Source organism: Dipodomys merriami, unplaced genomic scaffold (genome assembly GCF_024711535.1).
Source record: "Dipodomys merriami isolate MVZ:Mamm:240054 unplaced genomic scaffold, mDipMer1.0.p SCAF_4, whole genome shotgun sequence".
Taxonomy (NCBI): domain Eukaryota; kingdom Metazoa; phylum Chordata; class Mammalia; order Rodentia; family Heteromyidae; genus Dipodomys; species Dipodomys merriami.
Genome location: NW_027205603.1, coordinates 60,107,547 through 60,232,436, shown reverse-complemented (window position 1 = coordinate 60,232,436; position 124,890 = coordinate 60,107,547). Strand labels below are relative to the sequence as shown.

The 124,890-nt window shown below is 39.6% G+C and overlaps 2 protein-coding genes and 1 long non-coding RNA gene across 6 annotated transcripts in view; 2 read left to right on the top strand and 1 right to left on the bottom strand.

The window, feature by feature from the left end:
- The first annotated feature begins 3,561 nt into the window (after positions 1–3,561).
- Positions 3,562–86,575, top strand: Rad54b (RAD54 homolog B). Of its 4 annotated transcripts, none has more exons than XM_069991078.1 (15): positions 3,562–3,667; positions 7,505–7,631; positions 13,702–13,864; positions 48,045–48,236; positions 51,955–52,233; positions 58,977–59,139; positions 63,808–64,033; positions 66,751–66,958; positions 74,389–74,528; positions 76,488–76,778; positions 80,357–80,532; positions 83,740–83,830; positions 85,508–85,574; positions 85,866–86,066; positions 86,269–86,575. In XM_069991078.1, the coding sequence occupies exons 2-15, from the start codon at positions 7,521–7,523 to the stop codon at positions 86,484–86,486; spliced, it is 2,526 nt and encodes an 841-aa protein (XP_069847179.1). In that variant the 5' UTR covers positions 3,562–3,667; positions 7,505–7,520; the 3' UTR covers positions 86,487–86,575. The 4 variants fall into 4 exon arrangements, with proteins under 4 accessions (XP_069847179.1, XP_069847175.1, XP_069847177.1 ...); XM_069991074.1 differs by having other exon boundaries at positions 83,569–83,830; XM_069991076.1 differs by having other exon boundaries at positions 3,562–3,688; positions 83,569–83,830.
- Positions 30,483–38,265, top strand: Fsbp (fibrinogen silencer binding protein). The gene is made up of 2 exons (XM_069991079.1): positions 30,483–30,908; positions 35,988–38,265. The coding sequence occupies exons 1-2, from the start codon at positions 30,535–30,537 to the stop codon at positions 36,508–36,510; spliced, it is 897 nt and encodes a 298-aa protein (XP_069847180.1). The 5' UTR covers positions 30,483–30,534; the 3' UTR covers positions 36,511–38,265.
- Positions 86,576–123,470: 36,895 nt separating the features above from the next.
- Positions 123,471–124,890, bottom strand: part of LOC138806289 (uncharacterized) — a 1,474-nt gene continuing 54 nt past the window's right edge. The window contains exons 1-3 of the long non-coding RNA XR_011365767.1: positions 124,707–124,890; positions 123,944–124,071; positions 123,471–123,748 (exon numbers count right to left, since the gene is read on the bottom strand). The exon at positions 124,707–124,890 is cut by the window's right edge and continues 54 nt beyond it. This is a non-coding gene — a long non-coding RNA (uncharacterized lncRNA). The remainder of the gene's footprint in view (positions 123,749–123,943; positions 124,072–124,706) is intronic.

Here is a 124,890-nt window from a genome sequence, read left to right as displayed (position 1 = left end):
CAGCAGCACCCAGGCCCAGAGTTTAGGCCCCATAATCGACAAAACAAACAAACAAAAAAACAGGGATCAAAAGCTCAATACTGAGGGGAAAAAAGTTCTACAACCAGCTGGTATACATATTCACCATGTCTCTGTTAGGTTTTTTAAAAAGAGGTAGGTGAGTAAGAACCGCACCAGGGGAAGTGGCGCTGTAGCTCAAGTGGTAGAGCGCTCGCCTTGAGCTGAAGAGCTGAGGGACAGCGCCCAGGCCCAGAGTTCAAGCCCCACGACCAACAACAACAACAAAAAAAAGAACCGCACCAGCACGCATGTGGTATTCAGATAAGGGGTAGGTTTATTCAGTAGACCTGCTTGGACCAGGCAAGGTTGGCACTCCATGCGGCTGGGAAAGGCCTGGGAATGAGAGAGAGCTGGGAAGAGAGGAAAGAGAGAGAAAAGAGCCAGAAAAGAGCAGAGAGAGGGGTAAGAACAGTAGCACTCTCGTGGTATTCAGGTAAGGGGTAGACCTGCTGGGACCAGGCAAGGTTGGCACTCCACGTGGCTGGGAAAGAGAGAGAGCAAGAGAGCAAGAAAAGAGCAGCAAGAGCTAGAAACAAACAGAGAGAAAAAAAAAAGGGGAGTCTGGGCCTGGGCTAGCCCTTATGTAGGGTATGGGTGGGGAAAGGTGTGGCCACATCAAATTCAGATGTGACCTCAGCGGATGCAGATGTGACCTCTTCCAGGTGTCCCAGTTGCCTAGGTAACGCAGGTACTGGGTGGAGACTTTGCTGCGAGGAGGGTGGAGTCTGCTCGCCATCCAGGAGCGGACCTTACAGTCTCAAAACAAAGCAAACTGACTTTCCCAAAATTTAAAAATGATGAAAAAAAATCAAGTATAGGCTGGGTGCTGGTGGCTCAGGCCTGTAATTCTAGCTACTCAGGAGGCCGAGATCTGAGAATCGAGGTTCAAAGCCAGCCTAGGCAGGAAAGTCCGTGAGACTCTTATCTCCAATAAACTACCAGAAAACTGGAAGTGGCACTGTGGCTCAAGTGGTAGAACACTCTCCCTGAGCTGAAGAGCTGAGGGACAGTGCCCAGGCCCAGAGTTCAAGCCCCACTGCTGACAAAAAAAAAAAAAAAAAAAAAAAAAATCAAATTTTAGAAAAAGACAAAAAGCAGGCACTTTGAAAAAAATCAAATGGCCAATAAACATATAAAACAAAGCAAAAATGAATAAACAAATTCTCCCAGAAACCAAACAACTAACCAAACAAATCCCTCAAACCATATATATCTATAAAATGAATCACAGATTTATGGGTCACCTTTGTGCTAATTTCTTTTTTTTTTTTCTTCTGGAACTGGCCTTGAAGCCTAGGTCTTTGCCTTTCTGTTCATAGGTGATGCTCTACAACTTGAGCTATATCTCCAGCTTTTCCTAGTTAATTGGAGATAAGAGTCTTTCAAATTTTTTGTTTAGGATGTTCCTTATCTAGCAATCCTCAGATCTCAGCCTCCTAAGTAGCTAGGATTATTGGTGTGAGCTACTGGCATCTGGCTCTAGTCTTTGTTATCACTGCAGTTTTATTATGCGTGCTGCCAAAGCAAGCACAAAACTTAATTGTCAAAACTCCTATGATAGGCACTGGGAAGGTGGCTCAGTGGTAGAGTGCTTGCCTTGCATGCATGAGGCCCTGGGTTCGATTCCTCAGCACCACATAAGCAGAAAAAGCCGGAAGCGGGGCTTAGGCTCAAGTGGTAGAGCATTGGTCTACAGCTGAAGAACTGGGGGACAGCGCCCAGGCCCAGATTTCAGGTCCCACAACCAAAAAACAAAAAAAAAACAAAAGAAAAAGAAAAAACTCCTAGCTCATCTGAACCTTCAATGAATCAGTCTTTTGACTGGTGGTGGTGGGGGGAATCTTACCCCATGTTGATGGCTGCCAACTATAAGGGGGATTATATATAGAACAAGTGCAGCAGCTAGCACACCTTTATTAGAATTTTGTACAATTCCTAAGGCTTCTAAACAAAACAATTTTTAGTACTTAACAAAATTATAGAGCTCTAGGGAGTTGTAAACACTGTTGATCTTAGGTAATGTAATGAATTTAAAAGCTAAAAGAATTTCTAACATGGCTATTGCCATGTTGTGACTGTGTATTGAGTATCTCAAAAAGCTAGAAGAAAGGATTTTATGTGTTTTCACCCTAATGATACTGGTTTTTTTTTTGTGCAAGGTTAGTGTTTTACCACTCGAGCCACACCTCCACTTCTTCTTTTTTTTTTTTTGGTGGTTGTGGGCTTGAACTCTGGGGTTGGGCTCTGTCCCTGAGCTCTTCAGTTCAAGGCAAGAGGTTTACCACTTGATCCACAGCACCACTTCCAGTTTTCTGGTGGTTAATTGGAGATAAGAGTCTCACAGACTTTCCTGCCTGTGCTGGCTTTGAACCATGATCCTCAGATCTCAGTCTCCTTAGTAGCTAGGATTACAGGCATGAACCAACAGCACCTGGTGTCAGTTCCTTTTATTTTTTTTTAGGTGGTTAATTGGAGATAACAGCCTCACAGACTTTCCTTTCTAGGCTGGCTTTGAACCTGAGTAGCTAGGGTTTCAGGCATGGGTCACTGGTGCCAGGCTATCAAATTATTAAAAGAAATGATTGCTTATAGGTTGGGGATTTAGCTCAGTGGAAGAGAAGTTGCCTGGCAAATGCAAGGCCCGGAGTTTGTTCCTTGGTTCTGGAAAAAAAAATTATATATGTTTATGCTGCATATGGCAGCATGAGAGTTCTCATTTCACATCATTAAACTCTGTTTTTCAGTTTTGTTTGCCAAACTGCTGGATAAAATTTAATGACTAACCTTTAGCTGCTCTCCAGTCATACTTTGTAATTCTACATTTCTGGCAGACTGTCCTTCTAAGCACTTGTTAATTGCTCAGTAAATACTCATTGGATGACGTGTCATTCCCCTGCTTAAAATCGTTTTTCCAAGTCCAGAGGAGGTCTCCCTTTTCAGAGTCCAATAATCACTTATTCATCTTTACATTTCCAGAACATAAAATTGATTTTTTAAGCACATCAAATCAATGATTTTTGAATAAATGGACAATCCTGTACTTCTGTGCTGTCCTCATGTCAATTCTTGCACTTCCATAGCATAGCTTAATTTACGTACTGTATGTTCACATAGTGGAGGTCTGTAGCCTAAAATATCTGCTTTGGCATTTGACTGTACTCAGGAACCAACTCAGAATTATTATTACTTGCCGGTACCATGACCTCACCTCAAGCCTGCTTTTTGCAATTGGTATGGAGTCGCGGAGGTTTTTCTGCGCTGGCTAGCTTCGAACCGCCATACTCCTGGTCTTAGTCTCCGGAATAGCTTGAATTACAGAAGCGAGCAACAGGTACTCAGCTTCTAAATCAGTATTAAAAAAAAAAAAAATTGAACCTTAAACCGGAACCAGACTTGGAAGAACTGAAAAAGCACATGCGCGTGATGTGCCCAATCAGAATTGGCCGGGGGCGGTGCCGAAATGGAGGTGGTGCGCACGCGCAGCGTTCAGTCCACGATTGGCTGAGCAAAGGCGGGAGCCTTGAGCTCCTCTGGCGTCGGGAGACGGGGGAGTCGTGTCCGTGGGCGCCTGGTCGCTGGGCCCGCAGTTTCTGTCAGATTCTCACGGGTGCGTCCCCGGAGGGGCAGGGTAGGAATGCTGCGACGGCGTGGGGACTCGTGCGGGACAGAGTGGAGAGGTGGCGCTGTAGCCGGCCTCCGAGGGGGCGGGGAGGCGGCGGGAGCGACCGCGGCCTACCCCTGCGGTTCCCGTAGCGGCGCCCGGGTCGGGAGGACGGCCGGCGTCCGGCGTTGGGTGGGAAGGGGCCGGGCCGCGGAGCGGAGCACGCGTGGTAGGCGTGGCGAGGGCGGCCGCTTGTGCCGGCGGCCTGGTGTCAGGATGGCTTTAAAAAATAGTAATAGTCGGGCGCCAGTGGCTCACGCCCGTAATCGTAGCTACTCAGGAGGCTGAGATCTGAGGATCGCGGTTCAAAGCCAGCCCGGGCAGGAAAGCCCAAGAGACTCCTATCTCTAACCGCTAGGACACCGGAAGTGGCGCTGTGGCTCAAGTGGTAGAGCACTAGCCTTGAGCTGAAGAGCTGAGGGACAGCACCCAGACCAAGAGTTCAAGCCCCAGGACCACTACATACATACATACATACATACATACATACATACATACATACATACATACATACATACATACATACAGAATTCAGGCTGGGAATGTTCTCTAGTGGCCTAGTGCTTGCCTAGCAGGCCTGAAGCCCAGGGTTCGATTCCTCAGTACCTCATAAGCAGAAAAAGTCGAAACTGTGGCTTAAATGGTAGAGTGGCTAGCCTTGGGCAAAAGAAGCTCAGAGACAGTAACCAAGCTCTGAGTTCAAGCCCCAGGACTGGCAATAAATACATAAAAATCTAGCTTTCACATCAAAGAAAACATTGTAAAAGGTTTGCTATTTAAATAATAATAATAATAATAGTGACTATTATTATTATTAAAAGGTGACGTACAGAGGGATTGTAAAAGGCTTTTTAAAGAGCGATTTTAGGTGCACAGCAAAATTGAGCAGAAAGAGTAGAGTCTCTCACGTCCCTTGACCCTCACACCCACAGGTTCTCCATCGCTAGTATCTCACCAGAGCTGTGGATTTGAGACAGTGGACGAGTCTGCTTGGATACATCGTTACTATCCGTAGTCTACCGGGTGACCCCTCTGTGACCGCTGTGTGCAGGCTTCTGTGGCGTTTGGGGTTTTTCTGTAGAAAAAATTCACACCTACAAGGTGGAATTGCTTTCCCAGGTCCTGGGTGAAGGCTCAGCAAGGGCCCTGGAGAGTGTCAGTGCAAACAAACTTTAAGAACTTGTGTTTCCTAGAGACTATTAACTAGTCAGGAACTTAAAAAAAGGTTATTATTTTTTGCGGTGCTGCGAATAGAACCTAGGGCCATGCACATGCTAGGCAAGTGCTTCTCAAATCTCTTGGTATTTTCATTTTTTGAAATGACATTCACAGTTGAACTCAGACCTCCCACTTGTTAGGCACAGTCTCTTCTCTCTTTAAAGCTTTAAAAAATATTCGTGAAAGATTTTGTAGGCAGTTTTAATGGAATCACAAATCAAAGGGGGTATGAAGTGAAATAATTACTACTGAATGTAATTTGAAGGTAAAAAGTAGAAACGACTGGGGGGTTTTGTTGCTGGTTGTTAATATAATTATTTAAATTATATATTTGCAACCTAGAGGTTTGATGGTTGCACACACATTCCCACCCTAAGTCTAAAGGAAGGCAAACATTCTGGGCATGATCCTATAGGTACAGTTGCATCTCTTTCATGGGACTGTAATCATCTCTGTTCTGATAGGACCTTATGTATTAAGCACCCCACAATAATAGGTGGTTATTTCTCTAATAATACTGAGAAATTTCTGTGTGTAAATAATTAGTTTAAATTCTGCAAGTATTTTATTTAATGTCATAAATGAGAGTAAGGTGTTTTATATATGAGAAAACATATTTAGAGACTAAACAATGCAAGACTACAGGCTAGGAACATCAGTCTAGATTTCTATTCAAGCATTTGCCTTCAAAGCTGTCTTCTTAATTACTATGCTGTATTACCAGATAATTAAGGCAATCTGATGGGTTCTAAATTACTACACTGCAGTATCAGATAATTAAGGTTATCAGATATGTTTCACTTGTTTGGTCTGGCCATTTTTCTTAGAAGGAATGAAGCAGGGAGATGTTAAAGGCCTCAAATATAGTAGCATAAGTCATGTGTGTATACTCGCATGTAATTCTAGTACTCAAGGAGCCCGAAGCAGAAGGATCTTAGGTTTATGGACAGTCCAGATTACATTGTAAGATCTTGTCTCAAGGAAAGGAGAAAACAATTGTAGCATCACATCAGCCCTGCCAAGTGGCTTTATTACTAGGGCCTGGGGAAAATGCTCAGATCAAAGTGCTAGTAACTTAAAAAGCAGAAGATCCGGGGCTGGGAAGGTGGCTCAGTGGAAGAGCACTTGCCTTGCATGCATGAGGCCCTGGGTTCGATTCCTCAGCACCACATAAGCAGAAAAAAAACAAAACTGAAAGTGGCGCTGTGGCTTAAGTGGTAGAGTGCTAGCCTTGAGCTGAAGAGCTGAGGGATAGTGCCCAGGCCCAGAGTTCAGGCTCTATGACTGGACCCCCCCCCAAAAAAAAAAAAAAGCAGAATATCCAAAGACTATAGGTGTAACTCAAGTGGTATGCTGCAAGCTTCAAGTAAGAAAGCCACGTGAGACTGGTCTCAATATATAGACCAGGCTGGCTATCAACTTGTTATCTTTTATCCTTCTTTTTGCCTCTCAAATGCTGGTATAATTAGCTTAATTAGCTCTACTAACACCCGTGATCCCAACCCATTTCACCTTATTTTTGTTTTCCATCATTTTTGCTTTTTTTGTATGTGTGTGTGCTGTTACTGGTACTTGAATTCAGGGCCTGGGCACTGTTCCTGAGCTTCTTTTTGCTTTTTTTAGCACTCTACAACTTGAGCCACACGCCACTTCTGGCTTTTTCTGTTTATGTGGTACTGAGGAATTGAACCCAGGACTTCATGCATTCTAGGCGAGCACTCTACCACTAAGCCACATTCCCAGCCTCTGGTTAGCATTTTTTTTTTTTCTTTTTTGTTGGTCATGGGTGAGGTTTGTTTTCTGGGCCTGGGCGCTGTCCCTCAGCTCTTCAGCTCAAGGCTAGCTCCCTACTACTTGAGCCACAGTACCACTTCTACTTCCAATTTTCTGGTGGTTTTATTGGAGATAAGAGTCTTATAAGTCTGGGTGCCAGTGGCTCACATCTGTAATCCTAGCTACTCAGGAGGCTGAGATCTGAGGATCACTGTTCAAATCCAGCCCAGGCAGGAACATCTGTGAGACTCTTATCTCCAATTAACCACCAGGAAACCTCAAGTGGCACTGTGGCTCAAGAGGTAGTGCTAGCCTTGAGCTGAAGAGCTCAGGGACACCGCCCAGACGCAGAGTTCAAGCCCCATGACCAATTGAAAAAAAAAAAAAAAAGAGTCTTACGGACTTTCCTGTCCTGGCTGACTTTGAACCATGATCCTCAGATCTCAGTCCCTTTAGTAGCTAGGATTACAGGGGAGGTGAGTCACTGGTGCCCAACTTGGTGAACTATCTTTTTTTGGGGGGGGAGGGCTCCGGTTGTGGGGCCTGAACTCTGGGCCTGGGCGCTGTCCCTCAGCTCTTCAGCTCAAGGCTAGCACTCTACCACTTGAGCCACAGCGCCACTTCCGGCTTTTTTCTTTTTGCTTATGTGGTCTGAGGAATCGAACTCAGGGCCTCATGCATGCAAGGCAAGCACTCTACCACTGAGCCACCTTCCCAGCCCCGGTGAACTATCTTTATATTTGGTGATGATTCTAATTATACTCATGTGATTTCTGTTTTGATTATTTTCAGATTAGTGCAGGTGAACATGAGACGATCTGCAGCACCAAGTCAACTGCAGGGGAATTCCTTCAAAAAACCAAAGTTTGTACCTCCAGGAAAGAATCCAGAGCTGAATCCAGATATAAAATTATTTCAGGTAGGTAGAAAACAAGGGAATCATATGAGAAACATGCATGTTTACAAAAACACTGTTTAAGCTTGTTACCAATTACTCATGCCTATAATCCTAAGTACTTGGGTGGCTAAGATCTAAGGATTGCAGTTTGAAGCCAGCATAGTCAGGAATGCTGTGAGATTTTTATCTCCAATGAGCTTCTCAAAAGTTGGAAGTAGAACTAGGGCTCAAGTGGTAAGAGTGCTAGCCTTGAGTACCAAAGCTCAGAGACAGTGCTCTTGAGTTCAAGTCCCTGGACTTGCACCAACAAAGAGAAAAAAAAAAGCGGCTTAAAGAGTTATCAATATTTAGCTGCTTATAGGATTTTTTTTTTAGTGTCTATGACAAGGTCTTTCAAAATCTTTAAAATTTATTTTTAAATTGGTTAAAGATGACATGATATATATATATATATATATATATTTTGGTGGTGGTACTGGGGTTCAAACTTAGGGCTTTATGCTTGGTAGGCAGGCTCTTTATCACTTGGGCCATGCCTCCAGCCCAAGATGATATTATTTGTTGTCTATTTATTGACATAATTTATGCTCAAGTTATACTATTTGATTAAACCTTAAATTCTTTTAGATAGCCCTTTATTAAGAAAAACAAAAACCTTACTGGATGTTGGACTTGTGTATGATATCATAAACTGTGATTATATAATTGTTTAAAAAGATATAGTTTTTTTGTCTTAATTTTTTTTTTTTTTTTTTGTTGGTCATGGGGCCTGAACTCTGGGCCTGGGCACTGTGCCTCAGCTCTTCAGCTCAAGGCTAGCACTCTACCACTTGAGTCACAGTGCCACTTCTGGCTTTTTCTGCTTATGTGGTGCTGAGGAGTTGAACTCAGGGCCTCATGCATGCAAAGCAAGCACTCTACCACTTGAGCCACATCTGCAGCCCCAGGAATGACATTTTTTTTTGTCGGTTGTGGGGAAGAATGACATTTTTATTTTATTTTATTTTATTTTTTGGGTCCAGTTGTGGGGCCTGAACTCTGGGCCTGGGCGCTGTCCCTCAGCTTTTCAGCTCAAGGCTAGCGCTCTACCACTTGAGCCACAGCACCACTTCTGGCTTTTTACTTTTTGCTTATGTGGTGTTGAGGAATCGAACTCAGGGACTCAGGCATGCAAGGCAAGCACTCTACCACTGAGCCACCTTCCCAGCCCTTTATTTTATTTTTAAAAATTTTTTATTGTAAAGATACTATACAGAGGGTTACAGTTACATGAGTAAGGCAATGAGTACACTTCCTATTGGGCATTGTTACCCCCTCCCTTGTTTTCCCCCTACCATCTCTTCCCTCCCTACCTTCCCCGAGTTTCTTTTTTTTTTTTTAAGTGTGATTAAATGATCCCCGAGTTTCTTTTTTTTTTTTTAAGTGTGATTAAGTGATTACATAATTTCCCAAATTTCACAGTATTGTGGAATAATGATGCTCACTTAAAGTCACAAGTTCATGAGGAATGACATTTTTAAGGGGGAAATGGGTAGGGAATGTGAGAGTGCGTTTGGATTGATTGGAATATAGCATAAACATGGGAATGTAACAATGAAATCCTGAAATTCTTCCCTGTATAACTAACATAAGCTAATGATAAATAAAAACAAAGAACTTCAAAAGGAATTACATGTAGTTAACTATACCAAATAAATTTAGATAACCAGTAGATAAAAATATCTTTGAGGTAGCCGGGCGCTGGTGGCTCACGCCTGTAATCCTAGCTACTCAGGAGGCTGAGATCTGAGGATCGCGGTTCAAAGCCAGCCCGGGCAGGAAAGACCGTGAGACTCCTATCTCCAATAAACCACCAGAAAACCGGAAGTGGCGATGTAGCTGAAGTGGTAGAGAGCTCGCCTTGAGCTGAAGAGCTGAGGGACAGTGCCCAGGCCCAGAGTTCAAGCCCCACGACCGACAAAAAAAAAAAAAAAAAAAAAAAAAAAATCTTTGAGGGAGGAAGTTGATAGGCATGTACTCCAATACTCAGTGCCTGGGCACTGTCCCTTAGTTTTTTCAAGCGAGGCTGGCACTCTGTCACTTGAGCCAGAGCTCCACTTCCAGCTTTTTGGTGGTTAATTGTAGTTAAGAATCTCATAGATTTTTCCTGCCCGACCTGACTCTGAACCATAATTCTCAGGTCTCAGCTTCCTGAGTAGCTAGGATTACAGGTATGAGCCCTTGCCACCCAGCTTTAAAAGCTTAAAAGTTTAGATGGAAAGGTTATTCAGAATTACTTGAGCAGCTCAAAATAATTACCAAGGTCTGCAAATATAGAAGAGAGAGACAAGAAGGTCAGAGAGGGGCTGGGAAGGTGGCTCAGAGGTAAAGCGCTTGCCTTGCATGCCTGAGGCCTTGGGTTTGATTCCTCAACACCACATAAGCAAAAAGAAAAAAGCCAGAAGTGGCGCTGTGTGGCTCAAGTGATAGAGTCCTAGCCTTGAGCTGAAGAGCTGAGGGACACCGCCCAGGCCCAGAGTTCAGGCCCCACGACTGACCCCCCCCAAAAAAAAAAAAGTCAGAAAGGAATATGATTATAAAGTAGGGTTAAAGAGAGGAAACATAGTTGGCTTTATTTTTTATTTTTTTATTTTTTTTTTGTCGGTCATGGGGCTTGAACTCTGGGCCTGGGAGCTGTCCCTCAGCTCTTCAGCTCAAGGTGAGCGCTCTACCACTTGAGCTTCAGCGCCACTTCCGGTTTTCTGGTGGTTTATTAGAGATAGGAGTCTCACGGTCTCTCCTGCCCAGGCTGGCTTTGAACCGCGATCCTCAGATCTCAGCCTCCTGAGTAGCTAGGATTACAGGCGTGAGCCACCAGCGCCCGGCCATAGTTGGCTTTAAAGTTGAGGAATAGTGTCAAAGGCAAGGAAAATAATTGGCCTTTTAGGAGTTTGAGCATACAGGAAATTCATTCTCCTTAAATCCTCCAGAAAGAGTGATGGTCTATGAGCTGGGCATTTGTTGCTCACACTTATAATCCTAGCTACTCAGAAGACTGAGATGTGAGGATAACAGTTTGAAGCTATCTGGGGTAAGAAAGGCTATAGAGCTCAAGTGATAGAGCCACAGACTTTTCAGAAATTTCCTGTTTCTGATTCTTCCTCATCAGCAATGCCATTCCTGACTTGGCATCCTCATGGTGTGCTTGAGACCGAGTCTATAGAAGGCCACTAGGGCTGAGAGAAAGTTCCATAGTCAAGGGATCACTCAGTGCTTAGCATGAGATTGTGGGCTGGGATGAAAGTATGATCCTGAGGCCAGGTGTGGCTGCAAAAAACGATGCAGTGCCTTGCCCACCCCAGGTATAGATGTGGAAAGAGAAAAAGCTGGGCTCAGGGCTGGGAAGGTGGCTCAGTGGTAGAGCACTTGCCTTGCATGCCTGAGGCCCTGGGTTCAATTCCTCAGCACCACATAAGCAAAAAAGGAAAAAGCCGGAAGTGGTGCTGTGGCGCAAGTGGTTGGAGGGAGGCTGCAGGAGCCGCTCATGAGGCCATGACACATGTGGACATGAGTTCTGGTGTGGGCAAGTGTCTTTCATATGTTCATCAGCAGGTGATCTAGGTTGGACTTTGCTGTCCAGTAATTGCTGTACTTTTTATTTGGGGTATCAGGAAGGAGTGGGGATATGTGGTCTGACAATCGTAGCTGTATGTTGTGCTCCTTCAGGTAGAGTCTGCCAACTAGGGCCCATCCCAGTCTTGTTGTTGGGCTACATGTCCATCTTGAAATGTTTTCCAAGGTTTCAACAGTGACTTGGCCTGGTGACTCTGGGGACATTGGGGAGCCAGTAAATCACTGAATTCGTGCATCCTGGTACCCATTCTGTTCTGGTGTATCTGGTTTTAAATAAAACCAATGTGTTTATATTTGCTATTACTGCACCTAAAAAATTAATATTTAAGCTGGGTGCTGGTGGCTCACGCCTATAATCCTAGCTACTCAGGAGGCTGAGATCTGAGGATACCAGTTCAAATCCAGACCAGGCAGGAAAGTCCATGAGACACTTATCTCCAATAAACCACTCAGAAAACTGGAAGTGGTGCTGTGGCTCAAGTGGTAGAGTGCTCGCTTTGAGCTGAAGAGCTGAGGGACAGCACCCAGGCCCAGAGTTCAAGTCCCATGACCGACAAAAAAAACCAAAAATGAATTAATATTTAAGTATTGATATTTAATTAATTTTTGTCCATCCTACTATTTTTCTATTGCCTATCAGTTACCATCTCTATCATTCATCCATAATAAGATTAGGGGATAAAATCCCTACAGGATTCCTTAGAAGTGTTTGTCTCCATTTCATTTCAGTGATTATATCTTGTTCTGTTTTTATTTCGGGGATGGTGTACTTTGCTTGAATCTACTTGGCCAATTCAGAGCTCCCTTTCAGTGTTGATTACTCAGGAAATTTAGCAAGATAAATTAGAAGGCTGAGGATGTGGCTTAGTGGTAGAGTGCTTGCCTACCCTGCATGAAGCCCTGGGTTCGAATTCTCAGTACCACATAAACAGAAAAAGCTGGAAATGGTGCTGTGGCTCAAGTGGTAGAGTGGCTAGCCTTGAGCAAAAGCATATTAGGGTCATTGCCCAGGTCCTGAGTTCAAGTCCCAAAACTGGAAAACCAAAATCAAAACAAAAAAAAAAACTTGTTTTAAAATACATTATAAGTGTAATTTTATTCTGTCCTACTTACAACTTTTTTGGGGGAGGGGGCAGTTGGCATACAGGTTTGAGCTGTGAGCCTTTGTGCTTGCTAGGCAAGTTTTCTGCCTTACTTTCAGCCCAGCTTTTTGCTTTTTTTTTTTTTTTTTTGGTTGGTCCTGGGGCTTGAACTCTGGGTCTGGGTACTGTCCCTCAGCTCAAGGTGAGCAGTCTACCACTTGAGCCACAGTGCCACTTCCGGTTTTCTGGTGGTTAATTGGAGATAAGAGTCACAGAGGTTCTTCTCCTGATTGGCTTTGAACTGTGATCCTCAGATCTCAGCCTCTTGAGTAGCTAGGATTACAGGCGTGAGCCACTAGCTCCCGGCTTTTTTGTTATTTATTTATTTATTTTTTGGCAATAGAGTCTCAAGGACTTGTATTCCTGGACTGGCTTTCAGCTGTGATCCTGAGATCTCAGGAGGATCCTGAGATCATCCAGAGCTCAGCCTCCTGAGTTGCTCAGATTTTAAGTGTATCTCTTGGTATCTTTCAGCTTGATGACATTAAATAGTTTTATATAAAAATCTTTAGTCTTTAGTCTTAGGACTGGGAATGTGGCTTAGTGGTAGAGTGCTTGCCTTGCATACATGAAGCCCTGGGTTCGATTCCTCAGCACCACAAAAACAGAAAAAGCGAGAAGTGGTGCTGTGGCTCACATGGTAGAGGATGCATGTTGGCCTTGAGCAAAAGTATCTCAAGGACAGTGCCTGAGTTCAGGCCCCAGGACTGGCAAAATAAAAACAAAAACCAACCAAAAAACCAACCCTTCAGTCTTGATCTCAAAATATGGAAACTGGAGCTAGGCACTGGTAGTTGTCTGTAATCCTAGCTACTCTGGAGACTGTATCTGAGACTGAGCTCTGAGGATTGAGGATTGAGATTTGAAGCCAATCTTGGGAGGAAAGTCCACGAGACTCTTATCTACAATTAACCATCAGAAAACTGGAAGTGTATCAAAGTAGTAAAGTGTAAGCCTTGAGGGAAAAGCTAGTTCGTGAGTTCAAGCCCCATGACTGACAAAAGAAAAAAGAAAAAAGAAATATAGAAACAGTTCATTTAAAAATTAGTCTGTCGGGGCTGGGAAGGTGGCTCAGTGGTAGAGTGCTTGCCTTGCATGCATGAGGCCCTAGGTTTGATTCTTCAGCACCACATATGCAGAAAAAGCCGGAAGTGGGGCTGAGGCTCAAGTGGTAGAGCGCTAGTCTACAGCTGAAGAGCTGAGGGACAGCGCCCAGGCCCAGAGTTCAGGTCCCACGACCGACAAAAAAATAAATAAAAATAAAAAAATTAGGCTGTTATGTAAACATATGGGAAATTATATAGTTCCTGTTTAAAATGCATATTTGGTTCTTTTAGAGTGCTGCAAATGATACCAATCTCCAGTCACAAAATGATCCTGGAGTTTGCAGTTCAAATCTTTCGTTCACTGAAGGAAGCACTAGTGAAATTCATGGAAATGATCACAGTGGTAAATACTGTTCTGAAGTACCCGCAGTGACTTTAGATCCACATCATACAGGTAAGATTATGCTTTTTATTCCAGTTTATTGTTTACCATCACATTGCAGTGTTCTTTGATTATTGAAGAATAAATATTGGGATTTCTCTTTGAAACACTTCTTTTTGGATGGTCTCACTACTTTCCTTTCTCTGCTTTCTTTTTTTTTTTTTCTTAATCAGTCATGGGGCTTGAACTCTGGGCCTCAGTGCTGTCCCTAAGCTCTTCAGCTCAAGGCTAGCGCTCTACCACTTGAGCTACAGTGCCACTTCCAGTTCTTGGTGGTTCATTGGAGATAAGAGTTTCACAGCCTTTCCTGCCCCTGCTCGCTTTGAACTGCGATCTTCATTCAGATCTTCTCTGCTTTCTTTTCATTTGCAAATAAATTTGCTCTGGTCTGCTTTGAAAAAGGAAAGAATATGAGTCTGGTAAGGTGCTTGCCTCGCATGCATGAGGCCTGAGTTTGATTCCTCAGCACCATATAAGCAGAAAAAGCCAGAAGTGGCACTGTGGCTCAAGTGGTACAGCACTAGCTTTGAGCTGAAGAGCTGAGGGACAGCGCCCAGGCCCTGAGGTCAGGCCCAAGACCAAAAAAAAGAAAAGAAAAATATGTTATATTTGACAGTTGGTATAGTACTATTAGATTACTGATAATTCAGGTTGATAGTTATTATAACTTGTCTTTAGTGATTGGGTTAATTACTATGTAACTGAATGTGAATATAGCTCATTGGTAGAACACTTGCCTGACATGCACAAGATACTACTATAAAGCCAAACAACAAAACCATGTTATTGAAATCATGTATTTTATATATAATAGATGCTTAATATTGCTTAAAGGGAAAGATATTGTTTGGCTATAGTTTAAGAAATTTTTTTTTGTTTTGGTCAGCCCTGGGGCTTGAACTCAGGGCCTGGACACTGTCCTTGAGCCTCTCTGTGCTCAAGACTAGTGCTCTACCACTTAAGCCACAACACCATTTCTGGCTTTTTCTGTTTATGTAGTACTGAGGAATTGAACCCAGAGCTTTATGCATGCTAGGCAAGCACTCTACCACCAAGCCACATTCTGAGCTTGTTTTGCTATAAAGTAGTACTGTTCTCATGATACCTGTGCAAATCAGTAAATGCCTTAAGCCACTCAACTCTTTTGAAGGTAATTCTTCAACTTTATGATTAATAAATAATAATTATAATAAAAGTTAATCATAATCTATAGATGGGTTCATTTCTTTTTTTTTTTTTTTAATTTTTTCTGAAAGACAGACTTTAATCACAAAGAGGCAAAAAAAATGTTCTCTTTACCTTTACTTATGTAACTGTAACCCCCCTGTACATCACTTATATTTGGGGGGGTGGATCTGGTCGTGTGGCCTGAACTCTGGGCCTGGGCGCTGTTCCTCAGCTCTTCAGCTCAAGGTTAGAGCTCTACCACTTGAGCCACAGCGCCACTTCCGGCTTTTTTCTTTTTGCTTATGTGGTGCTGAGGAATCGAACCCAGGGCTTCATGCATGCAAGGCAAGTGCTCTACCACTGAACCACCTTCCCAGCCCCTTCATTTCTTATTGAGACAGAAAGGAATTCTGTGTTTTCCTGATTGAACATTTTTCTTAATGCTATTTTAGTGCTTATAATTTTTCCAAAGATGTAACTAGTACATGAATGACTTTTAGGAAGGTTCAAGGAACAGGTCTGGATTCGTCAATGCAGCTATTACTGTGACTCACTGATTTGCTTTCCTTTCTTTCTTCCTTGCTTCCTTTTCTTCTTTTTTCCATCTTGTTAGGTGAATATCCTATTTTACTAGAGTTTACTGTTCTTTTACTGATAATGATTGAAGTGTGCTCATTTCTTTTCCATCATGGTAGCTAATCTCTTCACCAGAGAATGATACCTAGACTCTGGAATATAATATAGACTGCATTACTGATTTGCGTGCCTTATTTTGTGTTCTACAATGGTTTCTTATTCTCATCCTTGCTAAATATGAGAAGGGAGTTAAGATAAATTGAAAAGAGAATTAATTTACTCAATCCTTAATCCCTTTAATCCCTTCTCTGACTTAGTACATTCATTGGACTAGAAAACTTATGCCAACCTCCTGATACTCGGCTTATTCAGAGAGAGGTTAAATTGGGAGAAAGAGCTTTGTGAGAAACATTTTACTGGAGAGGGATATAGTATATAGAAAAGCATGGGAATATGAGATATTTAATATATACAAGTACTCACCATTTTTTTTTTTTTTGAGGTCTTGGGGTTTGAATTTAGGGCTTAGTTCTACTGCCGATTCACATCTCCAGTCAAGATAATTAACGTTTTGACGTTCTTTTAATTCTACCTCTTATCCATTCTGAAGTAATCACATGCAAGCTTGTATATATTAAAGTATGTTTCTGTTTCACCATGTCCCCTTTTATTTTTGTGCTTGACCTAGGGCTTGAATTTGAGCCTGGGCACTGTCCTTGAGTTTTTTGCATTCAAGGCTAATGCTGAATTACTTGAATCATAGCTCCATTTCCAGGTTTTTGTGGTTAATTGAAGTCTCATGACTTTCCTGCCTGGACTGTCTTTAAACTGCAGTTCTTAGATCTCAGCCTCTGGAGTAGCTACAATTGGTGTGAGCCACCACTAGCACCCAGCTTTTAAATGCAATTAAAACTTTTTCTCCTGTTTTATTGTGTAAAAAAAATGACTAGAGAGAACCATAATATACTAGGAGAAAGGATTTTGAATGCTTTAATCACAGAAATATGGTAGGCAGGTATGATGGTATACACCTGTAACTCTAGCTACATGGGGGGCACTAGCAGGAGAAGACTCTGAGAAATAACTAAAGCAAAAAGGACTGTAGCTATGGCTCAAGTGGTAGAATGTCTTCCTAGAAAGTAAGAGGCCCTGAGTTCAACTCCTAGTACCATGGAGAGAGACACAAAGAGAATATATAGTTGAGGAGATAGCTATGTTTAACCTGATTCAAATATCATTCATGTGTATCATCAATGTATCACATGGAACCTCATTATACATATTAATTAGAAAAATATTAAGCCAAGTGCTGGTGGTACTCAGGGGGCTGAAATCTGAGGATTCAGGTTTAAAGCCATCAAGGCAGACCTGAGAGATTCTTTAATTAAACTGCAAAACCTCAAAAATGGAGGTTCAAATGTATTTTTTTTTTAATTGTGAAAATACTGTACATCAAATGTATTCTTTTTTTTTTTTTTTTGGGTCCGGTTGTGGGGCCTGAACTCTGGGCCTGGGCGCTGTCCCTCAGCTCTTCAGCTCAAGGCTAGTGCTCTACCACTTGAGCACTACTTCCGTCTTTTTTCTTCTTTGCTTATGTGGTGCTGAGGAATTGAACCCAGGGCCTCGTGCCTGCAAGGCAAATGCTCTACCACTGAGCCACCTTCCCAGCCCCATCAAATGTATTCTTAAACTAATGCCTTATGTGTATTTTGAGATACTTTTTTTACAAACAAAGCTAAAATGGGTATGTATATTGTATAAATAAAATATATCAATAGGATAATATCTTGGAGTAGGATGCTGATCATAAGTTATGTGTACTTATTATACTGATTGACCCTGGTCCTCCTGTACTCTTAGCCATATTCTCAGCTTCTACCCCTTGTTTATTTATTTAGGGCCTGAGCCGGGCGCTGGTGGCTCACGCCTGTAATCCTAGCTACTCAGGAGGCTGAGATCTGAGGATCGTGGTTCAAAGCCAGCCCGGGCAGGAGAGACCTTGAGACTCCTATCTCCAATAAACCACCAGAAAACCGGAAGTGGCGCTGTAGCTCAAGTGGTAGAGCGCTAGCCTTGAGCTGAAGAGCTGAGGGACAGCGCCCAGGCCCAGAGTTCAAGCCCCATGACCGACAAAAAAAAAAAAAAAATTATTTAGGGCCTGAACTTAGGGTTTTAAGCATGTTAGCCAGATGCTCTGCCAACAAGCCATACTTCCTGTTTTTGGTGTGTGTTTCTTTTTTGTGCCAGTAGTAGAGCTTGGATTTAGGCCTCAAGCTGTCACTTGACTTTTCTGCTCACAGTTGGCACTTGAGCCACATCTTTAGTCCCAATGGATGTTTCTTTTTTAAAAAAAGTATTATTAGTAGTTGTACAAAAGAGTTTCAATTCCAGAAGTCAGATTGTAAATACGATGCACCTCTCCCTTCTTTCCCCATCCCATCCTTACCCACAAGTTATATAGTTCAATTTTTACATAATACACATTGAATATAATGACTGTATAATATTTTTTTTGGGGGGGGTCCTGTCGTGGGGCCTGAACTCTGGGCATTGGGCACTGTCCCTCAGCTCTTCAGCTCAAGGCTAGTGCTCTACCACTTGAGCTATAGCGCCACTTCCAGCTTTTTTTCTTATGTGGTGCTGGGGAATCGAACCCAGGGCCTCATGCATGCAAGGCAAGCGCTCTACCACTGAGCCATCTTCCCAGCCCCATGACTGTATAATATTTTCTCACCCTTCCTCCCTCCATTTGTGTGTACCCCCAAATTGTTTCAACTTTCTGATATTCATTTTGTTGAATGGTTTGTTAGTTGTTCAGAGGTGTAACACCAATGGACTCTTCCCCTAAGTATACCCTCCTTAAGACAGTTTGTGGGGCTGGGAAGGTGGCTCAGTGGCAGAGCGCTTGCCTTCTATGCATGAGGCCCGGGTTCGATTCCTCAGCACCACATAAGCAAAAAGAAAAAAGCCGGAAGTGGTGCTGTGGCTCAAGTGGTAGAGCGCTAGCCTTGAGCTGAAGAGCTGAGGGACAGCGCCCAGGCCCAGAGTTCAGGCCCCACGACCGGACCCAAAAAAAAAAAAAAAAGACAGTTTGTATATAACCTTGTACATATTTGTATATTAAATTTCACATCCATATATGAGAGAAAACATGCAACATTTGTCTCACTTAACATAGTTTTTTCTAGGTCTAACCATTTCTCTGCAAATAACATCATAGTTTTTCTGATAGATGAATAAAATCCCATTATGTATATGTACAAAGCTGGAAGTGACACTGTGGCTCAAGTAGTAGAGCCTTGAGCTGAAGAGCTGAGGGACAGCACTTAGGCCCAGAGTTCAGGCCCCATGACTGTCCAAAAAAAAAAAAAAAAGCCCTGGTCATTTAAATAGTGACTTTCCAATTCAGCATGGATCATGCTTGAAGTTACTTAGATTATTATTCAAGACCATTTAATTTTTTTTCTTCAAATCTTAGCAAGGGTTTATTTTAGTATAGCAGGATTAAAATAGGAAGAAATAGAAGAGAAAAATCTTTCCTGTATACCATACAGGTAATGGGAGTTAAAGATTCCCTTGGACCATTTTTTTTTATTTTTTATTTTTTGTGGGTTATGGGGCTTGAACTCTGGGCCTGAACGCTGTCCCTCAGCTCAAGGCTAGCGCTCTACCACTTGAGCCATAGTGCTGCTTCTTGCTTTTTCTACTTATGTGGTGCTGAGGAATGGAACCCAGGGCATTCTACCACTGAGCCACCTTCCAGCCCTCATTACTTGGTGAAGTCCTCAAGGAAAAAGGCAATAGTTAGATCATAGGAATAATTAATGAGCAGAGTTCTTAACATGGATTTTTCAAGGTGTGTGTCTCTGTGGTATAAGATCCAAAATAAAGGCTTAGTTGTTTTTTCTGGTGTTGAAGATCAAACCTAGGGCCCTGTACTTGCTATATTGAGCTCTACCTTTAGCCCAAGGCTCCCTTCCATATTAAGAAAAAATAAAAACAAAACTTTACTGTGTATATTTTAGATTTACTACATGATATTATGGGATACATGTAGATAGTAAGATAGTTACTATAGTGAAATAGAAATAAACTTCTGACTTATTTTTTTGTTTTTTGTTTTTTGTTAGTTGGGGCTTGAACTCAAAGCCTTGGTGCTATCCCTGAGCTCTTTTGTGCTCAAGGCTAGTGCTCTACCAATTTGAGCCCCAGCTCTACTCTTTGTTTTCTGGGGCTCAATTGGAGATGAGTGTCATAGACTGCCTGGGTTGGCTTTGAACCATGATCTTCAGATCTCAACCTCCTGAGTAGTTAGGATTAAAGGCATAAGCATCCATTGCCTGGCTTAACTTCTGTTCTTTACTAACTACACAATTTATGGTATTCTAGTAGCCCAAACAAATAGTCTCCTTGGTAAGTGTAAATCGAAGTAGGCCAGCTGTGTCTACTGGCTTCGAAGTTATCTAAGTTAGCATTCTGTACTCCCAAGGAGACTAGAAGTCAGCGGTTCTATCCTTGTTGAAACCATTTCAAGGGAATGGTTTCAGATTCTTGAAAGACGTACTTCTGAGTTATAGTAGTAGGTACACATATATCTCAGAAGGATCAGGAAAGGATTCAGTTGTAAACGCTTTGAAGTCAGTGCTCTAAGAAAGGAAGACTAGGGGCTGGGAAGGTGGCTCAGTGGTAGAGCACTTGCCTTGCATGCTCGAGGCCCTGGGTTCGATTCCTCAGCACCACATAAGAAAAAAAAGCCGGAAGTGGCACTGTGGCACTGTGGTAGAGTGCTAGCCTTGAGCTGAAGAGCTGAGGGACAGCGCCCAGGCCCAGAGTTCCGGCCCCATGACCGGACCCCCCCCCAAAAAAAAAAAAAAGAAAGGAAGACTAGAGGCTTATATTCTCAGGTGCAGGCTAAAACAAACAGTAAACTCTTGATAGTGTTTTTTTTTGTTTGTTTGTTTTTTTATCAAGAAAAAGCAAGCTTTGGGGCTGGGAAGGTGGCTCAGTGGTAGAGTGCTTGCCTTGCATGCATGAGGCCCTGGGTTTGATTCCTCAGCACCACATAAGCAGAAAAAAGCCAGAAGTGGTGCTGTGGCTCAAGTGGTAGAGTGCTAGCCTTGAGTTGAAGAGCTGAGGGACAGCACCCAGGCCCAGAGTTCAAGCCCCATGACTGGCAAAAAAAAAAAGAAAAAAAAAAAAAGAAAAAGCAAGCTTTTTCAGACAATATCTTAAAAGAAATCTGGGTCAAGGACCCTAGATTGCTAAGAAGTCAAGGTTCTTAGTGCAAGGTTCGAAAGGAGTGAGAAGTTTTTGCACTTCTCACTTGGAGATTTTAGTTTTTATTTTATGTATTTTGGGGCTGGTACTGGGGCTTAATGAACTCAGTGCCTCACACTATGGGTTAGCTTTTTTTTGCTCAAGGCTGGCACTCTACCACTTGAGCCAAACTTTCATTTTCAGCTTTTGCTAGTTAATTGGAGATGTGAGTCTCTTGAATTTGTCTTCATGGACTGGCTTTGAACCTCCTTCCTACTATCTCATTCTCCTGAGTAGCTAAGAGTGAGCCATTAGAACCTGGCTAATTTTTTATTTTAGAATGCATAATTCTTGTAGATTTATCTCATTCTTTTTTTTCTTCTTTTGGTCAGTTCAGAGACTTGAACTCAGGGCCTGGGCACTGTCCCTGAGATGCTTTTGCTTAAGGCTAGCACTCTACCACTTCAGCCACAGCGCCACTTCCAGCCTTTTCTGTTTATGTGGTTCTGAGGAATTGAACACAGGGCTTCATGCATCTAGGCAAGCACTATACCACTAAGCCACATTCCCAGCCCTTTACCTCATTCTTTTTAATTGCTATAGGACATACTATGATATGAATATATCAAACTGTTTAGGTTATGGAATTTTTTTTTTTTTTTTTTTTTGCCATGGGGCTTGAACTCTAGGCCTGGGTGTTATCCCTGAGATCTTCTCATTAGCTCAAGGCTAGTGCTCTACCACTTGAGACATAGTGCCCCTTCTGGCCTTTTCTGTTTATGTGGTGCTGAGGAATCGAACCCAGGGCCTCATGCATGCGAGGCAAGCACTCTACCACTGAGACACCTACCTAGCCCAATATTTTTATTTTTTAAGTATTAAAACCATCATTACAATGGATGTCTATATTTATTTCTCAGGAGTTGCCAGATTATGATGTATTGGCATTATACTTTAATATGGCCTGGCAGATATCTTTCTAATATGACTGTTTTTATTAATGTATGTGAGAATTTCCCCACTTCCTTCAACATATGATGCTTGGTTTGTAGGGAGTTTAAATGTGTCCCTTAAAGGTTCATTTATTGGAAGTGGCGCTGTGGCTCAAGTGCTAGAGCACTCACCTTGAGCTGAAGAGCACAAGGACACCGCCCAGGTGCAGAGTTCAAGCCCTACAACTTGTTCATTTATTGAAGATATGGTTTCTGGTATGACTGTTCTGAGAGGTAATAGAACATTTAATTAAGTGGGACCTAATGGGAGATCTTTAGGTCTGTAGGGGGAGCTGTCCATAGAAAGGATCAAAGTAGTTCTCTTGTAGTCTCTTACAAGAGTTGTAAGAATGAACATGATTCTTTTTTTTGTTGTTGTTGTTAGTCATGGGGTTTGAACTCTGGGCCTGGAGTTCTGTCCCTGAGCTCTTCAGCTCAAGGTGAGTGCTTCACCAATTGAGCCACAGCACCACTTCTGGTTTTCTGGTTAACTGGAGATAAGAGTCTCATGGACTTTCCTGCCTGGGCTGGCTTTGAACCATGATCCTCAGATCTCAGCCTTCTGAATAGCTAGGATTACAGACATGAGCCATAGTGCCCAGCTTATGGGTTTCCTTTTTAAGCTGTGATTTACCCCCACTTTTGCATGAGCTCTTGGATTCTTCATGAGAGAATGGCTCACCAGTGCCAATGGGGCTGGCAGTATGCCCTTGAAGTGTGGGCTAAATATCCTTTTTTTGGGTGGGGGGTCTGGTCCTGGGGCCTGAACTCTGGGCCTGGGTGCTGTCCCTCAGCTCTTCAGCTCAAGGCTAGCACTCTACCATTTGAGCCACAGTGCCACTTCCGGCTTTTTTTTTTTTCTGCTTATGTGGTGCTGAGGAATCGAACCCAGGGCCTCATGCATGCAAGGCAAGTGCTCTACCACTGAGCCACCTTCCCAGCCCCCTAAATTTCTTTTTGTAAGGGTTCCCGTGCTATAAAGTTAGATATTTTATTACACTATGTAAAATGAACTATTATATATGCTTATGAACATTTTAGCTTTTGTGACTTGGGTAAAAACTGCCATCTTTTAATTAGTATCTTCCTCATTTACTCATGAAATTGAGTTCTTTTTTTTTGGGGGGGGTCCGGTTGTGGGTCTGAACTCTGGGCCTGGGTGCTGTCCCTCAGCTCTTCAGCTCAAGGCTAAAACTCTACCATTTGAGCCACAGCACCACTTCCGTTCTTTTTCTTTTTGCTTATGTGGTGCTGAGGAATCGACCCAGGGCCTCATGCATGCAAGGCAAGCACTCTACCACTGAGCCACCTTCCCAACCCTGAAGTTGAGTTCTTTATAGATTAGATATCTGTATTTTGTTTATTAAATGGGTTTTTAAAATCACCTTTTGTATTATTTTTTGTGTTATTTATAACTTAATTTTGTAATACGTGAAAATTTTTGATGAATTTCTCAACAATATACTTGAGTTAAAGTAATAAGGCAAAGTTTTTAACTGTTCCCTCAAACTCAGTCTCATTCCAGTGTTAGCTACTGTCATTTTTTTGATGTGTATCCTAGACTAGAGCTGTCTATCAGAAATATAAGTCATGTATATAGATTAAAAACTTTTCTCACTTTTTAAAAAAACATATTGGGGAGGTTTCACTGTCTGTTTAGCCCATGCTGGCCTGGAACTGGCGATGTAACTCAGACTGATCGTATGCCATCACATGTAATATATATTTTATAGTACATTTTACTCAATGTATGTATGTCCAAAACATACCATTTCAACATGTAATGAATGTGAAAATTATTCATTGTTCCTGGGACATTTTAGCTGGTGGACATTTTATATTTATAGCAAATCAATTTGAATGCCAATTTTTATCATAAATTCTGGTCAATATTTAGATTTCATAATATTTATAATTTTAAAAAGATCTGTATGCCTGATTTGTTCTAAACATAACAAAAAGTTTTCCACTAATTAAATTAAATACTAACTTCCTGTTCCTGTTGATCTAACTAGTTCATTTTTATTTAATTTAATTTTTATTTTTTTCTTTAAGTAGTTGTACAAAGAGGGTTTTTTGTTGTTGTTTTTTGTTGGTCTTGGGGCTTGAAATCTGGGGCTGGGCATTGCCCTTCAGCTTTTCAGTCAAGGCTAGCGCTCTACCACTTGTCATACCGCCACTTCCGGTTTATTGGAGATAAGAGTCTCAAAGAGGGGCTGGGAAGGTGGCTCAGTGGTAGAGCACTTGCCTTGCAGGCAAGAGGCTCTGGGTTCGATTCCTCAGCACCACATAAGCAAAAAAAAAAAAGAAAAAAGCCGGAAGTGGCGCTGTGGCTCAAGTGGTAGAGCGCTAGCCTTGAGCTGAAGAGCTGAGGGACAGTGCCCAGGCCCAGAGTTCAGGCCCCACGACTTGTCCCCCCCAAAAAAAAAAGAAAAGAAAAAAGCCGGAGGCGGCACTTTGGCTCAAGTGGTAGAGCGCTAGCCTTAAGCTGAAGAGCTGAGGGACAGTGTCCAGGCCCAGAGTTCAGGCTCCACGACTGGACCCCCCCCCAAAAAAAAAAAAAAAAAAAAAAAAAAGAGTCTCAAGGACTATCCTGTCCAGGCTGGCTTTGAACTGTGATTCTCAGATCTCAGCCTCCTGAGCAGCTAGGATTACAGGCGTGAGCTATTGGTTCCTGGCCTGTACTAAGAGATTTTAACTCAATTTAACAATTTATGAGTACAATATATTTTGATCAAAAGTCCCCACTTCCATCATTCTTCCTGTCTCATCTCAGCCCTATCCATCCCTTCAAGTTACATGGTTCCATTTTCACATATGCACATTGAATATTATAACTATATTTGCCTACTATTCCTTTCTCTTTTTTTTTTTTTTTGTGCTCATGTTGGATCTTGAACTAAGGGCCTCATGATCTTGCTTAGCTTTTTTTTTTCTATTGACCTTTTACCACTTGAGGTATTAGCTGGTTAATTGGAGATAAGCATCTCTGGGACGTGTCTTCCTTGGCTGGCTTCAAACCTTGATCCTCAGATCTCAGTTTCTTGAGTAGCTAGGATTATAGGGATGAAACACAAGCGCCCAGATGGTATATTCTATAGGTAGTTGTTTAATTGGAGATTGGCACTTTAAAAATATATCTTTTAAAAGATTTTCCCTTTTTCCCAATAAAATTTTTTTAACAGAGTGGTAATTTTTTTCCCACTTCTCTACTAAAAATAGTTTCCTTTTTTTTGTGCAAGTAACCAAGCTGTTTTTCTTTTTTTCTTTTTTTCTTTTTTTTGTCGGTCATGGGTCTTGAACTCTGGGCCTGGGCGCTGTCCCTCAGCTCTTCAGCTCAAGGCGAGCGCTCTACCACTTGAGCTACAGCGCCACTTCCGGTTTTCTGGTGGTTTATTGGAGATAGGAGTCTCACGGTCTCTCCTGCCCAGGCTGGCTTTGAACCGCGATCCTCAGATCTCAGCCTCCTGAATAGCTAGGATTACAGGCATGAGCCACCAGCGCCCGGCACCAAGCTGTTTTTCTACTCAAATCCTGGTATAAATCATTTAAAAATGGTTCTGGATATTTAATTCTTGTTTAAAATAATTAAACTTACAGCAGCTCTTATTTGATTCTTGAAAGGAAACTTCTTATCAGATTTACAATGTACCTGTTCATAACTCTAAATATTATCTTATTTATTATCTTTGAAACTTCTTACACGGTAAGCAGCACTGTACTTCCCTGTATGAACTGCAATAAAAACCTTGGTTAGGGCTGGGAAGGTGGCTCAGTGGTAGAGCGCTTGCCTTGCATGCCTGAGGCCCTGGGTTCGATTCCCCAGCACCACATAAGCAAAAAGAAAAAAAGCCAGAAGTGGTGCTATGGCTCAAGTGGTAGAGCGCTAGCCTTGAGCTGAAGAGCTGAGGGACAGCACCCAGGCCCAGAGTTCAGGTCTCATGACCGGACCCAAAAAAAACAAATTAAAACAAAACAAAACAAAACCTTGGGATCTATAGTTGGGGCTTCATGTCCCTGGTACCCCAAACCTCAGTTCCACAGTGTGGTCTCCCTTATTGCTTTGTCCCTGGTCACCATGGGTTGCAACCGATTTTTTTGTTATTGTTGTTCTTTTTTTTTTTTTTTGGTCGTGGGGTTGAACTCTGGGCCTGAGCGCTGTCCTTCAGCTCTTCAGCTCAAGGCTAGCGCTCGACCGCTTGAGCCATAGAGCTTCTGGTTTTCTGGTGGTTTATTGGAGATAAGAGTTTCACGGACTTTCCTGCCCTGGCTGGCTTTGAACTGCGATCCTCAGATCTCAGCCTCCTAAGTAGCGTGAGCCACCGGCTGTTTTTGTTCTGTTTGTTCTTTTCTTTTTGTCAAATAGACTCTGTCTCTTAAACTGGCATTTGTGTTCATTTTGATAGCAGCGTTAGGGTAAATGCTCAACTCCAAGGGGTATCACAAGTGGTTGGGAAGGAGCTTTGTTATGGTCACATGAAGAAGGATGGAGAGCTGATGTCTTACCAATCTGTATTCAAAATGCTTCTGGCAGTTTCTATTATATAGAAAAGAGAAATAATAGCAAGAATTGAGTTATTCAGTGTAGTAGGCCATCTTGTTTTGGGACTCTTGCTTTACGGGAATTTCAGTCCTTTTTTTTTTTTTTTTTAAGTATTCATAAATTAGGCCTGTTGTTCCAGAGAACCAATATAACTATAGGAGAAAAGGTTCAGAAGACCTCAGAAAGAAGGAAATCAAACAAGATGGAATAAAAAACCACAAATGGAGTTTACTAGGTCAATGACTGGACCTTTTTCAGGTTTCTAGTATGAAGCCATCATTAACATTTTCTGTGAGAGTGAGGCTAAAGGAAGGGACCTGTTACAACTTACCTTTCTTTTTTTTGTTGTTGTTGGTCATAGGTCTTGAACTCTGGATCAGGGTGCTGTCTCAGTGCTCTTCAGCTCAAGGCTAGCACTCTGCCACTTGAGCCACACTTCCAGTTTTCTGGTAGTTAATTGGAGATAAGTCTTAAGGACTTTCATTTGGAACCGTGATCCTCAGATCTCAACCTCCTGAGTAGCTAGGATTACAAGAGTGAGCCACCGGTGCCCTGCTCAACTTCTCTTTCATAACCAAGAAATGATAAATTGTGCCATAGCCAGTTGTCTTGACACTTACTAACATGTGTTTTGAATCTGAATACAAAGATTACATCTGGAATGATCTTGTACATTTTGGCTATTTTTCTGAGTTTATGAGTACTGTTACCTGTAAAGTCTGTCTCGAGGCATGGAAGCCCTGGCCTCCTCACCTCTTAGTTAAATCTCTGCCCAGTACAGCCGTTATACTACTTTCCCAAAGTGAAGGGCAAAGTGGTCATTGGTCATGAACTTTCTATTTTCAGTAGTTGCTTGGGTTTATAATGATGGGAGATTGTCAAACTACCAGGGAGGGAAAAACTACTTGTTTTACGTGTTTTTTGGTGCTGATTGAACCAGGGTGTTTTGAAGACCAGGGACATGGACTACTGAAGTATATTCACTCTTTTTGCTTTCCTTGGTTCTTTATTTTACTGTGCTTTTTTTTGGGGGAGGGCAGGGAGTGGTGTGAAGGGTGGGAAGGTAGGACTGGATCTGGGGCTTGAACTCAAGGCCTGAGCCCTGTTGTAGACTTTTTTGTTCAAGGCAAGATCTCACAGACTTTCCTGATGGGCTGGCTTTGAACTGTGATATTCAGATCTCAGCCCCCTGAGTAGCTAGGATTACAGGCTTGAGCCACTGGCACCCAACATTTTTACTGTTTTGGAAATGTAGAAAACAACTACAATGGGGGGTTGGGAATTTAGGTCAGTGGAAAAGCACTTGCCTGGTAAGTGAAAATCCCTGAGTTTGGTCCTCAGCTCTGGACCAAAAGAAAACCCCCTAAACCAAACCAAAACCAAAGCAAACAAAAACATCTCAGGCTTCTAGCTGGATGCCTGTAATCCTTGCTACTCAGGAAGCTGAGATCTGAGGATTGAGATTCGAAGCCAGCCGTGACAGAAAAGTATTCTTTGTGAGACTCTAATCTGCAATAACCTACTCAAAAACGCTGGGAGGCACTCAGTGGCTCAAATGGTAGACCTCTAGCTTTGAGTACAAGGAGGCTTAGGGACAGTTCCAGGCCCTGAGTTCAAGCCTTTAGGACCAGTAACAACAATAACAGCAACAACAACAACAAAACTAGAATGATTTTGAATGCTGGCTGTCTGATTGGGTCAATTTTCAGTTTACTACTGGGTGGAAAAGCATCATTTGTATAAATACAGGTTGAACCTTCCCTGAAATATTGCAGAAGCTCGATTTATTTTATTTTTTGGTGAGCTGGTATCTTACTTCTTATGACAGGTAGGTGTACTAAGAATATTGTATAAAGTTACCTTCAAGTTATGTTTATAGGTGTATGAAACATAAGTGAATGTTGTGTTTAAAACTGGCATATAAGATAAGGCATATGCCTTATCTTTTTGTAAATATTCTAAAATGTGTAACTTCTGAAACTAGAATCACTTTGCATCGCCATCATTTCAAATGAGGGTTTTTCAAGGGTATTACTTTTCTATAGTTTGATGAACTGCAAAAGTATTCAAAGGTAACAAGGTCAAGGCTTGCTTGTGAAGGGAAGCACAGAAATGGAAGGAAAAAGGATGAACAAATGCAGCAATGGTACTCACTGGACACTAAGTTGAAAATGAACTATACAACTTGTGGGTTCAGGGTAGGAGGGAAAAACTGGGAGAGAGCAAGGAAAGGGGTGACATTGTCCAAAAAGAAATGCATTCACTACCTCACTTATATAACTGTAACTCCTCTGTACATCACCTTTATAACAGCTTAAAAATTAAAAAAAAGGTCTAGGCCTGTTTTAGGTTATTTAGTTGGGTATTCCAGACAAGAGGTAACATTCTACGGAGCACCATTTCACCCTTCTCCCCATTTTTTTTTTTGGACATAATACATTTAAAACTTCTATTTAAATACAGCAAATGGGCAAATATTTATTGCTTAGTACAGAAAGAACTGGGTAAGTTTAATTGATTTCATTGTTAGAAGAATGAAAATATGGTAATTGAGAATTTACAGTATTTCTGTGGAAATACAGCTCCTCATATAGGAGTTGGATCTAGATTCACCTTTGTTTCTCTTGGTCTTGGCACAGTGCTTAGAAACATTTTTTTTTTTAAACAGGTGTTTGCTAATTGTTTGACAGAAATGAACTCTGTTCAAGTGATATTATTACTATTATTATTATTATTATTTTGTTAGTACTGAGGATTGGATGTAGGGTCTGAATGCTACACAAGTGCCAACGCTGAGTTCCATTCCTAGTCATTTTTAAAATTAACTTATTTAAAAAATATATTGTTATTATTAAGGTATTTTACAGAGGGGGTTAACATTTCATAAGTTAGGTAATGAGTACAATTCTTTTTGGGCAATGCCACCCCTTCCTTTGCTTTCTCCCAGTTTCCCAGTTCTTGTTTTCTGAGATAGGATCTCGCTATGTAGGCCAAGCTGGCCTTGAACTCACTATTCCTCCTGCCTCTGCCTCCTGATATTACAGCCATGTACCATTATGACTAGCTTCAATATGTTTTTATTCACTTTTCTGATGAAACGTATATAAGTGAGAAAATAGTTTTATTTTGGTTTCCGTATTTATCATACGTTTTCAGGCTGGGATTAAGCATGGGAGCTGATGGGTTTGCAAAAGGCAAGATTAGACCTATCCTTTCACAGTCCAGGTTGTATGATTCTGGCTAAATAAAAAAATCCTGTTCCATTGTTGTAACAATTGTGATTTTGTTTTGTGAACTGTTAGCTACAGCATGATTACGCTGTTTCTTACCATGAAGTTTTTTTTTGTGCATCATAAAGCAAGCTAGTATATTCATATACATTATAGATGAAGCCATTGCTTTAAAACACAATTTTTAATCTGGATTTAGGGTTTAATGTTCAACTCATATTTTTTTCTTAAATTAAAAAACATGCAGGGTCTTCAGTAGACTGTAAAATGAAGGAGAAGCTTAGCTTTACTGTGGAGTCTGAGCTGGGTGTAACCTAACTAGCTAGAGGATATGCAATTCTTGATTGACAGCAGGACCAGCATTATGCAGATTTTCTGAGGGAGAACACCCAGCTTAGAAACTGATAGAGCTCTGTTAGGAATCCTTACATTTACCACTCCTGTCTTTCTGTTTTCGGTCTACTGGATTTGTAAACAAATAGCACAAAACAGTTCCTTTTTTGTTTTTGTTAAACTGATACTGCAGTGCTGTTTCATTCTATCAGCCAAGCATACATGTTTGGGAATTCGATATTCTCACTAAATTAGCTAATTTTTAGCTGTGTTCATGCTTATCTATAGACCTTTGTGCATTAAATCCTATCTGGAGCTGTTCTCTTCATACACAAGTGTATTTTGCTTGTGCCTTCCTGTCTTCTCAGTGAGAAGCTTTATGTAGGTCAGGCTTGGCTTAAGCAGATTTCCTGAACCTGCGTCAGCTTAAGCTGGAGGAATTTTAATAAACCCTCCCCTGTAGGCGTGGGCCTAAATGAGGCTAGCCTAGTTAAGCCTGATCTTTTTCTGTTTGTGAAAAGAGCTGAGCAGAGCTGAAGGCTGCATGGTGGTTTCAGAAACTGCTTACTTAATTTCAAGAGAACAATGGTAGGAAAGGCTAGATCTTCCAATTTTACCTTATCTGAAAAGCTTGATTTGTTAAAGCTTGTGAAGCCATATGTGAAAATTCTCGAAGAACACACTAATAAACATTCAGTAATAGTAGAAAAGAATAGATGTTGGGATATCATAGCAGTTAACTATAATGCAATTGGAGTAGACCGCCCTCCTCGAACAGCGCAGGGCCTACGTACCCTTTATAAAAGGCTCAAAGAATATGCCAAACAGGAACTATTGCAGCAAAAAGAGACCCAATCAGATTTTAAAAGCAATATTTCTGAGCCATCCAAGAAAGTTATGGAGATGATTCCCCAGATATCCAGTTTTTGCCTGGTAAGAGACAGGAACCACATACAAAGGTAAGCTTTATTTTATTTTGTTGTGGAAAATTATGGCGCCTCCTATCTATTGGGCTTTGGCTTAGTTGTGATAGAGATATGCATAGCAAGCATCCCCACTCCGGAGCAATGAATAGTGTCTTTGTTTTGCTTTCTTAGAAAAAGAAAGTGGGGCTATAAGGAATTTTTCTGTTGCTTTTGATTTAAGCCCCTTTTTACTGTATTGTCCTCTCTTTTCCCACCTTTAGTTTCTGAAAGTAAAGGTTAAGGAAGAGTAAATGGGATGGAATTTTTGACATCACTTCATAAACTTTTTAAGTTTCAAAATTAAGTTATTTGTTTCTGAGAGATACCTTTTTGTTTTAAGATGATCTTTTCTTAGATTTCTAAATTTTCTATAAAAATTTATATAAAGTTAGCACTTGCAGGAAAATGGAAGCTGCTTTTTTATAAATTGTCACCATATATTTATTGAATATACATTGAACTAACATCAGCAATTAAACTTATTAAAGGCATGATTTTGTATGTAAAGACATTTTTCTAACATTTAAAATAAATAAGATGATCCAACTAAAGAGACTTTAAGGAAGAGAGAGACTTTTAAATGATTCAGATTACTTAATAAAATTAAAAGTTTTTGTTTATATTTAATTATTGATCTAGTTTCACTTTGATCATACACAAAAGGATAAGCTTTCTTATATTGGATATCAAAATGTATATTTAAATCTACCCATAGGAACAGTTGAGTTCTTTAGGGTTAAAAATAATTTTGGGTTAAATTTGTGCTGTATAGAACTATTTGTCCAGGATTCTTCAAAACTGTTACCATCCCACTAATTTAAATTTCTGCCCTTGGCCAGAAGTAAAAAGAGAAGCTGTATTATTATGAGTAGTGTTAGGGTAATATAAACAAACTAAACTCCTTGTTAGTTAAAGAACCTTTCAAACAAAGCTTTATATCTTACTGGTAGGGAAGGTATTGTATTAGCAAAATTAATGATTACTTGTGAAATCTCTTTGAAGTTAGAAGACAAATAAAGAACTTTTTAACTGAACAAAATCTATTATTTTGGCTGTTTACTAGGAAAATATTTTGAGCCTAGTTTCTTGTCATGTTTTTAATTGTCTTGTTTTTAATTTATAGTGCAGTTAAAAAATTTCTCTAGTGGAATCCAGGAAATATATATACACATTGGATTACTTTTTGGGGCCATCAGTTAAAAATTTCACTGTGATGACAAATGAGATTCTAGTATGTTACTTCCCCAATAACTCCACAGTAAAATTGTTCTGTGCTACTTATGAGGTTTTCCACTACTCTCAAACTGTAGAGAACAATAGTCTTGATATTATAGTTGTAAAAAACATGCCTTTTGGGTATTAAAGTTAAGTTTTTGTAACTTGAAAACTACATAGAAACTGTAACTTTGCTTAGTTGCATATTTGAAAAATACAATGAGTATAGAAGAGAAGTAATATATAATGGTATAAATATTTACACTTTGACTATTGGTGTGACATATATACTGTATACATGCACATGTTTTGACACCATCATCTTGGTAAAAATGAGTTAGTTGGTTTATGCATATCTATACATAATTTAAATAATACCTTTTTAGTAGATTTTAAAAGGAAGAATATAAAAAATTCTTAAATTTTTACCAATGATAGTGGCTACACTGACACCTGTATAAGCTTATTTTAATATATTTTATGTATATTTACTCGGTTGACATCATTTTCAATCTTAATTATCTCAGTTTATAATTGTTATTTTAATTATGCTTCTACAAAAATATTAGTATCATTAAACTCTCCCTTTATGAGAAAGTATTACAACTTACTTTATTTAAAGTATTTAAAATATATTTCTGTTTTGAAAGTTTATTTTTATTACTCATTTTTGCCTTTATTTTTAATCTCTCTCTAATAATTAGATTATAATCTGTTTTTATGGCCTTTTTGATTCTTTCAATTTGTACATTTTAGAATTTCCTATCTGTTTATCATTTTTGTGGCCTTCTCTAAAACTTTTTTACTTCATTATGCTTCACTTGGAATGTTTGAACTAAAATGGAATGGGATGTTCCACATATAATCATATTTTTAACTTACATGGGAGTATAATGTCTGTTTATATTCTACCATGCACACTAATTTGGAACACTAATTAGGTGAATTTTCCAAACTCGATTTTCCTATTCCAATTTTCCAGTTTTCATTACAGATTTTTAATAGAAGTAAATCTGTATTTGAATTACATTTATAGTCCATTATTTTGCTTTTGGAAACCATAAAATGAAGACAGATAAGAACAAAAAGTGGGGCTGGGAAGGTAGCTCAGTGGTAGAGTGCTTGCCTTGCATGCATGAGGCCCTGGGTTCGATTCCTCAGCACCACATAAGCAGAAAAAGCGAGAAGTGGCGCTGTGGCTCCAGTGGTAGAACACTAGCCTTGAGCGGAACAGTGCCCAGGCTGAGTTCAGGCCCCATGACCAAAAAAAAAAAAAAAAAAAGTGAGAAAATTATATAATCTTTAATTATGTTTTCACTAAAACATAAGTCTCACTGAGTTATTTTCTTTTTTTTCTTTTTTTTTTTGGTCTGGTCGTGGGGCCTGAACTCTGGGCCTGGGTGCTGTCCCTCAGCTCTTCAGCTCAAGGCTAGCGCTCTACCACTTGAGCCAGAGCACCACTTCTGACTTTTCTTTTTGCTTATGTGGTGCTGAGGAATGGAACCCAGGGCCTCATGCATGCAAGGCAAGTGTTCTACCACTGAGCCACCTTCCCAGCCCTGAGTTATTTTCTTTTGGGCAAATATCTGATATTTATTAGCAATTTACTGTCATTAGTGAGAGACAGGGGGAGTTTAAATTTTTCTTCAGTTCTACTATAACTTACTTATCTTTTATAAAATACTCTGTAAAGAATGTTAACATTCTGGGCACTGGTTGCTCATTTTTGTAATCCTAGCTACTCAGGAAGCTGAGATCTAAGGATCTCTGTTTGAAGCCAGACTGGGTAGAAAAGTCCCTGTGAGATTCTTTATCTCCAATTAACCATTCAAGTACTGATAGTGGAGCTGTGGCTCACAGTGGTACTAGCCCTGAGCAAAAGGGCTCAGGAACAGTGCCTAGGCCCTGCGTTCAAGCACACAATTGCCAAAAAACAAAAAAAAACAAAAAAAATATTTCTATTATGTTCTGATAATCTTTTTCTTCTTTATAACTTTTATTTATTTTTGTGTTTTGGTGGTACTCATGTTTAAACTCAGGGTCTTATACTTACTAGGCATGTGCTCTACCAAATCAAAGCCATGTCCCCAGTCTTTGATTGCTTTAGTTATTTTTTTTCAATAGGATTTGGCTTTTATGCATAGGCTGGCTGGACTGTTGTCTTCCTGCTTTTGTTTCCCTTGTATTTGGGATGATAGGCCTATATTGTTGTGCTCAGCTTTCATTGATTGAGATGGGGGTCACAAGCACTTTTTTTTTGCTGGTCCTGGGGCTTGAACTCAGGGCCTGGACACTGTCCCTGAGCTTTTTTGTTCAAGGCTAGCACTCTACTACTTGAGTCACAGTGCCAGTTCTGGCCACTTAGGGCTTTTTCTGTTTATGTGGTACTGAGGAATTGAACCCAGGGCTTCATACATGCTAGGCAAGTACTCTTAAGTCACAAGAACTTTTGGTCTGGATTGGCCTCTGTTATCATCCTGATAACAGTTGAGTGAGAATGCAAGGCTCTGAGTTCAAGCCCCAGTACTGGCAGAAAAAAAATAATTAAAATTTTATTTTGTGTTCACTTATATATTCAATATAGTCAACAAATTATGAGTTCCTACTTTGTCTAAGTACAGCGCTGAGTTATACTAGTGCCAAAAATACCTACTGTGTCTAATACAGTGTTGTTTTATACTAGTGCTTGCTCTGGTGACCTGTACTTGATGGTTGAAAGACTTAAAGAGACATTGAATCACGTGGTTCAGGATAAGTGGGGAGTATCACTGACCTGAAATACTAAAACATTTTGTTAGGCATTTGCCAAAGTAACACAAAATGTTTTAGTTATTTATTTTTGGCAAATGTAGAAATTAATTCCTCCTTTTTACCATTTTCAAGAAGTCAAGGCCCTTGATTGTTTTTTGGTCAACTAAAAAAGATCTAGCAGTATAGAAATGGAAGATTTAGGGCTAACGTATGGGAACAGCAAGGATTAGAACCCATGAAATGGCCCTTTAACCATTTTACTCCTATACAACAAAGTATAATAGGGATGATTTTTCCAATTAAAATTTTCCATTTAAATAGTAAGGCTAAGTGGTGTTTCCTTGAGCATAAAAATGGATTTTGAATTTATTTACCTCTATAACATAATACTTGTAATTTTCTATGCTATTAAAAACCTAATTTTGAAGTTAAGGATGGGGAAAGCTAAGATGGTAGCTCAGTGGTAGAGTGTATAGCATGCTCTAGGTTCTGGGTTCATTCTCCAGCACCATAAAGCCAAACAAAATGAAACAGGATATTATTGGTATCCTAATCATAATAATTTGTTTTTCTAAGGTTAAGCCTTTTATTCATAATTTTCTGAATAGTTTATAACGCTGTGTGTGTGTGGTGTATGTGAGTCGTGGGACTTGAACTTAGGGCCTGGGTGCTGTTCTAATCTTTTTTGTTCAAGGTTAATGCTCTATCACTTGAGCCACAGCTCCATTTCTGGGTTTTTGGTGGTTAACTGGGAATCTCATGGACGTTATTGCTTGGGCTGGATTTGAATTGTGATCCTCAGTTCTTAGCCTCGTAGGGTTATAGACGTAAGCCACTGGTGCCTGGCTGAATAGTTTTATTAGTTTTAAAGATATATAGACATATTTTTATTTTTCATTTTTCTTTCTTTTTTTAAAAATTTTAATCAGATTTTAGTATGTAGCCTACTTTTAATCTTCCTGCCTCAGCCTCCTGAGTGCTGGGATTATAGGTGTATGCTGTCATACCATGCTCAAAGCTTTATAATTTAATGTATGTTAAATGTGAAATTATACTTTTATCTTCATTTTGGTTTACATTTTATAATGCTTTTTTTATATGCTATAGTGCAAACTTGGATGAGGCTGCACAAGCTGGTACCAGTTCACTGCAGGTAATGTTGGATCACCATCCGGTTGCTATTACAGTGGAAGTAAAGCAAGAAGAAGACATTAAACCACCACCTCCACTGATTTTCAATCCTCAACACAGTGATACTTTAGAGCAAAGAGAAGAGCATGAATTAGTACATGCTATGGACAGATCTTTGTCACCCTCCCTTTCCTCTGTTGATATGAGAATGACATCTCCATCTTCTATTCCAAGGAGAGATGACTTTTTTCGGCATGAGAGTGGACAGCACTGTAGGTCATTATTAGGGTGTGATCCTCAGATTCTGCAAATGGTAAAAGAGGAGCATCAAATAATTTTAGAAAATCAAAAAAATTTTGGATTATATGTTCAGGAGAAGAGGGATGGATTGAAAAGAAGGCAACAGCTAGAGGAAGAGCTACTAAGAGCAAAAATTGAAGTGGAAAAGCTGAAAGCAATTCGATTACAGCATGATTTACCTGAATACAATAGTCTCTAAGATTTTTTTAATCTTGCAGTTTAATTTTTAAAAATATATTCTTGATTCTTTTAATTTTGACCAAAATTTACTTTAATTTGGAAATACCCTGAAGCAGAGCGTAGTTTCTTGAAAAATGTTCATCTCTATTATGGAAAAACTTTTGACATTTTTCATTCTCTCTTTCTCTCTATTTGTTTTTTGTTGGTACTGGTTTGAATTGAGCACTTTGCAGGCGACAAGTACTCTGCCACATGAGTTATACCAGCCTCCCTACCCGCTTTTTATACTTTAGTTATTTTTCATTTAGGGTCTCGTTTTTGCCTGGGACTAGCCTTGGCCTGTGGTTCTACCCGTGCCTTCCCTGCATCTAGGATTTTAAGTGTGTTCTACTTGATTGATTTGTTTATTGAGATAGAGTCTTGCTAACTTTTCCCCTGCTTTAGTCTTGAACCATGATTCTCTTGACCTCTTCCTCCTGAGTAGCTGGGATTACAGGTGTGAGCCATACCAGGCTGTGTATATGTTTTTTTTGTTTGTTTTTTTTTTTTTAGTGTGTGTGTGTGTGTGTGTGTGTGTGTGTGTGTGTGTGTGTGTGTGTGTGTGTGTGTGTGTGTGTGTGTGTGTGTGTGTGTGTGTGTGTGTGTGTGTGTGTGTGTGTGTGTGTGTGTGTGTGTGTGTGTGTGTGTGTGTGTGTTTTGAGAAGGTATGTATCCCCGGCTGACTTTCGATTCTTGATCTTATTGCTTCATCTTCCTCCTTGGATTATAGGTGTATATTACATTATCTTTTCTGATAGGATTTTTAAAATATATAATATTCTTTTAGATCATAAGATTTACTGATTGGTTGGCATAGTAATATTTTTCATGATCTTCTCATTTTTGTAGTATGTTTACTTGTTTGTCTTTCAAAAGAGCTTTTGATAATTAAAATCTACCTAAATATATACACATGTATTCATCCAGATTTTTGAATCCTCAACATTTTTAGTTACAACTTTGAAAGTAGTAGTTAATTATACACATATGTTTTTCATGCTTGGGACTACATCCTCAGCCTTTTTTTTTTTTTTTTTTTTTTTTTTGGGTCCGGTCATGGAGCTTGAACTCTGGCCTGGGCGCTGTCCCTCAGCTCTTCAGTTCAAGGCTAGCGCTCTACCACTGAGCCACCTTCCCAGCCCCACCTCAGCCTTTTTTTTTTTTTTTTTTTTTTTTTTTTTTTTTTTTGTCGGTCGTGGGGCTTGAACTCTGGGCCTGGGCACTGTCCCTCAGCTCTTCAGCTCAAGGCGAGCGCTCTACCACTTGAGCTACAGCGCCACTTCACCTCAGCCTTTTTTACAACATGGTTTTCTTGTTGTGTAGCCCAGAGTGGTCTTGAAATCCTCATGCTTCAACCTCTTTATTTTTTCATTTTCAGTTCTGGGGCTTGAACTCAGAGCCTGATCCCTGTCCCTGAGCTTTTCTGCTCAAGGCTAGCATTTTACTACTTTGAGCCACAGTTCTACTTCTACATTTAATTGGTTAAATTGGATATAAGAGTCTCACAAACTTTCCTGCCCAGGATGGCTTTGAACCATAATCCTCAGATTTCAGCCTCATGAATTGCTAGGATCACAGGTGTGAGCCATAGGTGCCTGGCTCATGCTTCAACCTCTTGAGTACTGCAATTATAGGCTTATACCACCAGACCTGACCCAAAAGCTTTAAAAATATTTTGTAAACCCTAATTTAGAATCTATACTAACAATAACAAGTAGTTTGTCTCTATGACACTTTTAAAAAATACTTCCATCTTTTGAAAGAAATGAGACCTAAATTTTAGAAATGGAAGATATTTGGAAAAGTCATCAATTTAGAGGTGATGAAACTGAAATCCAGAGAGCTCAGTGACTTGAAGTAACAAAGATGTTTATGGAATAGCAAGTTCTAGTAATTAATTTTTCTTTATGGGAATTTTTTAATTCTCCATTTATTCTGTAGAAGTAAATCTACTAAACATTTTCAGATTTAAAAATTGGAAGAATTTATTTCATTAAAATTTCTTTTTAGGTTGGGGATAGAGCTTAGTCATAGAGAATTTGTCTTTATATATGTAAAGCCCTGGGTTCCATTTCCAGCATAGCAAAAGATAACTTGCTTTTAAAGACTGTTAAGAGTATGAATTCAAGGAAATTGTATTATGCTGTCCCCTTCCCTCCCTCTCTCTCTTGTCCAACAAGATAAATCAGATACTTTAACAAAGTTTTGGTATATTCATTTTTCAATGTCTTAGTCTAGAAAAAGTTTCTTTCACAGTAAAAATGAGAATTAAAAAATTAAAATGAAAATAGCAAAATAACATGTTTATATTTTCTGATATGATCTGTAATCTTATCATTTCTGTAAATATTTCTATTAGTATCTCAAAATAAAACCTTGGTTTTTAAAGCATTTGTACTACATTTATGTTAAATCTGTATTATGTGTAAGAATTACCATTTTTACTGTGATTTTCTTTTCTTTTTTTTTTCTGGCCATGGTGCTTGAATTCAGGGTCTAGATGCTGTCCCTGAGCTCTGTCACTCAAGGCTAGCACTCTATCACGTTGAATGACAGCAGTACGTCTGGTGGTTAATTGGAGATAAGAGTCTTACGGCTTTCCTGCCCAGACTGGCTTTGAACCCTGATTTTGAGATCTCAGACTCCTGAGTACTTAGGATTACAGGTGTGAGCCACCAGCACCTGGTTTTTTTGCTGGTATCTTATGGTAGAAGAACGCCACGCCTTAAAATGGGATAGGTAGAGTTTTGGCAATATAAGAGTGCTTAAAGTAGAATGTGTACTCAAAAAAAATAGGGCATAGAGAGTAGGATGAAGAGGATCCATGGTATACCAGCCCAAAGGCAGTGCCCAGTGGGTTGATTTTAAGTAAGCCTACAGAGAACCAGTGTTGACTGTGGTAACCTGCTTAGAACATCTTTATGAACTAGGTAGAATAGTTCTTATTAGCTGAAGCAGAATTTTTATATATAAGAATAAGCCAGCAATCTGCCTTTTTTTTGGGGGGGGAGTCCGGTCGTGGGGCCTGACTCTGGGTCTGGGTGCTGTCCCTCAGCTCTTCAGCTCAAGGCTAGCGCTCTACCACTAGAGCCACAGTGCCACTTTTGGCTTTTTTTTTTTCTGCTTATGTGGTGCTGAGGAATTGAACCCAGGGCCTCATGCATGCAAGGCCGGTCTACCACTGAGCCCCCGTCCCAGCCCAGCAATCTGCTTTTTATGTGAGAATCTCAAACTTTAAAATGTTTGCAAAGAATTGCAAATACCTTTAAAGCACTGTACAGACTGTGGAAGTCAGAGCAGAAAAATGGTTCCTTGCAGCCTAGGTCCTGAACAGCAGGTTCAATATCACTGACAACTTGTTAGAAATGTAAATTTGTACCAATTGAATCAGAAACTCATATGGTCTGGCAGTTAATATGTACTGTAGATATTCTGATAATAGCTAATTTTGAGAAGCAATGAAGAAGAGTGTTTTAGAACTGAGTTAGGTGCCTAACATGGTAGATTTTTAAAAATTTTTGTTAAAAGATGATGTGGATGGGTAACAGTGATTTGAGGAATATCATTACATGTTAGTTTGAGGCAGATTATGGATTATATTAAAGAGTCAGTCTTAGTTGAAGACTGAAGACTTTTATTGATTATGGGAATAATATGATTAGAGTGATTTAGGAAGAATAGGCATTGAGGTCAGAGTAAATCAGAATTTTAGGTTATGGCAATCTATAGAAATAGAAAAGAAACTAAACTCTTATGGATACTGTTAGCCTGTTACTTAATTTCATTAGTTGACTTTAAAAAAGCATTTTATACTTGTTATAGAGTTAAACAACTTTTATTATAGAAGTATCTGTATCTGTATGATATATTCTTGTGACAGTTTTATCTTTTAATCTCTGCTATGACTGTTTTGAGTGTAATTTGAGGTAATATTTTTATAATACAATTCTAGTAAATATACCTTTACAGTAGAAAGCTTTAACTTTTTGAACTTATTAAAAGAAAATTGCTGTATGAAATGTAATATAATTTCAGCATGCTTAAAACCCAAAATAAGTTATGAATATTTGAGTGTTGACTTTGTATATCAAAATCAATTTACCAAAATGTGTTTTGTGCAGTATTCATTCTGTGAAAGGTTTTTAGAAAATAGTTCTATGTTCCCCATAGTCCAACATATTCTTTTTTAAATAGTTGGTTCTAAAGTCAGTGTGGAAAGTAAAAAAAAAAAAGGGGGGGTGTTTAACCATGCCTTAGAAAATTCTTTCATTGTTCATAAACTAATTAGCATTATCTGTTACAATCATATTTTCCTGTGGCAATGTTCAAGGTTGGTTAATATTTCTTTGGTAGTAGGAGGTGACACAATTTATTAGTAGTTGGTGTCTGTATAGAATAAAGAAACACTTTTTATGTATTTTTGAATGCAACAGAATTACATTCATTGCAGTGAGTTTGCTGAATTTTTCTGAGTCATTGTTTAATTTTAATTTGCAAAAGTTTAAATTCTCCATTCTCTAATCACCTCTTCCAGGAAAGATTACCATAGTAAAGGAGATTATTTGTATTCTTGGGTACATGGTTCCAAGGAGTCCATTGTTGAGGAAAAACTGAATGCTTAGGATACATGCTCAGTACTGTATTGCAGTTACTTGATTCATTTTTTCCACAGCATTACTCAGCTCTCCTAAAGCCTTTCATCTTTCAACAAATCTTATTCATTTTATCAGTTAATTTCTTTGTCTTGCTTTTTGGGCATGTTTTCACAGAATTGAGAGCAGGAAAACACTTAGCAGATCACACAAAGATTTAAACACAACTGGCAATAAAAAGGACTGAACAAGAGCTTATTCACATCGACTGAACTATGTTATGTGTATGTGTGGGAGTTGTTTCTTGACTATGCTTGGTTAAGACTACATATAATAAATTCATGAATCAGGTAGCCTTACTGTATACTTTGCGAGAATTCTTGAGTAAAACAAATTATTTGACTGGCCTGGTGGATCATAATCCTCCTACTTAAACCTCCAGTGTGTCTAGGATCACTGACTTAAAGCCGTTGTACCTGACTGATTTATTGAGATTGGATCAGTGTTATTTCATTTTTGTATCATTCTTTGTTTTCCTTCTTTACTTGTGTGAAAATGTTTAAAATGAGTTACTTTCCATGTGCCTTTTTATTTGAAGAGTAATGTCAGATATTAAATAAATTTGTTTAAATATCTGGGTACAATAAATTGTATTTATATGGATGATGATGATTAGATGAATATTTTGTTAATACATGTTCTTTTAAGTGTATGAATATGTTGTACTAATTTGTATACTCTTACTATAAAAATTCAGTATCATAGAGGTTAAAATTTTTTGATGAGGCATAATTGAAATAAATTTATTTAAATGATTGTATTATAATTGATACCAAGTGTACTCAATACTTTTTTCAAATGTTAGAATCACAAATTCAAAATTAATATTTGATGGTAAGTTTGGTTGTAAGTACTTCAACGAAAGTTAAATGATAAATACAAAATACAAGAGTAGATTCCCTTTTCTTTTTTTTTTTTTGAGACAGGATCTTTCTGTGGTAGCCCAGGCTGCCCTTGATTCTCCTGCTTCAGCTTCCTGATTGCTGGGTCTATGGGTATATCGGCACAAGCCTATAAATTCTAGCACTTGAGAGCATGATACAGGAGGATTATGAATTTGAGTTGATCCTGAAACATGGTCAGAACTTGTTTCCAAAAGGGAATTTCACAAAATTATAATCATATTGTTATTTCTACTTTAAAACATTCAAGTGGGTTAATATTCTAAATTGTCCTCATTTTTAAATTAGCCAACCTTAGTTTTAATGTGTGTGTTTCATTGTTCTACTTTTTAATAAAAACCTAACATTTTTAATACTTATTTTCAACTATCCTTTTATCAGTAGTTCACTTTTTATTGCTCTGTAGTATCCTGTTGTACAAATATGTCAGCTTGTTTGTCTATTTTCTCTTGCTAGATTTATGGATGACTTTTGGATGTTAGATAAAAATATTCCATTAGTATTCTGTATAACTTTCTTGTGGACATAATGCTAGATAAGGGAAAATATACATTTAATCTTTAAGAAACTGGCACCTTTTCCAAAGTGATTGTACAATTTTAACTTCCATGAACAGTGTTGAGTTTTTTAAAAAATAAAATGTTGCATGTTCAATAATTGGAATATTGTAATTGAAATTGCGAACCAACTTTTAATATAAATTCAAAGTGTTGAGTAGATAATTTAGATACTTGGGGAATATTGTAGCTTATTGATTTTTTTTCCATGTTAGCATTTGCATATATATTCTGACATGATGTATTGGTAAAATATGAAATGTATAGTCCCTGCCATGTTTATGAAGTATTACTCTGAAAATAATCTCTAATGAAAAGAAATATCTTGTAGGCTTATTTTATACATTATAGTATTTATACAGTATTTGACATTCAGTGTCTTTAAGTAAAGAAAACTGGATGATTGTCAGATTGAAGGGATTTGCATGTTAATGCTTGTATATTTTTTAGTGTAATAAAAATTTCCAGTCTTAAATTTATATTGTTATATGTTAATGAAATTTAAAGTTCTGTTAGGTTTTGATAATTTTAAAATTCAGAAACAGTCTACAAAGTCATTTACATTTTACTTGAATTTAATTATATGAGACATTTTAAATTGCATTTCTACTGTTGAAAACAAGTTGTCTATTTAGAATGATCAAAAAATGTAAAAAAGGGCTGGGAAGGTGGCTCAGTGGTAGAGTGCTTGCCTTGCATGCCTGAGGCCCTGGGTTCGATTCCCCAGTACCACATAAGCAGAAAAAAAAGCCGGAAGTGGTGCTATGGCTCAAGTGGTAGAGCGCTAGCCTTGAGCTGAAGGGCTGAGGCACAGCGCCCAGGCCCAGAGTTCATGCCACGACCAGACCCCCAAAAAAACCAAAACCAAAAACAAAAAATGTAAAAAATACATAAAGATTTGGGTTCACTGGATATATAGTTGTCATCCTAATCACAGGAATCATTCATTAAGATGATGCCAGCTTATTAGTATTAAATTATATGATCTTCCTCAAAACAAGTTTAACATGTTCTTCTAAGACTTGCTGATGGTCTTTTTTTGGTCGTTGTGGGGCTTGAACTCTGGGGGCCTGGGCACTGTCCCTGAGCTTTTCAGTTCAAGGCAAGCACTCTACCACTTGAGCCACAGCACCACTTCTGGTTTTCTGGTGATTAATTGGAGATAAGAGTCTCATGGACTTTCCTGCTTGGACTGGCTTTGAACGGTGATCCTCACATCTCAGCCTCCTGAGTAGCTAGCATTACAGGTGTGAGCCACTGGCACCTGGCTCAAGTGTTTTTTATTCAGACTATTTTTTGGTACTGATTTAGGAAGTTTATTACTAGGTCAAAGGGGTCAAATAGTGCAAACCAAATTTAGAAATGAAAATTACTGTTTTAGTGAATATTTTGTGTTGTCCTGTGAGGTGTCAATATTTTCTGGAATATAGTAGTCTAGACAAAAGGGGTTATGTTTCATTATCCCAGGTCTGGTGATGCACATTGTACTTCTTGGAGTTACTTATCTTTTCCTTTCTTGATCCTATTGCTACATAAGGTTCACAATGAAGCTAAGTGAGAAAGGGACAAAAGAAAATGGTGATAATAATAATGGTGGTAATGATAGTAAACATTTAGGGAACACTTACTATTTTTTTTTTTTTTTTTTTGCCAGTCTTGGGGCTTGAACTCAGGGCCTAGGCAATGTCCCTGAGCTGCTTCTGCTCAAAGCTACCAGGCTACCACTTGAGCCACAGCACTGCTTCTGGCCTTTTCTGTTTATGTATTACCAAGGAATTGAACCCAAGGCTTAATGCATGCTAGGCAAGCACTCTACCACTATGCCCACACTTACTATTTTGATGAGTATGCTAATACAATATTCTGAAGTCTGTGTGTAGGTATTAATATTATTTTCATTTTATAGATTCATAAAATGGCCCAAAAGCATTACTTTGTTCATCGCTTCAGTGAGTGGCATACTCAAGATTACAAGAGAGGCAGTCTTTTCTCTCCATAGTTTGAACTAGGCGTTCAACTGTGGAGACTTAGATCAAGTACAATAGAGTATTTGGTCTAGGATATTTTCTCCAGCCACTTTGATAAGACATTCTTTTTACCACACTTTAGAGCAGTCTTGAACTATTTAAAGGGGAATTTTGTGTTTCCCTCTTAACCTATTACAAAGAAAAAAGAACAAATTAAAAACTACAGAAAGGTATTATTCATTGTGTCGTGACTTACTGGTAAAAATAATATAAGAAATTTAAATAAACTAAAATCATACATCACAAAATCTGATGAAAGTGTCCCTTTTTTTAACTTTAGGAAAAATATGATTAAAAAATAACATAGTAACTTCTGGTTCATCTAAAATCTAATAGTTTTTCTAACTAAAAATCGACAATATAATCTTGATAAGATTTAGGTATCCACATTTGACTTAGCAAAATTGTGTTTGTTAGAAAATAGAGAAGTAGGGGCTAGGAAGGTGGCTCAGTGGTAGAACGCTTGCCTTGCATGCCTGAAGCCCTGGGTTCGATTCCTTAGCACCACATAAGCAAAAAGAAAAAAAAAAGCCGAAAGTGGCGCTGTGGCTCAAGTGGTAGAGCACTAGCTTTGAGCTGAAGAGCTGAGGGACAGTGCCCAGGCCCAGAGTTCAGGCCCTATGACCGGACCCCCCCCCCCCAAAAAAAAAAAAAAAAAAGAAAAGAAATTAGAGAAGTACATACCAGTAATCCCAGAACTTCAGAGACTGAGGCAAGAAGATCAAAAGTTTGAGTCTAGCATGATTTACTTAGTGAGGCACTCTCAAAAAAAGAAGAAAAAGAAAAGAAGCATGGTTAATGAGTTAATGCTGCTTTTTAAAGTTTGCTTGGAAAATAATAGATCTTGAGGTGTATAAAATGAAAAGGAGTTGATTTATTTTTCTAAGATATTTTTCATTCTCCTAGTGAGTAGGATTATGTCAGTTTAGCATATTTTAATATGCCAAGTACTTTATGTGATCAAAACATATTTCTTTTTTGTTGGGTAAAGAGGCTGAGAGAAAAATAGGGGTGTTTAATTTGCCTGGCCAAAGAGGAAATAAAGATGTATTTTAGCTGCGTGATGGTTGCTCACGCCTGTAATCCTCCCTACTGAGACTGAGATCTGACGATCGATCGCAGTTAAAAGCCAGCTGGGGCAGAAAAGTCTGTGAAACTTTTATCTCTAATAAACCACCAGAAAACTGGAAATGGCACTGTGGCTAAAGTGGTAAAGTGCTAGTGTTGAGCTGAAGAGTTGAGGGACAGTGACCAGGCCCAGAGTTCATGATCAACCAAAAAAAAAAGATGTATTTTAAAATATCTTACCACACCACCAATAATGATTCAGCTTACAACATTAAGGATATACTGTTTCCACCAATTAAGAGTTAATAGAAGGCTGGGAATGTGGCCTAGTGGTAGAGTGCTTGCCTAGCATGTATTGATTCCTCATAAACAGTACCACATAAACAGTATCTCAAGTGGTAGAGTGCTATCTCGGAGCAGAAGAAGCTCAGGAACAGTGCCCAGTCAACTCAGTCCTTGAATTCAAGCCCTGGGACTGACAAAAAAAAAGTTAATAGAAACTTTATTAAAACAGTCGAATGCTGGAATCAAGCTGTGTGCTGGTGGCTCATGCCTGTAATCCTATCTACTCAGGAGACAGATCTGATCACAGTTCAAAGCCAGCATGGGCAGGAAAGTCCATGAGACTTTTTTTTTGCTGGTCATGGGGCCAGAACTCTGGGCCTGGGTGCTGTCCCTCTCAGCTCTTCAGCTCAAGGCTAGTGCTGTACTTGAGCAACAGTACCACTTCCTGCTTTTTCTGCTTATGTGTTGCTGAGGAATTGAACCCTGGCCTCATGCATGCAAGGCAAGCACTCTACCACTGAGCCACCTTCCCAGCTCGATTCTGTATATATTTTTTATTTAATAGACATCAAAATAATAACTTTAACTTTTAGAATTACCAAATGCTTACAGTGATCATGATGGTATATGACTTATGGATAAGAAATTTATGTTCATTGTATTCATGGTAATGTCAGCACTGGCATTTGGAGTTCTTGGTTTCTAAAATGCTAACACGAACCTAATCATGTATTCTTTCCTATTTTCCTTTTTTTTGGTGATCTTGGGAATTAAACTCAGGTCCTTGTGATTGCTAATAAGCAAGTGCTCTATCACCTGGACTGTCACTGGATGAGGGTTTGTGAAGTTTTCCTGTAGAAGTAAGGACTCTTCACTTAGGGTCCTAGAAGTGTGGGTACTCTCAAAGGGAGAGAGACGCAACTCTGGTATTTATATGATAAAGGTAGGGGTTCTGACTTAGAGTTATACAAAGAGATGTTTATCTTTGCTCTCAATCACTCTTAGTGTTGTTATACTTCCTGACTCTTGTATACTATTGTGGGGTTCACCCTTTAATTGGGGGGGTATTTTTCTTAGGAAGGAATGCATCTTGCCACCAAACAGATGTTAGTTCTTGAGGTAAGGAATGCATCCTGTTGTCTCTCTTTGAAGCACAGATAGAGAGTATGTTTCTGAGTTGCCTTCACCAGGCTTCATTTTTCCTAATCTATCCTGCCTCCGAACCATACTGTCAGCCCTTATACTGCTTCTTAATACAAGCTTATTTTCCTGTTTCTGTATATTTTTATTTAAGTGGATTCAATAATAGTCGAAGGTCTCAAAGTCAGCTTCCTGATTAAGGCTCTGTCCTGTGTCCCTACCTGTTTACAAAAATCTGTTAATTTTCTATTTCCCCGATGCTGTATTGTTTTCTTGGTGTGATGTACAAATTCCTGCCCCTTCTCTCCCCACCTCCCTCCCCCCCATAATGCAGTAGTCTCCTTACACTCTTTCTTGGAACGTGACTCTCCCCCTAATTCCTGCAGTCCATGTAACACCTTCATCTCACCTCTTCTTGGAACTGATGCTACCCCCAAATTCCCATAGTGTACATAATGTGACCCATGTGTCTGCTCCCTAAAATTTTGCCCCCATCTGTCCATTGCTGCCTCCATTCCTGCTTGGAGCAGCCTGCAGGTCTGTCCCCCAATAAAGCTTTGAGTTCAGGGCTGGGAAGGTGGCTCAGTGGTAGAGTGCTTGCCTTGCATGCCTGAGGCCCTGGGTTCGATTCCTCAGCACCACATACGCAAAAAGAAAAAAGCCGGAAGTGGCGCTGTGGCTCAAGTGGTAGAGCTCTAGTCTTGAGCTGAAGAGCTGAGGGACAGCGCTCAGGCCCCGAGTTCAGGCCCCCCAACCGGACCCCCCCAACCCCCCCCCCAAACTTTTGAGTTCGTATTGGGCACTCTTGCTCGCCTCTCATTTCTTATAAATAAGCATTAAAATTATGTTTAATAATGTGGTATTTATTTACTTTTTATTCTAGTTCTTTCAGTTCCTAAAGAAGTAACAGAATCAAAGGGACAAGAAGAACCTGGTAACCTAGTAAAATATTTCAGTGTTGTTTGGTGTAAAGCTTCAAAGAAAAAACACAAAAAGTGGGAAGGTGATGCTATTCTCGTTGTTAAAGGAAGGTCATTTTCATTGAAAGATTTGGAAGGCAAAGACATTGGAAGAGGTATTGTGATATTATGCAGTTTTATCATTTGTCTGAAATTAGCATATGTTTTTTTTATTATGCTATAGAAGTGTAATTGAGCTTTGTAAAAGGAAGAAGTAAGATGTAAGTAATCGCCTCACTGTGTATGATACGTAGTTACATCAGACAATTAGTGAGCCTTACAATCTTAGGAACTGAGTTAGCTGATTGAATCAAATCCTATCCTATGATTTCATTTTCCCAAAACAAAACAAAACCCCAAACTCCAGCTATATGTACTTACCTTGGCATTCTCCTGAGATAAAGCTCTTTGTCTTGGTGTACTTTAAAGAAATTATTCCAGAAGGTTAAATGATTAAATTTTTAAAAGATGTTATGAGAAGTTGAATGATACCCAATTTCAGTGTTACCAGTAAAATAATGGATAGATCTTACCAACAGAATCTGTATCTAATACAAGTTAGCCTACAAATTCAGAATGTTCAGCACTTTTCTTTTTAAAATAACAAGGTGAGTACCTAGCTGGCTTAGTCCTCATTATGTAGCCCATGTTGGTTTGGAACTAGTGATTCTCCTGCCTTATTTTCCTGAGTGATTGAATTACAGGTGTCCACAACCTATAACATTAAGCAACATTATAGCTTTTGTTTTTGCATGTTCCTTATTCAATTTTGAGTGTGGCCAAATTATTAAATCTGTTATACATGTCAGTTCACTTCAAAACATAGTCTATAGATGTTAGTATAACTGTTATATGCCAAGTACTGTGCAAAGCGTAAATATTCAAAGATGATCATAATTTATAGTGTAGTGGAGATATGGCAGTTCAATTAGTAATTGGGACATAGTAAACTAATGTTAAAATGAGAAGTTTTACTAGTGGAATGGAAGATTCAAGAACCATGTAAGGGACTGGGAAGGTGGATTAGTGTTAGAGCGCTTGCCTTGCATGCATGAGGCCTGGGTTCGATTCCTCAGCACCACATAAGCAGAAAAAGCTAGAAGTGGCGCTGTGGCTCAAGTGGTAGAGCACTAGCCTTGAGCTGAAGAGCTGAGGGACAGTGCCCAGTCCCAGAGTTCAGGCCCCACAACCGAAAACAAACAACAAAAAAAACCCATGTAAGTCATCAATAGAGGCTAGGGATGAACTTTAATGGAGTCACTGTTAAATATTTGGAGGGGAGTAGTTTGACGGCATAGGAAGGAAACAAGTGCAAAAAGGAGGAGCATATGCAAAGGCATGAGACAGTTCAATCTAGCTCAGTATTTCAGGAATGTACTGTATACAGCAGAATGGCAAGGGAATAACTGTGAAGCTGAACTGAATGATCTACAATGGAATGTCTTATAAAAGATGACTAGTGGGGCTGGGAAGGTGGCTCAGTGGTAGAGTGCTTGCTTAGTATGCATGAGGTTCTGAGTTTGATTCCTCAGCACCAGATAAGCAGAAAAAAAACAAACAAAAAAACACGCCAGAAGTGGTGCTGTGGCTCAAGCAGTAGAGTGCTAGCCTTGAGCTGAAGAGCTGAGGGACAGTGCCCAGGCCCAGAGTTCAGGCCCCACGACCGGACCCAAAAAAAAAAAAAGACAACTAGTATGTATACAGTGTTATGCTCAGTTATTAGAGGAGATAAAAGATGTACAGGATGTATCTGTGTTGTTGATTAAGGTAGGCTGGGGCTACATTTTGGAGAATTTTTTCATGTAGTGATATTTTTCTTTTCTTTTTTTTTTTGCCAGTCCTGGGGCTTGAACTCAGGGCCTGACCGTCCCTGAGCTTCTTTTTGCTCAAGCCTAGGGCTCTACCACTGGAGCCATAGCACCACTTCTGACTTTTTCTGTTTATGTGGTTGTGCATGCTAGGCAAGCACTCTGCCACTGAGCTACATTCCCAGCCCTCTTTTTCCTTTATTTTTGGCAGTCCTAAGGCTTGAACTCAGAGCCTGGGCCCTGTCCCCAAGCTGCTTTTATTTAAGACCAGTGTTGTACCACTTGAGCCACAGCGCCACTTCTGGCTTCTTTTTGTTTATGTGGTACTGAGGAATCAAGGCTTTGTGTATGCTAGGCAAGCACTTTACCACTGAGCCACATTCCCAGCTCCGCTATTTTTCTTTAATAAACTGTATTCCAAAGTCAGCTAGAAAGGTAAAATTATGGCATATCTTCTTTATAAGGTGTGTGTATGTGCGCATGCACATGCGTGTGTTGATCCTGGGGCTTGAACTGTGCACTGTTTCTGAGCTTTTGTGCTCAATGCTAATATTTTACCATTTAGGACACAGCTCCACTTAAAGCTTTTTTGGCAGGGCAGTTCATTGAAGATAAGTCTCATAGACTTTCCTGCCCAGCCTCCTGGCTTTGAACTGTGATTCTTAAATCTCAGCCTGCTTATTAGCTAGTATTATAAGTGTGAAACACTAGTGCACCAAACTAATGGGTTTGTCGCTATATCTGTAGGATTACCTTTCAAAAATGTTGATGTCCGGGATCAGACCTCTGTAGTTGATTTATTCAATCAGTAGGGCAGGGAACTAGGACATTGTTTATTTGTTTGCTGAGTGATTCTAATAACATAAGCAGGTATTATAAACCACTTGTTTAAACAATAAAAGGAAAAACAAAACAAAGGGATTATATTGATTTTTAGAATGAAAATGTGTAACCACAGGCCTTGGTTTCCTAATGGATCACTAATAAAGAGTTTGTAATTCTTCTTTCAAGGGACTAACTATAACCAAGCAGATTTTCTTTGAAATAATTAGACAACTAAGACTAAGTTTGTTGTAGGGATAGAAATTCTAAGAACCCATAGAGGCCTGGGAAGATGGTGGCTCAGTGGTAGAGTGCTTGCCTTGCATGCATGAGGTCCTGGGTTCAATTCCTCAGCACCACATACACAGAAAAAGCCAGAAGTGGAGCTGTGGCTCAAGTGGTACAACACCAGTCTTAAATAAAAGAAGCTCAGGGACAGTGCCCAGGCCCTGAGTTCAAGCCTTAGGACTGGCAAAAGTAAAGGAAAAAGTGGCATTGTGGCTCAAGTGGTAGATTGCTAGCCTTGAGCTGAAGAGCTGAGGGACAGTGCCCATGCCCAATGACCAACAACAACAAAAGGAAAAAAAAAAAGAAAGAACCCATAGAATCTATTAGTCTGTTGTCTTGGCTGGATTTTTTTAGTCTAAAGATTGTAACACCATGAGTAGGCTATATTTTCACTATTAAAACTTTTCTCGGGGCTGGGAAGGTGGCTCAGTGGTAGAGTGCTTGCCTTGCATGCATGAGGCCCTGGGTTCGATTCCTCAGCACCACATAAGCAAAAAAGAAAAAGAAAAAAAAAAAAAGAAAAAAAAACTTCTCTAAAATGTGACTAGTTTTTAATAATTGGTTTTTTTTTTTTGGGGGGGGGGGTCTGGTCGTGGGGCCTGAACTCTGGGCCTGGGCGCTGTCCCTCAGCTCTTCTGCTCAAGGCTAGCACTCTACCACTTGAGCTACAGCACCACTTCCGGTTTTTTTCTTTTTGCTTATGTGGTGCCAGGGCCTCAGGCATGCAAGGCAAGTGCTCTACCACTGAGCCACCTTCCTAGCCCAATAACTATTGTTACGTCTTCTGTTTTTAGCTTTTTTCTTAAACAAAATGACAAATTACGTTTCCATTCTGGCTAATGAGGTATATAGGCTATTTACATGTAAAACACAATTTTCATTTTCCACAGCTCAATAAATTTTTTCTTTCTCCAAGGCATCGGATATAAATTCAGAGAGCTTGAGAATATAGAAGAAGGCCAAACACTTACGATTGGTGGAAAAGAAATAGAAATCATGGGTATAATTACTTCAGATGACTTCAACAGTGGAAGGTGTTTTCAGCTTGGAGGAGGAAGTACTGCTATTTCAAATTCTCAGCCTGCCAGAAAGTACCTTTCTAAGCCATTTAAAAGTGTTTGTGAACCAAGTGCAAAGGAAAATAGGCAGTATGATTTCCAAAGTTGCAAACCACGCCATGACCCAAATACACCAAGTAAGGTTTTAAAAATAATTTGAATTTTTTTATTGTCAAAAGATTTTGGTATGTAAATTTGAAGATTAAATTTTGTTTTCAAATTCACAGGTGGGAATTTTTCTCTAGAGACACAATCTAATATAAGAGATAATATTAAAATCAAATAATAAGAGTCTGGAAATTCCTTAATATATAAATACATAATCTTAAGAATCAAGTCGTTTAAATAGGGATACAGGGGACCCATTGCAACAATGAGATGTACAAGTCGTTATGTTGAAAATGAACTTTACAACTTTGGTGGGGGGGGCAGTGCGGGGAGGATTGGGTGGGGAGGTGGGGGAGGATGGGAAGGAATGGGAAGGGATGGGAAGGCGAAACAAAGGAAGCGGCTACAATGCTTGATAAGAAATGTACTCATTATCTTGCCCATGTAATTGTAACCCCTCTGTACAGTATTTTCACAGTTAAAAAAAAAAGAATCAAGTAATCAAAATGCTATGTATATTTAAAAAAAATCATTATCTTAGGTTTATATACACAAAAATACATACAAATATAACTTGGATAGTAAGGAGAAAAATAAGTAATTTCATGTAGTTGGATTATGACTATACTTTTGGTTTGAAGATTATGTGCTTTGATCACATGCATTAATATAGTGATGTTGAACATGCTGGTGCTGTTACTGGTGGATGATGGAGAAAGTTCAGATTTTGCCTGTGAAAGTTCAAGTTAATTCAGTCAATTTTCACATTAGTAAATATAACTTAAAAAGATCACATTACTTAACCAGGTGCAGATGGTTCACATATTTACTCAGGAGTCTATTTTAGGAATGAGGTTCAAAGCCTGTTTGGACAAGAAAGCCCCCAAGACTTATCTTCAATTAAGCACCAAAAAAGCCAGACTCTTATCTTTAATTAAGCACCAAAAAAAGCCAGAAGTGGAGCTGTGGTTAAGAGACAGTGTTCAGGCCTGGCATGAAAAAAAGCAGCACATTATATTATAAAATGAAACCTAATCCATTTCTGATTGTTCTTTTGTTTGATCATTGTCTGTCTCTCTATTGTCTGGTCTTGTTAAGTAGCTCAGGCTGGTTTTGAATTCAAGCTTCTTCCGTGTCTCAGTACTGGGATCACAAGCATGTGATCCTGGACTTGTGAATTTCTTGATTGTTTTACCTAGAAGCAAAACAACTTCTCATTTGTCCCTGTGTGATTTAGTACTTGGGGAGGCTGAATTGGGAGGATCATGAGTTCTAGGACAGCCTGAGCCAAATACCAAGACCTTGTCTCAAAAAACAATCAAAATCTGGGTGCTGGTGATTCACATCTATAACCCTAGATGTTCAAGACCAAGGTTCAAAACCAGCCTGAAATGGAAAGTAAATAAGCCTTTTTATCTCCAAGTAATCACCAGAAGGCCTGAAGTGGAGCTCTTCAAGTGGTAGAGCACAACCCTTGCTCAGAAAAGCTAAGAGAGTGTCCAGGCCCTGGGTTTAAGCTCCAGTGCTGGCATGCACACACACACACACACACACACACACACACACACACACACACACACACACACACACACACACACACACACACACACACACACACACACACACACACACACACACACACACACACACACACACACACACACACACACACACACACACACACACACACACACACGTGCATCCACACCCACATATACACACAAAATCAACAATAAAGTCACAGTTACTGCGTTCCATTTGAGAGAAAGGGATATTTGAGATCATTTAGATCATTCACTTTGCATTTTAGGGAACAGAGGTCCAGAAAGCAGAACTAACTGATCTAAATTTAACAACATCATAATTCAACATCATAATTAAGAGCAACACTCACATTTAAAATTTTCTGTTTCTCTATCTGAAGGCTGTAAAATATGTAGAGTGGAAGGCTATGCTCATGAAATTTGTTTTTATTCAGAAAAGAAAAGAGCTTTTCTAACAACTCCTTTAACAACCCTCACTCTTTTCCTTTCTCTTCGTCTTTTTCTTACACAATTAGAGGGCTGTGGGTAACTGAAAAGAACACTGTGCTTATTAAATACCTGAACTGGTTTGTGGTTTTGCTACTGAACTAACTGGTTCTTTGACCTCTTGGATAATCATTTACTTTGCTAATGTTTAGTTTAAAATGTGGGTTCTAATAATAGCCAGAGATTTAGAGTGCCTACTTTAATACATACATACATATATACATACTTTTCCAATAAATATTTATAGAATGAGAAATTTTAGCGTGATTTTTAAAATTTCTCTCTATATAAGTATATGTGTACTTGTATATGTAAGGATGAAAATACTTTGTGTAAATGGGTATTCACATTTATTTACTATATCAAGGACAATTAGGTTGTACACTTAAAACTATACATGAGAAGCTGGTGATGGTAGGTTTACGTGTGTGTAATCATAGTCAGGAGTCTGAGGTTTGAGGATTACAGTTCAAAACCAACCCAGGCAGGAAAGACCTTTAGATTCTTATCTCTAATTAATCACCAGGAAGTAGCATTGTGGCTCAAGTGGTAGATTGTGAGCCTTGAGCTTGAAGAGTCTCAGGGACAGGGCCCAGGCCCTGAATTCAAGCCCCAGGACTGGGAAAAAAAAAATCTAATCATCAAAAAGCTGGAGGTAGAGTTGTGGCTCAGGTGACAGACCACTAGCCTTGAGTAAAAATCTCATGGACAGTGTCTAGACCCTGGGTTCAAGACTCAGAACTGGCACTAACAAAACAAAACAAAACAAATCCATGTAGTACTCAATACTGGGGAAAAAAAAATGAATCTTTTGTGTTGCACCCTACCAGGTGCTCTTTAGTTGGGAGCAACTCAGTGATGGACACCGGACCATGGAACTGAGATTTGGAGCACCAGGGCACCTGTAGCCTTTTGCCAGCAACAGATCCCACGGTTCCATTAACTATTAACCAAGGTTTTTATTTATTTATTTATTATTTTTTTTATTGGTCTTGTGCAAGGAAGTAAGGTACAAACTTCGACATGTGACAATATTTTGAATACAAGTGGTAGGTGACCTTATTCTGGGAAGGAAACAGCCTATAATTTACATAAACCTAAGTCTACTGTCAGGCTCCCACACAGTTTAGGGTGGAATCTGAGTTCCTGTTAAGTCAGGACCAATTGACTCCTCCAGGAAAATTCTCAGAGTGTATTTGGAGAAGGCATTCTAAACTCCCAATCCTTTCAGGGTCTTACAGCTTGGATTTTCAGGCTCTCATAATTATGTTAGATGATAGGCTTTATTTATTTATTTTTTTGTTATGACACTATAGTTCTTGCTTGAGTACCATGTGATTTTTATCTCTTCCATCTTGTCTTTTTTTTTTGTCGGTCGTGGGGCTTGAACTCTGGGCCTGGGCGCTGTCCCTCAGCTCTTCAGCTCAAGGCGAGTGCTCTACCACTTGAGCTACAGTGCCACTTCCGGTTTTCTGGTGGTTTATTGGAGATAGGAGTCTCACGGTCTCTCCTGCCCAGGCTGGCTTTGAACCGCTATCCTCAGATCTCAGCCTCCTGAGTAGCTAGGATTACAGGCGTGAGCCACCAGCGCCCAGCCCATCTTGTCTTTTTTGTGTATGTGGTAGGAGGACTTACATGATTCTAGGTAAACACTTTCCTACTTGAACCACACCCTCTGATTTTTCAAATAGGGTTTCACATTGCGTTGGGTCCAGCCTCAGTCTGCATCCTTCGTTCTACTTTCTGAGTTCCTGAGATTACAAGGCATGTGTCACCATATCTGAATGTTTTTTCCTTTAGTACTGGGGTTTGAACTCAGGGCTTTACATTTGCAGGCTGGTGAGATAATCTAACCCATGACTTGTCTACTTGTAGACTTGCTATCATTGCTGGAATGACAGGTGAGTACCATTGTGCCAAACTATGGGTTGAGAAGGATTCTCAGAGAAGAGAAGGGTTCTTTTTTTCTTCCTAGCCTGGTCTTAAACCACAGTCTAACTGTTCTCACCCACCCAAGAAGCTAGAACTACAAGTGTAAGCTACTGGTACCTGACTGGATTGTTTTGTGAGATAGTCTCCACTGACTCCTGAATGATTGAGATTATAGCACCCCTCCCACTATAGTGTTGGGTTGGAACTCAGAGCTTTGTGCTTGCTAGGCAGGTGGTCTACTGCTTAACATATGGTCTCTTTGTCTAGATCTGTTTGGACTGTGATCCTCCTATTTTACACTTCCCAGCAGAGCTTAGATCACAGTTGGGTACCACGACATTCAGCTATTAGTTGAGGGATCTTGGGAACTGACCAGACTGACCTCAAAGTAAGATCCTTCAATCTCAGCTTCCCAAGTAGCTAGGACTAACAGTGTGAGCTACTATTGCTGTGTCTCTTGTCCTTAAAGACGGGGAAGCAAAGAAGTGTTGGCATTTCTTTGTTGCAGATTCACAAAGAATTATTCTTGGTTTGCTCCAGTATAGGAAAGCCATGGACTAAAATTTTTACTTCCTCAATGTATACCTAAGAATTGACTCAGATATGAAACCTTTTTCATTTACTCAGAAACTTGGGAAAGCTTGTTCTCTGGGCAGTTGCTAATGGTAAATAGAACCATGGTCCCATTCCAGGGCTTTGTGATTCTACATGATGGATATTTATTTAAGCTACTGGAACCTCCTTCCTTCCTTCCTTCCTTCCTTCCTTCCTTCCTTCCTTCCTTCCTTCCTTCCTTCCTTCCTTCCTTCCTTCCTTTTCCTTCCTTCTTCCCTCCCTCCCTCCCTTCCGCCTGCCTGCCTGCCTGCCTGCCTGCCTGCCTGTTTTCTTGCCTTCCTGCCTTCTTTTCTTTTTGTTGGTAATGGGGCTTGAACTCTGGTCCTCGGTGCTGTCCCTCAGCTCTTCAGCTCAAGGCAGGCACTCTCCCACTTGAGCCACAGCGCCACTTCCAGTTTTCTGGTGGTTTATTGGAAATAAGAGTCTCACAGACTTTCCTGCCCTGGCTGGCTTTTAACCACCTCAGATCTCAGCCTCTTCAGTAGCTAGGAATACAGGTGTGCGCCACCAGTGCCCGGCCCTGTTTCTTTTTATTGCCATTTCTCATCTCTTTTTCATTCTCTTTTTTCCTTCTTTTTATCTTTGGATCAAATTCAGTTTTTCACCATGATATAAATATGCAAATATACCCCCAAAATAATTTGAATAGGCTTATTATGTTCAGGTTTGTCAATTGAAACTTGCCCTCTAGTTATAACTGATTCTGTCTTATTGATGCAGTTTTAGAAAATCTTTCAAATTTTGTTAGCATATTTCTAAAGAATTACATTGTTATTCGATAATTACTTCATGCTGCTTTGCAGAGCTTCATGAATTTCAAATCCATGAATGTAATAATTAACTTTAAACAAATAATAATGGCTAGACTAATGGAAAGTTTGGCATTCCTTCTAAATTATGATTAATAGGAGTAATGGTCAATGTTAGTGTGTACAGGACTGAAAATAAATAGAGCCTTTATATTATGTTTGAGGAGTTCTTTCAGAATGAGAAGCTGTGGACGTTAGTTAGCAAATGCATCTTGGCAAAATTCCAACTTGTGCTTCAAGTGGAAAGAGTTTCCTTTGCTCTGAATACTAAACTAGTGAATGTTGTGGCTTACTGAATTCCTTATTAGGCAATCATGAATTCCAGTGGTATTGAAGCTTTTTTGAGCATATGAAGTTTGGAAAGCTCTTTGTAGTTCTTTTCTTGAAATCTTACAATAATAAGACATGAGAATTTCCTTTTAAATTTTGTACTCTTTATTAGTGTCAATAAATTTCTAGGCTGTTTTGGAGACATGATGTGGCCTACAACTTATGCTCTTGCCTCTACCTTCTCTGTGTAGGAATTGTAGGTATGTACCACTGAAATATGGATAATGGGTGTAAGTCATGCCATCTTGGCATCTTAGTACTCTAGAAATGTAGTTCCACTTCCCCACCCTCACTCCCAGGTGATAGGTGCCTGAATTACAAAAGGAGTGTGTGGACTTGGACAATAGGTTCCCAGACCTTTCAGACCTGTACCATGAATTCATGAGACTCTGAGCTCTAGAGCTCCCTGTGATTCTGCCCCTTAACCATGACCCTATTTAGGCCTCTTGGCCCCTGCCACCATTGCGTTGTATATGGTGTCTCCTGACTCCCCAGGTCCCTTAGTTCTTCAGCTCAAGGCTGATTGGTAGACAGATAAAGGAAGTCAAAGGCTGGACTGGGCAAAAAGCTGAAGATCTACATTAGAGTTGATCTGGTTTGTTGAAATTGTTTTCTGTGCTTTCTTTGCTACCCTCGTGGCTCCATTTCCTAACAGTATTAAGCATGTTGGAGGCTGCAAGATTTTTGGGGGACATGATTCTGTGTGCCGTCACTGGCTTTCAATAAAGACTCCGATTTAACTTCGGCCTGTTTCTCACAATTGAATTCCTGTATAATACTACTATGCCTGCCCTAAATTTCAAATATATATATATATATATGTATATATATATACATATATATGTATGTATACATATATATATGTATGTATACATATAATTATTTATAAATGTATGTATACAAATATATATACACATATACACATATATAACATATTTCATATATATATATAATGCTATAAAATGATAAAGTTCTGTTAGGAGTAGTGAAAACAAAATAGTTGCTGACAAAGTGAAATAACATTTATAATTATTCTTCCCTCCTCATTTTTGTAAGATTCACTTGTAATGCCACGACCAGACAAGAATCATCAGTGGATGTTTAATAAGAATTGTAGCCCCCTTGTGGATGTGGTGGTGGATCCTCACCTTGTGTATTGCCTTCGACCACATCAGAAAGAAGGAATCATATTCCTTTATGAATGTGTAATGGGAATGAGGTAGGAAAATAAATAATTTAATAGTCTAATCTTAGTTTTTATTTAACCTGTAACAAAATAATCGCTGAATAAATTTCAAGAGTACAGTATGTAATTTAGTTGCTAGGAAAGGCATACTTTCACTTACTTATTCCAAAGGTTGCTATAGCTCTGTGGTGACTCATGCCAGTCATCTCAGCTTCTTGGTAGGCACATATTGTGCATGGTTGTTTTTTGTTTTTTTCTTTTCCAGCAGTATCTTTTTAGATTTTTTCCTTTTTTTTTTTTTTGCCTTTTGATTGGTCATGGGGCTTGAACTCTAGTCCTAGAGGCTGTCCCTGAGCTCTTCAGCTCAAGGCTAGCACTCTACCACTTGAGCCACAGTGCTACTTCTAAGAATATGTTTCTTTTTGAACAATGTCCTCTCTTTCCTTGCTTTTCCAGCTTTTCCCTCCTGTCCCAACCCACAAGTGGTTTTTTTTTTTTTTTTTTTTTTTTTTGTCCTCTGGGCCTGGGTGCTGTCCCTCAGTTCTTCAGCTCAAAGCTAGCGCCCTACTACTGGAGCCACAGCACCACTTCCAGCTTTTTCTTTTTTTTCTGCTTAAGTGGTGTTGAGGAACCAAACTCAGGGTCTCATGCATGTGAGGCAAGTACTCTATCACTGAGCCAACCTCCCAGCCCTCCCTTTTTTTTTTTTGAACTGGGATTTGAATTCAGAGCATCATGTTTGCCAGGCTGTTTGATACTGCTGAGTCATTCCTCCAGCTCCCATTTGTGCTGGTTATTTTTTTATTTATTTTTAATTTTTAAAATTTTTTTTTATGGTCGTGGAGCCTGAACTCTGGGCATGGGTACTGTCCCTCAGTTCTTCAGCTCAAGGCTGATTGGTAGGCAGATAAAGGAAGTCAAAGGCTGGACTGGACAAAAAGCTGAAGATCCTATTTGTAAAACAACTAAAAGAAAATGGTTGGGCTGGGAAGGTGGCTCAGTGGTAGAGCGCTTGCCTTGCATGCCTGAGGCCCTGGGTTCGATTCCTCAGCACAACATAAGCAAAAAGAAAAAAGCCAGAAGTGGTGCTGTGGCTCAAGTGGTAGAGTGCTAGCCTTGAGCTGAAGAGCTGAGGGACAGCACCTAGGCCCAGAGTTCAGGCACCACAACCAGACCTCCCCCCCCCAAAAAATGGTTGGAGTTGTGACTGGCATGTTAGACTAATTTCCTAGCAAATGTAAGGTGCTGAGTTCAAACCTTAGTACTGGCAAACAAACAAATGGCTCCTCTAAGGATACCATGTGCCAGATAACTTGCTAGGAAGTGGGTGTACAGGGTTAGGACCATTGCTCTCATGGGCTTTAAGTAGCTTATAAAATTACTCAAATGAACATAAATACTGTAAATCTTAATGTGATATAATGAAAGCTTGTTTTTAGCATGATAATAGGTTATATGAGCAGATGGAAGAAGCTTTTAATTTTGCTTATGAAAATTAAAAATAATATCTTACCTCTACTTAAAAAAATCACCTTTTAAATTGTTTTCTTTAACAAAAAAAAAAAAGAAAAGGAAAATAAAAGGAAAAAAGTATAGTATAGAATGTTGGGATTATAATCATGTGCCACCATGCCTGGTGCTTGAAACTTTTAACTAGGTTCATATTCTCTCCCAAATCTATTGTTCTCTTGATTATCTTATCTCAATAGGCTTGGGAATTACTATTTTTTTTCTTTTTTTCTTTTGTTGTTCATGGAGCCTGAACTCTGGGCCTGGGCGCTGTCCCTCAGCTCTTCAGCTCAAGGCTAGCACTCTACCACTTGAGCCACAGCACCACCTCTAGCTTTTTCTGCTTATGTGGTGCTAAGGAATCGAACCCAGGGCCTTGTGCCTGCAAGGCAAGCACTCTACCACTGAGCCACCTTCCCAGCCCCAGGAATTATTTTTTTTATTTCTTCTGTTCTAATCTAACCTGAGCCCGCCTTCCTGCCCTGCCCTGCCCTGCCCTGCCCTGCCCTGCCCTGCCCTGCCCTGCCCTGCCCTGCCCTGCCCTGCCCGTCCCTTCCCGTCCCTTCCCGTCCCTTCCCGTCTTGGGCTTGAACTTAGGGCCTAGGCACTGTCCTGAGCTGCTTTTGCTCAAGGTAGCACTCTACCACTTGAGCCACAGCACCATTTCTGGCTTTTTCTCTTTATGTGGTGCTGAGGAATCAAACCCAGGGCTTCAAGCATGCTAGGCAAGTACTCTACCACTAAGCCACATTCCCAGCCCAATTATTTAAATCTTTTAGATATTATTTAATTCCTGTGCTTTTCTGCCATCCCACTACAGTGGTCCTAGGAAGTTATATCTCTAGAAACATAGTAGTGTGGACTGGAGGTGTGGCTCAAGTGGTAAAGTGCCAGCCATGAATAGAAAAAGCTGAGCCTATTCAAGGTTCTAAGTTCAAGCCCTGGTTCTACTACAATGTAAAAAGAAAAGGGCTGGGTGCCAGTGGCTCATACCTGTAATCCTAGCTACTCAGGAGGCTGACATCTGATGATCACAGTTCAAAACCAGTGTGGACAGCCAAGTTCATGAGACTCTTATCTCCAATTAAACTCTAAAAGCTGGGAGTGGAGCTATGGTGACTCAAGTGGTAGAGTACTAGCCTTGAACACAAAAGCTCAGGGATAGTACCAGGCCCTGAGTTCAAGTCCCAGGACCAGCACAAAAAAGGAAAAGATGGGGAAAGGGGCAAATAAAAAGAAATGTAGTTATTTTATGTTATGTGCAGCCAAGATTTGGTTTTTAATTTTTTTGTATATGCCAGTCATGGGGCTTGAACTGGGTATCAAAGAGCTAGTGATAACAGGTCAGGATGCCTATAACTCCTTGGCCCCCACAGTTTCTTCACACACTGATAATGTCCTACTGTAAGCAACTGCAAGCTGCCTACTAGAGACATTTCTCATAGTCCACACATAGGACCTACTAGATTCTTCCCTCTCCCTGGTGTCCCATTCCCCATTTTTCACTATCTATTTCCTGGTATTCATTTTGTTGGACTGTGAGTTAGCTTTTCTAAAAAAAACTACACCATCTGAATTCTTGGCCTGAAAATACAGCATTTTGGTTAATACCTTGTGTATACTTGCATTTATCCCTGAAGGATTTACTAGTACATCATAAATTAGTTATAGCTTCCACATATGAGAGAACACACATGAAAGAAAACATTTGACCTTTGACTCTTTGGGCCTGACTTACTTCACTTAAGATGATTTTTTTCAAGTACATTCATTGTTTTTTCTTTTTTAAAATTAATTTTACTGATGATGTACAGAGTGATTACAGTTACATAAGTCAGATAAAGAGTATATTTCTTTAGAAAGACTGCTCTTTTGGGAGATTCAGATATGTGAGATAGAGCCTAAACCTTCAAGATAGCCCAGTCTTTTGTCTTCTGCCTCCTTGCCAGTTTTATATATTTGTATTTCTCCCTTGAACCTCATTGAGTTCAAGCTCTTAAGTATATTAAACTGCCCAATCAGAGACTCTTTATCTTTTAAAGTTTTGCACAAGGTGCTTCTCTATGTAGCTTGCCTGATCATTTTCCTCTTTCCATGAAAAGATACATTTCTATTTTTTCTACTAGACATATACAGACTGACATTTGTCTGTATTGGTCAATTGTTTATCTAAAACAATAGTAGTGGCTATGATTCCTATTGACAACTTTTTCTCTGTATCTCGAAATAAAAATTTATAGATGGGCACTGGTGGCTCATGCCTGTAATTCTACTTACTCAGGAGGCTGTGATCTGAGGATTGTGGTTCAAAGCCAAGCCTGGGCAGAAAAGTCCTTGAGACTCATATCTCCAATTAACCACCAGCAAACCGGAAGTGGCACTGTGGTTCAAGTGGTAGAGTGCTTGCCTTGAGCTGAAGAGCTGAAGGACAGCGCCCAGGCCCAGACTTCAAGCCTCACGAAAAAAAGTATATGGTTCTTTTTCTATTAATTATTAAGGAATTGATAACTAACAAACTATAATTATATTTATGAGAATATCTAATTTCTTTGGGCTCTCTAAGCTTTTAATATATATATGTTTATATCTAAGGGCTTTAAAATATCTTAATAATATTAATAACAATTTTAAATTGCATTAAGAGATTGTATAAAACTGTTTTACTAAATTATGTGGATTAGAACAAGTATTCAGTAGGTTTAAAAATCATAATCTAGGAAGCTATTTTTGTTCAGAACTTCATAATCTGCCAGAGATGCATAAATTCTTCATATTTTAAATAAGTATTTTAGAATATTCTAAATAAATTTAGTTCAGTAAGTCTTACTGATTAAAGTTATCATATATTTTGAACTGTTTTGATATCTAATACTGAGTCTGGTAAAAATTGTTCAACTGTTAGTGATGAGAAATAGAGTTACAGTTAAATTGTGCAAATACAGCTATAATGATTGTATTCTTGTTACCAAATATGGACATATAGCAGTAATAGATAATATTCAACTCTTTAATTTCAGATATATATAATATATATTAGTTAATAATATGTAATAGATGTAATTGTCAAATTTGTAAAAGTAATATTCTATAAATTAGAATATACTAGGAAGAGTAATTTGTTGTTACTGCAAAAATGTTACTCTGTTTTTTTATTATTTATTATTTGTGATTAAGTACAATTATTTCTAACAGAATGAATGGCAGATTTGGAGCTATTCTTGCTGATGAAATGGGTTTAGGGAAAACGTTGCAGTGTATTTCACTCATCTGGACTCTACAGTGTCAGGGGCCCTATGGAGGCAAGCCAGTAATAAAGAAGACACTTATTGTCACACCTGGAAGCTTGGTGAATAATTGGAAGAAAGAATTTCAAAAATGGCTAGGAAGTGAAAGGATCAAAGTATTTACTATTGATCAGGTAAGAGACTTTTAAAAGCCTAGCCTTGGTCATACTTAAAAATCTCTAAGCCAGGTACCAGTGGCTCACACCTGTAATCCTAGCTACACAGGAGGCTGAGATCTGAGGATCATGGTTCAAAGCCAGCCCAGGCAGGAAAGTCCGTGAGACTCTTATCTCCAATAAACCACTAGAAAACCGGAAGTGATGCTATGGCTCAAGTAGTAGAGCGCTTGCCTTGAGCTGAAGAGCTGAGGGACAGTGCCCAAGCCCAGAGTTCAAGCCCCACAACCGACAAAAAAAAAATCTCTAGCAGGGCTGGGAAGATGGCTCAGTGCTTGCCTTGGCCTCGCATGTATGAGGCCCTGGGTTTGATTCCTCAGCACCACATAAACAGAAAAAGCAGGAAGTGGCACTGTGGCTCAAGTGGTAGAGAGCTAGCTTTGAGCTGAAGAGCGGAGGGATAGCTCCCACGACCAGAGTTCAGTCCCCACAACCGACCAAAAAAAAAAAAATCTTTAGTGATTCAAATCAATACTTTAGTGCTTTTTATGATACAGTGTATATAATTCCTCAATCTCTTTGTACAAAAAATGGAATATTGGCTTCATTATGATTTTGAGTTGTTATGGAATAAATATTTGGATCCTACCCAAATTCATATGTTGAAGCCTTAACTCTCAATTTGTAAGTGTTTGTTTAAGAATAATGGGACCATTTGATAGCATAACTTGAAAAATGCAGCCAGATGTGGTGAATTCCAGTAATGGTAGCACTTGAGATGCCTACAGAGAATGATCCAGAGTTTGAGGCCAGCCTGGACTACATAGAGTGTTAAAGGCCCATCTTGTAAGAAGACTCCAGCTAGGCTGGCGCTCTAAGGACTTTACCACTACCCTTTCGTTTTTCAAATAAGATGTCACTTTTTTTGCCTGCATTCACCTGGACTGAAATCCTGCTATTTATGCATCTTACATAGTTGAGATGACATGTGTGTGCTACCATGACCAGCTTCTTAGTTAATGATTTTTATTTTACAATGTTTATTGTTTTTATAAAGATAGTGTACAGAGGGTTACAGTTATGTAAGTCAGGCAAAGAGTACATTTCTTTTTGGACAACATCACTCCTTTTTTTGCTCTCTCCCAGTTTTTCCCTCCTATCCCCACCCACAAGTTGTATAGTTCATTTTCGACATAGCATCTAGTGAATACCACTGTATTGTAAAATTTCTTGAGAGGCACTTGGGTTTGAATTTAACCTTACGTATGCTAGGCAGGTGCTGTACTACTTGAGCTACTCTACCACTAAGAAACGGTTGAAAGGAAGAAAAGGAGAAAATTAGTGTTAATTCAAATAACCTAAGTAAGCCTCATAGCTGAGTCTAGTTTACCTTACACATGACCAGAATGCTTATTAGCTTATAGTATGGTAAAATAATCTATTCTATAATAATATACTAAATTTCTAGACATATTTTGAATACTGAAGTGGGAAAAGAGAATAGTTCTATCTATCTTTTTCTACCATTGTAAAGAAAAACATATTGTAAGTTAATCACCTAAAACATGACATAGTTTTAGGTGGCAGGACCTTTGGGTCCTAGGCTTAGATGGGGTCATAAATTCTTGTGATGGAATTAGTGCACTTGATAGAAAGGGAAGAGACACCCACATTTCCTTTTTTTCCATCATGTGTGAATGTAGCAAGACTATCTCCCCTGAAATCCAGGAAGAGGGCTCTCATCTACCAAATTGGTATTACTGGAGCTAGGCAAAGGCCCTGGATTCAGGGAGTCCTAATAGACTAGGGTCTGTAACCTGTCCCAGAAAGCCAGTCAAAGAGACTAGCTATAATGAAGGGAGGAATATTTTTTTTACAGTGTGATCACACTGGAAAGGACAGAGACTTGGTGAACTAAAGCTCTGTCTTCAAAGTACTTATAGTAGTCTCAGTATCATATAAGAAAAAGAAGCAAAGGCAAGGAATGGAGATTTCTATTTCTATAGTAGTTGTCTACGTGGTCTTGGTCTGGGATAGCCTGGTTGATCCATTGCTTTCGTCCATTATCCCAGGGTCAGTCATTCAGGGTAACTTTGCTTTTTTTTTTTTTTTTAAATTTCTATTTGTTAAGGAGTTCATCAATCTGGCCTTTTGTTTCTTGGATCTCAGGAAATAAACTGTAAGAGAGAAAAACTCAGGAGAGCTCCAAGGAAGGAAATGAAACAAAATAGAATCAGAAACATAATGAATCTAGCTACATCATTGGTACCGTGAATTCAGGCTTTCTGGCATCCAAAACTGTGCAAAATTCATGTCTTTTTTTTTTTTTTTAATCGTTTATAATGCTTGAACTCTGGTCCTGGGCAATGTCCCTCAGCTCTTCAGCTCAAGACTAATGCTCTACCACTTGAGCCACAATGCCACTCCTGGTTTTCTGAGTGGTTTATTGGAGATAAGAGTCTCTCTTTCTTTCTTTCTCCAGGCTGGCTTTGAACCATGATCCTTAGATCTCAGCCTCCTGAGTAGCTAGGATTACAGGCTTGAGCCATCGGTGCCCAGCTCATGTTTTTTTTTAAAAGGCTACTCCATGTATGGTTATTTTCTATCAAAACCTGAGATGACTAAGACAGAATCAACATGTTCTAATACTTGATAAATGACTACAGAAACATGCTGCTCAAGTTTGATTTCAGTTTCCACCTATGGTTTGTAAAATACTATCTTTTTTTCCTCAGAGCCACAAAGTTGAAGAGTTCATCAAATCCCCATTTTATTCTGTTCTTATCATCAGTTATGAAATGTTACTTCGTTCCTTGGACCAAATTAAGAATATAAAATTTGATCTTCTAATTTGTGATGAGGGGCATCGTTTGAAGAACAGTGCCATTAAGACAACTACAGCCCTCCTTAGCCTCTCTTGTGATAAAAGAGTAATTCTAACTGGTCAGTATTCACTTTTTGGAATATTTGTGTTCTGTGTCTATCTGTGACTTGTAATTTGATGCTTAACAACCAAAGAACTATTAGTATTGGATGGCATTAATCCAATTATGGCAGGATTCTGAATCTTCAAATCCCTATATAATTTTCTGCAGCTTTTGTTTTGAATTTTTTTTTTTTTTTGGGTCCGGTCGTGGGGCCTGAACTCTGGGCCTGGGCGCTGTCCCTCAGCTCTTCAGCTCAAGGCTAGCGCTCTACCACTTGAGCCACAGTGCCACTTCCGGCTTTTTTCTTTTTGCTTATGTGGTGCTGAGGAATCGAACCCAGGGCCTCGAGCATGCAAGGCAAGCGCTCTACCACTGAGCCACCTTCCCAGCCCCTTGTTTTGAATTTTTTGAGGAGTAAAAACAAAAGTAATGTATTGTACCATTGTGAATATAGAAGATGGGACTGACATGCCTGTGCTTGATTACTGAGTCTGATATTTACAGCTGTGCAACTTAGGCAAGTTACTTAACCTCTATGTGCCTCAACTTTTGGTGAAATAGAAATATAATACCATCGTTGGGAGCAATGGGTGACAATGTTGTCAGATACCTTGTATTCATATACTGTTTTGTAGAATGGGAACTTCTTTGTATAACTATTTAAAGATAATAATAATAAATATTTTAAAAAGGAAAAAAATACAATACCATCTACTTTTTGGAGTGGTTGTGAGAGCTAAAAGATTTAATCTGTGTAAAATTCTTGGGACTACCTGACAAGTACTTGGTGAGCTTTTTTTTTTTTTTTTGATCCTAGGGCTTGAACTCAGGGCCTGAGCACTGTCCCTGATTTTTTTTGGCTTAAGGCTAATGCTCTACCACTTAAGCCACAGCTTCACTTCCAGCTTTTTTGGGGTTAATTGGAGATAAGAATCTCAGGCTTTCCTGCTCCAGGCTGATTTCAAGCCACACACTGTTCAGATTTTAGCCTCTTGAGTAGCTAGGATTACAGGCATGAACCACTGACACCTATAAAATATGCTATTTTTAAAGGATAAAAGGAACTAGGGAAATGGAAAAAAACAAGGTGAGTTTTCTGCCTTTAGCTGTTTGTACCTGAGTGGATTCTTACTCTTGATTCCCAAAACTATAGTTGAGATATCTTGATTAGCTATTGATTTTGGGGTACTTAATCCTCAAGCTGCACTCCCCCCCACCCCAAGACATGAATGCTCTTCAGGTGCTTGGGGCCTCACATAGCAACGGGAAAAAATGACTAATAATGACTAATCTGGACTTAATTGCAATGGGTTATAAAAGAAAAGCAGAGATTGTTTCTCCTTATGACTCAGTGTGGGCTGAATATTGCTTTTTAAGAATTTTTGCTGGTTCTGCTTTGGAACGCTCCTCTATGACCCAGCAATCCCGCTTTTAAGCATTTATCCACACGATCACAAACAAGGTCATACTAAAGCTACTAGTACAACTATGTTTATTGCAGCATTATTCACCATAGTGAAGATATGGAACCAATCCAAATGCGCCTCAGGCCAGGCGCCGGTGGCTCATGCCTGTAATCCTAGCTACTCAGGAGGCTGAGATCTGAGGATCATGGTTCAAAGCCAGCCCGGGCAGCAAAGTCCGTGAGACTCTTCATCGCCAATAAACCACTAGAAAACCGGAAGTGGTGCTGTGGCTCAAGCGGTAGAGCGCTTGCCTTGAGCTGAAGAGAGCAGGGACAGCGTCCAAGCCCAGAGTTTAAGCCCAAGACTGACAAAAAAACAAAAAACCAAAAACCTCTTAGTAGATGAATGAATCAGGAAAGTGGTGCGCGCGCGCACACACACACGCACACACACACGCACACAATGGATTCTGTGCCTCCATCAGAAAGAATGATACCGTCCCATTTGTTAGGGAATGGAAAGACTTGGAAAAAATTAAGTGAAGTAAGCCAGACCCAAAGAAACATAGGTCACATGGTTTCCCTTATCTGCAATAACTAGTGTATGTCTAGGACAAGCAGAAAAGATCAAAAGCTTTGTACATATGACCATATAAAATGATGCTAAGCTAAATGAACCCAAGATGCTGTTGTTTTTAATGTACTTATAATGTACTATGTGGTTTTTTTTGTTTCTTTTGTGTGTTCTTCCCCCCTGTTTTCACTGTATTTGATTCTGGTGCCCTGCATCTTATATATACATTTTTCTAATTTGGGGAAGGGAAAGGAAATAACAAAATGCTGAAATAAGGATACAGGATGACCCATTGCAACAATGTATAAGACACTATGTTGATTTTTTTTGTTTTTTTGGGGTTGGGTCCTGGGGCCTGAACTCTGGGCCTGGGCGCTTGAGCCACAGCGCCACTTCCATCTTTTTTCTTTTTACTTATGTGGTGCGAACCCAGGGCCTCATGCATGCAAGGCAAGCTCTCCACCACTGAGCCACCTTCCCAGCCCCTAAGATACTATATTGAAAAGGAACTTTACAAATTTCTGGGGGTGGGAGAAGAGAGGAGTGGGGGAGGTGGGGAGGAAAGGGATGGTAGGGGAAAAACAAAGGAGGTGGTAACAATGCTCCATAGGAAATGAACTCATTACCTTGCTCATGTAACTGTAACCCCTCTGTACAGTATCTTTACAATAAGAAAAATAAAAAAAAAAAAGAATTTTTGCTGGTTCTGGGGTATAAACTCAGGGATTGGGTACTGTCCCTGAGCTTTATTTTTGCTAAGGGCTGGTGCTCTTATTACTTGAGCTTTTTGGTAATTAGTTGTAGATTTTAAGAACATTACCGCAAAAGCTGGCTTCAAACAGTGATCTTCAGATCTCAGCCTTTTAAGTAGCTATGATTATAGGCATGAGCTCCAGCACCAGCCAGTATTGCTTATTTTAAGAATAGTTGCCACGTGCCAGTGGATCACACCTATAATCTTAGCTACTCCGGAAGCTGGGATCTGAGGATTGTGGTTTGAGGCCAGCCTAGGCAAAAAAGTCTGTGAGACTTTTATCTCCAATAAACTAGTTAGAAAAAGCCAGAGGTGGCATTTGGCTCAAGTGATAGAGTACTAGCTGTGAGCACAAAGAGGCTCAGGGACAACACCCAGACCCTGCACTCAAGCTCTATAGCCAACCCCTTCCCCTCCCCCCCAAAAAAAGAAAAAGGTGCAACTATAAAGTAAAAACAGTTGTTACTAGAATTAAGAAGAAAAAGAGCAGAAATAAGAGATTGCTGAAAAGGTAAGGAATAAAAAGATGATTCCCCATGTGAATATCAGGCAACTTTAAGAATACAGTTTTATTAATATTAATTATAGGCAACTATACATTTATCATTCCAAATTAAACTTTATCTTCACAAGGTTGGGAGCAGCTCAATGGAACAGCTCTTCCTGGTATGGGCAAGGTTCTGGATTTGATCCCACCACTGCAAAACAAAATACAAAAAATATTTGCAGTGGAAAATTGATTCTGATAGTTTCACTTACTGGTTTAGTGTTGCCCTTCATATTATTGTTTGGTCAGTCTTTGTTTTAGCTTTCCTATCATTGTCACTTTTGCCTCCTAAGCTGTGCTAATATAGGTAAAAAACTAGCTCCAGGGCTGGAAAGGTGGCTCAGTGGTAGAGTGCTTGCCTTGCATGCATGAGGCCCTGGGTTTGATTCCACAGCACCACATAAGCAGAAAAAGCCGGAAGTGACACTGTGGCTCAAGTGGTAGAGCACTAGCCTTGAGCTGAAGATCTGAGGGCCAGTGCCCAGGCCCAGAGTTCAGGCCCCACAACCGACAAAAAAAAAAGCAACACACACACACACACACACACACACACACACACACACACACACACACACACACACACACACACACACACACACACACACACACACACACACACACACACACACACACACACACACACACACACACACACACACACACACACACAGAGTGTTCAGGCCCCACAACCGACAAAAAAAAAAGACACACACACACACCTAGCTCCAATTAATTTGTTGAGTTTAGAATACTTACAGTTGATTTTTATGTCCTTAGAATTGCCTGAATGATGCTGGGTACCTGTGGCTCACTCCTGTAATCCTAGCTGCTCAGGAGGCTGAGATATGAGGATTGCAGCTTGAAGCCAGACCAAGTAGAAAAGTCCCCATGATGCTCTTTTCTCCAATAAACTACTCAAAAAAGCCAGAAGTGGCATTGAAGCTCAATTGGTAGAGTTCTAGTCTTGAGTACAAATTGGCCCAGGGACAGCGCCCAGGCCTTGAGTTCAAGCCCAAGGACTCACAAAAAAAAGAAAGAAAGAAAAGAAAAGGAAAAGAAGAATTGCCTGAATGAATTTTTTACTTTTATTTATTGTTTTTCTGGTGCTTTCAATGTACTTGCTAGTAGGCAAGTTGTCTACCACTGAAGCTACATCTTCACCGATTCTTTTCTTCTATAACGGCAGAACATTTTGCTCTCAAGTTGATTTATATTTCTTATTATGAAAATACATATTTGTATGTATATACAATGATAGGTGCTTAATTACATCATAGGTGCTTCATAATTAAGAATCGTGTAAGAGAAAATTAGATCCCTCCCTCTCTGCCTCCCCCCCTATTATTTAGCTCAGTATGATGGCAACCATTTAGTTAATATTGACTAGAAGGTCTGCTGTAACAAAATACTTCAGCCTAGGTAGCATACACAACTGTAAATTTATTTTCTCACATTTCTCAAGGCCAGAAGTACAAGATTCAGATATTGTTTTAACTACATTGTGTGGATTGACTACCTTGATTCCCACAACTTTAAGAGCTACTCTTTTGTTATTATTATTATTATTATTATTATTATTATTATTATTATTATTATTATTGCCAGTCCTGGGGCTTGAACTCAGGACCTGGGCACTGTTCCTGATCGTCTTTTGCTTAAGGCTAGCACTCTACCATTGAGCCACAGCACCACTTCTGTTTTTTTCTGCTTATGTGGTATTGAGGAGTCAAACCCAGGCTTCATGTATACTAGGTAAGCACTCTACCACTAAGCCACATTCCCAGCCCTACTTTTTTTTTTTTGTAAAGGTGATGTATAGAGACATTACAGTTACATAAATCAGGTAATGAGCAAATTTCTTTTTGAACAGTGTTAACTCTTTTTGTTTTCTCCCAGTTTTTTCCATCCTGACCTCTCTTTCCCCCACAAATTGTATAGTTCATTTTCTTGTCCATCTCGGGGCTTGAACTCTGGGCTGGACATTGTCCCTGAGCTCTTCAGCTCAAGGCAAGTACTCTACCACTTGAACCACAGCACCACTTCTGGTTTTCTGGTGGTTAATTGGAGATAAGAGTCTCAGGGACTTTCCTGCCTGGGCTGGCTTTGAACCTTGATCCTCAGATCTCAACCTCCTGAGTAACTAGGATTACAGGCATGAGCCACTGGCGCCCGGTGTATAGTTCATTTTCAACATAGTGTCTAATGAGTATCACTGCTGCATTTGTTCACCCTTTGTCCCACCATTTCTGTGACCTCCCTTACCCCACCAAATCAGATAAGCTTACATATAAGACAAAAGGTATAAGCCGGGTGCTGGTGGCTCATGCCTATAATCCTAGCTACTCAGGAGGCTGAGATCTGAGGATCGCGGTTCAAAGCCAGCCCGGGCAGGAGAGACCGTGAGACTCCTATCTCCAATAAACCACCAGAAAACCGGAAGTGGCGCTGTGGCTCAAGTGGTAGAGTGCTCGCCTTGAGCTGAAGAGCTGAGGGACAGTGCCCAGGCCCAGAGTTCAAGCCCCACAACCGACAAAAAAAAAAAAAAAAAAAGACAAAAGGTACAGAAATAAAAAACAACCTGGTGCCTGTGGCTCATGCCTGTAATCCTAGTTACTCAGAAGGCTGAGATCTGATCACGGTCCAAAGCCAGCCTGAGCAGGAAAGTCCATGAGACTCTTAAATAAACCACTAGAAAACCAGAAGTGGTGCTGTGGCTCAAGCAGTAGAGTGCTGGCCTTGAGCTGAAGAGCTGAGGGATAGTGCCCAAGCCCAGAGTTCAAGCCCCACGACCGACCAAAAAAAAAAAAAAAGAAAAGAAATGAAAAACAGCAAGCACTGAGGAAAAACAAAGCACAAAAAAATGAAACAAAAAACTGTGAGTTCATTTCTATAAACATCATTTTATATGACCATATGCACATAGCTATTAAGCCTTTGTGATCTTCTCCTAAGAATATCCTTCTTTGGTTTTACTGTCTGAATTTTTAGAGTCCTGTTTAATTTATCATATCAAAGTATAATTTTTGTCTTTTACTATCCATTGTTTACATGTAGATTTTTATTTTTTTATTTTTTGTCGGTCGTGGGGCCTGAACTCTAGGCCTGGGCACTGGCCCTCAGATCTTCAGCTCAAGGCTAGTGCTCTACAACTTGAGCAACAATGCCACTTCTGGCTTTTTCTGCTTATGTGGTGCTGTGGAATCGAACCCAGGGCCTCATGCATGCAAGGCAAGCACTCTGCCACTGAGCCAACTTCCTAGTCCCATACATGTAGATTTATAGGCACATTCTTACTACAAATGAGGGAAACCATGCAACCTATATTTCTTTGGGTCTGGTTTTTTCAAGTCTTTCCATTTCCTTGCAAATGGGAAAGTATCATTTTTTTCTGATGGAAGCATAGACTCCATTATGTATATATATACCACATTTTCTTACTCCATTCATCTACTGAGGGGCATGTGGGTTGATTCCATATCTTCAATATGATAAACAATGCTGCAGTGAAAATGGTTGTGCTGTTAGCTTTTGTGTGGTCTGGTTATGGTCAATTGGATATATGCCCAGGAGTGGAATTGCTGGGTCATAGGGAAGCTATGTTTAGGAAGAGCTACTCTTATTTCCCTATTTTACAGATAATAAGGTGGTGTGAGTAACTTGTTTAGGGCTCCTTAGGGAGGAGGTGATACAGGTGGGATATAAACCTAAGCATTCAGACTCTATAAACTTCCCTCAACCACCAGAGATAGTTATGTTACTGTTAATATTTTAAACTTGACTTGGATATTCTTTCTTTGTTTTAGGGAATTGGTGTGTGTTTATTGCTCTTAGAAAAGAGAATACAGCCAGGCACTGGTGGCTCACGCCTGCAATCCTAGCTAGTTAGGAAGCTGAGTTCTGAGGATCGCAGTTCAAAGTCAGCCCAGGCAGGAAAGTCCATGAGACTCTTACCTCCAATAAACCACTCAGGAAACCGGAAGTGCTGTGGCTCAAGCGGTAGAGCCCTAGCCTTGAGCTGAAGAGTTGAGGGACAACACCCAGGCCCAGAGTTCAAGCCCCACGATTGACAAAAAAGAAAAGCAAAAAAAAGATTTGAGTACAAATTTCATTGTAAACTTTTGATAGTAAAAAACCTTGAACTTATTATCACATTTATCTCTCTTTAGGTACTCCAATTCAGAATGATCTGCAAGAATTTTTTGCATTAATAAATTTTGTTAATCCAGGAATATTAGGCTCTTCGTTATCTTATAGGAAAATATATGAAGAACCCATCATTACCTCAAGAGAACCTTCTTCTTCTGAGGTATAATTTACTAAATAAATTAAAAATCGCCTTTATAACAATAAAAATTTAAAAATAATTTGAAAAAGATTGGTATGTAAAAAAAAGAATGGCAAAAATGTATAATATATTTCCTTGGGAGATAGGTACTAGTGGGAGTTAGGGAAGGCAAATGGAGAGGACGAATGAGGGTGAAAATATGGTTGAAGTACTTTGTATGCATGTATGAAAATAGAACAATGAAGCTTGTTGAAATTGTTTTAAGTAGGGGGCAGAAGGGATGAGAGAGAATGACAGGGTGAATTTGATCAGGCTACATTGTATGGAAATAGCATACATGTATGGAAATAGCACAGTGAGGCCCTCTCTTTAACCTGTGTGTGTGTGTGTGTGTGTGTGTGTGTGTGTGTGTGTGTGTGTGTGTGTCTATATATATCTATATATCTAGCTGTCTCTTTAATTATATCTATCTATTTAATCTATCCATCTAGAAAGCAGTATGTAAGAATTATTCATAGCTTGGTTAATACTTAAATTTAATTAATAAATGAATTTTTCCTCCACAACTTTTTATTTCTTATTTTGGTATTTGTTTTAGAAAATAACCGCATGATTTATCTAAAATTCATAGTCACTTTACAAAGACTATACGTGAACAATAAACATATCAAAATGTCCATCCTAAGTTTTGGACTTTTCTGTTGGAATCTTGGTTGTTTGAATTTACATTGTAATAGCAAATGTAGATGAGAGTACCATCCTCTGCTGGTTGGAATGTAAATTAACACAACCTAAGGAAAAGTGGGCAGTATGTATCAAATATCTTAAAATTGTGTTAATCTTATGGCCTGATGATACTGCTTTTAGGAATTTATTATAAAGAAATAATAATTTGTTAATTTTTTTGCTGTAATGATAAAAGGTTGGAAACAAGTTAATGGAAAAATAAACATTTCTAAATATATAGAAAGTGTTGTATAGACACTGTTTCGTTGAATCTAAGTTTGTACTAGAGATAGACTATATTATTTCCATGTTTAACTGAAGAAAACACACTATCAATTAAAATTATAAAGCATCCTTTTTAGAGAAGATAAAATATGAAAAAATGTTATATCTTAGTTTTGTAAAACATGGTAATTTGTTAACACATTTATTATCTTTCATGAACCAGGAATTGTACAATATAATACTTCATGTAAGTATTTAATGGCATAGAAAATGTTCATAATGTTATTTAAGAATAATATCACATTAATTTTTTGATCCAAGACACATATATTAATACTGTAAATTGTGCAAAAGGCTGTATAGGAGAGTCTGGTGAAATTCAGTGGTGAGCCAGATGATCGGTTTCTTATGTGAATGAAGCTTTAAAGTTTATCTTGTTTTTGTTATAATTAAAAATAAATCATTAAGTATACTTATATCTTTAGAGAGATATAAAACTTAGAAAAGATGTACAACATTAGTCATTTCTGGTTAGTTAAAATTGACTTTAGAATTCTTATTTTTGTTGAACCTTAGTTTCTACCATCTTTTTTCCTGATGATTGTTAGGCTATGATCATTATAGTCTTCACAAAAAAACTGATTTTTAGAATAATTTAATTTGTAAAATGTTGATGTCTGATGTTTTCTATGGTCCCAATAACCAAGCAGGAAATTATTAGGAAATTGTGGCTTCACTTACTTAAATAATATACTGAACATTTCAAAAGATTATAGTTGGCTTTGGTTTTTCATTTTTCTTTCTCTTCAGTGCTGAGGATTGAACCCAGACTCATATACATTTGAGGCAGACACGGTACCACTTTGCTGTATCCCTGCACTGTATATGTTTTTTCTATCTCCATATTCATGTTTCACTTCTGATAAAATCTGATAGAAGCAATTAATAAATGGTTTATTACAAAATTTTCAATGATAATTTTAACTAGTTACGTATGTATATGATACTAAGTTTGGTATTTTTCCATAGGAAGAAAAAGAGTTAGGAGAAAGAAGAGCAGCTGAACTCACTTGCCTCACTGGACTTTTTATACTTAGAAGAACCCAGGAAATTATAAATAAGTATCTTCCACCTAAAATAGAGAATGTAGTGTTTTGCCGACCAGCAGCACTGCAGATTGAACTCTATCGAAAGCTATTGAATTCTCAAGCTGTCAGATTCTGTTTACAAGGATTCCTGGAAAATAGTACTCATCTTCTATGTATAGGAGCGCTTAAAAAACTGTGTAATCACCCCTGCCTGCTGTTCAGCTCAATGAAGGTATGTATTAAAAAAAAAACCCTTTGTACAGTATTTTCATAATAAAAAACTTATTTAAAAAAACAGAAAAAAAAGGTATGTAGTATATGAAACTGTTAAACATATGAGATCAGGTTTTTTTGGTTTGTGAGGCCAAGAAAACAGATTATACTAATCCATAGGGTTGTATTTGTAGGTTTTTAAAAAGCTCTGCATCCCTGCTAGTGTGGTCCTGCTATAGATACTCTCCACCCTACTTTTTGTTCTACATTCCTAAAGAAATGAGAGGGTCTGCCTTATTTATTGTTTTTCTACTGTCTGCTTTCCTACCTTATGTTAATATAGTGAGTTGTTTTGTTTTTTAATGTGGATTGCAGAGTCAGTCTATAATTTTATTTAAATTAATTATTTTTTTGTGTTGATACTGGGGCTTGATGACAGTTAATTATTTGATGTTACATTATTTTATTATTTATTTATTTATTTATTATGCTGGTACTGAGGCTCAAACTGAGGGCTAGGCACTGCTTTTTACCTTTTTTGCTCAAAGTTGATGCTGTCCATTGGAGCCATACCTTCATTTCTAGCTTCTTGGTTGTTAATTGGAGGTATCTTCAAACCATAATAATCAGATCTCAGCCTCCTGAAGAGGCTGCATTATATTATTTATTTGTTCTCTAACAGTTGGTGAGTTCTACTCAAGTTCCTATGTGAGCATTAGTAACTTCATGACAATGTTATTGTGACAATTTGGCAAGAAATTATGAAAAGAATGCCTGGTTATAGAAGATTCACAGTGATCATTAATATCCTATTATTTTTAACTTACTCTGAACAATTTTTATTCTGTTATTTTTTTCCTTTAAAAAGTAAAATAAGGGGCTGGGAAGGTGGCTCAGTGGTAAAGTGCTTGCCTTGCATGCATGAGGCCCTGGGTTCGATTCCTCAGCACCACAAAGCAGAAAAAGCTGGAAGTGGCACTGTGGCTCAAGTGATAGAGTGCTAGCCTTGAGCTGAAGAGCTGAGGGACCAGCGCCCAGGCCCAGAGTTCAGGCTCCACAACTGGCAAAAAAAAAAAAAGTAAAATAAAAATTTATCTCAAAATAACCTTTGTAAACAAAAAACTGTTGGTGCTGTCTTCTGCCTGAAGCCATTAGTTATATCCTTAGAAAATGGAATGTTCTACCAAAACACTCCATCCCTTAAGTTTATCCTAGAGTGAATTATATTTACTTAATTTATCATAGGAGAAGTCAGCTTTGTGTAACTCTACAAAAAGGTTGGATCATAACATTTTACTAAGCAACTTTTAAAGAAACAGATTCTATTACAGTGGTAAAAATTAAACCCTTTGGCTATGAAGCCCCACAAAAATAGAAGCCAAAAATTCTTCCTTAAAAGGAAGATTTTATAATGGCCCATAATGTACTAGGTAATTTAGAATATCCTTGCACATTCTAGAAAAGTTAGCAAGGGAATCAGAGTGTTTGTCCACTGTTGCCATATGACCTCTACTAATAAGAAGACTCTATTAGCTTCAAACAAAGGATATCACTAACAGTCTGAAACTTGTTCTGAAGAACCTTTCTTCTAAATCATAACAAGGGGCTGGGAAGGTGGCTCAGTGGTAGAGTGCTTGCCTTGCATGCCTGAGGCCCTGGGTTTGATTCCTCAGCACCACATAAGCAAAAAGAAAAAAGCCGGAAGTGGCGCTGTGGCTCAAGTGGTAGAGTGCTAGCCTTGAGCTGAAGAGCTGAGGGACAGCACCCAGGCCCAGAGTTCAGGCCCCACGACCGGACCCCCCAAAAAAAAATCATAGCAAGGATTGGTATGAAAGGGCCAAAATGACTAGTGTACATTTATAGCCTTTAAACAATGGCTTGTAAGTATAATTTTGTTCCTATTAACACCAGGTTGTTTTCCAGATTTGATCAAGGTGATGAGTTGCTCCTTAGGAAATGTGAACAGAATGTAATAACCAATAGTAACATTATAACTCATAATCAAGGGGTATTGGACTATGTGGTGTCAATTCATTGATATAAAAAAAAGTCTGGCTGGCTGGGCGCTGGTGGCTCACGCCTGTAGTCCTAGTTAATCAAGAGGCTGAGATCTGAGAATCAAGGTTCAAAGACAGCCCAGGCAGGAAAGTCCATGAAACTCTTATTTCCAATAAACCACCAGAAAACTGGAAATGGTTCTGTGGCCTCAAGTGGTAGAGTACTTGCCTTGGCTGAAGAGCTGAGGGACAGCGCCCAGGCCCAGAGTTCAAGCCCCATGACTGACCAAAAAAAAAAAAAGTCTGGCTGATCTCTGATGGAGATGATGTATCTGGCTGTCACAGAATAAAGGTATTACCCATTTTTTTGAGTAGCATATATTACAATGTTCTGGGAAGCTTTTAATACTACATATGTCCAGGCTTCAGCATACATGGACTGTAATCAGAGCTCTGAAAGTAGGAGCCAGGTATGAGGATTTTTATCAGTTTTGCAAGTGATTGATTAAATGATCCTGCTTAAGGACATACACACTAAGATCACCTATCTCCCTTGTATTCTGATTTAACATTCACCAGGCAATCTACCTAGGAGTTCCTACGTTCAATACTAGCACCTCACACACACTCCCTGGAAAACCTGTTGGGGAAATAAAACACATGGTAAAGATTAATTCCTCTGTTAATTCATTGGTAAAATTGTTACTTCTTTGAGCAGAAACTGATACAATTAAATGAGCTATTGTGCTTGATTTTGAATATGCCCTAGGAGATGTATGCAGTGCAGAAATCACTAGAAAAAATGATGAGGGGACGGGGAGAGAGAATAAAAGTAGGAAAAGAAGTTTTGATGATGACAGGAAATATCAGTGTTTTGAAAAGTACAGAATTGAGCTGGGTGCCAGTGGCTCACACCTGTAATCCTAGCTACTCAGGAGGCTGAGATCTGAGGATCGCGGTTCAAAGCCAGCCCGGGCAGGAAAGTGTGAAACTCTTATCTCCAATAAATACTCAGAAAACCGGAAGTGGTACTGTAGCTCAAGTGGTAGAGTGCTAGCCGTGAGCTGAAGAGCTGAGGGACAGCGCCCAGGCCCAGAGTTCAAGCCCCATGACCCCCCCCCCCCCCCCACACGCACGCTCTTTATTTTCCTCTCCTACCACACACACACACACACACACACACACACACACACACACACACACACACACACACACACACACACACACACACACACACACACACACACACACACACACACACACGCATGCACGCACGCTCTTTATTTTCCTCTCCTACCATTCTCTTCCTTTCCTTATCTCTCCTCTAGTTGTATGAGGTATAAAATTGCAGGGGGATTGTAGTAGAGTGAAGGTAGCAGCCATTAGGAAACTACATTAGAATTGCTCAGTAATTAACTCCATGGGATGCACGTTACCTTTTGCAAGAAATAATAAAATGGTGACCTATAAAGATTTACTTAACAGTGTGGAATTTTTAGGTAGCTCTTATTTTCTACTCTTCTTTTCCCCTATGATTTTAGTATTCTTTCTCCTTGTTGAAAATGAATTCATGAATGTTAACAATTATTGATTTGAATAGGATAAAGAAAGTAGCTCAACAAGTTATGAAAATGAAGAAAGGAGTCTCTACAAAGGCTTGCTAAGTGTGTTCCCTGCTGATTACAACCCTCTCCTGTTCACTGAAAATGAGTCAGGAAAACTCCAGGTGCTGTCAAAGCTCTTAGCAGTTATCCGAGAACTTCGTCCCACCGAAAAGTAAGATCAATTTAACTGTCTGTAGGTGCTCATAGACTTTTTTCCCTTTTTTTTTCTTTTTATTATCTTATATTAGTTATACAGAGGGGGATTTCATTGTTACATTTATACCTTCTGTCACTCTCCTCCTTCCCCACTCTCCCCTTCCTGAAACAATTTCAACAGGTTTCCTAGTTTAGTTTTTATAGAGATAAACTATCTGTTTCTACCATATTTGCCCTCTTTCAAAATGCATTTCAAAATTATTTACCCTCTACTATTCTTGTTCCCTTCTCCCTTCCCTAAGTGGTACTTTTGGACTCTTTGGTCATGGGGTTTAAACTCTGGGCCTGGGTGCTGTTCCTGAGCTCCTCAGCTTAAGGTGAGTGCTCTACTACTTAAGCCACAGTGCTACTCCTGGTTTTTTGGTGGTTAATTGGAGATAAGAGTTTTAAGGACTTTCCTGCCTGGGCTGGCTTTGAACCATGATCCTCAGATCTCTGCCTCCTGAGTAGCTAGGACTATAGGCATGAACCACTAGTGGGCTTTTTGGACTCTTAATTTGCACTATTCCTTACTGCTCTCTTCCTCTCTTCCCTCCTTTAAATAAGGAAACATTAAAAGGGATATTCTTTGGGGGAATGATCAGCTTTCAATCTTTTGTAAACTTAAAACAATAGGTACGTTTTTCTTTGAAAAAATAAAAGTAAATAAAATATATGTATATATTTAAAAACCTAGTGGTCTTTTGCTATATGACCCACAACTGTTTCTCATTCTTCTCTAGGATCTTTTTTTTTACTGGTCCCTAAATATTGATAGACTATAGAGTTTTTTTTTCTTTCATCTTCCTACTCTCAACTCCTTCCTGGGTGATCTCAACTATCATTCATATAATATTATTTCAGATCTATCGCCAGTCACATTCTTTCTTCTCATTCCCACAGCCTTATTTCTGTTTAATGGGAATCTAAATCTGACTTGATATTCTACAGTACTTCAAGCTTCAGAAGTTGTAAGCCTGGTCATTTCCCATTGTGGTATCAAATGCAGGCAAAAACCCTGGAAGTTAGTTTTCTTTTTTACTTACTTAACCTTGTTGATCATTAAAATATTTGTAATTAATTAATTAGTTAATTTTTTTAACCAGTCCTGGGACTTAACCTCAGGGCCTGGGCACTATCCCTAAGCTTCTTTTCCTCAAAGCTAGCACTCTACCACTTGAACCACAGTGCCACTTATGGCTTTTTGTGTTTATATGGTACTGAGGAAATGAACCCAGGGCTTCATGAATGCTAGGTAGCACTCTACCACTAAGCCACATTCCCAGCCCCTTGATTTTATTTTATTTTATTTTATTATTATTACTATTTTTTGGGGTCCAGTCATGGGGCCTGAACTCTGGGCCTGGCGCTGTCCCTCAGCTCTTCAGCTCAAGACTAGCACTCTACCACTTGAGCCACAACGCCACTTCTGGCTTTTTTCTTTTTGCTTATGTGGTGCTGAGGAATCGAACCCAGGGCCTCAGGCATGCAAGGCAAGCGCTCTACCACTGAGCCACCTTCCCAGCCCCAGTCACCTTCCCAGCCCCTTGAATTTATTTTTTAATCACAGGAATTCATTCCTTTTTCTGTTACCAAAATTTTGTTTTGATTCTTATGATTACTGACTTGCATTATGATAGTCCCTTGTGAACTCTTTCCCTCCTGCTTTCAACCCTATTGCATACTCAACATTGCTTTCAATTACTTATCTAAAATATGAGTAAGCATGTCACTCTTTTCCTTTAGAATTATTTGAATACTTTTTAATTTTTTTCCCCAAATTTCTAAACTCTTCAGCACATTGGACGAGACTAGTGCCCCCTTTCCTAGCCATCTCCCCCCTTTCTCTCTGTGTCTGTCTCTAACTCTCTCTTGCCAGTCTTTGGGTTTGAACTCAGGGCCTGGGCAACTGTCCCTGAGCTTCTTTTGCTTAAGGCTAGCACTTTACTACTTGAGCCACAGAGTTACTTCTGGCCTTTTCTGTTTATGTGGTACTGAGGAATCAAACTCAGGGCTTTATGCATGCTAGGCAACCACTCTACCACTAAGCCACATTCCCACCCCCTAGCCTCTTACCAATCATTCATTTACATTTGTAATTTGCTTGCTACTTGTTGGGTAGAATTTGTAATTTGCATTACATTTCCCTTGTTGCTCCTACGTATTGTAGGCTGATATCTGTTCTCTTTCTTCTGCTGAGCTTTTCTCTTTGTTATGACTTAAGCTCAGATGCTTTCTCCTCTTGGAATCTCCTGTTCAGATTTAATGCAATGTCTTCTTATTGCCTTAAGTACAATACTTCTAATATTTCTTCTAATGTTTTATTAGAAATATTTGATGTGTTCAAAGGGACATATATAATATAGATGGAAGCAGATTGTAAACCAGTTTGGGCTTAAGATTGTAGACATTTGCTTAAACTTATATTTGTATCTCTGTGTGTGCGCGTGCTGGTTCTGGTCTGTGTTCTGTCTTTGTGCTATTTTTGCTCCAGACTCTATCACTTGAACCACAGCTTCACTTCCAGCTTTTTGGTGGTTAATTAGTGATAAGAGTCTCATGGACTTTTCTTGCCTAGGCTGGCTTTGAACTGTGGTCCTTTTAGATCTCAGCTTCTTGAGTTGTTAGGATTACAGACCTTTAATAAATGCCTTTAAAATGGAATGTGAAGGAGTACTTATGTTTGATTGTTAAATTCTTTATAAATATCAATGATAATGTTGTGGTATATTCTTTCAACTACAAAAAAAATCATGTATTGCCTGAAAGTTTCATATACAGAATCTTTTATTTTTTATTTGCCAGTCCTGGGGCTTGAACTCAGGACCTGAGCACTGTCCCTCAGCTTCTTTTGCTCAAGGCTAGTGCTCCACCACTTGAGCCACAGCACCTCTTGAAGCCTTTTCTGTATATGTGGTACTGAGGAATCAAACCCAGTGCCTCATACAAGCTAGGCAAACACTCTATCACTAAACCACATTTCCAGCCTGAATCTTTTATTTTTGCTTGACAGGGTTGTTTTGGTATCCAACTACACAAAAACCTTGAATATTTTACAAGAAGTATGTATGCGGCATGGATATTCTTTTGCAAGACTTGATGGACAAACACCAATCTCTCAAAGACAGCAAATTGTTGATGGCTTCAATAGTAAATATTGTTCTGATTTTATTTTTTTGTTAAGTTCAAAAGCTGGAGGTGTTGGACTTAATCTTATTGGGGGATCTCACTTAATTCTTTATGACATTGATTGGAATCCTGCCACTGATATCCAGGTAGGAATATTTATGAATTAAATAGACAGTATTGAATGGATGGGAATACAAAGATGATAATGATTACATGTAAATAAATGTTGTACATTGAGTTCTTATTTTGTATCATGGACTCTGCTAAGTCCTTTCCATCTGCCATCTATTTCACCTTTACAATATCCCTATTAATATAGGTATTAGTAGTCCCATAGAGGTTGTTATAGTTCTACAACTTATAAGAGGCAGAATCAAGGCAAAATCAAACCCAAACCTCCTGTCTACAGAGCCTAATTCCTTGGAATGCTCATGATGGTAAAAGGAGGACTATAAAGTGTTATGGATATTATGATCAATTTGTACAGGCCTACAGTCAGGATGCAAAATTATTTAGGAAACTAATTGAGAAGAAGCCTTTGTTTTTCTTCAAAATATAGTACACTTCAGTCTATTTTGAGATTTCTACTTACAGATTTGTACTTTGGTTTGTATCTGCATTATTAAGATGATGTTCAGATTTAATGATTTGCTGGAGGATCACAGAACTAAGAAAAAACTATGATCACAGAACTAATAACCAAGCAGGTTATTCTAAGGCTTTAAAGATGATCTCAGGAGTTAGTTGGAGGCCAGTTTATTCTTTGAAATATGTAGTGTTATACCAGTTATATTATTGTAAAGGTTGTTAAAGTCAGCAAAGGATAAAGGTACACAGGGCATAGACTAGGAGGATCTGGCAAGAGTTTCTAATTGTCTCTCCTCGTAAATTGTATGGACAACATTTAATTCTCAACAATGATGATTAATGAATGAATGGAGTATTGTCAACCAAAGAAGTTCACCTAAGTTTTAGTGTTCAGGGTTTTGTTGGGGGTCAGTCCTGTAGGCCTAGAGCACTTTGTGACTGACTTTACTATTCACTCCAAAGCTGCTCCAGATCATTATTAGTATACATTGGTTAGAACCTTTACCAGATTGTTTACTCTGTGGTCTTAGAGATGATCACAAGATTTGGTTGTAGGCCAGATTATTCTTTGAAACGGCAGAGGCCTTTTACAGAACAATATCATTATCTTAAAGTTCAGGTATCTAACTAGTACCTGAGTTGACTGCAGATATTCTAAGGACTTTTCAGGGGTAAAAATGAACCCCTGGATAGAATGAACCCTCTATGTCCATGTTATATTTGGGTCTTTGCATTCTGGCCATCTAAACTTGCTGTCCTATTCATTTTTTCTTTTTTCTTTTTTTTTGTCAGTTGAGAGGCTTGAACTCAGGGCCTGGGTGCTGTCCCTGAGCCTCTTTGTGCTCAAGGCTAGCACTCTATCAGTGTTTGAGTGGCTAATTGAGTGGCTAATTTGCTGCCCAGATTGGCTTTGAGCTGTGATCCTCAGATCTTAGCTTTGTAAGTAGCTAGGATTATGGGTGTAATGCACCTGTGGCTGCCCCCCCCTTTTTTTTTAAACAGCGTATATACTCTGGTTGTGTGGCACCCCCTACCATGACTTTACCTCAATGAGTGCTCATCCCTCTTTTTCTTTATCCCAAGACAAAGATACAAAATAGGGCACACTTGATCCACTTGTGCTCTATGTTTTGAAACTATTAGTTAAATCCAGAATTCCCAGTATTAAATCATTCCTACAAATTGCTTATGTCACAGTTTCTTCTGTACTCAGAATTCTTACTTCCTTTCATTAGGCTATGTCAAGAGTATGGAGAGATGGTCAGAAACATCCTGTTCATATTTACAGACTCCTAACCACAGGTAATAATACTTCCATTTGACAAAATATGTGTACCCTTTTTGTAGCTAAAATATTTTTGAGTCTGAGTGTGGCTCAGGTGGTAAGAATTCCTGACTACCAGATGTGAGGCCCTGAGTTCAAACTTCAGTACTGTTATGGCTCTCTCTCCCAAGACCCCAAGAAATTGTTAGTTTGTACCTCATTGTCAGGAATATATTATTTTATTAGCTAATGTTGTAATAAACATGTTTACCCTATAAAAATAATGCATGAAGATCTAAAAGAAATCTAATGATTTTTTTTCTCTTCAGGTACAATAGAGGAAAAGATCTATCAAAGGCAAATCAGTAAACAAGGTCTTTCTGGGGCAGTTGTAGATCTATCAAAGACATCTGAACATATTCAGTTTTCAGTAGAGGAACTTAAAAATTTGTTCACATTACATGAAAGCTCACATTGTGTTACTCATGACCTGCTTGACTGTGAGTGTACAGGAGAAAAAGATCATACAGGTTAGTTGTATTTTGATTCTGTATACTGTAGTAAAGTTAATTTGTCTTTTTTTTTTTTTAGCAGTTGAAAATGTTTAAAGAATGAATAAGTTGAATGTTTTAACTCGAACTAAGGTGATCAAATGTAAGACGTCACATTAACTCAGTGTCATAAAAAAGCATTGGTTGGCTGAGGATTTTCCTATTGTTTTCCTTATTTCAGATGATTCTTTGGAAACTTTTGCCGTCTCTAGACATTGTCAGCTTGGTCCACGTCATCAGAAATCTGACTCCCTAAAACCTCTTTCCATGTCACAGCTGAAGCAGTGGAAACATTTTTCTGGAGATTATTCAAAGCTTACAGATCCCTTTCTTGAACAAATAAGAGAAAATGTATCTTTTTTTTTCCAGAATATAACCAATCAAGCTACTGCCATATAACAAAAGATTACTTCAGAATATCCCATTTCTTCTTTGAAAAAGTTGATATAAATATTAAATTTAAATTAATGAAATTGTTTAAACTATAATAATGCATTTTGTTACCAAATAAAGTAATTAATTAAAGTAATTAATAACATAATCAAAGTTGCTTGAGTTCTTTAATTTTTCTATTTTTTTCCTCTCCTTCTCCCTTCCTTCTTTTGCTAGGGATTGAACTCAAGTCCTCACAAATGCTAGGCAAATTATCCGCTCCTGAGCTACATGTCAGGTCTTGTATATACTGAAATGTTGATAGTGAAGCAGTAAAGATGTGCTTCTGTCATCTACAGCTATTAGAAATTCCATGATCAATAGACCTTTATTATAGTATCCTCTGATACTGAATATGAAAATGTAAAATAGTAACTCTCTGTCTTTGGGAAATTTGACTCTGAGGAGGAATGTTAGACATACACAACTAATAAATTTAACAAATTTAAACTATAACGTAAGTGAAGAATGTTATCTGCAGTCAGGATTACACATACTTAAGATGCTAAGTGCAGTAGTTGCTATAGGGCAGTTTGAGAGTAGTCAGCAGTTTAAGGCAGGAGATGGAGGGCTTTGGACATTGCAGAATACTAGTCCCTAGTCTTGGAACTCAGACATGTAGACAGTAAAGCCATACCCACCAATGTACATTGTACTATCATCATTTGAATATTGTCTGGTGTAATTTTGACATTAAGAATCATTTTTAGGGAGTGATGCTTGCTAGATGGGCACTAAATCGCACTTCTAGCTATTTTTGTACTGTTACTTTTAAAATAGGGTCTCACTTTCTACTCAGGTGTACATCTGGACTTCTTTCAGCCTATTTTAGGCTTCCTGTGGTGGCTAGGGTATGGGCACATGCCACCATACCCAGCTTCTTTCCATTGAGATGGAATCTTCTGGGCTGGCCTGGAACCATGATCTTCCTATTCTCAACCTCCATGTAGCTGGAATGACAAGTGGAAGCATGCTCAGTTATCAGCTGAGAAGGAGTCTAGTAAACTTTTCTGTTTGGGATTATAGCCGTGAGCCACTACTACTGGCTGGCTTGGGATTCATTGTGTATCCCAGGATGGCCTCAAACCCATGGTTTTCTTGACCTTCCAAGTGCTGGTCCCTGGGAATCAATGAAGACTTTGGACTTTGGCAGGCCAGAGATCTATGGATTTTCATATTCACTTATTCCAGATGCTAAAGGGCCTTCAGTTATCAACAAAGCTGCACATGTAAGGCATCTTTTCTTTGGCAGATGTTCAATGTATAAGAGTTCTCTTTTGCCTCCCTTTCTCTGTGCGCCTAGTCAGTAGCTCTGCTATGTAGAGCTTAACTCATTATTTGCAACTGCCTTTTTTACTTTACTGTCTTTCCCACTAGGCTGAATTCTTTGAGCACAGGGATTCAATTATATTCATTTTAGTATTCTAGGACCTTTGATGATTCCTGAAACAAAACAGCTACTTTTTTCCCCTTCCTTAACTGTGTTCTTCCTTACTGAGAACAGAACTGTTTTCCACTCTGAGAAAAGTATTGGAAATATGAAGACCTTCCTTCCTTCCTTCGAACCCAAAGGAATTCAGTACCCGACTAGGCAGGTGCTGAGCCATGCTCCCAATCCCTTCTATTTATTTGTTTTATAAGATCTTGCATTTTTTTCCAAGGCTGGTATGAATTGTGTTTCCTCCTACCTATACATCTAATGTAGTTGGGATAACAGGTACATGCCACACACATAGCTTGTTAGTTGAGAAGGGATATTGCTAACATTTTTCATTCTTGCCAGTCCTGAGGCTTGAACTCAGAGCCTGGGCACTGTCCCTGAGCTTCTTTTGCTCAAGGCTAGCAATCTACCATTTGAGCCACAACACCACTTCCAGCTTTTTGTGTTTATGTGGTACTGAGGAATTGAACCCAGGGTTTCATACATGCTAGGCAAGCACTCCACCACTAAGCCACACTCGTAGCCCCTGTGCTAACTTGAAATGTGATCCTCTTGATTTCTGCCTCCGGAGTAGCTGGGATTACAGGGCCACCAGGCCTGGTCCCATGATTTTTTTTATACTTTGTGTGAAGTGACAGAAATTGTCAGAACAGGACTGGGAAGGTGGCTCAGTGGTAGAGTGCTTAGCTTGCATGCATGAGGCCCTGGGTTCAATTCCTCAGCACCACATAAGCAGAAAAAGCCGGAAGTAGTGCTATGGCTCAAGTGGTAGAGCGCTAGCCTTGAGCTGGAGCTGTGGGACAGTGCCCAAGCCCAGAGTTCAGGCCCCACAACTGAGAAAAAGAAAAGAAAAGAAAAAAAATGTCAGAACAATATAATAGCTTGACGTAAATATGTAATTTATTTGTAATTATTTGATTTTGTTTTTTTTGGGGGGGGGGTGTGGGGTTCCGGTCGTGAGGCCTGAACTCTGGGCCTGGGCGCTGTCCCTCAGCTCTTCAGCTCAAGGCTGGCCCTCTACCACTTGAGCCATAGCGCCACTTGGCTTTTTTCTTTTTGCTTATGTGGTACTGAGGAATCGAATCCAGGGCCTCAGACATGCAAGGCAAGCGCTCTACCACTGAGCCACCTTCCCAGCCCTTAATTTATTTGTAATTATATATATATATATATACATCTTTCACACCTTTATTTTTTTGGTGGGTTGTGGGGATTGAACTCTGGGCTTGGGCGCTGTACCTCAGCTCTTCAGCTCAAGGCGAGTGCTCTACTGCCACAGCACCACTTCTGGTTTCCTAGTGGTTTATTGGAGAGTCTCACGGACTTTTCTGCCCAGGCTGGCTTTGAGCCGTGATCCTCAGATCTCAGCCTCCTCAGTAGGTGGCTCACCGCGTGAGCCACCGGTGCCTGGCCTTTCACACCTTTCTATATGATAGTATTGTTCTAAAATGACAATGTAAGTACATTTCAGTCATGTTCTGATTAGGACTGAAGCACTAATGATGAATTAGAATGTGAGCAATTCTCATTTCTACCTAGCCTATCATCTCTACATCTATATCATAGTATGTGTGACAAAGGAGCAAATTAAAAAGAAAATCAGCTAGCACTTCATTTGACTTGCAGTCATGGTCTACTGTCACTGGTGCCAAGGTAGCTTTGTGCCTTAAAAACTGTTGACAAGATTGAAATTCTCACTTGTGGCAAACAATACATGTAATCAACAGATGGCGCTGTTTCTCCATTTTGTTCCCTAATTATCTGGTACCCTAGAGGGGTTTGCAGACATGCTAATTTTGATGTTCAAGAAAAAATTGGCTTGGTACAAAAGGACATTATTTCCTCCCAGCTTAAATGATACAGATTTTCTTTGTTTAGACTAGTTTCCTGTGGCATTCTATAGTCTGTATTTTTTTTTGCCTCAAGTTACTATAACAAGCTTTCATCATGAAGATCTCCACAAAATCAATACCAATTCAGAATTCAGCTTTTATGTAAAAGAAACTGTGAGGGAAAAATCCTTTTGACATAGACGTATCTTTTTTGTGGTTGTTGTTGAGTTTGTCATACAAAAAACTGGATGCTAAATGTAATTTAGTCTATAAAATTTGTTAGGGTTATAAAAATGATAGATTTTGTTTTGAATCCATCAGTTAAATATTTGATTGTAATCTACCTCTCATGAATATCTAGATCTCAGACCGACTTTCAAATAAGTGTGGAATCTGGCCACTTGAAAACTTGATTGGCTGGAGTCCACTCATCAATCTTGTCACACAAAAAAGGTTGATCTCTACCTCTCTTCCATCTTTATCGATCCCATGCATGCAGAAACTAAGTCACATCTAGATTTCAAGGGGTAAAGAAAAAGTGAAATTTTAAGCCTATTGTTTATAGGAAATAATTTCCAAGTAAGTGGGCCTGAGATGTAGGAGTTTGGGATAGGCTGAAATCTTGAGCTCATTTGAGACTGGCTGACTTACAGATTCCTATAGATGCAGAATACAAGGCCCTACATGTCTGAACCTATGTTAGAAGGAAGATCTGCTCAGAGGATAGTAGTTTTCAGCCAGCAGTAGGGATAAAGCCTGCTGCTTCCATGAGACAGGAGTCAAAGGAACCATTGCAATCCCTGGATCTTCTGCGTTGTATCATTATTATGTTATCCTGTAGGATTCTTTGAAGAGTGTAGGCAGAGGGGAATAATCTAAAGTAAGTGAGATTTTAACTTCCCAGTAATCTGTTGAGTGGGAAAAACTGAGTCATATCTATATAAAGAATAAATGTATGATGATGATTTATGTGTCAACTTGACCCAGCTAGGGATGCCCAGTAGCTGATAAGATACTTTTTGGCTATGTTTGTGAAGATGTTTCTCAGAGATACCACATTTCATTCAGTAAACTTGAGTATCATCACCTTTCCTCATATAGGTGGCTATCATTCAATCTGTTGAGGGCTTGGTTACAATGTGAAGGTAAGAAGAACACATTTGTTTTCTGCCTTGGCTGGGATATTTGTCTTTTCCTGCCCTTGGAGTCATTGCTTTTAGGCCTTTGGAGCCAAACTGGATGTTAGATCATGATTCTTAATCTTTCCAGGATGCTATTACAAAATAATATATACTGGGTTTGGGAAAAAAAACAATAAAATTTTATTTCTCATAGTCAAGGAGGCTGGGAAGTCAAGCATCAAAATATGGGCAGGTATGGTGTCTGGTGGCCTACTCTCTGGTTTATAGATCTCCTAGCTATATCTATTATCTGTTTTCTAGCTGTATCTATTTGGTGCAAGAGGAAAGGGGTTTTTGTCCAGCCTTTTCTATAAAGACACTAATTCTATGCATAAAGACTCTCCCCTAATGAAGAGTCACTTCCAAAGTCCTTGTCTCCTAATTACATTGATGATTAGATTTCAATCTATGATTTTTTTGGCGAACACATTTAGACCATAGTAACCCCACCCCCACCCCCTTCTCTATTCTACTCTTAGGCTTCTATGCTCAGACTGTAATAATATCAATTATTTTGATTCTTAGTTCTTTGGACTTAAGACTTTGGACACAAGATTTCCTGTGGCTATCAGATGGTGGATTATTGGACTTCCTGGCTTCCATGGTGGTGTAAGCCACAATCCCATAATCTCCCTATATGTCTCTGAGTCTATTTCTGTCTATATCTTTGACTTGTATTGGTTTTGTTTTTCTGGACAACTTTGAATAATACAGATGTATACCATTACTTATTGTCTGAGTAGAGTCAATTTACAATTGCTTTAAAGAAAATAAGTAAGTAAGGGAAGGGATGGGTTGAGAGCAGTGGGTGAGAATGTTGAAAGGGGTAACATTGGTCAAGATACACTATTCATAAACTGCTTTGGTGAATGGCAACTCCATTGTACATTGAAGATAATAAAAACTATTTGAAAAAGAAACTAGTATGGAAATATTCAACTAATGTTTCTGTCCCCCAGCTAATATAAAGGTACGAAGTAAAGATTTAGTATTGTAAATCTCCATTTTGTGATGTATGTAGTATAGCCATAAATAATATAAATATCATAAAATAAATAGTAAAAACAAATGAAAGTTTTGTTTTGAGATGGGATAAAAAAATCTTCTGAAGTAAACTAAAATGAGCATGTGAAAATTGGGTGCTTGAAACATAACTGATAACATTTATTTAGCTCTTTTAAGTTTTTATCTGGTTTGCTTCTCACAACAATGCTCGGAATTAGAAAAGCAACAGTTCTGTTATCTCTGTTTTACAGAAGTAAGGCTTAGAGAGATAAAATGAGTATTCAATATCATTCAATGACAACCGAAACTTGAATATCCCTACCTCCCTTTAACTGGAAATCTAAGTTCCTTTCTGGTCCACTGGCCTGTCTTCTACATGATTTCACTGTGCCAGATTCCTGACATAGATGTATATATGAGAAGAAAAATGCACTAATACATCTGGTAGTACTTTCTTTTTTCAAAGGAATTCATTAAAGAACTGGGTTTCAGACTAGGCTGTGTATTTCATAAGACAACTATTATGTTCAAGAAACAATTTTGATGTCCTAACCAGACAGATGAAGGCAGACACTTTACATAAGTAAATTATCAGCCTTATAAGTAAGATGACACTAAACTTTCAAAGTCTATTACAGTATTGATGTTGTGATATATGTATCCTGTTTTACTGACACTTTTTACTCATTGATTCAACATTATTTTCTGACTCCTTTCTATGAAGCAGATTTTGTAGTAGATGCCTGAAATGTAGCCTTTCCCTCAAGGAGTTGGCATTGCATTGGAGTGGGTGTACACATAAATAGATGTTGTGCACAGGGAACTCAGATCTGAGTGCTGCTTTGGCACTGAGGGGTCACATGTGTGACTATAATCCATGAATAAATATCCACCATGAATGTATTTACTTGGTATCATCTGACATAAACAAGTAATAGATAGCTGCATTGTTTTTCTCTGAAGCTCTTAAAAATGAGTTTCAGAACGGAGGGGAAAATGTACTTGCTACTTAAAAGTGATGTCACCATGACAATACCACTTCGGTCATCCAATGGGAAGAAAGCTGTTCATTGTTGAGTGATGCCCAGGAACTCTACTCATGTATATACTTCTGGGTTAAAAAATGATGTTTGAGGCAATTTTGTGCCTATCCCAAGGATACCAGATCCTTTATATTAATTAGGCAGTTAGAAAGTCAGCATCCTTGCAATGTGATGGCTAAAGTCATTGGCTTAGAATGAGCTGAGCTGGAGGTTCAATTGGAACTGTTTCATTGATTTGGCTTCTGATTATACAGAAGTCATTTAAATTTTGCATTTTCTTGTAATAAAAAGAATGAATCACTATTGATTGCTATATGCTAGGTATTTGCTAAATATATCATATGCATTATATCATTATTCTTCTCATCAGTCCTATACTTAAATATTATTATTACCCTTGTTTTACAGGAGAGGAGCTCAAGGTCTAGAAAACCTAAAATCTTCCCAATGGTACAGTGCTAGTTTGTGATAGGAGCTGGATTCAATTGCATGCCAATTTAGAACTTGCTGTGTGCACCATAATCTAAATGGAAATGGAAGAAGGAATACCTGTAGCAGTCATCAGTTTGATGGATTGCGAGCCTCAACCTTTTATACTAAAATCACTTACTCTCCTGTTAAGATGTATTTACCAGGAAGAAACATGATCTCAAAAAAGCAAGGATTTAGGAACTTCTGAAGAAAAATATAGAAGCAGAAGATAAGAAAGCTTATTTCTGAAGGGAAAAAATAGCTACTGAGGATATCCATGAAAGATACTGTGACTGCAATAAATTGTGTTGATTAGAGTATTTGTTGGTCAATAATAATGGCCATAAATAAGTTGGAAACAAAAAGCAAATGGAAAACACATTCTGTGATGATGACCTGCTGGTGGCAGCAACATAACGGTTTTCCCTCATCTTATCAGAAATTCCAGGACTATCCTAAAGCACACAACTTCCTGTTTTTAGAAGATTTTAAATCTTCCATTATGATCACTATAAAAGTTGGCAAATCATTTGAGCTAATATATGATTGATAAAGCATTTTATGTTGCCAGAGTTTTCCACTCAGCTTCCCTGTGGGTTGTGTAGATGGTGGGGAATAGGTATTATACTTAAAAGTGAGAAAACCTTTCAGATTAGAGGAAAAGTGTTTAATCAGTAACACCTTACTAACATCAGATTTTCTTGTAAGATAATATAAGCTTAATTGACCATTTTTTACAACAAGGACCACTTGTGATTTTATTGAGAGTGTTTTAGGAGGCTTAGCAATAATTTTTCAGTTCTCTCCATAAACATTATTGAAGGAATTTTGACTGTCAAATAGCTTTGAAGTCATAAAAACAGTATAACTTCTTTAGTAGTAGAATCTGAAAATGAATGTTTTGGTTACTATATTTGTGCCCAAGGAACTGCCCACTGAAAGAAATTTCCAGATGCTGCAGTATCTGATGAAGGTCAGCCTCAGGTGGTCCTAAAGCAGGTGTCTGACTCCAAGCAGTGCCAGGGAGGCTTAAGTGTGGGAGGTCCAGTGGTCTGGTTTGTTTATACATTCTGTCTGGGTACCTTAATCCCATAGGCTTCTCTACATTGGAACCTAAATTCTGATTGCAGGGTGAAGCAGGGCTTATACAGTTAAGGAAGCTGAGTAGAACAGCCCCTCTTTCCCATTAGTACTGTGTCTACTAACCATATCTAGGCTTTTCTAACAGATGGAGCAAATACTGAGGCAGAGAGGATGCTGAGCTGAGTACTTTGTAGGTAAAACTGATCTGCCTGCAAACTGGACCTCTCTCAGGAGAAATGTGATTGTTGGCCCAAGAGTCTTTTAACATACTATGCCTTGAGATGATACTGGCACCAAGTAAGTGCTCAATATAGGTATATTAAGTAGAAAAATGAATGAATCAAACACATAGCAAAATCCAAGATAACTTTTAATTTCTTTACTAAGGAGCTCTGTCTCATTAATTTATTCCTTATTTGCAATATAGAGTTTGAGGACATGATATTCTAGATCTTATTTTATTTTTATTTATTTATTTTGCCTGTCCTGGGCCTTGAACTCAGGGCCTGGGCTCTGTCCCTGATCCTCTTTATGCTCAAGAGCTAGAGCTCTACCACTTGAGCCACAGCACCACTTCTGGCCTTTTTTGTTTATGTGGTACTGAGGAATCAAATCCAGGGTTTCATACATACTAGGCAAGCACTCTACCACTAAGTCACATTTCCCACCCTTTCTTATTTATTTATTTATTTATTTATTTATTTATTTTGTCTTGGGGCTTGAACTCTGGGCCTGGGCACTGTCCTTGAGCTCTTCAGCTCAAGGTGAGCACTCTACCACTTGAGCCAAAGCGCCACTTGGTTTTCTGGTAGTTAATTGGAGATAAGAGTATCACAGACTTTCCTGCCCAGGCTAGTTTTGAACCACGATCCTCAGATCTCAGCTTCTTGAGTAGCAAGGATTACAGGCATGAGCCACTGCTGCCTGGCTCCTTATTTTTTTTAATGCAAAGATTTTCAGGTTTAGTTTTCTCTATTAGCAGTGTTTTCACTGTGTCCCATAAATTTTGGCATGTTTGTGTTTCTGTTATCATTCATTGCTAATATTTTCCAGTTGCTCAGGGAATTCCTTTTTTTGGGGGGGGGGCAGTCGTGGGGCCTGAACTCTGGGCCTGGGTGCTGTCCCTCAGCTCTTCAGCTCAAGGCTAGCGCTCTACCACTTGAGCCACAGCGCCACTTCTGTTTTTTTTCTTTTTTGCTTATGTGGTGCTGAGGAATCAAACCCAGAGTCTCATGCATCAAGGCAAGCGCTCTACCACTGAGCCACCTTCCCAGCCCTCAAGGAATTCCTTATTTAATCTATTGATCAAGCGTAAGCTGTTTAATTTCTGAAAGTCTGTGGCTTTTTGGCTTCTAAAATTTCTGATGAAAAAAATTACTGATTTTTTTTTTTGTGTATGACTTATTTTACTCTTGTTTTAAGGTTCTTTATCTTTTAAAAGTTTGACTACAGTAGATTAGTGTGGGTCTTTTTTTTTTTTTTTTTTTTTTGTCCATTGTGGGACTTGAACTTGGCCTGGGCACTGTCCTTGAGCTCTTCAGCTCAAGGCTAGCACTCTACCACTTGAGCCATAACACCACTTCCAGCTTTTTTTTTCTGCGTATGTGGTGCTGAGGAATCGAACCCAGGGCCTCATGCATGCAAGGCAAGTGCTCTACCACTAAGCCACCTTCTCAGCCCCTCCCTTCTATTTTCATGCCTTAAAAAATCTAGGTTTGGCCGGGCGCTGGTGGCTCACGCCTGTAATCCTAGCTACTCAGGAGGCTGAGATCTGAGGATCGCGGTTCAAAGCCAGCCCGGGCAGGAGAGACCTTGAGACTCCTATCTCCAATAAACCACCAGAAAACCGGAAGTGGCGCTATAGCTCAAGTGGTAGAGCGCTCGCCTTGAGCTGAAGAGCTGAGGGACAGCGCCCAAGCCCAGAGTTCAAGCCCCACGACCGACAAAAAAAAAAAAAAAAAAAAAAAAATCTAGGTTTGCCGGGTGCCTGGCTCACGTCTGTAATCCTAGCTACTCAGGAGGCTGAGATCTGAGGATCACAGTTCAAAGCCAGCCCATGAGACTCTTATCACCAATTAACCACCAGAAAACCAGAAGTGGCTCTGTGGCTCAAGTGGTAGAGTGCTTGCCTTGAACTGAAGAGCTCAAGATAAAGAAATCTAGATTCTGCATATGAAATCATGCAATATTTATCTAAGTGTCACTTATTTTGCTTAGAGTTGATGATCTCTAGTTTCATCCATCTTCTGGCAAATGATATAATTTCATTCTTATTTATGGATGAACAATATTTCTTTTTAAAAATTATTATTACGGTATTGTACAGAGGGGTTACCATATCCTAAGCCAGGTATATTTCTTTTTGGACAATGTCAGCCCTTCCTTTGCTCCCATCTCCCCGATTTTCCCCTCCTATCCTTGCTCACAAGTTGTATAGTTTATTTATTTTCCACGTAGTGTCTACTGAGTACTATAACTGCATTTGTTCTAGATGAATAATATTTCATTGTGTGTATATTCCACATTTTCTTTACCCATTCACCCGTAGATGGACTCCTAGTCTGATTACATAGCTTAGTTACTGTGAATAATGCTGCAATAAACACTGATGTACAGATTTCTATTAATATGTTGACTTTGACTCCTTCAGGTATGTACCCAGTACTACAATAGTTGGATTTCATGGTACTTCTAGTTTTAAATACTTGAGGAACCTGAATGCTGATTAGCATAGTGGCTACATTAATTTACAGTTTCCAACAATGAATAAGGTTTTTATTTCCCCACCAGCATTTGTTGTTGCTTGTTTTCTTTTATTATTATTTTTATTATGTTTAAGTAGTTGCACAAAGGAGTTGCTATTTTTTTTGGAGGGGAGGTCGGTTGTGGAGCCTGAACTTTGGGCCTGGGCGCTGTCCCACAGCTCTTCAGCTCCAGGCTAGCGCTCTATCACTTGAGCCACAGTACTACTTCTGGCCTTTTCTGCTTATGTGGTGCTGAAGAATCAAACCCAGAGCCTCATGCATGCAAGGCAAGCACTCTACACTGAGCCACCTTCCCATGCCCAGGAGTTGCTATTTAAAAAAACAGTTTATGAATATAGTATATCTTGATCAATGTCATCCCACTTTGAACATTCTCACCCTTCTTTCCCCTACCTACCCCTTCCCTCACTCTTCTTAGTTTTATAAGATATATATTGCATTCTTTTTTTTTTCTTTTTGCTTATGTGGTGCTGAGGAATCGAACCCAGGGCCTCAGGCATGCAAGGCAAGCGCTCTACCTCTGAGCCACCTTCCTAGCCCTATATTGCATTCTTGACTTGATTCTCCCCTACGTTTCCTCTTCATTCATCTACTTCTTTCCCCTTAACCCTACCCCATCCCTTTCAAGTGCCCACTTTCTGGTATTTATTTTGTTGTAGTTTAACTTTGCCTTTCTAAGGAATTACACTTGAGTTCTTGTTTGAATATAACATATTTCTCTTAATACATTTTTATACACTTGCATCTGATTCAACTTAATTTCTTATAAGTTTATAAGCTAAATCCAGCTTCTACATGTAAGGGAAAAATGCATCCTTTGTCTCTCTTTGACTTGTTTCCTTGATGCTTGCCATTTTGCCTGAGGTGAGATAGAATCTTAGTATAGTTTGAATTTTAATTTTCTTTGTAGCTAATAATGTTGTCTTTTTCCCTTTCATCATGTATTTCATTACATAATTTATTATAATTGTATTTATTATGAATAATGTATTTATTGGTATATTTTATTATGTAACTATTAAATAACACTTATTATGAGAAGTATCTGTTCAGGTCATTTGCCCATATAATGGGTTGGATTATTTGTTCTTTCAGTGTTTAATTTTTTTGAGTTCTTTATTCTGGATTTGAATGCTGTGTTAGATGAATAGCTGGCAAAGATTTTGTTCCATTCTGTGTCTTTACTGTGGTCACTGGGTCTTTTATAGTGCAGAAATTTTTAAATTGTGAGTAACTCCGTTTGTTATTTTGCTCTTATTTCTTTTTTTCTTTTTCTTTTTTCTTTTTTCTTTTTTTGTTGGTTGTGGGGCTTGAACTCTGGGCCTGAGCGCTGTCCCTCAGCTCTTCAGCTCAAGACTAGTGCTCTGCCACTTGAGCTACAGTGCCACTTCCGTTTTCTGGTAGTTATTGGAGATAAGAGTTTCACGGATTTTCCTTCCCCGGGCTGGCTTTGAACCGAGATCCTCAGATCTCAGCCTCCTGAGTAGCTAGGGTTACAGCTGTGAGCCACTGGCTTTTTTGTTTTTGTTTTTTGTTTTTTTTGTTTGCCGGTCATGGGTCCTGAACTGTAGGCCTGGGCGCTCCCTCAGCTCTTCAGCTCAAGGCTAGCACTCTACCACTTAAGCCACAGTGCCACTTCCAGCTTTTTCTGCTTATGTCATGCTGAGGAATCGAACCCAGGGCCTCATACATGCAAGGCAAGTACTCTACCATTGAGCCACCTTCCCAGCCCCAGGGTCCAGTTTTTTAATAGATTTTTGTACAGGGTAGAGATAGGAATCTAGTTTTGTCCATAAACCTTAAGTTAGCAGGTGTTTAATTATAGATGTTCCCAAAATGACTCACATTAATCTTTTCCCCAAAACTTAGTGGTAGAAACTATATTGCAATGATTGATCCTTTGAATTGGTATTATCTTAAGGTTTAGTGTTATGCCTAAGTCTTTCCCAAATTTGAAATGAAACCATGTCAATGATCTAAGACTCATTATATTGTTGGATAGTCATTTTCTGTGGGCAGTAGGATAAATTTCTCCTTGCTTAAAGTGCTGATAAGACCATTTGTGTCCCAAGATTTTCTATAAAGGTTAGTGTTCATTTCTTCTATATCCAGTAAATTAAAAAATGTAATTTTAAAATTTGAAATGCAGATAAAATCCACAGAAACCTAGAAACATAAATGAGTTATGGCATGGCAAAATGGTGCTAGCTATTTCCAAATTCAAATTTTGAGTTCTCTGTTGGAAGTAAGGTCTCCTGTGGGCACTCAGAACTGCATTTACCTCCTGAGAATGGCTAAGTGTTCTGATTGTCAGATTGGCTTTGATCCATGGCCTCTCAGAGAGGATTTCCCTGTCTTCCTTGGAATGAATCTATTAGAATAGAATCCAAGTTTCACCTTTGCAGCATTGCCACAGCACTGTCACACTGACTCAGGCTGAAAATATCAGTTTGTGGCTTCATCAACAACAGTTAGAAGCACTGCCATACCCCATGGCCATAAGGAGAAGTCTCCAATGGAGATTTCTTTATTTGGGCCACAGGGTGCAGAGGTGATTAACTAATGCCTATGTGAAGACCTTTGATGGTCATCAACTAGAGAAACTTCTACAAATGAAAATGAATGGTGCTTAACTTTAGTTACGAACTGCCTGTCTGTTCCTTCTTTCATCTATGATGGTGTCTGGTAGCCTTCATGGTTGCTGCTGTTCACACTTCCTGCTTATATATATTCATTCATACACCCTCATGTATTAATGACTTGATCACTTAAGTCTGGTAGCTTCTGTTTTGCTTAAAGTGCTGATAGGGTCGTTTGTGTTCCAGGATTTTCTATAAAGGTTAGTGTTGGTATCTTTTAAAAAAATGTAATTTTAAAATTTAAAATGCAGATAAATCCATAGAAACCTAAAAACATAAATCAGTTCTGGCATGACAAATTCTGCCACTTGAAAAATATTCTCTACATATGCCTGCATCTTTTTGTGTGTGTATGTGGGCAAAGTCCAGGCGCTTGAATTCAGGGCCTGGCCTCTGTTCCTGAGCTGTGCTCTACCACTTGAGCCACAGCTCCACTTCCAGCATTTATTTGGTTATGTGTGTGTGTGTGTGTGTGTGTGTGTGTACGTAAGTATATATGTATGTATGTATTGCCTGAGGCTGGGACACCAACTCAGTATCTGAGACTTGCTTTCACTCATTTATTGGCATTCTACCATCTGAGCCATACCTCGAATTCCTATTTATTAATTTATTTTTGGTGGTTAATTGGAGATAAGAGTCTTACAGACTTTCTGCCTAAGTTGGCTTCAAAACCCGATCCTCAGATCTCAGCCTTCTGAGTATCTAGGATTACTGTTGTGAGTCACCAGTTCCTGGCTCATTTTCACTTTCATATTTAAAAAAAAACTATAAAGTGCTTTAAACAAAAAAATGTATATAGTTTAAGGTCTTAGAAGTTGCTGGAGGAATTAAGTATATACTACTTCAAAATATGTAGCTCTTGGGGCTGGGAAAGTGGCTCAGTGGTAGAGTGCTTGCCTTGCATGCATGAGGCCCTGGGTTCGATTCCTCAGCACCACATAAGCAGAAAAAGCTGGAAGTGGCGCTGTGGCTCAAGTGGTAGAGCACTATCCTTGAGCTGAAGAGCTGAGGGACAGTGCCTAGGCCCAGAGTTCAGGCCCCATGACTGGCAAAAAAAAAAAAAAAAAAAATATGTAGCTCTGGCACGTTGACCATTTTGAATTCAGAATACATTAAAAAAAAAAAGGTATCATACGGTCATTTTGACCTTCCTTCTGTTTGGGAGAAGCTGGAGATAAAAATTCCTTGGAAAGACATCTACTGTATACCAAAAAGCACACATCATTCTTGTCATTAGTGACAGAAAGTTAGTATGAAGGAGATCTGTATAAACAAACCCTGCTTAACTAACCACTTAACTGCCTTCTTCGAAGCCTCAATGCCTGGTCTCACTTTTCCTTTGCTATGATTTGTTCAGTTCAGCATATCAGTGTTCAACTCTAAAGAGGGTAGGTTTTCATTTCCTTATGAAGGCTTCAATGCCATGTGGAATTTATATTAAATACCTTTACATACTTTCATCCTGTAAGGCTGTCTTACAACTATTTAATTCTAAGACCCAGTTGTAGAGCTCTAAGAGTGTAGAGGTAAAATATTGTCTCCTTATACAACCTGTATACCTATCACACAATTTTATACAATAATAATATCATGGTATGCTTTTGCTTCAGATCTTTTTTCATTAAGAAATAAAATACAGTGGGGCACTGGTGGCTCATACCTGTAATCCTAGCTACTCAGGAGGCTGTGATCTGATCACAGTTGAAGGCCTGATCGAGAAAGGAAAGTCTGTGAAACTCTTGTCTCCAACTAACCACCAGAAATGGAGCTGTGGCTCAAGTAGTAGAGCATTGGCTTTGAGAACAAAATCTCAGGGACAATGTCCAGCCCACAAATTCAAGTCCCAGGACCAGCAGAAAAAAGAAAGAGAAACAAAGAAAAAGAAAGAAAGAAAGAAGGAAGGAAAGAAAGGAAGGAAGGAAGGAAGAGAAAGAAAAGAAAGAAAGAAAATTACAATGACACTTACTCTTGACTCTATTCTCAGAAAACAGTATCTTGAATTAGGTACTTATCATGTACACATTTTCATACTATTTACTATACATGTATTTATCCATCAATTTTGGGCTTTAAATCTTTAAAAAATTATTTTGATTAGCATATATTAGTTTTACATAAGGATTTCTTTGTGATTGTCCTTTCATATATATGATCAAATTAACCCCCTCTATTATGCTTTCTGATTCTCACCCTCCTTTTTTTTTTATAACAATTTTAATACACAGTTTTGGTTTAAAAGTACCTTCCATCTCCCTCTCCTTTTTTCCTTCTCTCTCCTGAGACCTGGTCTTGAACTTGGTATCTGACACTTTTGCTCTTTGGCTGGTGCTCTACTATGTGAGCCATGCCTCCAACTCCTATTTTTTGAAACTGATTTTTTTTTGTCGGTTGTGGGGCCTGAACTCTGGGCCTGGGTGTTGTCCTTCAGCAATTCAGCTCAAGGCTAGTGCTGTACCATATGAGCCACAGTGCCACTTTGGGCTTTTTCTGCTTATGTAGTGCTGAGGAATCGAACCCAGGGCCTCATGCAAGCAAGACAAGCACTGAGCCACCTTCCCAGCCCCTCCAACTCCTATTTTTTATAATAATATTTTTCACACTGTAAAACTTCTGTTGCTTTGTTATTGTAGTTGTTGGCAATATTACTGTTTGAACTCAGGGTCTCACATCGCCTGGCTTGCTAGGCAGATGCTCTACCACTTGAGTCATGCCCCCAGCATTTCAGGCTATAAAACATTATGTACTGTAAACTGTGAGTATTCTTTCTATATTCTTTCTATAGGCTATAAAACATTAAGTATTATAAACTGTGAGTATTCTTCCAATATATTCTTTCTATAGGTGAGGACTTTTTTTTTTTTTGCCAGTCATGGGGCTTGGAATCAGGGCCAGGCACTGTCCCTGAGCTTCTTTTGCTCAAGGCTGGCACTCTATAATTTGAGCCACAGTTCCACTTCTCGCTTTTTCTGTTTATGTGGTAGTGAGGAATTGAACCCAGGACTTTATGCATGCTAGACAAGCACTCTACCACTAAGCCACATTCCCAGCCCCCCATTCTTTCTATACTACATGTTTAAAATAAGGTTTGTCATGTTGTCATATATTGCTCTAGTTTTTCTTTTTAATTCTGAGTATGTTCAATTGTATAAACATACCACAATTTATTCATTTTTTGTCTTGTTTTCATAATGCTCTCAAATTTATTTTTGTGCATTCTCTCTATATAAAATAAGTCTTTCTGCCAGGTGCCGATGGCTCACGCCTGTAATCCTAGCTACTTGGGAAGCTGAGATCTGAGGATCACAGTTCAAAGCCAACCTGGGCAGGAAAATCCATGAGACTCTCATCTCCAATAAACCACCAGAAGACTGGAAATGGTACTGTGGCTCAACTGGTAGAGTGCTGGCCTTGAGCTGAAGAGCTGAGGGACAGCACCAAGGCCAAGAGTTCAAGCCCCATGACTGACCAAAAAAAAAAAAAAAAAAAAAAAGGTCTTTCCTACAGGACATGTATCCTGCCACTGAGTGGTATCTCCAGCCCACGGTCTCCTTCTGAAGAGAAATTGCTCAGCCATTAGGATGTTCATGTTATGCAAAAAGATACTTTTCAAAATATTTTGCAACTCTATTTGGGAATGAAATTATCTACTAGTTTTGTTTTATTTTACATTCTCTGAATTATAATCAGATTTGACAATATATTGTCATTTTTATTGACTATTCAGATGTTTTCCTCTAAGATTTTCTTTAAGTCTTGGACTTTTCTTAATTTTTCTTTGCTATGAATTCTTTTTTTTTTTTTTTTTTTGTCGGTCGTGGGGCTTGAACTCTGGGTCTGTACCCTGTCCCTCAGCTCTTCAGCTCAAGGTGAGTGCTCTACCACTTGAGCCACAGTACCATTTCCAGTTTCCTGGTGGTTTTATTGGAGATAAGAGTTTCATGGACTTTTCTGCCCAGGCTGGCTTTGAACCTCGATCCTCAGATCTCAGGCTCCTGAGCAGCTAGAATTAGAGGTGTGAGCCACTGGCGCCGATGCTATGAATTCTTTATATATTCTGAATACTGATTTTTTTCCAGTTACAAAGCAAGAATGTTCTTTCACATGGCTTTTATTTTCATCTTTTGGTATGCAGAGGTTTCAAAATTCTGTTTTCTTTAAGGTTTTCAACCTCTCATGTTTTGATTTCAAACTCCTTTCCTACTTTTAGTGACAAATATAACCTTTAATATTTCAGTCTAAAAGTTTTAAATGTTATTCTTTACTCATTTAAAATTTATTTTCATAAATGCTGTTTAACAGGGATCTAATTTTAATTTTCTAGTAACCATTTTCTGACCTGTTCAGTCTTTCTCCTGATTTTAGTGTTTTCTCTCATTAACATTAAATTTGTGGGGCTGGGAAGGTGGCTTAGTGGTAGAGCGCTTGCCTTGCATGCCTGAGGCCCTGGGTTCGATTCCTCAGCACCACATAAGCAAAAAGAAAAAAGCTGGAAGTGGCGCTGTGGCTCAAGTGGTAGAGCACTAGCCTTGAGCTGAAGAGCTGAGGGACAGCGCCCAGGCCCAGAGTTCAGGCCCCATGACCGGACCCAAAAAAAAACAAAAAACATTAAATTTGTTATCTCTCATTGATAGACTTGACTATATCTCCCTGATCTGCACTCTGAGTTGCACTAATCATTGTAGTTGTGTCCAAATATGTCCTTTTTCTTAGTTACTTTTTACATTTTTTATTCCATGTGAATTATAAACCATGAGTACTTTAAGGTTGACAAAGAAAGTTCTTGGTGTATTTGTTTATTTATTGTGTTGGTCCTGGGGCTTGAACTCAGGGTCTAGAGCTATCCTTGAACTTTTTTTCCCCCTCAGGTCTAGGACTCTACCACTTGAGCGATGGTGGTTGATTGGAGATAAGAGTCTTGTAGACTTTCATGCCCTGGCTAACTTCAGATTGTGATCCTTAGATCTCAGCTTCTTGAGTAGCCAGGATAGTTGTCTGAACTACATTATCTACAACTACAAGAAACTAAAGTCCCCTATATTTTCTTTTTGTCTTTTACAATTCTTTTCCTATTTATGTTTCTTATTCTACAGGAATTAATTTTCATGTAAGGAGTGAAGTATCTAACATTTTCTCCCCCAAAGTCACTTAATTATCCTAACACCATTAACCCCATGCATTTATCAGCAGTATAAATAAATTGATACTGAAAGTATGTTCTTAAAATTCATTGCAAAACTGAATGAAGAATTAACAATCTTGTTAACCAAATAAACACAGAGTCTTGCTTCTCTTCTCTTCTCTTTTCTTTTCTTTTTGTCAGTCGTGGGGCTTGAACTCTGGGCCTGGGTGCTGCCCCTGAGCTCTTCAGCTCAAGGCTAGTGCTCTACCGCTTGAGCCACAGTGCCACTTCTGGTTCCAGTGGTTTATTGGAAATAAGAGTCTCACGGTCTTTCCTGCCAGGGCTGGCTTTGAACCACGATCCTCAGATCTCAGCCTCCTGAGAAAGGATTACAGGTGTGAGCCACCAATGTCCAGCTTGGAAGATGGGCTTTTTTTTTTTTTTTTTTTGTCGGTCGTGGGGCTTGAACTCTGGGCCTGGGCGCTGTCCCTCAGCTCTTCAGCTCAAGGCGAGCGCTCTACCACTTGAGCTACAGCGCCACTTCCGGTTTTCTGGTGGTTTATTGGAGATAGGAGTCTCACGGTCTCTCCTGCCCGGGCTGGCTTTGAACCGCGATCCTCAGATCTCAGCCTCCTGAGTAGCTAGGATTACAGGCGAGAGCCACCAGCGCCCGGCGGAAGATGGGCTTTTAAATGAGGGGCTGCTTCTCTTTTCTGAGAGATCTCTTAGAAAGTCAAAAAGTAAACCATCACAAAATAAAATATTAATTATGGTTATTTTGAGGGTTTTTTCTTTGTCATGCTTAATAGAAGAACAGAAGACAAAACATTTTAGCGTCAAATATTTATTTCAGATAATAACTTTATATAGTCTGTATCTTTCCTTAATAACCATTATGTAACTTTAAGAAAACAAAGTTGTTGGGGCTGGGAAGGTGGCTCAGTGGTAGAGCGCTTGCCTTGCATGCATGAGGCTCTGGGTTCGATTCCTCAGCACCACATAAGCAGAAAAAAAAAGCCAGAAGTGGCGCTGTGGCTCAAGTGGTAGAGCGCTAGCCTTGAGCTGAAGAGCTGAGCTGAGGGACCAGCGCCCAGGCCCAGAGTTCAGGCCCACGACCGGACCCCCCCCCCAAAAAAAAAAAAAGAAAACAAAGTTGTTATGTTGGATTTAAATCATGTTTCTTAATTGTGAAATAGCATAAAAATGAAATAGTCTTTCAAGTAAGCCAGTGTGAAAAAGTATAAAACAGCTAGTGGAAGTCTTTCATGTGATTTATGATGTACAAGCAAACATTTCTCCTATTTTGATTTCCTAAGTGAAGATAAATTATCCCCCAAGAGACATAGGTTACATATATGTAAGTATGAAAAAGAAGCAACTTCTAGATAAAAGAAGCTACCACTGTTAGCTCTTTTACATGTCTATTGGTTCTCAAAGAACATGTACTGTAACTTTCTTGTTTTTGCTGGTTCCGGGGCTTGAACTCAGGGCCTAGGTGCTGTCCCTGAGCCGCTTTGTGCTCAAGGCTAGCACTTGATTCACAGTGCCGCTTCTGGCCTTTTCTGAGTAGTTTATTGAAGGTAACAGTCTCATGAATGTTTTTGCCCAGGCTTGCTTCACACTGAATCTTGACCCTCAGAACTCAGCCTTCTCAGTAGCTAGGATTACAGGTTTGAGCCACTACCACCTGGTTGAGATTGAATTCTTACTATAGCTTTCTTCAGGAAAAAATGAGAACCCTTGTTCAAGAACTATGAATTGCCCCTGGAGTTTGAAATATTAAACATTTTGTTAGGAAAACAAACTTAGCTTGTGCAAAATAAAAATATGCTTTTAAGGTGACATGAACTGGTTGTTGTAAACTGAAAATAAACTAAAGATGTCGTAAATTCTCCAAATTTTAGTCTGACTTGAGTAGTTTAACTTTTTCATCCAGCCAACATTTGTTGCTTTGTTTATTCAGTACCATTGATACTGTGAATTAGGCTTAGGCACTATTTTAGTTGTTGAATATACAATGAAGACCAAAGATGGACAAAGATGGAGTTTATGGTCTAATAGAAGAAACAGAATAAACACAGAAGATAGTGGTAATAGCAGATATTACAAAGAAAATTAACGGTGTAATTTGCAGGAGAATGATTATTTATAATGGGCAGAACAAAGGGCATAGCTCTGTAATGTGTGCCCTTGAAACAAACATGAATTCCAACTGTCACCTGAAATTTGAGATTTTTTTTTTTTTTTTTGTCAGTCATGGGGCTTGAATTCTGGGCCTGAGCACTGTTCCTGAGCTCTTCAGCTTAAGGCTAGCACTCTACCACTTGGGCCACAGTGCCACTTCCAGCCTTTTCTGTTTATGTGGTACTGAGGAATTGAACCTAGGGCTTCATGCATGCTAGGCAAGCACTCTACCGCTAAGCCGCATTCCCAGACCCATTTAAGATTTTTTTTTTTTTTTTTTTGGTCCGTCATGGGGCTTGAACTCTGGCAAATATTTGGCACTCAGTAAATACTTTATAAGTGATAGCTGCTATAAATAATATAATTATAAAGTCTCAAAAGGTTTATAGTTTTGTTTGGGCAGCAAAATCTCTGTACATAAATCCAAGGGGCACTAGTACACAGACTAGTTAGGGATTGAGATGTGAGCTCCTGAGTCAGATAAGCTTTTTAAATTCTAGTTTAGAAATTTATCTACTGTGTGACTTTTAGCCAGTTACTTCTGTGTCCTGTGTCTCTTGATTGTAAAATGAGGATAATATTTGCCATAAAATATGTTAGTAGGGGCTGGGAAGGTGGCTCAGTGGTAGAGCGCTTGCCTTGCAAGCCTGAGGCCCTGGGTTCGATTCCTCAGCACCATATAAGCAAAAAGAAAAAAAAAGCTGGAAGTGGTGCTGTGGCTCAAGTGGTAGAGTGCTAGCCTTGAGCTGAAGAGTTGAGGGACAGCGCCCAGGCCCAGAGTTCAGGCCCTATAACCGGACCCCCCCCCCAAAAAAAAATGTTAGTAATATAGAACTCAGAGTATGAAAAATCTTCAATAACATTAGGATATATAAATAGAGACACATTTTTCTACATAAATGCAATGAGATCTGCGTAAGATTTTCCATTACTTCTTTGTTTGCAATAGAGAAAACTTGGAAATGATCCAGCTTTTTAAAACAAATTGTGTTACTTGTACTATGAATAATTATACAGCTATTAAACTGATGGACTGAGTCTATCATTTCCAATATTACTAAAGCTAAAAGTAAGTTTCAGGATGTTGTGTACACTAGCAATTCTTATGGTTTGGGATGATATGTACATTGGTAACACTCTTGTTAAATTAAAAAAAAAAACAACCAACAACCCACATAGCTGGGTGCCAGTGGCTCATGCCTGTAATCCTACCTATTCAGGAGGCTGAGATCTAAGGAATGATTCAATACCAGCCTGGGAAGGAAAGTTCGTGAGACTCTTATTTCTAAATAATCACCAAAAAGCCAAAGTGTAGCTGTGGTTCAAGTAATAAAGCTCTAGCCATGAGCAAAATTGCTCAGCAATAACACCCGGCCCTGAGTTCAAGCCCCAGGACTGCCACAAAAACAAACAAAAAGCCTCACATAAAATATTATCAGATAATGTTTAGGAACACACATATTCTGATGGTCTGTAGGTTCATAACAAACTATCCCTAAACACACATCTTATTTGTCTATTATTCTATAATTTGAGCTCAATTCCTGGGACAGTTCTGGTCTTGCTAGTCACTTGGTGGATGATAGGTCAGCAGAGACTTAGGTACATACTTTCTTTGTCTCCATGTAGTTTTTGGAGTATCTTTCCCTCCATGTATCCTCTACACAGGGTCTGTACATGTATTTCATGTTCACTGATTTCTTAGATGGTGACTTTATGGCTTCTAGAAGGGCAAAGGCAAAGCAATCACTTTTTCTGAAAGCTAAGGCATGAAATTCTCTCATTGTCAGTTCTACCAATCACAGGCTCAGACAGCCAGGAGGGAGTCTTTTGAATGGAATAAACTCTGGGGAATGTGGTTCATTGTACACAACCAATGTAAAAGATCACCTTAATGTGTGTGTGTGTGTGTGTGTGTGTGTGTGTGTGTGTGTGTGTGTGTGTGCATGCCCATGCGTGCATGTGTATGTGTGTATGTTTGTATATGTGATGATCAAAAAAAGATATGGACAAGATACATACAAATTCAAGACAGTAGTTGCCAATGGCTAGGAAAAGAGAGTATACACTTGTAACATGGTGTTTCTTAGAAAATCCAATTGTTTCTTGCTTTCCTTTTTCTTTTTCTTTTTTTGTTGGTCATGGGGCTTGAACTCAAGGTGTGGGTGCTGTTCCTGAACTTTCTGCTCAAGGCTAGTGCTCTACCACTTTGAGCCACAGCTCTATTTTGTGCATTCTGGGTTAATTGGAGATAAGAGTTTTGTGGACTTTCCTGCCTGGGCTGGCTTCAAACCATGATTCTCAGATCTCAGCCTCCTGAGTAACTAGAACTATAGGTATGAAACACTAACTCCTAGCCATGCTTTTCTTTTTTAAATTGAAAAATTAAATAAGTGAAAGCTATTGTTAACTGCAGGGAGGTTTTATTGATTAAAGTTAGTTTCTAGAAGCGTTGTGTTTCCTTCATGTAAAAGTTCCTCTTGGTGTGGTAGCATATTTCTTATTAACATATAAATAGACAACCTCAAAGTTTCAGATACGCTAATTGAGGATAACTTCACAAATATTAGCATGTTATTGAATGTTGATGAAAGAAAATATGCTCATAATCATTCCTCTAATCCATGATTTTCCTATGTCATTTGAAAATAGCAAAGTAGCACAAATAGACTCAGGGCTTGTGGGCTGTAAACCTCAGTGAAAGATTCAGAGAATGTGTGACACGAATTAGATGTTAATTGATAATTGGGTACTTTAGACAGGTGGACCAAATGGCTCAGGATGTCATGTGTCAGAGGGGAAGAGAAATGCTCTGAAAGAGTGCAGATTTAAATATGAGAGGTTGGATAGGGAAAGAAGAGCCTTAATGAAGGCCAGGCATGGTGGTTCACACCTGTAATCCCAGCATTTAGGGGGCTGATACAGGAAGACACTGAGTTTAAGGACAGCTTGGGTTATATAGTGAGTCTCTGTCTCAAAATAATAATAGTAATAGTGATAATAATGCCTTGATGGAGTGTTAAAGAATCATAAAAGCTGCTTGTTTAACAATAACATAATTAAAAACTTTGAAATTTTACTTGAAAGACTGGATTTGTATTGAAAATAGGTTCAATTTTGTCTCTATTACTTGTTTACTTCCTATTCCATGTGACTAAAGCCTTTGGCCTTAAAATCACAAAGGAAAGGATTCCTTTCACCTTGGCACTGAATCCTTGGGTCACTATCTGAGAAGCTATTTAATCAGTCATGACTTGCCCAAACAAGACTGGGGATGATTCAGCAATGGCTTTTAAAAATTTATTTTATTAAGAATAGTTATTCAGCTAACAGAAAAGGAATACTTCCCGGTTGGTGAGTGCATCTGGAAGTAGCTTTAGTAGACTCTGACACCCTGAATGTTGGGACAAGAGCTGTCTATGAGAGAAGTGGCAACCACAACACTCTGAGTGGTTGTAGAAATAGATACTGTACCTCAACACATTCTTGTATGGCTAGACAGAAAAATGAGAAATTGTAATGATGAAGTGGAAGAATTTAAAAAATATTTAAATAAAACATTCTACTAACAGGAGGGTCTAGTATAACTTCTCTAACTGGCTAAGTAAGTTGAATTTATGTCTTATTGCTTAACATAAGCCAAAGGAATCCTAGAGGCCATCTGTTATGATTTAACACAAGTAGAAGGCAGCAGGACAGATGATGACAAACAATCCAGGCAGGTGGCCAGGGAGTGTGGACGATCAAAGAGCAGGAACAGGTAACAGATGAACAGTGCAGCATATCAGACACCAAGCCATACACTAAGCTTTGTGACACCACAGGAGAAAAATGGTTTCTGTTGACCCAGTATAGAGCAGCTTTGATATTGGTCCACATTAGCCAACAAAAATGGGTATTATGTATGTTCCACACATGGGATTTTGGTTGTAGGAATGCCAGCAGGATGTATGAGATGATTAAATTTTTCCCTTGAGCTTCTAAATATTGTTATCCCTGGTCTTCTTTTCCTTATCCTTCCATCTTTCCTGTTTACTGTTATACATAAGTATAACAGTAAAAGCATTGGCTCTCTAAAATCTATATAAGTAGTTTTTATATGGGAACTCTGTACCATCAAAGTAACAAAGTTAAAATGTCAGGATAATTTTTGGATAAAATTATGACAAATTCTAATATTAAAAATGTGATTTAAGTCAATCATCCCCCAACTTTTTATTCTATAATGTATAACTCCATCAAAAAATTTAATCATGTACTTCCAATATATAGAATTTATTCTGTAAACAATATATATTTACTCCTGTACTAATTGAATTGAATTCTAATTCTTCTCATGTTTAATTTGGTATATTATTGGAGTGCATGAATCACTTCCCAAATTCCAGCATTTTTACATAATGGGTTAAAAAATAATATAAGGAAAGAGTTTCTAAATTCTAACCATTGGAAAGCAGACAAGCTTCATTTTCCAGCACGTAATCCTTATCGATATTGTAGCCCATCCAGTCCCATCAAATCACTAAATTAAGATTCTCAAGGAATTGTGGGTCTGTAGGAGACAGTACAAGGTTAGAAGTCAGGGACAGAGAAAATATTATATGTCTAATTTTATGTCTCTTGTGTACCTGACACTGAGAAAATCAAGCTGTAGAAGCCATAGTTTTTCTCAAGTTGTTATTTTAAACTCTTGGAAATTTGTCCTTCTCCCCCCCCTTATGAAAGAGCTACCCATCTATTCAGGTATTAGCTTAACCCCACAAGAGAAGGAACAGTGGGAAAAGGTGTTCCCCTGGCTAATGAATACTAATTTATATGCATTATGTAGTTGTTTAATATTCTGAAAAAGGGAAAGGAGAGTGGGGAGTGGTAAGCACAAGAAAATGAAGGAAGAGGTAACAGTGTTTAAACATGGCGACGAGACAGTAGGGAAACACCACAACTCTCTCCAACCATATAGAGAGTTCGAGTTCCAACACTTAATTTCCCCAAGAGACCAACAAGAGCCAAAAGATGAATACCCAGAGAAAAAAGGACATGAAAAAAAGAAAGAAAGAAAAGGAATTTCAGAATGGAAAAGCACGAAGACCCTTCCCCCAACCCTTACTGGCTGTGCAGCAATGTGCCAAACAGTGACCAGCCCGACATGGCCAGGCCTGGCAGTGACGGCAGAGCCACAGTGGGTCATCTGCAGAACACCAGTGCAGAACATGCCCAAGGTGTGCTGATTGCAAACAGAGAAACCTCGAACTCAGAACCTGCACAGAGACCCTTCCCCCACCCCTCACCGGAGTGGCACCGCCCCATCCTGCCAAAGCCACTCGGCCTCATGGCCAAGGGGGGAACCCCAGAACTATGGGGGTCTGTCTTCAGAGCACCAGTGCAGAATACTCCCAAGGTGCCGGTGCTGACCCAGAGAATACAAACAGAGACAAACCTCGGAACTCAGAACTGACATGAAGACCCCTCTCCCACCCCTTCACTGGTGGCCAGCACAAAAAACCGCCCATGGTGCTGACCTGGACAGCATCAACAGATACAGAGATGGGAGAAACACAGATCCAGAGTGCTACCACCTGGTCCAGCCCACAAGCATCTCAACAGAACAGAGTGCAGTGGCATCCAGTGACCTGCATTGCACTGAAACAGCCATATGCCACAGCACAGCTGGAGAATTCCTAACTAGCTCCAAGGTGAGTACCCTGTAGGGAACAGCATCTCACCCAAGGGAGACCAGTGCTGACAGTAACCCCCAAGAGTCTGACCCCATGACTACAGGTCCCACTAGAACTGGGAACTGAGCAAGTGCCCCACCAGCCCCTGGAGCACATCCAGCACGCCAGACTAGATCAAGAGTGCCACTGGGAGGGAGTGCGAAGCCCAAGCTGGGAACAGTGCCCGAGGGCCACAGCAGCCAGCAGTAGCAGAAATCCAAACTGCATACTCGGGGCTGTGTACCACAGGCAGGATACCCAGCAGCACAGGTCCAACCAGAATGCCCCTGACAGGGGACCAGGAGCCAGGGCCAGGCCTGGGGATTGGGTGTTGAGCTGCACAACCCATCTGTCCCAATTGAGCACATGCCTCAGCAGAGCAGGGAAAGCAGGGAACCTCACCCATTGGAAATCGTGCTCTTGATGGAAAAAGACCTGTGTGTCCAGGGCAGGAGAACCAGAAGCCCAAACCGCACCAGAACCTGACCTGTATATCTCAGGCCAGGGATTGGACAGCTCAGGCCGCCAGCCCCTGATTATAGTCAGGTACTCATACAGGACTCCAGCAACTGGGAGAGTACACCCAGCACACCCAATCTTGCCAAGAGCACCTGTAGGAAAAAGCATGAGCAGTCTAGGCTGCTCAGTCCTTGGCTAAAGGCTGCAACTGCATGTGATCTCCAGGAGACAGCTGAGAGCCCTATGTGGGTCAGACTAGCAGCTGGAGGTTGGCCTCTCTCCCAACAGAACCCAGACCAGGTACAGACTCAGCCAACCCAGGGCTGAGAGCAAGCTTCATCAATTGATCCAAGAACCAACCCACAACCAAGCCAAGACAGCCACTTATTGATCAAAACAGAGTTTGAGATTAGTCTTCAATAATCCCTGAATCCTCATGTGAAAATCACAGAGAAAAATTACAAGATTTATCAATACCCAGGATAGCAAGCTACCCCAAAAGCCAGCAGCCAACTAGGGGAGAGCCCCAGTGGTAGCAAAGCAGGAATGGAAGACAAACGCTACATCCAAAAGATGCTGGAGGCAATGAATCAAGAATTAAAGCAAGAAATAGATCAGAAATTTAAAGAACACAGAAACAAAATATCGGGGCTGAGAAGGTGGCTCAGCGGTAGAGTGCTTGCCTCCCATGCATGAGGCCCTGGGTTCAATTTCTCAGTACCACATAACCAGAAAAGGCCAGAAAGGCACTGTGGCTCAAGTGGTAGAGCGCTAGCCTTGAGCTGAAAAGCTCAGGGACAGTGCCCAAGCCTAGAGATCAAGCCCCACGACCAAAAACAAAACAAAAACAAAAACAAAAAAAAGGAACAAAATATCAAGAGATGCAGGATTTCAAATAGGGGATGCATGCAAAAATAGATTCAGTACACACCTTGCTAAGGATGAGATTAATACTCTGACAACCAACATAGAAGCCCTAAATGGATCAATTTCCTCCATGCAAACCACAATGGAGGCCATAGTTAACAGAGTGAATGAAATGGAAATTAGAATATCAGATATGGAAAACAAAATGCAGCAACTGGGAAAAAAGTCACAAATATGGAAAAATCACTTAAATTATGCCAAAGGGAAATCCAAGAGCAAGCAGACAGTGCCAAGAAATTTAACCTTCATATAATTGGAATGGATGAAGATAAGGAATATCAGAGCAAAGTAATGCAACACCTATTCAGTAAGATTATCAATGCAACTTTCCCCCATCTTATAAGAGAACATCTTATCTACACAACAGAAGCATATAGAACTCCTAACAAACAGAATCCCAGGAGAAACACTTCTAGGTACATTAAAGTAAAAATGGTAGATCTGAATAATAAAGAAACAATCTTGCATGCATCAAAAACAAAGAAGGAGCTATGTCTCCACACAGACACTGAATCAAGGAAAGCCTGGGAAAGTACGATCCAAGCCAGACTGATATTCCCAGCAAAGCTAGCACTCACATTCGATGGAGAAACTAAAATTTTTATTAGTAAAGAAAAACTAAACGAATAAGCCAGCATTACAAAGAATATTAAGAGGGGGAACACAACCTGAAGAAAGCAATCAAAAACAGGGATCCATATCAGACAGATATCACTAGAAGTCTGACTTAGTAAGCCCAGGAAGAAAGGAAAGAAGAAAAACTTAAGAAAGCAGAAAACTGACAGGAAACACAATGCATATCTCTATAATAACCATAAATATTAACAGGCTCAATTCACCAATCAAAAGAGAAAGAACTGCAGATATTAAAAAGCCATACAGCCAGCTGGAGTGAAAGACTGACAGAAAGTGAGGTGAGGAGGGGACAGAGAAGACCCCAGCAGAACCCCCAGGGGCTGGAAAGGTGGCGCTGGGAAGGTGGCTCAGTGGTAGAGTGCTTGCCTTGCATGCATGAGGCCCTGGGTTTGATTCCTCAGCACCACATAAGCAGAAAAAGCCGGAAGTGGTACTGTGGCTCAAGTGGTAGAGTGCTGGTCTACAGCTGAAGAGCTGGGGGACAGTGCCCAAGCCCAGAGTTCAGGCCCCACAACCAACAAAAAAAAAGAAAAAGAACTGCAGATTGGATCAGAAAGCAAGACCCATCCATCTGTGTCTTCAGGAGACTCATCTCACAGGCAAACATAAAAACAAACTCTGAGTGAGGGGATGGAGAAATATCTACCAGGCAAATGCTCCCAACAAGAAAGCAGGAGTAGCTATCTTGATATCTGACAAAATAAACTTTTCATTAAAACCAATAAAAAAGACAAAAAAGGACACTACATATTAATATTGGGAACAATCCAAGAAGAGTATTAACTTATACTCCCCAAACATTGGTGCACCCAAATATGTTAAGCAAATACTCTCAAACTTACAGAGTAAAATAGATCCAATTACTATAATACTAGGAGACTTTAATACCCCACTCTCACCAAAGGACAGGTCTATCAACCAGAGGATTGGCAAAGAGCCACCGAATTAAGCGATGCCATATTTCAAGTGGAACTAATTAACAGCTACTGAGTTTTCCACCCTAGTGACACAGTACATGTTCTTAGCAGCTCATGGAACTTTCTCCAAAATAAACCATATCATAGTTCATACAAGGATTTTAAGCAGAACAAAGGGACTGACATAATCCCCTGTATCCTATTTAACCACAGTGGAATCAAGCTAGTTCTCAAAGCATACCGTAGAAATTACTCAAATACATGGAAATTGAACAGCACACTTCTGAGCAACACCTGAGTAACAGAAGAAATTAAAGAAGAAATTACAAAGTTCCTACAGTGCAATGAAAATAAATATACATCACAAAGAAACCTGAAGGACATAGCAAAAGCAGTCCTGAGGGCCAGACTTATTGCTCTCAATGCACACACACATCAAGAAAATAGAGACAGACCAAGTAAATAATCTCACGTTGCAACTGAAACTGCTACAAAGCATGAAAAATTGAACCTAAAGTTACTAGATGGAGTGAGGTAAGCAAAATAAGAGCTGAAATTAACAAGATAGAGACTAGGAAAAGTATAAATAAAATTGGTAAAACAAAAGCTGTTTTTTAAAAAAAAATCAATAAAATTGATGGACCTGTGGCAAGATTAACTAAAAAAAGAAGAGAGGAAACCCAAATCAATCAGATAAGTGATGCCACGGGAAAAATTACAACAAATACTCAAGACATCCAAACAATTATAAAGAATTTCCAGAGTCTATACTCACTAAGGAAAGAAAACCTAGCAGAAGTTGATGAATTTTTAGAGAAATACAAATTGCCCAAACTGAACCAAGAAGATATAAACAAATGAAACAAGCCAATATCTTACAATGAAATACACAGGAAGCAATCAGAAGTCTTTCAACAAGGAAAAGCCCAGGACCAGATGGATTTTCTACGGAATTCTGTAAGACCTTTAAAGAGGAACTAATGCCCATACTCCTCATACTCTTCCAAGAAATAGAAACCGAGGGAGCTACTCCAAACTCATTCTACGATGCCAATATCACACTCATCCCCAAGCCAGGCAAAGACCCAACAAAAAAAGAGAAGTACAGACGAATCTCCTTGATGAACACAGATGCAAAGATCCTTAACAAAATTCTAGCTAACAAAATCCAGAAACACATAAAAAAGTAGGCTTCATCCCAGAGATGCAGGGATGGTTTAACATATGTAAATCAATAAATGTAATCCATCACATCAACAGATCCCAGGTCAAGAACCACATGATTATCTCCATTGATGCAGAAAAGGCTTTTGATAAGATACAACATTCATTCATGTTAAAAGCTCTGGAGAAAATAGGAATAGAAGGAACATTCCTTAAAACAATAAAAGCCATATATGACAGACCCAAGAGCCAATATTATACTTAATGGGGAAAATTACAACCAATTCTCCTAAAATCAGGAACAAGGCAAGAATGCCCACTGTCTCCACCACTCTTCAATGTAGTTCTGGAATCCCTAGCCAGAGCAATAGGCAAGAAAAAGACATTAAAGGGATCCTCATAGGGAAGGAAAAAGTTAAACTATCCCTTTTTGCAGATGACATGATACCATACCTCCATGATCCCCCAAACTCCACTCCCAAACTCTTAGAACTTATAAACCACTTTGGCAAAGTAACAGGATACAAAAATCAACCCACAAAAAATCAGTTGCCTTTCTGAACACCAACAATGTACAAGCAGAAAGGGAAATCAAGGAAATAATGCCATTTACAATAACCTCAAAAAAATTAGGGGGGCTGGGAAGGTGGCTCAGTGGTAGAGTGCTTGCCTTGCATGCCTGAGGCCCTGGGTTTGATTCCTCAGCACCACATAAGCAAAAAGAAAAAAGCCGGAAGTGGCGCTGTGGCTCAAGTGGTAGAGCACTAGCCTTGAGCTGAAGAGCTGAGGGACAGTGCCCAGACGCAGAGTTCAGGCCCCACGACCAGCCCCCCCCCCCAAAAAAAGAAAGAAATTAGAAAGGAAATGGAAATGGAAAGAACTTCCATGTTCTTGGATAGGCAGACTTAATATAGTGAAATATAATTTAATATACTGCCAAAATTAATACACAAATTCAATGCAATTTCTATAAAAATCCCAATGACATTCATCACTGAAATACAGAAAGCAGTTCAAAAATTCATATGGAACACAAAAACCTAGAATAGCCAAAACAATTCTAGGCAAAAAAGACAACATGGGAGGGATCTTGATGCCAGACTTCAAACTCTACTATAGAACCATAATAACAAAGACAGCATGGTACTGGCACCAAAACAGACCCAAAGACCAATGGAACAGAATAGAAGATCCAGAAATAAAACCAAGGCTTCTAGTCAGCTGATATTTGACAAAGGAGCCAAAGACATGCTGTGGAAGAAGCACAGCCTCTTCAACTACTGGTGTTGGGAAAACTGGGCAGCCACATGCAGAAGACTAAAAGTGGACCCCAGCCTATCACCATGCACCAACATCAACTCAAAATGGATTAAAGACCTTAACATCAAACCTGAATCTCTGAAACTACTTCAGGACAGAGTAGGAGAGACACTTGAACTTATAGGCACAGGCAGGAACTTTCTGAACAGAGTTCCAGGGTCACAACAAATTGGAGAGAGACTCGACCAATGGGACTACCTTCAAAAAAAGTTTCTGCATAGCTAAAGACATAGCAACCAAACTAGAAAGACAGCCAACTCACTGGGAAAAAAAGTTTACTAGCAATATATCAGACAAGAGGTTAATATCCAGTGTATACAGGGAACTCAAGAAACTAATCCTTCCCAAACCCAACAAACCAATTACTAAATGGGCAACAGAACTAAAGAAGAGACTTCTCAGAAGAAGAGGTAAAAATGGCAAAGAAACACATGAAGAAATGTTCACCATCCCTGGTTGTAAAGGAATTGCAAATAAAGACAACCCTGAGATACCACCTTACCCCAGTCAGAATGGCCCACATCCTAAATTCAGCCAATGACAAATGTTGGAGGGGATGCAGAGAAAGAGGAACCCTATTACATTGCTGGTGGGAATGTACACTTATACAACCATTTGGAAAGCAGTCTGGAGGGTCCTCAGAAAGCTAAATATAGATATCCCCTATGACTCAGCCATACCACTCCTAGGCCATCTATCCTGAACAACAGGAACCAGGATACAAGGACACATGCATCTCCATGTTTATTGCAGCACTGTTCACAATAGCCAGGATATGGAAACAACCCAGATGTCCCACCACAGATGAATGGATACAAAAATTGTGATACCTATCTACAATGGGATATTATGCAGCCATTAGGAAAGACAAAATAATGGCATTTGCAGGGAAATGGATGGGACTAGAAGACATCATGTTGAGTGAGGTAAGCCAAGAGCAAAGAGACAAACAGCACATTGTCTCCCTGATAAGTGGATGTTAAACCCAAAATGTAAAGAGATACAACAAAGTAAACAAGACTTGAGAAACAAAGGACCTCCATTTGTCTTATTGTATCATTACTAAATCACCCCATGCTGCTGACCATGTATATGATATATATGTACACATCGGAGGGAAACTAGGAGGAGGAAACAGAAACAGAGGGAAATGGGAAAACATACAACAGTGGGACACATCAGCTGCTCTGGACATTGATCAAAACAAACGAAGCAACTCAAAGGCAGCGATGGGAGGGAAGGAACGAGAAAGAAAGAGGGAACAGCTGACACTAAGCAAAAGGAAAGAAATGTACATATCACCCGATGTGGAAGAAATAACTGTATTGTCAAACTGTATTGCTCATAGAACTCATAAACTTTATAGACCACGAAAAAGACAATTTGCCCCATGAAGGTTAAAATGTGTTTGTGACTTTAACTATTACTATCCCACAATACTGAAATTTGTGAAATTTATGTAATCACTTAATCACAATAAAAAATGCTATATAAAAAAGAAATGTACTCATTACCTTATTTATGTAACTGTAAGCCTCCCTGCCATCACCTTTACAATAAATTAAAAAATAAAATACAAAATAGTCTGAAGAATTCTTTTTTTTTTTTTTGGATCCGGTCGTGGGCCTGAACTCTGGGCTCAAGGCTAGCGCTCTATCACTTGAGCCACAGCACCACTTCTGGCTTTTTTCTTTTTGCTTATGTGGTGCTGAGGAATTGAATCCAGGGCCTCATGCATGCAAGGCAAACGCTCTACCACTGAGCCACCTTCCTAGCCCCTGAAGAATTCTTTTTTTTTTTTGGGTCCGGTCATGGGGCCTGAACTCTGGGCCTGGGCGCTGTTCCTCAGCTCTTCAGCTCAAGGCTAGCACTCTACCACTTGAGCCACAGCGCCACTTCCGGCTTTTTTCTTATGTGGTGCTGAGGAATCGAACCCAGGGCCTCGAGCATGCAAGGCAAGCGCTCTACCACTGAGCCACCTTCCTAGCCCCTGAAGAATTCTTTAAAGTGGACATCATTATCATTCTGTACAGAGGAGGAAATAAAAGCTCAGGTGAAGTTGCTTTGTCAGGGCCAGTAGGGTTTAGTGATGTAGATAGGATTCCAGCCTGATACAAAATACAGTGAATTGAGGGTTTCTTGTGTGCCAGGCAGTGATAAGTGCTTATATTTATAGCATCTTATTAAATTTCCTCAACAGCTTAAAATATACTATCATTTTCCCCATTTACATGTATGGAGTCTGGGGTATAAAGAGTTGGTTATGGTACACAACTATCTAGTGGTGAGACTGTTTTGATCCTTTTCCGTAATTGTTCTGATGATGGCACTAGAAGGTAGGACACAGTGAGGCAGACTAACCCTGTGCTAGACAGACGGAAGATTCTAGTGGTCAAAGTGAGAATTGTTTGCTATAGGCTTCTTTATAGTCATAGCAATATGAAACATCTGTAAATAGCTGGGTATGCTTTAGATAAATGTTTGGAAATTTTGCTTTTCATCTTACACATAAGAGCGTGAGCATTACATTCCTCCCACCCCTCAACCTGTAAACTTCTGGTTGGAAAGGCGTGGTTGAAGAACAGTGGCAAGGGGTTGACTGTATCTAACATAAATCCTATTTGCTATTCATTGTCTGAGACTTACACTGGTGCCAGCGCTGACAGAAACAACCCCCTTTCCTTGAGATCTCTTTGAAAGGCTGAGGTTAATAGAATTTATTTATTTCCAGATTGTTCTTGAGTCTTGCCCCCTGAATTCATCCTCATTATCCTCTGAGTCAAGTCACCTGCTTCATTTCAGGAACCATAGGCAACTATGTGGGCAAATAATGTTTTTGTTCTTCCCTGATTTCCTAAAAGTAGGATTGTGACTCAGTTACATTCTCCAGAGAGCCAAGGGCATACTCTTATGTGTCTAGGCGAAGTTAGTCATATAAACAACCTGTAATTGTTGCTTAGCAATGTAATACACACATCGTTAGTTGCAGTCATGGCATGGTTTACTCTCAGTGCCAGGATGTATGGGGGGATTCCAAAGCCCCGAGGACATCGATGCAGAGAGAGCTGGAAGGCCGTATGTGGTATCTTTTGTGGTATCTTCTTTCTCCCTCTCTAGTCTCTTTTTTTCCCCCCAGGGCTGAGGACCGAACCCAGGGCCTTGCGCGTGCCACCCTTCCGCTGGGCTAAACCCCCAGCCCCTCCCTCTCTAGTCTCTTAATATTAATTTCATACTTTGTATTCAGGGAAAAGAATGAGATGTGAAAATGAGAGAAAGGGGCTCATGCACTGTTTAGCGCCAGCATGGCAGGCAGGCGAGAGAGGAACTTACTAAGGGTTTTCCTGATTATGTGAACATGCATGAGCGATAACTCTGTGAACACTCTTGACTGGATTCCACTGGTGTTTGTGGCTCTGGTTTAATTATGACTTTTGCCCCAAAGCCACCACAACTGGATTAGTTGCCTCATAGAATGGATCTTGGCTATCTTTGTCGTTTCTGGTTGTTAGCATCCCAAGACTGACTGAATTTGGGAAAGCATTCTCTTTTTTTTGGTTCAAATTAATGGTTTACTTCCATCTTTAACACTAGCAGAGCAGTCCAAAACAGACTGACGTCCATGGGCATAGTTAAATGGAACAAAGAATTGAACTATGTACACTGATTGAGGAAAGGAAAAAGATTTTTTTTCATACCAACCTTTTCCTACTTTGCACTTTCTGATGAATAGAATTAAACACCTTCTCCCCAACTTAATTTAGAATGAATACAACTTCTATGATCAACCACGTAAGCTGTTTTAAAAGATTAAACATGGCGCTCTGTGCCTCCCATTTGCACAGCATCATTCTGACACCACTTCTAGAAGACTGTCGTGGATTAGCTTAGTGTGCAGTCTGAAACAGCTGTCCTCAGCTCAGACTAGGTTCTATATCCTCCTCCTTTTGTTTTGTTTTTACTTGCTCATTTGTAAAATTGTCCTAATCTTTCCTAGCTTTTAACTATTAGAAACTCTTTAATAGTTTTCTGTTGAGTTTGTGAGCTCTTCTCTCTGTAGCCCTGAAGGGTCACTGTATTCTGTATGAATGCATGGCATGAGAAAACTAATTTCATAGTCTTTTATAAATAAAATTTGCATTAACTATAAAAAGATTAAACATAAAAAGTTTTAAACAGGTGTTGCCATATGTAGAGGTCAACTGGCTGCAGGGTTTCCTTGGCTCTTCAAGTCTGGGTACCACTAGGACACAACAAGAGCATTTCATGAAGCCCAGAGGGAGCGAAAGAGCCATGATGTCCAAACAGAAGGCAGATCTGCACCATGAGTCATGACAGGAGCTGGTGCTCCTTATTACTCTCATTCAAATGAACTGGAAATAGGTCAAACAGTTAAAAAGAGAGGCTGGAAAGAAACTTTTATAGAGGAAGGACACTCTTTCATCCCCATTTAAAGTGAGTTCTGTGCTGAGTCCCTGCTCCTTCAGAAAGGTACACTGAAGGTCACCCAAAGGCTGTTGGTTTGGCTTGCTCTTGAGAGGTGTGGGGGTGGGGGCTAGCTGGCCCTCAAGCCCTCTCCGCTGTAAGCTACCCCATGCCTGGTACTCTTGGAGGCAATAGGACACCTTGACACCTTCCAGAGAACCTGAGGTTCCCACACCTGGAGAGCGGAGCAAAGGTTTATGTGGCCTGATGGGGAGAGAGAACCACCATGCCTTGACCAAAATATATGGCGCAGTCTAAAGCCCAAAGAATCAAAACCCAACTGGCCAGAAGAGCAGCTTCTCTTGAAGTAAGGAAGGGAGGTAAAGCCAAGTGACGCGTCAGGTCAGGTGGCCAACATCTATTAATGGGACGACAGTGACCTGGGGAAATGCACGGAAAGTGAGCGGCTGGTAAGGCCACAATCACTGCCACCAAACTCTCGCTACCTACATTTAGGCAGATATTAGGCAGTGGGAAATGACTAGAGGACATGTGGACCACACAGGACTTATTTTTATCAAAAGAGAGGACATCCAAACACGTGACTGCCCTATTGGCCTTGCATGTCCTGTGCCAGGTGAGTAACTTTGGAACACGGTTAAGGTTCCTGAGAACAGTTGGTGAGCAGAGATGGGGTAAGGTGGGCCCTGCTCCACAGGCCAGGCTGGGTTGTGAGGACATTAGCAGTGCTACATCTCCTGGGCAGCAGAAGAGCAGGTAAACAACGGGCTTTAATGCACTTCCTTGTTCTTAGGAAACAGGATGCCCTGCAGAGAGGTTCTCTTGATTTGCAGAAAACACGGCACATCAATGGTAAGGTGCAGGTGGAATCACGGGTCACCTCCTACTCTCAAGGGAAGAAAGAACAACGTCCAGTGGTTAGACTGTGGGCCAGCTGGCCCGGGTCTGGCTGTGTCATTGTGTAGCAGACTGGTCGATTGGTAGATGTCTGGGAAGGTCCTGCTCCCAGGAGAGCTGGGGCAAGTGTTCCCATGAGAGAAACTTCTTGGCAAATATGTGGCTCCAGAAAGAGGCTCACCTCAATCATGTCTGTCTCCTTCTCTCCCACTCAGGGACAGGACCACTCCAGAGGAGCAGAGAGGCAGAGCAGGCTGGGAGAGCCCCTGGATCCAGCTCCAAAAGCATCAAACAGGGTAACAAAAGGATCTGAGGGAGTTGGAAACCAAAGAGCAGTTTTCAAACCAGTTGTTGGTTTTGAAACAGTCGTTTTGAGCTCAGGAAACTGGAGGCAGATAGCATGTGTTCAGCGCAGGTGGCTGGCTGTCCATTGTTCTCTCCTGAGCAGATCTGACCATTTCACGTATAAAAGGGGTGGGACCGTTTGTGGCTGATCTTTTTCCTACAAGTTGGGCAGGTGTTAGCATTCTTTTTTTTTTTTTTTTTTGGGTCTGGTCCTGGGGCCTGAACTCTAGGCCTGGGCACTGTCCCTCAGCTCTTCAGCTCAAGGCTAACGCTCTACCACTTGAGCCACAGCGCCACTTCCGGCTTTTTTTCTTTTTGCTTATGTGGTGCTGGGGAATCGAACCCAGTGCCTCATGCATGCAAGGCAAGCGCTCTACCACTGAGCCAACTTCCCAGCCCGGGTGTTAGCATTCTTAAGGGAATCACAGAGGCACTGGCTACAGAAGACATGGCCACATTCTGTAGAAACAATCAGATGACCATTCTGCACAATCTCAGAGTATCCATCCATGCAGATTGGACAACTGACAGTACCAGAGGGCCTGGGTCCTATGGTGCCCTCCTCCCTTGCGCCTCTGGGGGTGTGGGTGGTCACATACACATCTCTGTCCCTGGACAGCTCCTCAGCATCGCTGCTCACCACACAGCTGTCGGCATGGTTTTGGCACAGCCTTCTTGAATTCCTCCTTGGCCTCCTCCTTTCATCAACGATCACCACGGAGTCATTGTGAGTCAGGTCGACAACCACTGGTTCCAAAGATTCACAGGTGAGGTCCACAATTT

Excerpts from the sequence above, each read along its gene's own strand:
- Rad54b (XM_069991074.1), top strand. The coding sequence starts at position 7,521 with ATGAGACGATCTGCAGCACCAAGTCAACTGCAGGGGAATTCCTTCAAA. Across the intron at positions 76,779-80,356 it reads TGCTGTTCAGCTCAATGAAG|GATAAAGAAAGTAGCTCAAC; the intron begins GTATGTATTAAA and ends TGATTTGAATAG. Across the intron at positions 83,831-85,507 it reads ATCCTGCCACTGATATCCAG|GCTATGTCAAGAGTATGGAG; the intron begins GTAGGAATATTT and ends TCCTTTCATTAG.
- Fsbp (XM_069991079.1), top strand. The coding sequence starts at position 30,535 with ATGGTAGGAAAGGCTAGATCTTCCAATTTTACCTTATCTGAAAAGCTT. Across the intron at positions 30,909-35,987 it reads GACAGGAACCACATACAAAG|TGCAAACTTGGATGAGGCTG; the intron begins GTAAGCTTTATT and ends TATATGCTATAG.